Source organism: Hermetia illucens, chromosome 6 (genome assembly GCF_905115235.1).
Source record: "Hermetia illucens chromosome 6, iHerIll2.2.curated.20191125, whole genome shotgun sequence".
Lineage (NCBI taxonomy): Eukaryota > Metazoa > Arthropoda > Insecta > Diptera > Stratiomyidae > Hermetia > Hermetia illucens.
Genome location: NC_051854.1, coordinates 101,039,582 through 101,183,760, shown reverse-complemented (window position 1 = coordinate 101,183,760; position 144,179 = coordinate 101,039,582). Strand labels below are relative to the sequence as shown.

Genomic DNA, 144,179 nt, shown 5'->3' with positions numbered 1-144,179 from the left:
ATCGCCGTATAGTATGACCCGATGCGATAAGTACAATACAAGATATGTTTAACTGTCGCCATCTATTGACGAAATACGACATTAATTTTTCCCCAACCTAATATTTAGAACTTTAATGCAAGAATTGTTTGAAATGTCCTAAACACGCCAACTTATCCTTTTTCCAGACTTAATCGCGAATACGCAATATAGTTTCACTAGTGGATGGTCAATAATCGGAAGAAAGCGAGACGATTCCAATGACGAATGGGAGAATTTCAAATTATTTCTGTGGAGAAACTTTTCGTGGTATTTCGCGCATATTTCTTTAACGGAAGCCTGTCGCTTCCTGGAACCGACGGTAATTATATCAGGACATAATTTCGAACAACATGATCTCTTTCTTCCTGAATTTCAGCTTATTCCTGTTGCACATTCCGTACTTGGACTTGCCTTTATACTTGCCACATATCAAACACAAACCGTCCTTACAATTCTATGCCAGTTGTTAACATTTTACTTAGTTTCACGTTATTTTCGGAAAAGCATTGTTTGGGCCCTTGCCTGTATTTGGATAGCTGTGATAAATATCTTGAAAAATAGTTCAAAACTATATCAACATGATACGTACGTGGAATACTATGAAATGCTTATAGCACTTTCTTGGTGCATTTTGAAATGTTTAAGTTTTTGCTTAAGTAAAATTCGACATCGAGATGATGACAAACTGATTGGATCATTCAATCTCGTCAACTACTTTGGATATTGCTTGTACTTTCCAACGTTCATTTGTGGTCCATTCATGATTTATGAACGCTACAAGGGTTGTATTAGCAACTCTGTTGCGACCATCGAAGAGTTGGAATACCGGGCGAAGTCATTGCTCCGAAATGGAGCGCGGATAATTGGATGGCTACTATTCACAGACTTTGCTCTTCATTTTATATATGTTTTCTATCTGGAGCAAAATATAACGGTATTCCGATATGTTTTTAGTTGTGAATATTATTATCTAAGAATGTGTCATCTGCAGGTTGTAAAATCTTTGAATCCTTGGGCATTGTATGGTTTCGGCTACCTCATGGGACAATTCTTCCATTGTCACTACGTAGTTTCCTATGGGATTGGAATCACAATGGCTAAGTTCGACAGAATGGATCCTCCAAGTCAACCGAAATGTATTGGGAGGATACATTTCTATTCAGACATGTGGAAGTATTTCGACCAAGGCCTGTATGAATTTTTGTTTATGTAAGTACAAATACATTTCTAAGATTTTTCCAGAGTCAATTTCATTCCCTCGTTTCAGATACATCTATTGCTCACTATGTTCAAAAACCGGTCCTCGATATAAAAAGGTTTTTGCAAGCATAGTTACGTTCATTTTCATATTCATATGGCACGGATTCTATGATTACGTGCTTATCTGGACCGTGTTGAATTTCGTGTGCCTCAGTGTTGAGAATGTATTCAAATATTTTGTTAAGACCGCATTCTACGCAAACCTGGTTCGGAATTTCAATTTTAAAAATCAAAAACGAATTTATGCTCTGATTGGTTCGCAAATTTTCATACCTTCATCGATTTCAAACTTTTACTTTTTCGCTGGAGTGGACGTTGGAAACTACTTCATGCAACGAACGTACCAAAGTGGACTTTTCAACTATCTCGCATTAAGTGTTTGCTGCTATTGCATATTTCAAAGTGCCGAGTTTATAAATGAATATGATTCCCACGGGATCCGGTCTGTGTGATACATGCCAGTATTTTTGTTTTGTTTCCCATGCAATAATTATAAGCAAAGAATAAACATTTCTTGTAAGAGAAAACGCTTTTATTTTCATATTCACAACCTGTCTTTGTTTTGGAATAATACGCTTGTAATATCCTTCCGTAGCTTCGTTTGTATATTTGTGTTTCGCAGATCTAAGCATTTTAGGACTTTATTGAAGCCAATTATGCGATATATATTCATTCCTAGCTCCTGAAATGAAACGGAAGGTAACTTCTCAATAAATCTACTTATCCTCATGAACACTTACGTTTCCTAGTTCGTTATTGGATATGTTGAAATGGAAAAGTGTTTTGTTATCGACAAGTAATTTTAGGAGAAGTTTCTCTATTGTCTCTGTGATCGAACAAGCACTGATATTCAAGAACTTTATTGGTAGCTTGTGAACAACGGAAAATATTGTGGCAGCACCTTCTGACCCAATCGGATTCAAACTGATGTCAAGGTGCTCTATACGTCGATTTCTGATCATTTTACTTAGATATAATGCAGTTTTTTGAGCTGAAAAATTTAGGCCCTTGTTAGTAACACAACCCATTTACTCGAATTTAATAAATTACTTACAGAAAAAATTGTTTGTTAATATCAACCGCTTCAAATTTACAAATGATTCTGAGCTTAATACTTGTATAAATTCAACGAATCCATTATCACCTACGCAGCAGTTGGTGAGGTTCAATGATGTCAGATTTGGACATCCTTTATCCAAGCTTCTGGCAAATGCTTTGATCATGGGCAGATCCAACTTTGTGCTGTGTAAACTAAACAATAAGACAAATTCCTTGTCAATACCGCCCATCTGGATGGTTATATTTCAGTCATAATTTACCAAAATTCTAATAAGTCATAAGTTTTTTGCAATCCTCGGCATAAATTCGTTGCATCATTCGGAGACATACTTGAGCAGCCCAAGTAGAAATTCGTGCCAATTTTTTTCGCAATATAACTCACATGAAGTTTATTCAATTCTGTTAGATTGGATAGAATAAAGTCAAATGGAACGTGATCTGAAGAAAAAAGAACAAAATGTTACATTGTAAAATGAGTTGATTTTGCAAACGACACTGACGAGTTCGATAGAGATGGGCGTGCAAACTAGGCGACAAAATTCATCGTACGACATTTTAAAACGTTATAAACTGCATTTATTTGAATTCACTCAGAATAAACAGTACGAAAAGGGAAATATAACAGATAGACAGGTAGGTAGGTAGGTATCAGTGGCCGCTCCGAGGAGCCCAATTAGCGCTTTGGTGCGCCGTTTTGATGCCACAAACTCCTAAGACCGTGACTGTTGTTATGGGAGCACGGAGGCAGAGTCCAGCCGGCTCGAATCATCAGAGCCAGCCCGTAGCATTCACGAAGGAAAGCAGCTGTCCGACCCTGCAGCTAGAAATCTCTCTGAGGTCCCCAAAGAATGGTTTAGTCAGTGTCCGCAGCTTGACTCTAGCCAGAGCTGAGCAATCGCAGAGAAAGTGCATGAGGGTTTCTCTTCCTTCTCCGCAGCTTCGGAAATGCGAGTTGTAGGGTATGCCGAGCCTAGCGGCATGGTCCCCTATGGGCCGTAATCTTGAATGCACTTGCACGCGTCTGGCACAGGAGCTCTCGTGATCGGGCTATGTTATAAGCGAGCCAAATTTTCCTTGATTTGGCACAGCTTGTAAGCCTTCGCCATCTCAGGCCCGCAGCTGCTAGGTAGTGCGAGTAGACTCCGCCCCCGACAGCCGCCAGTGGAACACCGACTGTATTCGCCGAGGGACTGCCAAGAGCAGAGCCTTGCCTGGCTAATCCGTCAGTCCGCTCATTCCCCTCTATGTTCCTATGCCCGGGAGAGTGACCTTGAGCGTACCGCCCAGATGGTTGAGCGCGTTTCTGCACTGCTCCACCAGCCGGGAAGATGTCGTCGTTAAGTAAAAGGCCTTGCTGGCCGCTTGGCTGTCGGTGAGCTCGAATCGCGCTCCAGCCATCGACAGATTTCCAATATCGTCACTACTTCCGCCTGGAATATACTGGCGAAACCTGGGAGACCATACGACTTGGATACACCGTGTGTATTCGAGAAAACCCCCGCGCCGACTCTATAGGCCATCTTTGATCCGTCCGTAAAGAATATCGTGCCATATTCTTGCAACACACCGCCGGTCTTCCACTTTGCCCTGGTTGGAAGGTCCACAGCAAAGTTTCTCGTGAAGTTCAGCTTGCGTGTGACATAGTCCGTGGGGGATGCCCAGATTTCTCGAGGTATTTCATCTAGGATGTTGCTGTAGGACTTCGCTGTCCAGCATCCGGACTCACGTAGTCTGACGGCACTGCACGCTGCAAAATATTTGATGTGGAGGTATAGGGGGAGGAGATGTAGGAGTACATTGAGAGCATCTGCCGGGCAGGACTGCAGAGCCCCCGTAGCACCTGAACATGTGGTCCTTTAAATCCTATTAAGCTTCGTTCTAATGTATTTCTTCTTCAAAGCCTGCCACCATACAACAGAGCCGTACGTCAGGATCGGACGCACTACAGCGGTGTACATCCAGAGAACCATCCTCGGCTGGAGATCCCATTTCTTTGCAAAGGTTCTCTTACAGGCGTAGAAGGCTATACAGGCCTTCTTAACCCTCAGTTCTATGTTCAACCTCCAATTTAGCTTAGAATCCAGGATTACAGCCAGATACTTTACATTAGAGAAAAGTACCAATTTTTGTTCATTCAGCCGTGGTAGATGGAATTCAGGTATCCTTGTCTTGAGTAACATAGGTGAATAGCATCAATTGCGTTTTGGTTGGGTTTATGCAGAGTCCGCATCTTGCGGCTCACAGGCACACCTTTCGCAACGCTCCTTCCATGATGTCGCTCATAATGGACAGAAACATCCCTGATACTAATATCACCAAGTCGTCGACATACGCCACCACCTTCGCCCCGCTGCTGTCCAATGTGCGTAAAATTTTGTCCATTACTATTAACCAGAGCACCGGTGAGATGGCGCCACCCTGGGGCGTGCCTCTGTTCACAGCTCTGGTCAAGTGGTTGCCTCCCAGATCGGACTGGATTATCCTGGTACTCAGCATGGATATATAATAATAAAATAATAATCCAATGCGTGAGATACCCCTCCAATCCAATACCGGTCAAAACTTCTTTGATGGCGTTGGTACTGACGTTGTTGAAAGCTCCCTCTATATCCAAGAAGGCAGCAAGGATCGTACGACTATTGTTATTCTTAGATATTGGTCAAATGGCAATACTTGGTGCCTTTGGCTTGCAGGACTACTTGCATTCGTCATAGCATAGATGACACAAGTTTCTGTGTAATACTTTGTGGTATACGATTCCATTCATCCTATAGAGCCTTCTTTAAAGAACTCTTTGAAAGAGTGTGGTGTTTTTGTAATTGCTTTTCGTGGTAGTCCCACAAATGTTCGATTGAATTTACATCTGGACTCTGCTTTGGTGAATGCAGCTGTTTTGGAACATTATACAGTAGCCACTCACATACCATACGAGCATTATGTTTGGGTTCGTTGTTCTGTTGGCAAAAATAATTCGGACCCAAACCCATTTTATTGACACATTCCTGTAAAATGTTTTTCAAAATATTTAGGAATACATGCTGGTTCATTTTGACGTCAATAAACACTAGATTACTTATCCTTGACCAACTCATACTCCCTCAACCAAGCACATAACCTCCGCCGTGTTTCACGGTGCTCCGTAAATTCTTTGTCTCTAATGCAGTATCTTTTTTTGCTAAACTTTTGGTGGACCATCGTGAATAAATATCTTGTACTGACCTTCATCTGTAAACAGAACGATATGTCCTCATCTTTGGGCAGAAAGGTAAACTCTTTTCTTTTAAGTTTTTTAGCTCGACTGATGACAGGGTTTTTCCTAGCTATCCTAGAGGAATACCCGTGTTTGTTTATAGTTCTTTACACCATCCTAGAGTTAACATCTACATTATACTTTTGCAATAGCTCTTCTCTTAGTTTTACACCACTTGTTCTTGGGTTTTTGCGTATTGCAGTCACTATCACTTTTTCTTCCTTTTCAGATGACTTACAAGCGCGCCCTGTCCTATTCCACTGTTCCCGTTTCTTTATAACTTTCCACGATATGTTGGATTATTGGCTCCGATTTTTTTATTTAGCGGTCGCAGCTCCTAAATGAAGTTCCATATAGGCGATGCATGAGATGACCAATTTACGTAGTGAATTAGTTTCTGGTCAACCAATTCTTCCTCAGAAAGACGAATGTATAAAAAAAAGTGCTGCATAATAGCAAGGGTCTCTAGACGTCCTTTTTGTCCGGATCCAGTGTTTTTACACTATTCATAGTTCAGCCCCTAATCAACAGAGTAGCTCTTCTCGGCCCATTTTTTTAGTTCACCTTATTGTTTGCCATCTGCAAAGGAACTACAGGCGGCAGAACATAGCTATTCTCACCGATAGCCATGTAGCGATCAAGGCACTTAGGTCCAACCAGGTGAACTTTAAACTGGTATGGGAATGCCTTGAGAGACTGAATACACTCGGCTCGTCCAACAAGGTCTGGATACTTTCGGTTCCAGGCCATGCTGGGTTGGAAGGCAACGAGGCAGCGGATGAACTAGCCAAGAAGGGAGCAGGGATGCCTTTACACGGGCCAGAACCCTTCTGTGGAATCGGAAACGGTTTCATGGCTATGCATCTAAGAAACGAAGAGAAACGGTTGAGGGAACTATATTGGACGGGCCTACCAGGGATGAAGCAGTCCAGGGTGCTTATTGGGGGATACGAACCCATGCGTACAAAAGATTGCTTAAAGCTCACCAAAAAGAACCTCCGAATCATAGTGGGAATTCTCACTGGTCATTGTCGGCTGAACTATCACTTAGGGAAGCTAGGGATATCTACGGACATTGCCTGCAGATTTCGTGAAGAGAAGGACGAAACCTCTATACACGTGCTGGGACAGTGTCCGGCACTTGTGCAAAGTAGGTCGAGACTTCTGGGAGAACACTTAATACCAGATGCAAAGCTGAAACATCTAGAAGTGGGGAACATACTAAAGTTCCTAACGGTTACAGGCTTGCTTGAGATACTATGATCAATAGGTACACTATACCCAGTAAAAGGGGCACAATAGTTCTTCAAGGACGCGGTGCGACTTTCTCTCAACAGAATACTAATATCGTTTGCCATCGTGGCCTAGCAAATTGTAAACTTCGCAAATGTATTTTGCCAATGAAGCGTTAGCGAGGACAGACTTTTCGGCTGCAACCGTTGACTAACGTATGTGGACGAAAATTGGTTTCTGGAATGTGCACAAACTCAATTCGAAGGAAGGCATCCGATGATGTTTGCTTTCGCCGATTTAAGTAAGAATTACCGTGATATCTGTTCAACATTCTGGGGTAAGGCAAAGTAACATGGTCGATCTCTAGAGTGCTCTCCCGTCTCTAATGTGGAACCTTACTGTTGTCTAGCAAGCCTGCTGGAAACAACCGTGACATTTTCGAAAAGGGTAGAGAGATGCTTTCTGTAATATTGTGCAAGCATAAGGACCATAATAACACCGCCGAAAGGTTGATCGATTTTCTGCAACTTTCACCATCTCGCCATTAGAGGAACATTGCTTGTGAACTGACCTGCAGTGGATGGAGAATCTGATCAGCGGATGTGTGCAACAAGAGGATCACTGATATTGATTTGAAAGAGACTATTACTTGCTTATCACACAATAATGTTTACGTGCTACGTCCGCATCAAATAGCATTACTGTTTTGAGTATCAAAGTTCAACATAAACCGCTTTCACAATTCGTTGTAGTTCTGCAATGAGAAACCATCTTACTACGCAGACGAAAGATATTTTGAATGATCTGCGAGCGAGTTGGGGCATCTTCAAAAGTTTTAGCTCTCATACAAATCAAGCTGTTGGTTACGTTCATATACTGGTTATAAAAGTCAACGTTGTATTGAAGGTGTAGGCTGCTGCTAGTTCGTTCTACTCCGGAAACAATTATCAAGATTAGTTGACCCTGATAAAGTCCGTGTAAGTGGCGATTATTTCAGTTTTAACAGTTTTCGTAGCGATAAGCAAAAAGTACTCATATATACACTTTCACTGAACATTCAAGGTAGACCCAATAGGCCACAAATGGTCCTTGTCATTGAGAATGGTGGCATATGGTGGGCCATTCGAAATCCGATACATTACGAGCAGCTGAAATCGGGCGAAAAGTTAATTTCGAGAGGTGCTGTCTGGATATTAAACTGGATAATTTAAACACAGCACTCCAAGAAGAGAGGCCGACCCTGCTCAATTAGCAAGACATCATATTGCACATGTTGCTTTAGGGTCCTGTCGGAAACTGGTAGAGCTAGACTGGGAAATTCTGAAGCATCCACGGTACTTTCCGGACAATCAATCAGTTGTTTCTGTCCTTACAATTTTCTTTACAGGACCAAACTGAAAACAAAGAGAATATCAGGCAAGCATAGGTCTATTTTTTTGCTTCCACGGTGGTAGTGTGCATTGTTCAATAAGGAAGTCCATATATCACAGAACACGTTCTGACTGCGCCGGTTCTAAGCTTGCTTGCTGATACTGCAAGGAGTTGTCACTTTCTACCGCTCATCGATGGTAAGATTAATCATCTTCCGGGAGTTAAGTTTGTCAAAAGTTTAGGCCTTTTTCACTTGATGACCAATCTGACTATACAATCTAGGACTAGTTTGTAGACAAATTAGATTTGAAACAAGCAGAACGAACTATGCTCACGAGTAGTTACTTTCTGACTAACAGTTTCATTTCCCTCAACTTTGTCATTATTTAGATTAATTTCCAACTCACCTGTTTTATCATCCATTGAAGGTTGTAGACAAGAAATATTCAGTTCTTCTATATACGGAGCAGCTATCTCCAAAATTCTTTGCATTTCCTCCTGATCATAATTGCAAGGCTCTAAATTTTCTAACATTTCTGCGAGGTCTTTCTCCATATACGACGAAATCCATCTCTTATTGGCGTTCTCTGGAAAGCAGTTTCTCCAGCGATTTCGAAAGCATCGGTTCCAGAAAATATCTTCCCTGATATGAGTGCTGAGAAGTTTTATTGGCAAATTTACATCGAGATTTTCCAGGATGTAGTTTTTATCGGCTTGTTTTGGAATTTCTGATAGAATAGGGACCTCTGTGTAGATACGCTGGATTAGATGAGTTTCATGTGCATTCACGTATACTATCTATAATTTGAAACTGATACTTGCCATGCCAATTTAAAATTATACTGTTGAGAACTATAATGCGAAGAGTTGGAGGGCTCTGTGATTCCCACTTGAGATCTATAGAGTTAAGAAACTTGTTTGTGACTGAGTAAATTGTCTCTTCGTTTATATACGCTTTATATGCGTTAAGGTCAACTGTACTTGGAAGGTTGTCCATACCTTATCCGCTAGGATGATTAAAAGAACTATTTTTGAGGTTATTGATAAACAAATAAATCAGGAAGCATGGTTTCCTAGCAACAATATCTGATAGACAATATAAAAAAAAATCCATGTCGATTTTATATTCGTTTCGGAACCTACAACTGTCGAGAACAGTTTCAAACTTACTTGTTCCTGTCAATATTTTCATTCGTAGAAATCTTGTATGTTCAAATATCACTGGTTTACCTTATGATAGGCGGTTTTCATTCATCATCATCATCATTAACGGCGCAACAACCGGTATCCGGTCTAGGCCTGCCTTAATAAGGAACTCCAGACATCCCGGTTTTGCGCCGAGGTCCACCAATTCGATATCCCTAAAAGCTGTCTGGCGTCCTGGCCCACGCCATCGCTCCATCTTAGGCAGGGTCTGCCTCGTCTTCTTTTCCTACCATAGATATTGCCCTTATAGACTTTCCGGGTGGGATCATCTTCATCCATACGGATTAAGTGACCCGCCCACCGTAACCTATTGAGCCGGATTTTATCCACAACCGTACGGTCATGGTATCGCTCATAGATTTCGTCATTGTGTAGGCTACGGAATCGTCCATCCTCATGTAGGGGGCCAAAAATTCTTCGGAGGATTCTTCTCTCGAACGCGGCCAAGAGTTCGCAATTTTTCTTGCTAAGAACCCAAGTTTCCGAGGAATACATGAGGACTGGCAAGATCATAGTCTTGTACAGTAAGAGCTTTGACCCTATGGTGAGACGTTTCGAGCGGAACAGTCTTTGTAAGCTGAAGTAGGCTCTGTTGGCTGACAACAACCGTGCGCGGATTTCCTCATCGTAGTTGTTATCGGTTGTGATTTTCGACCCTAGATAGGAGAAATTGTCAACGGTCTCAAAGTTGTATTCCCCTATCCTTATTCTTGTTCGTGCTTGTGTTTGACCAGTGCGGTTTGATGTTGTTGGTTGATTCGTCTTCGGTTATAAAACCTAATAAAGATTTCTTCTTTTATAAGATATTTTTGCGCTAACAAATAGTATATGCTTGGCAATTTAGAATTTCAGTTCACTCCTTATTGGATTTCTGGTCCAATTGAGACTTACAGGCGGCCGGTATTCTATTGAAAAACAACTCGGTCGGCCGGCTGACCTGAAGGGAGTACTCAGGTAAGCTAATACATGAGTGGGAGTCGCTGGACAGGCCATATAGGTAGTGTGCGTTCCGTTCACCATATGGATTTGATCGTCCCCATGCACTCGAGGAGGGCGATCAGACCCGAGTCTGCAAGGGACTCATCTGAAGTGGCTTCGGCCGCGAAGCCTCACCGGAGGTTATCTGGTACCATGGGAATCGGAACGGCCCTCTGGGAGCATATGTTCCAGGAGAATTCCTGGAGGATGTGTTCTCGGCCCGGTTATTTGCGGTTGGCCCCCTAGTGGGAGTTTCATGGTGGTTGTGGTTATGCCTACATTGCGGGCAGAGCTCCTCGGAGCTCAAGCGTCGAGTTGCGCTGTACAACTCGGGTGCCGTACTCCTTAGTTGCGGTAGTGGTGTTAGATAGGCCTCGCATCCACTGGTATGAATGCTGAGCTTGCACTCAGTATAACCCAGGACCACCTTGCTTGCATGGCGGGGCTCTGATTGTGGTCACAAATTCAATCCGAGTCCGAAGAGGACCGTGGGATTATGCCTACACGGCAGGTACTCACGTAAAACCCCCAGGACTTTCATATGGATTTGATGTCAAATTTTTTTAATGGCCAGAGTTCAACGGATGGTGTTGCCCGGCTTGTCGATACGTATATAGAGTTTTAAGTCCAAAAACCTTTATGCCGAATTCTGAAAAGCAATATAGCATTTGACGGTGCAATGACCGAGTCAATTGAGGGTCATGGTCTCTCGTTATCCGGATTCGAATTCCGTTTCGCCATGGATGTTCGTGATTGTCTTTGTGTTGCCCCGCCTGAAGCACAATTTCATTGAATACCAAAAAAGGGGGAAAAGCAGTAATATGAATAAGAGACTGCGTGAGTGACCTATACTCCGCAAAGGAGGTACGAAAACTTTTCAACCGAGCAAAACAAATCAGGGACTGGCCGAGGTACAAAAATGTACTGAACACGATCAAGGAAGCAAAATAGAAACAGCCTCAGGGAATTCTGTGGAGGAATCGAACAAACCACAGAAATGACCAAGCTTTACAAAGCTGTATCCAAAGACGGGGCAATATCCTCTGTCTGTCTGAAGAAGGAGAATGGGAAATTTACCGAGAATGAGGACGACAGAGTATACCTACTTCTCAGAACTCATTTTCCGGGGTCCTACTTCACGGCAAAAAGTGACAACATTCTGCCGGAAACCCCAAAAATGAAAAAAAGCGGAAGAAAGGAGAACTGGAAACTAGCAAAAGAGGTATGCTCGGAAGCTAGAGTAAGGTGGCAGTGGGAACTTTTAAACCACTAAAATTACCCAGAGTAGATGGCATCTTCCCAGCACTAATCAAAACAGGCCTATCAAAATCCCCTTTAATCCCCTACATCAGTGCCAACATGCTTACCGGTCAGGACGGTCAACCGAAACTGCTCTGTATCAGCTGACCGGTGTATTACGGGATGCCATAGAAACCAAAGAAATAGCACTGTATGCGTTTCTGGATATCTAAGGAGCATTCGATAACACATCGCACCCAGAGATACAAGATGCCCTGATTCGTAAGGCAGCGGGAAACACACTGGCTTTCTGTACCGACAGGTAAAAATTTTGTTGTCATGAATACTACTTAAGATTGTCCACAGGGCGGGGTACTATTACCGCTTATGTGGAGTATGATAGTGGACGAGTTCCTGGACGAACTAACTAATATTGGAATACAGGTCCACGGTTATGCGGACGACGTTGTTTTAATATGTAGGGCCAAATATGAGGATACCCTTTGTGATAGATTTCAAACTGGATTAAGGGTTACTAGTGCCTGATGCAGAAAGGCGAGGCTGCGTATCAATCAAGCCAAAACCACCATAGTACCTTTCACTAGGAAATGTAAGCTTGATCACTTGAATGCCATAATGTTACATGACACGGAGGTGAAACGAGAAACTGAGTTCAAATATTTGGGAATTAGGCTAGATCAAAAATTACTCTGAAAGACGGGCCAGAACCCTTCTGTGAAATCATAAATGGGTTCATGGCTATGTAACTATACTTGGCGAGCCTACCAGAAATGGAGCAGTCCAGGGTGCTTATTGGGGGATATAAACCCAAGCGCACAAAGGGCTATTTAAACCTCACCAAGAAGAACCTCCGAATCATAGTGGGACTTCTCACTGGTGACTGCCGACTAAAGTATCACCCTAGGGAAGCTACAGATATCTACGGACACTTAATACCAGATGCAAAGCTGAAAGAACTATACTTGGCGAGCCTACCAGGCTTGTTTGAAATACTGTAGTTAATAAGCACACTATAACCAGTAAAAGGGACACAATAGTTATTTTAAAACGCAGTGCGACTTTCCCTTAACAGAATAATAATAGAATTAGCCCAGTGAGCATTATAGATACATAGTTCAATAATATTGTAATAATAATCGCTGCTTCTTCTTTTTCTTCAGCCTTTGTCCCGTTCACAAGCGGGGTCGGCTCGTCGTGATCGGCTTCGCCATTTGGCTCTATCGAATGCTAATAATAATCGCTGCTGCGACAATCTAATTGGATCTGAGCCCTAAAGTGTGTTAGAGCACTTCATTCAAGACCGTAACAGGACAATACAGGAGTAAAGCACAGTGTAGAAGACAATGGAGTCAGCATTGCGCTTGTTCGTGATTATTACCATGATTTGACTCAAATACTTATTCACAAGTGAGTTGGCTGGTATCCCTCTGTCACCAGCGAGGCTTACATACTTTAGATATGCATTTTTATCACATTTATTTAACAACCACAGGAATAAGATTTGAGAAAAAATGATGACTGGTTGCTCCCAACTTGACTAAGTCCAGTGTTTTCATTGGGTCGGTAGGCCAGTAACTCGGTAAATCAAAAGCTAAAAATTGGCAACATAGCCATTTAGTACTAGATTTTGTCTTCCGAGGGTGTCAGTGTTTATTTATTTATTTATTTATTTAATGAGGACAATACACAGAAAGCAAATTTCTTATTACATATTGTCCTCAGAGGGAGGAGCAAGTAAATGGCATATTTTGCGCTTAAAGCTAGAGAGGGACATAGAGTCAAATGAACCAAGCTGTAGGGCATTGTAGGACCGGCAAAACCTCGGGATCGGAGAGTGAAAGTAAATCTCGAGCTCGGCGAAGGGCACATCAAAAATGTCCGCATTACGTGTGTCATGAGACGAGGCGATACGGGGAGTAATATCCGAGTTGGCGGAGCAGTCCATCAGACCATTGCAGAGTTTGAAAAGAGTACACATATCAAGGAAAATACGGCGTTGCTGTAGGGAGGGGAGATTGATGGTGCGGAGTCGTGACGGATAATCAACCCGTGGAAGGTTCTTTTTGTAAAAGAGGGTCCGGGTGAATTTGCGTCGTACAGCTTCAAGAGCGCGGCCGTCACGGATGCGGTAGGGGGACCAGACTACAGAGCAGTATTCAAGGATGTTTTTGACAAGGGAATTGAAGAGTGTTAAGGAGGGCTGGATTGAGGTAAAGTCGGACGAGGAACGTAGGATAAAACTAGACATTTTGGAAGCTCTATTGATGATGTCAACGAAGTGGGAATTGAAACGAAGTTTATCGTCGAATATTACACCCAGGTCTTTGAAGGAGGTCAGTAGTGAAAGGGGTTGACCACTGAGAGAATAGGGAAAGGATGATGGGGAGGGTTTCAGGGAATAGCGCATCCAGTGGCATTTGTTGACATTCAGTGTTAGCTTGTTGACCGAACACCAACGGGCTAAATTATCAAGGTTGGATTGTAAGAGAGCACAGTCCAATGGAGAGGAAACAGAGGCAAACAATTTAAGGTCGTCTGCGTAAAGCAAATACGGACAGGTGAGGATGGAGGCGAGGTCATTGATAAAAAACAGGAAGAGTAGCGGGCCAAGTATAGAGCCTTGGGGAACACCAGAGGAAGGAGAGAAGGAACGAGATGAGTGACCATGAAAAGAAACTTTGCAGGAACGGTATGAGAGATAGGAGGAAAGCCAGGAGATGACTGAGGGAGGGAACTCTAGCGAAGAAAGTTTAGAGAGGAGAATGTTATGGTCAACGGTGTCAAAGGCTTTGGAGAAATCAGTATAAACAGCATGTACCTCCTGTCGTGAATTCAAGCGTTTAGCAACAAAGTTGGTAAAGACCAGAAGATTTGAAGCCGTTGATCTATGTTTCACGAAACCATGCTGCTCTTTGACAATGAGGTGACCGAAGTGCGCGATCAACCAGTCGTTGACGTATCTTTCTAGGATTTTGGAGCAAGAGGAGAGAAGGGAAATGGGGCGGTAGTTCACAGCAAGGGAAGGGTCTCCGCTCTTGAGGATAGGAATGATAAGGGCCTCTTTTCAGAGACGGGGAAAGTAGCATTCGTCTAGACTTTTGTTGTAGATTATACACAGGGGGAGGGAAATGTGTTTTCTACAGTTAAGGAGGAAGAGATTAGGAAGTCCATCGGGGCCAGGTCCGACATTGGAGTCAAGGTTACCAATGAGGAACTCAACCAAGGAAGGCGTAAGGAGAGGAATGGCTAGTGATTCGGAGGAGTCTGTGGTTATGAAAGGTGTAGAGGGTGAAGGGCTCGAGGGAGAAAACACTGAAGAGAAGTAGGTGCAGAGAAGGTCGCAGGATTGTTGTGGGGAGTTGGCAGTGGAGTCGGCGAAGCTGATAGAAGAAGGGACAGGATGAGTTGGATTACGAGAGTTGCGAGCGTGAGACCAAAAGAGTTTTAAGTTACCGCGGGCAAGGGCGGCTTCGACGCTCAATAGGTACCTTTTACGCGCCTTTCTGACCATTGACTTCACAGTAGATCGTATAGCTTTAAATTGAGCAAGGCCGGCGTCATTTTTAGAAGCCCGAAACTTCTTCCTCAGTGTATGTTTCAAGCGCATGTTAATATGAAGTTCCGTTGTGAAGTTGGGAAAGAACGTAGGCAGGGAGGAGGGTGTTGAGCCTCAGTAAATATGTTTCGCATTATAGTCAGGCCCAATAATGAAATAATTGCCCAAAGTTTAAAGATTGTGGTATAATCTCTTATGGAACGGCTTCCTTGGTGTGCTTTCCTATGTTTTTCGTCTGCGTCTTTATCTATACATCGGTTGGGAACTGTGATAACGCCTGAAATTTAGAATTTTTATATGCCACTGATTAAACGTACAGGAGTGGCACGCTAATTACCACATCCTATCCCCCCTATATCAACGCACCTGAAACAAAAAGAGAAAAATATTTAATAAATTTTCAAAAATCGTGGAAATAACTGAAAATGTAAGTTGTTTACTTACTTGATATTTGGTTGGATACCCTTTTTGTCAAATTACCACAAAACACATAACGACGGTTATATAGAGACCACAAGTTTTTCGCATACATTCTTCGGGATCTGCTTTCAGCCCTACCCCATGACGGTCCAAAATTGTTGCACAGCGGTTAATTTCAGTGTCATAGCTCCTCGCTTAAATATTATTCATAAATTTTCTGTTACCCGTGCTTTATGCAGGCCAGTCCATGGTTGAAATGGTCTCATCCTTGAACCCTTGCTGTACAAATCTCGGCTTATTATATGGCGCGTTGTCTTGCTGGAAAATTGCCTTTGAATAACAACAGCAGATTTTCCAGGAATGATAGAAGGTGCTGTCGCAGCAAATTTTGGTAGGCTAAAAGCTTTAAGTTTCCCCTTGATTATGACAATAAGCCCGGCTCCATGTTTGCTGAAACAACTCCATATCATAATACAAGCGTCATCAAATTTCACCGACTTCCTGGTATACCTAGGATCCAACTTCTTATTGGGAGGACATCACGCGCAAGTTCTGCTTTGAAGACCATATAAGTTGAACTTTGGTTCGTGACTGTAAATCACTGAATACCAAAAGGAAAGAGGAGAGCCAATATGGCTCCTGACGAAAGCTAGCCATTTTTGTCCCGGTTACTATGTGTAACTTTTTTTTCAGTCTTTGGCATCCTCTGAGATTGTGCTTCAAAAGTCGCTGTGTAATGGTTCTGGCAGATATATTTACACCATAACTTCCTGCATTGCCGCTCTTATTTGCGTGGAAGTAGCGAAAAGGTCATACAATGGTTATCGAACAATTAGAGAGTATTCGTTTTCTGTGGTGTTTCTTAGCCACCAACGTCTTGAATTTGGAAAAGTTTTATTTGTGGTTGTGTTTAATCGCGTTTTGAACTTTTTTGCGCCAACACCCTATGGACCGCGCAATCTTGTTAATTTTTTTTCACGTGTATGGATGTTCCAAATCTCACTGGTGGCAGTAGAATTTGTCTCATGATTTGACATCGGATACCAGTCGACTCAGCTGTGAATGAGTATCTGAAATAAATCAGGGTAGTAATCTCGGGCGAGCGCAATGGTGACCACATTGCTTCACATAGGGTACTGTAGTGTACCGTTACGGTCTTGAATGAAGTGCTCTAACACACCTCAAGGCCCTGATCAAATGGGATTGTTGCGCCAACGATTATTATTATGGATGTTCCACATCATTCGCTTTTCATCGTCCCCTCTTTTTGCGTCCCTTTTTGATTCTTTTGTATGATTTTTTACTTGAAATTATGTTTTTCTAAATTTCAATAAAAACAAAACACTTTTAAACCTTTGACACTCGGAAAAATTCTAGATTTGAACATGTAAAAGGTGCTGGCTATAGTCGTTTCGAAAAATCTTACAGTTGAGCGCAGTGGAAAAACGTGTGACTAAGAATTGTCAATGACTGCGTTTATTCTGGCGTTGAAAAACAGCCCTATAATTTCCCAGCCCTTCTTATTCACTTAAGGGGGTCATCCCGTGTGTCGGGTTGGAGAAATCGATTTTTTTTTTTGCATGAATTGTATCTATATATAGTGGAGAATATGTGGGCAAAGGGATTTTCCGATAATCCGAGTCGTTCAGAAATTACAGTGTTAAACAGGCAAGGAACTTGCAGCCGCGGCTAGAGTACTCCATGAGAAAGTAGTAGTAAAAAAGGAATACGTAGGACTTGTCGAGAAAAGGATGGGAACGCGGCTTAGAAATGCAAAGAAGAATCACAAAGGCATTGGTGGAAAGGGGCTGGAAAACTTACTGATAAGGTTATTAACGACCTCACTACATTTTTTGGGCTAGCTATTCGTCGACACGCAAATTCGACAGAAGGAATGAAGCAAGAAATTTGGGCAACTTTCTTCCATTAATGTTCTACAGGCGAAAATCTCCAGCATCAAAATTGTCCAACAGGCGAGGACAGTTGGTGCAAATGGCGCAAAGCTAAAGGAGAACCGGATAGTTTCCACCACGAGAAGGCACCTTTGACTGAAGAAGTTCAAACAGTCATCAAACCAATGTACGGAGGTTTCTCACGGGATGATCTCTTGAACAGATGTTTAGGAGCAGAGACCCAGATTAACAATGAGTCGTTAAATGCATTGATCTGGACTTTCGCTCCTAAACACCCTCATTCTGGGGCCAAGGATGTAGAAATAGCCACTTTTCTGGCTGTAATTATTTTGAATGAAGGACTCAATGGCATTCTCAAAATCCTAGTGACAATGGGATGTCAAGTTGGTCACATATGTCAGGTTTATGCCGACCGCCTAAATGAAGCGCCAAATTGGCGGTCCGAACGACGATCGACTGACCTCTCTAAAAGAGCCAGAATTGAAACCAGAGAGCAACAATCGGCCTCACAAGACTTTTTTGAAGAAACGGAGGGTACTCTCTATGGACCAGGTATAGCAGATTAATGGTGAGTTAAACTTTTACTGTTGATGATGACATTTAAAATTTCAAATGTGTTTTTCTCGAAACTGCATCTTGAAAATCGGCTGCCACCGTAGCTCAAAATCTATCCAACCAAATTCTTTGAAATTTTCACGACTTCTTTAATACATATTTCTACGGTCCGCAAACTAGGATAATTGCAATCGGACAGGTCGTTTTTTTTTTATTCATAAAAAAAGTCGTAAAAAAACACCTAAAACCAAAAAATTAAGTTTAAAAGCCCACCAAAAATTTACCTTTTAATATTTTCTAATTATCCTAGTTTGCGGACCGTAGAATATTGTCCACATTAAAATGCCGTTTAGTTTTTTTTCTTCAGATGAACACAGCGCCCTCCAGCGTGGCAGCAGAAAAACACCTTTTTTTGGAGATGGGTGCATAAATTGACACGTATTCCAAAAACTAGCTACGATATCAAGCTGAAAAATTTATCACATATACTAGAGATATCAATAAACATATGGTGAAAAAATTACGTTTCTATCTTTATCCAGTCCTCCAAAATAATTTTTCAAAAAAAAGCAAAAAAAAAACGGCCTTCACACGGGATGACCCCCTTAAGTACAGTCCTTGTGACTTTTTCTTTTCCCCAAACTCAAAATTAACCTACAGTTCCATAATCATCAGTCATTTTTGAACTGTGAAGAACATTATTATTATTCTGTTAAGGGAAAGTCGCACCGCGTCCTTGAAGAACTATTGTGCCCCTTTTACTGGTTATAGTGTACCTGTTGATCATAGTATCTCAAGCAGGCCTGTAATCGTTAGGAACTTTAGTATGTTCCCCACTTCCAGAAGTTTCAGCTTTGCATCTGGTATTAAGTGTTCTCCCAGATGTATCGACCTATTATACCTCATTCTACACTAGAAGACCCAATTATTGGTGGAATAGTGAACTTGTCAGTCTTCGATCGATTTGCCACAGAGCCAGACGAACGGCTCAGAGGGCAATAGGTAGGATCGATCAAAGACAAAAGGAGTATGCCTATAGGGAAGCCCGCAAGAACCTCAAGCTCGCCATCCAGCGGAGTAAGAGGGAATGTTTCAAGGAGCTCTGTTTAGAAGCGGACATAAATTCGTGGGGTAGCGCCTATAAAATCATGACAGGGCGATTCAGAGGCCGATCATCACCGCAGATCACGTGCCCTATGCTCTTGTTGAAAATAATCCAGGGGTTATTTCCCCAGCAAGAGCGGGGTACTAACACTTTCCAGCGTCCCCTGAATGTGACGCCGTTTCCACCAGTCACCAGGGACGAGCTGCTGGAGATCTGCAGTCGAATAGGCGACAGCAAAGCCCCGGGTCTGGACGGCATACCGAATAAGGCGCTCAAACTTGCCGTCAAATGTAGACCGGATATGTTCGCGGAACTGTTCGAAGCGTGCATGTCCGAGGGTATCTTTCCAGCGACGTGGAAGCGGCAGAAGCTGGTGTTGCTGCCTAAGGCTGGCAAACCGCCAGGGGAACCGTCCTCCTATAGACCCATATGTCTTCTAGACACTATGGGGAAAATGTTGGAGCGGGTTATTTATAATAGACTACTCCCAGTCGTCGAGAGCCAAGGCGGCCTTTCAGATAGGCAGTATGGGTTCCGCAAAGCCAGATCAACCATTGATGCCATCAAAATGGTTACTGGCTTGGCCGAAAATGCAATTCACGGAAGGGGTTCTACCAGCAAATATTGTGTGGTGGTCACCCTGGATGTGAGGAATGCTTTTAACTCGGCCAATTGGAACCTTATACGAAAGTCTCTGGCGACGATTGGTGTTCTCACCTACCTTGCCACTATCATAGATAGCTATTTACACGAGCGAACATTGTGGTATAATACCGATGATGGACCCAAGGAGTACATTGTCTCCGCGGGTATCCCACAGGGCTCTGTACTGGGCCCATTACTGTGGAACATCATGTACAATGATGTGCTTAACCTTCCGGTTCCGGAGGAGGCCACGGTGGTGGGTTACGCCGATGACATAGCACTGGTTGTGGTCGCAAAGCATCTCGAGGATGCTGAGTTGTACTCAAGCGAAGCAATCAGTGCTGTTAAGGCTTGGCTGGAAAGTGCTGGACTGGCACTCGCGGAAGAAAAGACGGAAGCGGTCCTCATCACTAAGCGCCGCAAAAGAAATTACGCCTGCGTCAGAATCGGGGATCGTATCATCACTTCCAAGCCGGCCATCAAATACTTGGGGGTGATGATAGACGGAAAACTCAATTTTAAGCAGCACATAGAGCATACTTGTAAAAAAGCATCCACCACGAGTATGGCTCTCGCAAGGATGATGCCGAACGTAGGAGGACCACGGCATACTTGCAGGCTGCTCATAGCCAAGGTGGTGAGTTCTATCATGCTGTATGCAGTCCCAGTTTGGGGAAACGCGCTGCAGGTTTTAGGAAATGCATATAAACTGAGTAGGGTTTACAGAAGAACAGCCTTAAGGGTGTGTTCTGCCTTCAGGACCGTCTCAGACGATGCAGCGTTCATCATCTCGGGAATGATGCCAATTGACATCCTGGCAACCGAAATGATGAACATTTATAACACCAGGTCCATCTCTCCCTTATCGCAGGTGAAAAAAACCGAAAGAGAGAGATCCATAAGCAGGGCAACAGCGATGGAACCAGTCAGAAAAAGGTCGTTGGACTTACAGGTTGATCCCTTCCATCAGGGAGTGGCTGGAGAGAAAGCATGGGGAGATCAATTATAATCTCACCCAGTTTCTCACCGGCCATGGAGGATACCGTCAATACCTGTACAGGTTTAAATTGGACACCTCGCCTAATTGTCCAAACTGCGACGGGGTCCCGGAGGACCCAGCGCACGTATTCTTCCAATGTCCTAGGTTCGTGGAAGAAAGGAGGAACCTAGAGGAAACTCTAGGTGAAGTGCTATCACCGGAAAATTTTGTGCGGAGAATGGTAGCTTGTCAGGAAGACTGGGATGCGATCAATTTCATGATCGCAGTGATCCAGGAGAAACTGCGAAAAGCAGAAGAAGTGAGGAAGGCGCGGTTGCGGACCCCGCGGGAAGACGGAAGGAGACCTAGCTAAAGTAAGCTAACTCCGCCCCGTGATGTAATACCTAAAGGTGGTTCCACGGGGTAGGGGGGGAGTCGGGGGTGGTTTTAGTGGGTAAAAATCCCACACGCTGGTGTGTCCAGACCAGTGTCTTTTGAAGATTTCCACCTCCTCAAAAAAAAAAAAAAAAAAAAAGATGTATCGACCTACTTTGAACAAGTGCCGGACACTGTCACAGGACGTGCATAGAGGTTTCGTCCTCCTCCTCACAGAACCTGCAGGCAGTGTCCATAGATATCCCTAGCTTCTCTGGGTGATAGTTCAGCCGACAATGACCAGTGAGAATTCCCACTATGATTCGGAGGTTCTTTTTGGTGAGGTTTAAGCAATCCCTTGTGCGTATGGGTTCGTATCCCCCAATAAGCACCCTGGACTGCTCCATCCCTGGTAGGCCCGCCCAATATAGTTCCCTCAACCGTTTCTTAGATTCATAGCCATGAAACCGTTTCCGATTCCACAGAAGGGTTCTGGCCCATGTAAAGGCATCCCTGCTCCCTTCTTGGCTAGTTCATCCGCTGCCTTATTGCCTTCCAACCCAACATGGCCTGGAACCCAAAGCATCCAGACCTTGTTGGACGAGCCGAGTGTATTCAGTCTCTCAAGGCATTAGAGTAGAACATACTAAAGTGGAAACAACAACTCCGCTGATATGTAACTGACCAAGTGAACTAATGGTTTGGAAAAAAATCTAGTCCCACGACCTTTTTATCACACCTCGTTTGTATGTGAACTGATAGTCCCAACATAAAGCGTCATTTCTTAGTTCAATGTGTTTTAGTTTGTTATACCGAAAAACAAAAATTTAGGGGTTAACATTACACCTCGGTTTGAAACTTAAACTTTCAGACAATAGAGCTTGATAGACATTTAACAGTGAAACCTTTAAATTATAAATAAATGAGAATCAAACACGTTTTTGTTTTTATTTTTATATATGAACTTCTCGACATGCATTTTATTTTCACTTTCTCAACTTGAATTTAAATATATATTCATTTTTATATTTCTTTATTTCTTAAAATTTCTCTCTTCTTTCATATATTTCTTTGTTTTGTATTTTGTTTGTCTGTTTTTACTTCAATTTAATTGTTAATAGATGTTGTATATAGTACTCTTTTCAATTCAATTTTTACTTCGTTCACTTAAAGTTTAATTTGGTTTTTTTTTTCTCTTTTGCTGTTATATGATCAACTCGTACTTTGTTTCAGGAAAAGCAATTTTTTTCTTTATATTTTTATTACTTTACTGTCTATATTTTTTTTTTTTCATTTTTATTACTCATCATTGTTTTGCAAATTTTTAATTTTCTTGCATTGTCCTATATAATTTTCAGTATTTTTTTTTTAAGATTATGCTAGAAATGTAGCGTTTTGCCTGCATTTTTCAAACGAGAACTGAATTGAAACATTCGTTTTTCAGATAATAGACAAAAAAATCCATTAATTCGAAACAAAAAACATTTTAAACCTCATAAATTCAAATTAAATTTGCTCAATTAATAACAATAGGTTCGTTAAAATCAATATGATCGTTTCTCATTTACTACGTTCTGTTTATTTAAAGCTGAAATCATTAGGTATACATGTATGTATATTTGAACTAGGACTAATATAAAATTGTTACTTCTTTAAAATTTATAAAGTGTAAATAAATAGCTCTTATGCTTTCCTAAACACTTTCAATACACTTGCTCACCCATTCTCCTCACTTCATTTTACATCAAAATACGATTGGATTATTACAATAAACTATTTTTTATCTTTAATATTCACTTTCTCTTCGTTTTCTATGTGGTAAACATATTTTTTACCTCTCTTTTCGCGTCGTTTTCCGCAATTTTCCTAAATATTTATTTTGTATTTCATTTCACAGAACAACTTTCATTTGTGTGCTTGCCACTATCCTAACTAATATCAACTATTTAGAGGAGAAAAGGAAACGATAATTGTAATGCTCAAAGAGAATTGTATGATGTGATGTAGTGTGAAATTTATGCGCGGATGAGTTTAGCACTCTCATACCATTCATGTTGAATAATAAAGTTGAAAGTACTCCTGAACAATAAAAATATGTCAGATGCATTGCAATTGGATCCTATTTAAAACATCTAAACAAAAACATGACTATTTATGACCCCCTGCTTCGACAAACGCTAGAGCCATTTTTTATCGACAAGATTGGCAGATGATGTGTTCCTAGCATCTAATAGCAAAAATGATCTCGAGCAACTTGTCCAAAAATGGAATGATCGCCTCATGAAACACGGTCTCAGATTGAATCTAAACAAAACTGAATTTTTGACGACCGATCCCCATGATACAGGCATAATCACTGTCAGCGGCAGTGATCTGCCCAGAACTGAGCGATTTAAATACCTCGGGTCAACGCTATCAGCCAATGGGGAACTGCGTTATGAAATTGCTTCACGCATTAACGCAAATATTAAACAACAATGTTTTCCGTCCTGTCGCTCTATATGATTCTGAGTGTTGGCCAACTATAAAAGATAATGAACGGCGTCTTGCGGTAATGGAGACGAAGATGTTACGTTGGACTAGTGGCGTGACACGTTTTGATCACATCCGAAATGAGGTGCTCAGTGGTGGCGGGGAGGAAGGATTGTCGCCCCACCCTGTCGGCTGAACCAAAACCAAGTGGCCGAGGAGAACCTCCACGTGATAGCACTGGAAAGTGCTGTATCGCATTGGCTTGCCGGCCGTAATGCAGTAGGCGAATGCTCCAAGGCTTAATTAGGGCGATCAGACCCGAGTCTGCACGGGGACTCATCTGAAGTGGCTTCGGCTACGAAACCTCACCAGGGGTATACTGGTACCATGGGAACTGGGGTAGCCCCTGGACTCATATACTTCGGGTGAATTCCTGTCGTATATGAGTACAGCTCGGTTGTTTGCGGTTGGCCCCCTAGTGGGAGTTTCATGGGGGCTGTGGTGATGCTCAAGCGAGAAGAGACCTTCGGGCCTCGGCATGGTGTTGCGTTTCAACACGGGTGCCGTACTCCCTAGTTCGGTAGAGATTTAGGTAGGTCTTACATCCACCAGTATGAATGCTAAGCCATGCACTTGGTATAGACTGGTACCGTTGTCGCTTGTCACAGCGGGGCTCTGATTGTGGTCACAAAATCAATCCGTGTTTTAAGAAGACCGTAGGATTAAGTCTCCACAACAGTTACCTACGTTAAAACCCTACGGACTTAACATCTAAAATGAGGATATCCGCAATCGTTATGGGGTTGCACCGATCGTGGAAAAGTTGCGAGAGGCGTCTTCAATGGTATGGTCACGCAATTCGTGCTAACGAGAATTCACTAGCCAAGATTGGTCTGAACATCGAAGTCGATGGTAAACGACCAAAAGGCAGGCCTAAACAACGGTGGCTTGATACGCTGGATGGCGATTTGAAAGCCTCGAGATTGCACCCAGATCAGGCATTCGATAGAGCCAAATGGCGAAACCGATCACGACAAGCCGAGCCCGCTTGTGAACGGGACGAAGGTTGAAGAAAAAGAGCAAAAAAAAGAAGATTGGCATTGAAAAGTGGAGACAACCATACTATGTAAGTGTGAAGCAATATGTCAATGTTGTGTATTGTGAACCGCCCCAAGAAAGCAAGCTATCAACATCTCATGAATTACGCTATCTACAACAAGCCTTAACAATACGCCCCCCTACATAAAAACGAAATCTTACCTATTCTCCTCGCCATTAAGCTTATTCTCTGCTCCCGACTTATTCCCAAATCCAATTGTTATCTCAAAATTGTCCCGGTGAATCCCTTTTCATGAAGGTGCATCCCGAAATTTCAGGTAATTCTTGATTTATAGGGCATAGTAAACCTGTTGAGTTGAATTATCATTAAAAGATAATGCTATACAATGCATTCTATAAGAAACATCAATCGCAAGATGAACGGCACGTTAAAAAGTATTAAATTCCGCTCGTTTTCGAGGAAAGTATTGTTAGTAGTTAGGTAGTGTAGTTAGTTAGAAATCGGGGAGTTTTGGTCCGATTCTTTCCATGGGAGCCCAAACTATCGATCCGATGGGTTTTGTGATTGCTCACATTGAATGAGAGGATATAATTGAACGTTTGGAACAACATTTGGGCATCTTGGTTTCAATTGCGCAAAGTCACTAACTTACTAAAAAGGTAAAGCGCCTAGCGGTAATAAAAATAACGTTTATTTCCAGACTAGTCTGCTCAAACGTCCGGAAAAAATATGGTCACAGATGCTTTCATAGTATTCCACGATGTCCTTCTTGGAGAGATAGCAGTGCTATAGGAAATCGAGGATAATAAGCATAATAAAGGCGAAGCTTGCAGCATACACACTTCGACTGAATGCTACGTGGGCATCTGCGGTACACAGGCATACAAATGTCATTCACGAAGTCAAAAACCAAACTCTGGAAATGGGCAGTGATTTTGATTACCAAAATTTTGCTAGCATTCCAAAGTAGAAACTCCAATTGGACTGGAATTCATTGGAGAAGCAGCTATCAGAAAAATCGGATACTGTGGTTCGCAGATGGAACAGCAGTAGAGATACATGGAGTGAACCCTTAATACAATATGTGGGCGCCCCTAGCCCAATATAAGATTGTATTTTAGACACGGGTGTATGCGATAAAACTGCGCTTAAATCCGTATTCGCTACTACAGCCGGACTACCTTGAAAGCATAAAATACGTCACCAATAACTAAAAGAAACAGTATCGGTGACCAAATACAATCTTGGCGGACCCCATTTCAAATTCCTCTGAATATGGTGGTGCATCACCTTGGAACTAACACGATCACCAAGGCTGTGAACCAGCCAAACTCCCCTAACAATAGAAGTAATAAAAACTTGTTGTTTCTTTTCCGTTGGTGTGGGTATTTTATTCTTGCAAATACCGATATTTCGGGAACCACTTGTTCCCTTCATCAAACTCGTTTGCACTGATGAAGGGAACAAGTGGTTCCCGAAATATCGGGGTTTGCAAGAATAAAATACCCACACCAACGGAAAAGAAACAACAAGTTTTTATTACTTCTATTAATTAATCGTTGGAAACACCGCATAATTTCACTATGATCCCCTAACAAGTTTTGCCAGTCGTGACAACCGATCTTCGCGAGATAACATTTTCAATCGGACAGCACGTGCTAGTGCTAACTCGAATACTAGCTATTCTGCGAGATTTCCAGAGCACTCTGAATTGATGAGGAAATAAATGCCAATACAATTTTAAGATCCAAAACGAAATAACCTTCAGTGGGTTCAAAGTGGGTCGCGCAAAATATACAAGGTTCCTCTTATGAGTTTTGAGACTATGTCTTAACAAAAAAAAAACAGTGGCGCAATCGTCAAGAAATTTACTGAACTTTTTTTGACGAACCTTCTCCTTCTGACCTGCCACGTTTCAGCTCAATCCGATCATTTTAGTTTTAGTAAATGCGTGTTTCAGTAACGTTTGCTTTTCTATTGTCATTAAAAAAAAATGAAGCAAAAATTTAGAGCAACGAGCTGCGATTAAATTTTGCTGTAAAGCCGAGTTTAACCGTACCAAAACTTACAAAACTGATATGAACAGTGTATGGTGAATCAGCTGTGTCTTTATGCAACAACATTTCGTTGGTATGTCGCGCTTACCGACGATAGCGAGAACATGGAAGAAGAGAAGAGTGGCCGACCAATGAAAATATGTTTTAAAAGCCGATCGTCGATGTTCGTGCAGGTTGATAGAGGAAAAAACGGGGGAGATACCAAAAATGATCAACCAACGCATATTGCGTGAAGATTTGAAGTAAAGAAAACAGTACGCGCGTTTTGTGTCGCATACGTTAACTACCGAACAAAATGAAATGCGCTTCGTTCACGCCGAAGATCGCAAATGGTCCAATTTTTTTTTTGGATTCAATAATAACGGGTGACGAGAGCTGGTGCTTCGCCTATGATCCGAAACCGAAGCGCCAGAGCGCAGAATGGCGTGGTCTGAACAAGCAGGCATTAGGTTTCTAAAGTCGAAAATGAAGACAATGATCATTTTTTTCGATAGTAAAGGGACCATTCACCACGAATGTTTCGAAGAATCAGATTGTCAATGCCAAGTTTTGGACCGTTTTTGCAAACGTATCGCACTTGTAAGGCCAGAATTATGGAACGACCGTAACTTTCTCCTCCTCCACAATACTGCCCGGGTGCCTACGGTCGCTGTTGTTCAGCAGTTTCTGGCTAAAAAAGTATAACTCAGTTGAGGCATTCCCTCTACACTCCGAATTTAAGCCCCCCAGACTACTTTGCCTTTCCAAGTTTGAAATTGCAGATAAAGGAAACCCATTATGCAATGATTGAGAACATCCAAAAATCTGTACAGCCAAGTTGAAAGCATTTCCAGTTTCCGAGTTTAAGAAAGCGATGCGTGTCAACGGACATTATCTCAAATTTTTTGCATTTTTAAAAATTGTTTTCGAATCGTAGATGTGAAGCTTGTGGGACGCACCTTGTAGGATTTATGTCAAAGAAAAACGGAATGCGCTTGCAAGAAATGGTTTTTTCACGGCCATAATTTGCATTTTGAGTTACCAAATCCACCTCTGTGAAAGTCACAAGGGACTGGGAAACTAAATAATTGATCTGCCTGTTCACAGAAACCATCAGTGTGCAAGTGGCACAGAAAATTCATACTACGGAGTGAACCTCAAATCAAAACTACTGAAATTCTGGAACTGAAGAAAGTCAAAATGAGGATACTGAGAGCTGTATTAACCCTCCGACGAGCGAATAAGTTTCTGGGGACCTTTTTGATTTTTAGAGTTTGTGGTGAATTTGCTTTTGCTTGTTTTTGTATGCCAGCAATTATGTTAGATTTATTTGTATTGTAGATAATGGGGAGTAAGAACATTGAATTGGAAAGTTGCTCGCGTGTATTCGACGAAGGAGATGAGGCAAATGTTTTCAATCCATTTGCAAATGATAAGGATGAAGGAGCAGATCCGACATACAATAAAATTTCTATTGAAGAATCAGATTGCATAAACGAGATCAACGCGGATTACGAAGACGAAGCTGATGAATGGGGAAATAAGGCTGATGATGCTACACGTGACAGTAATGACTTTTACAAAGCCAAAGGTGGCATTATATGGATGAAAACTCAGCCACCAAGTCCATGGATTCGTGCGCATAATATAGTGGATTATAGCCGAAGAAAACTGGGCCCATTGATAATAGCAAACGATCCGTTACAAATATTCAAATCCATTATCACGGAGCCGATTGAATTACTCATTTTACGGGAAACAAACTGAAGAAAGAGTGGCAACTTTTCAATATGGCGGAGATGGATTCAGTTTTGGCAATAATTTCGCATACTTGGCTGTGCCAGTTAAGGAATTATGGGAAGCTACTCATGCACCTATATACATAGTATAGCCACAAGTTCTGTCAGTCGATGTATATAGTGAGAAATGGTAGGCCGCCGAAACTTATAACAATGCGCACGAAGAGTACCTAACCATACCCCACTTCCGTCAGACTTTCAGGTTCCGAGGGTCAGTAGCGCGTGAACGACAACACGATGAAGTTCGGTAACTACGAAAAAAGAATCGCGATTATTGCGTTGCACCAATATGGGAATACGCAGAAAAAGATTCATAGTTTGTTAAAAAAAAGCTGCCTTTAAACGAACAATTTGTTTTTAGGACATTAGCTCGATACCACGAAACAGCTGATGTGGTTGACATGCCGCGAGAGGGAGGCCCGCGCTCCGTTCGTCGCCCGAATGTCGTGCATGCTGTGCGTAAGCGTGTTCGTCGCAATTCTCTCCGCAAGCAGAAACGAATATCAACGGAAATGAGCATTTCAACTCGAAGTATGAGACGCATTTTACGAGAAGATCTTGGTCTCGATGCGTTAGCCATATGTTAACACCAAAACTGAAGGAAATACGGCGAACTCGGTGTGCTGCTCTTCTGCAACGATTTCCCGGTAAATATTTGCTGACGAAAAAATTTTTACCATCGGGGGAAAATTCAACTGACAAAATGATCGAGTATATTCTCACAATTGTTATAAATCCAAAGAAAATGTTCCAGGAGTCAAACGTCGTCACCAACCGACTTCTGTTATGGTATGGTATGGGTCTCATATCATGGAGTAACTGATATTTATTTCTGCAAGGCCGGCGTCAAAACCAATGCGAGCGTGTACGAAGAGATGTTAGACGATGTAGTCAGTCGAGCCATTGAGTGAATCTCTATTTGCTGGAAAGCCGTGGTGCTTCCAGTAGGACTCGACCCCCGCTTACAAAGCCTAGATAATTCAGCAGTGGCTAGCGGCGCATGTTCCTGACTTTATAACCGCGGATGAATGGGCCTTAGGTAGCCCAGATTTGAAACTTTTGGACTACAGCTTTTGGGCTAAATTAGAGGAGATTGCCTGCGATCGAACTTACACCGATTTGGAGAGTTTGATGGCCAGCATCCTGCGTGCAGCTCGAGAAATGCCACTTCATACCATGTGAAGCGATCGATCCATGGCCTCACAGACTTCGGGCCTGTATAGCTGCTAGCGGCGCCCTTTTTTAATAATTTTTTCGTTTGAAAGCTCTATGTTTCCCTTTTCTAATGGTGTACTTTTCGATTGATTTGGTTTATTACTTCGTGAAAAATAAAGATTCGTTTGACTGATAGAACTTATGGCTATACTATGTTTTTGTCTATGACTCACGCACGTAGAACGCCTAAACACAAACAGCAAAACAGCGGCAGCTGATGAAGTGTGGACAATAATGCAAACAAACTTAGAAGCAGTGATTCTTTGATAGTTGATAAACAACTGTTTCCGTACAGAGGTCGTACAAGGTTTACGCAACACATACCTTCAATACCGACTAAATACGGTATAAAAGTATGATGGTTGTGTGACTCTAAATCACACTTTCCATTGAAAGGAATGATTTAGTCTGGCAAACAGCAGGATCAACAACGTGAAGTGTGCAGGAGTTGACGAAGAAATGCATACATACGGGCCGTACAGTTTACGTAAATAATTTTTTTATTACACTGGATTTTGCGAAGACCCTCTTGAAACAGAGAACCGCATATGTAGGCAAATAAAAGAATCATTTCGAAGGAATTTTGCAAAAATAGGACACGTCCAGTACCCAGCACGGTATTTGGATTCCACGAAGGTGTTGCACTTTGTTCATATGTGCCTAAGAAAAATAAGGCGGCCAATTTATTGTCAACTATGCACCATACGTGTGCTGTAGACAATAGTAGGGCAAAATTGAAACGGTTGGTTATTTTGGATTACAACGACAATAAATTGGGGGTAGATACCATGGATCAGATACTGAGCACATATACCTGTAAGTCCAACCAGGCGATGGCCACTAGCAATATTTTTTTAACATGATAGACGTAGCTGCATTGGCTGCATTTATCATTTAAGATGAGATGACTCCGACCAAACAAACCGACAAATGTCGTTTATTACTGCACGTATTAATTAAGCAACTACATAGAAATTCGTTCCAATAATCATCATGTGGTCAAATGCTCTACAATACGAAATGCGACGGAAGCTTTTGTTGTAATTGTCACTCAAGTGCCAGCACAGGGCGATGTACCTGCTGTCGCCCCGAAATCAGCTAAACAACCGCCAACGAAAGACTAGGGCTCGTCGTCACAACTGCAGGAAACCCGTATGCCTTGTGCATTCGCAACAACTCTAGTAGTACTTAATACAGTCTGTCAAGTAAGAGCGTGGTCGACTTCACCGACAGGTAATGGAAGATTTCGCTCTAATTCCTTCGCGATCCGATAGAGAGAAGCTTTGTCCTTGATGCATTGTCAACAAAGATTCAGTTGTCGTTGATCTCTTGAAAGAGAATCACGTTAAACGCCATGTAAGTACGTGTCGCACTACGAGGCTGTGTTCCTTTGAATCCACCCGAAAGGTCCCAAAATGTCGCAATCAGCGGCTGCTAAATATATGAGAAAGTCGAAGGCATTTGTACAGAAGTGGATACAGTGATATAAAGTGACTAAAAATGTCGATGATTTACCAGAACGTGGCTCGATAGGAAAAGTGAACAAAAAAGATGAAAAAAGAATAGTGAATCTGTTTTCGCGGAATCCTGCTTTAACACTGCGGCAAGGACAAGCAAAATTAATAGCAAACGGTTTAGATATATCCTACGAAACTATCCGAAAACATCTTTGTACTCATGATCTGAAATGGCGCAACACAATGACGAAGCCTCTGTTGACTGAAAAACATGTGACAAAGCGACTTGTTTGGGCGCATGAGAATATTGATAGAAATTTTGAAAATGTCATTTTTACTGATGAATGTTCTATATGGGCACGTTCTGTCCTCACGCGAGCCTGGTCAACTTCCACCAATAGGCTTGTTCAGCGGACCGTAAAACATGGAATAAAGGTGCATCTTTGGGGCTGCTTCTCAAAGCAGGGATTCGACACTTTGCACCTCTTTACTGGCAACCTAAATGCCCAGAAAATGATAAAAATCTACAAAAAGGCTTTACTGCCATCTGCCAAACGATGGTTTATCACAAGAAATGAAGATTGGATTCTGCAGGACGACAACGATCCTAAACACCGCAGCAAGGTCTGTTACTCAGTGGAAGTCTCAATCTGGCATCGTTACATTGGATTGGCCGTCGCAGTCGCCTGATGCAAACCCTATTGAAATTGTGTGGGTTGCACCGATCGTGGAAAAGTTGCGAGAGAGGCGTCTTCGATGGTATGGTCACGCAATTCGTGCAAACGAGAATTCACTTGCAAAGATTGGTCTGAACATCGAAGTCGATGGTAAACGACCAAAAGGCAGACCTAAGCAACGGTGGCTTGATACGCTGGATGGGGATTTGAAAGCCTCGAGATTGCACCCAGATCAGGCATCCGATAGAGCCAAATGGCGAAGCCGATCACGACGAGCCGACCCCGCTTGTGAACGGGACAAAGGCTGAAGAAAAAGAAGAAGAAGCTTCGTGGAAGACGCACATACACTTTCAAGCAATTCGTGGGATCTGGAGATCCTTGCCACTAGAATACGCCGTCAAATTAGTAGAAAGCATGCCTCGGAGATGCCAGGCAATTATCGACGGCAGTGCTGACTGGACACATTATTGACCGAATTGCATCATTGTTTGTAATGGTGTACAATGAATATATGAATATGAAAGTTTCATCAAATAAATTTTTTTATAAATTAACACGACCACGCTCTTACTTGACAGACTGTATAAGTAAAATTTAATATATCTTGAGAAATAAAAAAAATTAAAATTAAATGGAAAAATTGGTTTTTATTAATAGAGAGGCAAGGGCAGGGCAAAGCAATCAGTACCAATTTCTCTCCGAAAGTTAGTTCGACAACCTTTATCATAATACTCCCTCCTCCATCTGTAACAACAATAACAACGACATCGCATTCAATTTTTCCATTAGATACATATTTCTTTAAGCTTTTGTACTAAAAAGATTATCGAGCCGAGACATCGGACCGAAAATATCGACAATGAAAAAATATCGAAAGTAAAAAAACATCGATATAAGAAACAGTGATATATTGGAAGAAATATCGATGTTTCGAAAATATCGATATCGACGGCTAGGGGTGCATCTTGCAGAGGAAATGCCAAGAGTGTAGCGTCGGCCAGTTGATGACGGGATTTGTCAAACGCGCGGAGCTGGTATACGGGGAGAACCCAAGACTTCCAAGTGATCCGGTCTTCGACAAGAGATCGGGTCTCACAGAGTCGGGGTTGGTGCGTCTGCTGAGGGACAATCTCCAGCGTATCAAGGCCACATCTCCCACCCGACACTCGTCCGCGGCTGCCTGTGCGCCCAAGGAACTGGACACGTGCACGCACGTCCTGGTCAGGACAGATGTCGTCCGGAAGCCGCTGCAGTATCCATATGAAGGCCCATACCGCATTCTCGAGCCGGGAGAACATTTCTTCCAGCTAGAGATCGGTAGACGCAAAAAGGCGGTCTCTCTGTCCAGGGTGAAACCCATATGCGTCCCGAAGCAACGTTGCGTTCGTTTCACGGACTGATGGAGAACGCAGTTTCGGGTTCAGTCGCTGAAACCCTCTAGGTTTCATCTGGAGGCGGAGTGATGTGGCACAGCAGGATTCGCGACATTCGAAATTTATTTCGAATTGTATTTTTTTCTCGAGCTGTGAAATTCAGAATACGAGGAGAGGATGCAGCGTGGAGTAGTAAACAACTCGACGGGTGCGTGTGTGCTCCTCAGCACTACTCCTTGTAGGGACCATCATATTGAGCAATTTTTACTAACACTTCAAAATAGAAGAAAGTAGTTGCGAAAATAACGATCTGAGCTCAGGTTAAATTTCGGATAATTCTCCAATAGCGCATTGTATAGATATTAGTTTACTGCTTATAAGAAACTGGAATAATTTAAACGACCGGCAATGTTGGATTAGTAAAAGCAATATATGTATGAACACAATTCAATACATACCCCTAAAGTCGTACCCAATGTTGATACACTCCGAATAGAACCTCAAATTCGGACTCCAATTCCTGCAATGGCTTCTTAACTTATTAGTGGATCATTTGGACGCTGTCTCTGTATGCTTATCAAATTTTGATATTCTATGTTTCTTTTGTCGCTAATGGCCTGGGGATTGTGGACTAGAGACATTACATTACTGCACATATAAAACACAAATGGGAAATGACTGGTTTTTAATAAGAAGGTCTACAGTTATAAACAATCGATGGCTTGGAAGAAACATTGAGTTCGGAACATTTCATCATTATAAGCAGAGTGGATAGTAATACAAGAATTATTGTCATAAATCAAAATGTGATGATCCATTTACGCAATTTGTTGAAATAATTGCCGTTGATTTACCTGAATTGGAAGCATTAAAACAATGACTAGAAGTTGTGACTATTCAAACTTAATGTAAAAACTAAAAGAGTAGACTAGCCAATCATTTACAGTGGTTTTGGTAGATTTTTTTGAATCTTATGTCCAGAAAATCAATGCGGCATTAAATTTATATTCAAAGCAATAAATCAACAGATTTTAATTGTGAAGTGAAATATTTTAACTTAAATTGAGATCATGAAATCTGTTTTAAATCTTTGAAGTTTCTGATGTTTACTTATATCTCGCAAATGACCTTTCTTAGTAAAGAAAGGGAAAAAAAATGAGATATCCCTTGACAGCCTAACATCGGTTATCAATCTAAAATTTAAAATAACTTTTCAACTCATAGACATATTAGTGAATTTAATTCATGGCACGTTTACAATGATTAGCAATCTTTACATTTAATCTGAAAACAAAATTCTTACATTATATAAAAAACTACAATTCTTTCTTCAAATAAATCGTCCTTCGGACAAAATTCTGCTCTTAAACATTTTTCGCAGAAAAAGATGAAACAAACATTTTCTAACAGTTAGAAATATGTAGCATACACAAAATTTTATTTGTGCAATAAATAACAAAAACAAAAATTTAGTTTAAGAGATTCATTCTTCACTGAACTTACAACTAAAACAAATTCTGCACATTTCTTTCATTGTTTTTGGAATTGAAGTAACTAACTCCATAATAAAAAGTGTTTGTTGAATTAAATTCAATTTGTTTCGTCGCATGTTTACTACAACTTTACAGACAAGTCCATTGTGACTTAATCGGCGAGTGGTATCCACTTAATACCAAACAGTTAACGTCCATTAAGCAAAAATTGGCAAGCAGCGTGCATTGTTGTTCAAAATATACTCAGCTCAACGGACCTCATAATCGAACTGTAGTAAACAGCAGAGTTATGGTCTAAAACAATAAAAACTGCTAGTTTGCTAGCAAACAACTTTTAACTCCTTCACCTTTATCGTTCACAACAACTGCTAAATCTTTCACGTTTCAAATCAACTGAAAGCTCGGCCTCAAAACCTGATAATAGTTAATAACACACAAATTCCACGCACTATCTCATCGCTAGTTTTAACGAGATAAATTGGAAATTAGCTTCTAGAGAATACAAACAAAATACAAGCGTCAAAGCGAATGAAATATTGCAATAACTGCAACTGGAATTACAGGTTTTGCCTAAGAGAAAAGTTTCTGAAGCGGGCTTCTACCCTTTATGCTTATATTTTTTTGTTTTAGTTGAATCTCTCAATATCGAATGATGTGCGATCCTTAAAGAGATTTGTAAAGTAAAGTCAACAAAAGAGCAGACTTTATTTGTCTAACTATACTTTAATCGCCCTTTGTGCCTATCCCCACTCCGTTAGGAAAACATAATATTGCTTTTACTGACGCGAACCAAGGCATTATACGCATTTAGAAGTAAACACTATCGATTTTGGAAAATACCCTTCTATTTGTTCTGTTGTTTTTTCTTCAGGGTTGATTGAGTATTTATTATCCATTTCATTACTTACTCGAAACATTGGAATAACTTAAAAGCGATCAATTCGCTAAGGTTGCCGTTTGATAGATCAAAAGTCGACCAACTCTTCTTAGGCCTAATTATTTTGCGTTCCGGGAGGGTCATATAGATTGGAACAATACTAGATTCATACTTTCGTTACCGTCCCTGCCAACATGAGCCTCAGTAAGAGCAATAGTATTTAAAACCATCATAATATTAGGTTGAGGAAAAAGTAATGTCGTATTTTGTCAATAGATGGCGACACTTAAACATATCTTGTGTTGTACTTATCGCATCGGGTCATACTATAGGCGATTTTAAGACGACAATCTGGGCTACAGGTGTCTCTTTGACAGTTTTATGATCGTACGTTTCAGTCTCAAGTTGTTGCGCATCAAAGATGGAGTCCACCAAGGAAGAAATTCGTCATATTTTACATTTTTACTACCTGAGAGGTAAAAATGCAAGGAAGGCGGCCAAAAAAATTTGTAACGATTCGCACAGCACAGCGTTGGTTCGATCGATTTCATTCTGGTGTAGTGGATGTCGAAGATACACCCCGTACTGGTAGGCCAATCGTCGTAGAAACCGACAAAATCGTCGAAACCATCCAAGTCAAGTCAAGGCATGTGAGCATTCGCTCGATTGGCCAGGAACTGGGTAAGGACCATAAAACCGTTTGGAATCATTTGCAGAAGATTGGATTCCAAAAAAAAGCTGGATGTTTGGGTGCCACACGAGTTGACGGAAAAAACTCTCTTGGACCGAATCAACGCCTGCGATGCACTACTGAAACGGAACGAATTCGACCCATTTTTGAAGGAGATGGTGACTGGTGATGAAAAGTGGATCACGTACGAAAATCTCAAGCGAAAAAGATCGTGGTCGAAGCGTGACGAGCCGGCCCAAACCATCGCCAAGCCCGGATTGACGACCAGGAAGGTTTTGCTGTGTGTTTGGTGGGATTGGAAGGGAGTCATTTACTATGAGCTGCTCAACTATGGCCAGACCCTCAATTTGGTCCTCTACTGTGATCAACTCGACCGTTTGAAGCAGGCGATTGACCAGAAGCGGCCAGAATTGGTCAATAGGAATGGTGTTCTGTTCCACCAGGACAACGCTCGGACTCACACGTCTTTGATGACCCGCCAGAAGCTACGGGAGCTCGGATGGGATGTCATATCGCACCCACCGTATAGTCCGGACCTGGCACCAAGTGATTACCATCTTTTCCGGTCCATGCAAAACGCTCTTGGTGCTACTAAGTTCGCCTGAAAAGAGACTTGCGAAAACTGGCTGTCTGAGTTTTTTTGCAAATAAGGAGGGGGGGGTTGTTATAAGAGGAGGATAATGGAGTTGTCTTCTAAATGGCAACAAGTTTGCGAACAAAACGGCGCATATTTGACTTAAATCGGATAATTCTAAGTGTTAAAATTCGATCACAAATACGACATTACTTTTTTCTCAACCCAATATAATTTCACTGGGTGGAAAAACACTGAGTACAGACAGTTTTGTTTTATCTTTCATCATACAAAAGCATCACTAACATAATAATGGATCTTAACCAACAAAACTCATACAATAATTTAATTAATTTTCTATAGTTAAAAATAAATAATAAAGCAACATCTAAAATCAACACTATTTGTGCAATAATCACAGCAAATGGAGATAAAAAATAATAATAATAAATATCGCATGTATATAAACAAAGAATTGTGCAAAATTCAAAAATATTCAACAATTGAAATTTGAATGTTTTAAAAACATTTTAACGTTTACACAGTCTACGACTTTTTTTCAAAATAAAATTTGAGATTGATACGTTTTCTTTTATATAATCTAGAATAATCAATTTGATTGAAACAAGTTGTGAGCGCGGCAATTAAAATTGTGATTTTTCGAAACTTTTTTTTTCTTCTCCCGTTTCTATTTCGCACTGTACCGCACCTACTTAATGAGATTTGGTATTTTTTTAAAAGCTACCAAAGGGTGTATGCTTTTCATTAGATTAATTTCTTACTATTTGTAATATATCTTGTATATTATTTTTATACTTTACTTTTAGCTATGTTTTTATATTTTTTTTTGTTCTTGTTATTCGCATTTTTTGTGGAACAAAAGACGAAATTATTCGAAATGGTTACTTTTAATTTTGTGTTTCTGTAATTTAGTTTTCTCTAATTGCTTTTCTTTCTTTTTACTACGTTTTCGCTGTTGATCTAGGGTACACTTTAAATTATATAGATATATATTTTCATTTTAGTTTCAATGTAAACCATTTTCTGCATAAAGATTACTCTGAATACTTGTCGTGTTCACCACTTATATCATACTCATAAATATTATGCTTAGCAAAAAATAAATTTCCGGTTGTTCAGGTGTTTCATTATTTAATAATAGTTTTCGCAATATTTTAATGCATTCTAAATAATTTAATAAAGTAGGTTTTAGTTTCATTTCTTCACTTTCTGCATATCTATTCAAATTTTTTTTACTTAAATATCTTGTTTTATATTTTGTGTTTCTTTGTTTGTTTGCTTTCTTTTCTACATTATAATGACTTAAGTTTAATAGACTTTGCGCTCGGGACCGAAGTCCGTATTAACAAACGAGAACCCACTAAATTCTTCCTGATTGATACACCGAATAACATCATTTGGAACTGGTGTTAGGACTGGCTCTTCTTTAGTAAATTCAGTATCAAAGTTTGTAGCATCGCGTGGACATTTCTGTGTGTGGTATTCGTTAAAGCTAAGAATTTGAGGACACTCAAATGGAATTTTTTGCACTTACCATTTTAGGCCGGAATGGAGGTCGTACATTACGATTTTCTAATTCTGTCCAATCTAGTTTTGCGAAGAATGGATGTCTACGAATTTCATTTTCGTCACCAGTACAACCTAAACGTTGACTGGGGCTTTTTGTTAAAAATCCTGCAACGAAAATGTTTATGAACGATTAGCTCACTGATAACATTATGAATTTATCCTAGCTTAGGTCTCTACATGAGTATTACATAATTAAACAAGTCGGGAAACCTAACTCCGCCATGCTATTAACATAGTATGCTGGTCCCAAGCCCAGGTAAAGGAGGAGGGTTTGAGGCAACGTACTCTGCACTATCCTCAGTAAAACAAAAATAAAATGCTGAGATCAGGGAAAGAGATAAATAGAGTATAGTTGAAGTTATTCTACTATGCTAAATCCTACCTGATCTCTCTTGGTGACAGGCTCCGCGACAAGTCGACCAAGAAAGTGCATACAATGTCGTTACAAACATGATGATCGGATTGAGTCACAAGCCTCGGAGAAATGCTAGGGCGTCCACCTCAGTCGACGCGGCAGGACGGGCCCCGGTCCTGTCGAGAAATGGGCAAGGGTTCTTGACGCATGGACGGCGTCAGGACGTAAGCAAGTTAGTCCGAACAACACGAACAAAACAAATACGTGTCTGCACGCTAAATGTTGGTACCCTAACTGGAAAGACGGAGGAACTCGCAAGAGCCCTTCGGAAAATGCGCATTGACATCTGCGCTCTGCAAGAAACCCGATGGTCTGGTGCCAAAAGCTGCGACATTGAACGCGAACGCAGCAAAAATGGCCACAAACTTCTCTATTTTGGTAACCCACACACTCAATATGGTGTTGGCATTGCCATTTCAGAGGGTTTCCGTGATGCCATTAAAGAAGTCGAAAGATTTGATGATCGGCTGATGAAGCTCACCATTATATCAGCTGATCGCACTATTCACTTCTTCACCGCTTATGCACCACAAACAGGTCGACCTGATGCCGAGAAAGATGCCTTCTGGCAACTTCTCGATGAAAAGACTTGTCACGTGCCTGCTGACGATTACATAATCATTGCCGGCGACCTTAATGGTCATGTGGGTGAAAAGGCAGACGGTAACAGGTGCCATGGGGGGAAGGGGTTCGGAGCGCGCAATGAAGGTGGCAAGCGTATAATCGATTTTGCGGACACCCATGACCTTGTACTTATGAATACATGGTTCATCAAACGATTGTCTCATCTTCCCACATTTTATAGTGGGAACAATAAAATGCAAATCGACTATATTCTCATAAGACGCCAACATTTTACCACTGTCACTGATTGCAAAGTCGTTCCCTATGAGACCATCGCACCTCAACATCGGCCGTTGATTGCCGTCCTGCGAATTAAGCCACCGATAAAACAGCGTGAGGAACGCACTGGCCCGCCGCGCATTAAATGGTGGCGATTTGGTGAGAAGAAAGAAGAAACGGTCTCACTCATACGATTGCCAACCATTACGAATGTGGAAGAATCATGGAACCAAATGAAAGACACGATCCACAAAGTGGCCTCTGCAACCCTCGGGGTCACCAAGCCGGGTAAGCGGTACATCAACCGAGATACTTGGCTTTGGAATGATGATGTTGAAATGAAGGTCCGTGAAAAGAAACGCCTCTACCACAAATTTCTCGACGATAAAACGCCTGCTAATTGGCAAATTTATAAGAATGCCAACCGGGAAGCAAAAAAAGCGGTCACTGTCACCCGAGCAAACCATTTCAAAAATCTTTACGATAAACTGGACACTCGGGATGGTGAGAGAGATCTGTATCGACTTGCTAAAAGCCGTGATAAACGCACACAGGATATCGAACACTTCTGTTGCGTTAATGACAAGAACGGTACTTTGCTTACCAACCGTCGAGCCGCAACGGATAGATGGCGAGAATACTTCGAGCAGATTTCAACTGAAGAATTTGCTCATCCTCCACTTCCACAATCATTGCCGACATTTGGAGCAGTTCCACCAGTCAGCGCAATTGAAGTCGAGGAGGCAATAAAACAAATGAAATCGGGGAAAGCAACAGGACCTGACGACATCGCATCTGAGCTCTGGAAAGCGAAGAGCTGGGACCCAACACTGTGGCTCAGTGAATTCTTTAACCGGGTTATTCAAGAAGGAAGAACACCATCTGACTGGCAAGAAAGTACCACTGTTCCAATATGGAAAAAGAAAGGTAGCCCAGCAGAATGTTCAAATTACCGTCCGATCCGGTTACTTTCCCATACCATGAAGATTTTTGAACGCATTCTTGACAACCGTATTCGCGAAATCGTTGAAATAACCGTGAATCAAGCCGGATTTGTCAAGAACTGCAGAAATACTGACGCAATACACGCTGCGCGGTTACTCATGGAGAAACACCGTGAGAAGCATCGCCCTCTTTACATTGCCTTTCTGGATCTAGAGAAAGCGTTTGACCGTGTACCACACGAACTCATCTGGTATGCTTTACGACAACACTTCGTGCCAGAAGAACTCGTGCGCTGGGTCCAATTGCTCTATCACGATCCGAAAAGTAAAGTTCGAAATATGGCGGGTGTATCAAAACCGCTTCGTGTCTCTGTTGGAGTTCATCAAGGAAGTGCCCTCTCACCACTCCTCTTTGTCCTTGTTATAGACACCGTCACACGGGATATCCAACGTCCAGCGCCCTACTGCTACCCTGCTTTATGCAGATGATGTTTTCCTAGCATCTGATAGCAAAAATGATCTCGAGCAACTTGTTCAAAAATGGAATGATCGCTTCATGCAACACGGTCTCAGATTGAATTTAAACAAAACTGAATTTTTGGCGACCGATCCCCATGAAACAGGCACAATCACTGTCAGCGGCAGTGATCTGCCCAGAACTGAGCGATTTAAATACCTCGGGTCAACGCTATCAGCCAATGGAGAGCTGCGTTATGAAATTGCTTCACGCATTAACGCAACCTGGATGAAGTGGCGTTCCACAACTCAAATCTAAAATTTACCGCAATGTCGTCCGTCCAGTCGCTCTCTATGGTTCTGAGTGTTGGCCGACAATAAAAGACAATGAACGGCGTCTTGCGGTAATGGAGACGATGACGCTACGTTGGACTAGTGGCGTCACACGTTTAGATCACATCCGAAATGAGGATATCCGCGATCGTTATGGGGTTGCACCGATCGTAGAAAAGTTGCGAGAGAGGCGTCTTCGATGGTATGGTCACGCAATTCGTGCAAACGAGAATTCACTTGCTAAGATTGGTCTGAACATCGAAGTCGATGGTAAACGACCAAAAGGCAGACCTAAGCAACGGTGGCTTGATACGCTGGATGGGGATTTGAAAGCCTCGAGATTGCACCCAGATCAGGCATTCGATAGAGCCAAATGGCGAAGCCGATCACGACGAGCCGACCCCGCTTGTGAACGGAACAAAGGCTGAAGAAAAAGAAGAAAAGAAGAAGAAACAAGTCGGGCAACCGGAAGCTGGGCGCTTCAGGTATGAAAGGTTTTGTTTATCTGAGTGGAATTATGCGGTGTTTCCAACGATTAATTATTTGAAATAATAAAAACTTGTTGTTTCTTTTTCGTTGGTGTGATATTTATTCTTGCAAAAACCGATATTTCGGGAACCACTTATTCCCTTCATCAGTGCTAACAAGTTTGCTCATCTTTAAACTCCACCAGTCTTTCTGAAACACATGGTAATATTGTGCTAGCAGTTGAACACAGCGATGGTAGCATCATGATGTGGAGTGCTATGGCGTGTAAGGGAACAGGGCCACGGTATATAAATTGAAGAAAACCTCACTAAAGTAGGCTACCTTGCACATACCAGCTACCTTTGCTATATTGGGTTTGTCATCTGATATAATGTTAGTTCATGACAATGATCCAAAACACAAAGCCATCATTGTTAACGACTGAATCATCGTTAATATCAAAAGACTCCTCCTTATCCACATCAGACCCCGAATTTAAATCACACGTCGAAAAGAAATTACGCAAAAGAGCATATCCGGAGGTCTATTAGTGCGGAAGTTACCGAAAAAATTGAAGAGCCAATGAAGAAGACTGCTCGCAATTTTAAAAGTTAAAGGTCACCAACCAATATATTTATTTACTCAATTACTGGTATAAGTTTATCCTTTTTGTATTAAATGTTAAATGCCCATTTTCTTTTGCTGTTCAAAACCCTCATTTTTTAGTTTTATATCTATTTTTCTATTTCAAATAAAACTAATGAAACATTAGTAAGTGTAGAAAATGGCTTTTTTTGCAATAATTTATCCGAAAATATAATCTAGCTTTCGAGATATTTGACTTCAAAGTGTATTACAGAAACTGTTCAACTTCTTAATTGCTGTACGTTATGATCCGAAAATCATAGTATCATATTGAAGGAAAACGTGACTCCATTTCACGTGCTTTCAAGTTTTTGTTTATAATACTTTTGACTTTTCTCAAATTTTTTAATTAACCAATTTCCAATTGTGTGAAACAAAAACTTATTAAAATCGATTCAATATCTGTCGGTCCGTCCGTCACACCCGATTTAGTGGTCAGAACATGTGGCATGTGAATTCCTTTACATACACCAAGTGGCGCCATTTTGTGTCAAGCTTAAGGGGGCTACCAATATATGTGAAAGGGAAGTGTAAAACTTTTTTTTCACAGAATATGACCATGTAGTGGTATTAAATGAAAGGGCTCAATTAGTACTTCTTCTGATACTGAATGAAACGGGTTCAAAATGAGTACTCCGAAAAGTGTAACAGCTCTCGTTCTCAAAACCTACCCAACCCAAAAAGCTGAAAAAAAAATCATGATGATGCGTCCATACGAAATCTAGGCCTCAATATACATCCCGTTCCGCTATCTGCTCAAACAAAGTTAATAATAGCATGTTACTATATATTTCCTCGAAAACCCCTTTAAGTTCATTAGAAGTACGAAACTTGCCGTCAGTATAAATGCTAATATAAGACACAATCCTGGAAAGTTTGACAAAAAAAAAGTTATAGAAGGTCAAAATTGTGTATTTCACTTGAATTTATCGCAAACTAAGACGTGTACATATGACGTCATGACCATATAAAGTGAACCCATTTGAACGGCGGAGTTGGTTATATCAAGGAATATTTAGAATTTTTAGGTATGTGCGAATGGAAAAACGTGCATAGGTAGTTTTTCAACCAGGATGAACACAAAACCTTTATATCCGAAGCGTCCAGCTTCCGGTATTCCGACTTGATGCCCGATTAAAATAAGAATTAAAAATTAACTCTTTATATCTACAAATCTTTTTTAACTTTAAATGTAAATTAACTTCTAAAAATAAAAGATATCTGCGATTGTTTTACTTAATAGGTAGAATCTGCATTTGCTTGATCCTTGGTAACGTTGCGTAACCGGAATTATATTTTATCTCATCTTATCCGTTTTAAAGGGGATAACAGCAAACATTCATTTAATTGTTTCCGGGGGCGAACATTGTTTAGCCCTGATTTTGGGTTCCTCTTATAACATATCTATTCCATATTTCTCTATTAAAAGCCGCTCGGTTTTTCCCACGTTTTTCTGTTAATGAACTTTTCCATAATACTTTTCGGCTAGAAAATTATAACAGCATGAAAGCAGCAAGAAAATTATAGCATGCAGTTAAAGAAATCATCACTTTGCACCCCTCCCATTCCCCACCTTTTTAATAAATCTCAAAACTAAGACCGCCTTCGAAAAGTACTAATCGAGACCTTTCATTTGATACCCCACATGACTATATTTGGTGAAAAACAATTTTACAACCCCCGTTTACATGTATGGGGACCCCCCTAAATCTCAACGTAGGAGGATATTACTCACTGTATGTCTGGGGGTCCACAGGTCCCTTCTTCTCACCAAATTTCGTGTCAATCGGTATAGCTGTTTCTGAGAAAAGTGCCTGTGACAGACGGACAGACAGACAGACATTGAACCGATTAAAAACGATAAAATTATCCACCTTAGCGACTGCGTACCTTTGCCATGGAAAGTGAAGTGCCAACAGCGATTAGATTGATCTACTTCACTTTTTCGTGACATCTGCCGTGGACGGACGTACTTCGTGTTTGTATCGACAGTGCTGTTTAGTTTGAAGTCAAATCTCTTGTGTGGGTGGTGTAATAAACCGTGTTTCTTTTTTTGTTCTTGTTTGACTGTAAATCTGTTCCTACTAACAGAAGGTGAGTGCTTACGTTTTATTTTTTGCTCTTACATCCAATCAACCTTGAAGTAGAAACCTATTTCTGTATTTTTTGGTGTGTGTTTTCCCCTGTAAACAGGCATTTCTGCCTTAGTTAATGTGAACCCCCGGACAAGCGGAAAATAAACTTAAACCGGCCCGGCACCTATAGGGCCACAGTTCAATAGCTCAACAGAAATCGATGGCTATTGCCTAACTAGGAAAGGGAGAAGGGCATCGAGGAGCCTGTCAAGATCCCCAATTCAATCTCCTACAATCAAACAGCCAAAGATTTCAGAAATTCTACCAGTCACGGCTCAACTCAAAGCTTTTCCTGAGGTTGCCCAGTCTCAGGACCTAAGTAAAATTTTTTCTCCCATGGAGAAGTAAAACATAGTTCCTATGGAGCAAACAATCCCAGTGTACAAATACAATGAGAACACTCAATGTAAATCGTACACAGTATGTGTGGAGAGAAGCGACCTCACGACATAGATAGACAAAATTAATGATCGAGAAAGAATTGAGGCATTCAAACCTCTCAATTTCCATAAGCTTACGGCGCGTCTTAATCTCAATGACCAGGTAATTATGGTCAAGGAACATGGGTCAACGAGGATAAAAGTTTATTGTAAGTCAGCGTCCTGTGCGAATAACCTGACATCCGACAATCGCTTGAACACATTAGGGCTAAAAGCATGCATTTCTTTGAGAGGTATTCATAGATTTGGGATTATTAAAGGTATCCCCAATGATTTCTCCGAAGAAGAGATATAGGATATAAACTCTCCGATTAAAGTAACGAAAGTATAAAGGGTGAATTTCAGATCTAAGGAAAACAAATATGTCTTCCTTTCATCTCAAGGGGTAGGTAGGTAGGTATCAGTGGCCGCTCCGAGGAGCCCAATTAGCGCTTTGGTGCGCCGTTTTGATGCCACGGACTCCTAAGACCGTGACTGTTGTTATAGGAACAGGGAAGCAGAGTCCAGCTGGCTCGGATCTTCAGAGCCAGCCCGTAGCATTCACGAAGGAAAGCAGCTCTCCGACCCTGCAGCTAGAAATCTCACTGAGGTCCCCAAAGAATGGTTTACCCAGTGTTCGCAGCCTGACTCTAGCCAGGGCTGGGCAATCGCAGAGAAAGTGCATGAGGGTTTCCCTTCCTTCTCCGCAGATTCGGCAATGCGAGTTGTAGGGTATGCCGAGCCTAGCGGCATGGTCCTCTATGGGCCAGTGCCCCGTGCAGACCGCCGTAATCTTGAGTGCACTTGCACGCGTCTGGCATAGGAGCTCTCGTGATCGGGCTATGTTATAAGCGGGCCAAATTCTCCTTGACTTGGCACAGCTTGTAAGCCTTCGCCATCTCAGGCCCGCGGCTGCTAGGTAATGCGAGTAGACTCCGCCCCCGACAGCCGCCAACGGAACACCGACTGTATTCCCCGAGGGACTGCCAAGAGCAGAGCCTTACCTGGCTAATCCGTCAGCCCGCTCATTCCCCTCTATGTTCCTATGCCCGGGAACCCAGAGAAAAGTGACCTTGAGCGTGCCGCCCAGATGGTTGAGCGCGTCTGTGCACTGCCCCACCAACCGGGAAGATGTCGTCGTTGAGTACAAGGCCTTGATAGCCGCTTGGCTGTCTGTTAGAATGGCTATGTTACGCTTGGGGCTCGAATCACGCTCCAGCCATCGACAGACTTCCAATATCGCCAGTACTTCCGCCTGGAATACACTGGTGAAACCTGGGAGACCATACGACTTGGATACACCGTTTGTATTCGAGAAAACCCCCGCGCCGACTCCATAGGCCATCTTTGATCCGTCCGTAAAGCATACCGTGTCATAGTCTTGCAACACGCCGCCGGTCTTCCACTCAAACATCTCAAACAGTCAAACTAACCTCCGTAGGGTCTGAGATTCCCAAACATATCTCAATTGGTAGCGTGGGGTTAGACGTTAACCTTTACGTAAACAGACCACGATAATGTTTCGCTTCTGGTAGATTGGGCCACATTGCCACGAACTGTAAAGCGAAATCGGGTAGATGCTTAAAATGCAGTGGACCTAAAGATCAATGTGATGGCACCTCTTGCGAAAAAAGAATGTGCTCTATGAGGCATGACATATCTTGACGCCAGGGACAGAAATTGCATCATCTGGATTGAACATTGGAAGATCATCAAGACGGCAGCAATGAAAAATAGCTCTATGAGGGAAGTTACCAAAGAAGTAAAAAATTATTATGATTCATTTGACTGTGACGTTGCCTTTCCTCTGCTGGAGGAAAGAGCAAGTCCGAGTTCAAAGAATGTAAAAAATTTGTAAAAAATTCATTTCTGCAATCAAATCAAATCCACACCTGAACCCCAGAACACACTTTCTCAAAACTGATCATCAAGAACTACCCATGCCAAACCATCCTGTTTTCAAACACCCAACCTACACTGTTATATCCGAGCATCAAAAAGTCCTGTCGCAAATTCTCAAGCTCATGAATATCTCCTCAAAGATACAAGATCCGTCTTTGGCAGAAGACATACAAAAGATCAAAAAACACTGACAAACTTAACATCACGAGCGACTTAATATTCAAATTCAGAGACGAAGGCTATGGTGGAGTTGCCCTTGCGTTTCGCGTAAACGTATCAAACGGATTATTACTCAGTGCGTCGAGCATTGTTTAGATTCGAATCCAAGACGGGAACGTTTTACATCGTTGTTCGCTACGATTGTTGGGAGTTGCAGCGGGAAAGTACTTGACACGCTTGTCAAATCTAGTTTTTGTCAATCGTCCAGGAATCAAAAAGTAATGATGGACGAAAATTCCGAGGAATTAGAAGAGTGGTTCGCAGATTACTAGGAAGATTGTTTAATAAATCACGAAGGAAGTCCAGGAAAGATGAAAATTGAAGCGATCGTAAGCATGTTTGAAGCGCCTCAACCGTAGTACGATGTCAGGTGCGTTCGATACCTCGGCGATGGGGACAGTAGGACTTTCAAAGGGATTCTCGATTCGCGGCCGTATGGGGACGAGGTAAATGTAAAAAAAAAGAGTGCGTCCTTCATGTGGTATGAGGTTCCGACTACGAAAAATGTAAAAAAGAAAATAAAGGTGTTAGTGGAAAGGGTAAGGGACTTATGGGCTCGCGATTCGTAGACTCCCTGATTCCATGGAAGACATGAAAAATGCCATTTGGGCCTCTTTGGAGCACTGCTCCTCATCAGATGAAAACCCCCAACACTCCAAATGCTCCCGGTAAAGATAGTTGGTGCAAGTGGCGTCAGGCCGAGGCCAAGGAAGCTTTGAAAACTTTAAATCATGAGAGTGCCCATAAATCCCTCAATCGTCAAACTACTGAAACCGATTTATGAGTCTCTCATCAGATGATTTACTGGAAAGATGTTTAGATGCCCATACCCAAAATAACAATGAGTCACTCACTGGCTCTATTTGGAGCTTGTGTTCCAAACATTTGCATTCGGAGAGGCAGATATTTGAAATTTCGACTTTTTTGGCGGTGACGGTCTTCAACGAAGGATTTTTATCGATTCTAAAAACCATGAAGTTATGGAGATCACCTTAGGATCTTACGCTGAAACGTACGCTGCTCGACTCAACGATAACCCCATAGACCGCTCCCATTTCTCAAAAGTTGCCTTTTCCGAACTTGCTTGTATGCATTTCACTAGAAATATTTATCAGATCGACTCAATTTTTTCGTATGTTCAGTAAACATTCCTCTCTGATCGGTCGAGCTCGATTTTCAAATTTTTTTTTCTGTAAGCCCCTAAAAGGTTGGGCGCGGAAATTTTTTTTTTTAAAGTGAATTATTTAAATTAATTTCACATTGCAAAAAATTCACTTCGGCCGATCATAGCCAAGACCACCATTTATTAAAAAATATATCATTTTTTTTATTTCAGATAAAAATTGGTGTCGCTACACGTTCCGCAGTTGGACTCTAGTTACGACCTTCAGGGGGATATTGTTGAATTTTTCAAAAGAATTCTCAAAAGTTGAGTCCATGCTGCTGCAAGCACGTGGCTGGAAGAGTTATAACAACCTCTTTTCAAACTGAGCTTCAGATGCTTTACTACTTACAAATTTTCAGTCAATAACTTTCAAATTAAAAAGTTCTGTGTGAAAAAATCATTCTATATGTCTGCATTTACCCGAAATAATTGTTATCTTTCTGTATGGCAATGCACGCCTGTCATTGATTGTTGTGTGGGGCATAGCACGTCAACCATGCGTCACCGTTTCCGGTTTCTAGCAATATTTTCTAGCTTTTTTCAGGACTATCTGCGAAACTAATATTATCTCGCAGTCGATGAAAAGCAGATGAAGCCGAGATCTAAATCATATTGTTCTACAATGATCCGAAGGGCAAGCTTTCAGAATGGAAATCAGGCTAAGTCTTCGAGGTTTCCCAAATATTGTAGATTTTTCTCAACTATTAATCATCCAATGCGTTCATTTATCGAATTATGTTCTTACCTTTGAGTATAGATACAGCTTCTCTGGATAACCATACAGGGTATAAAACATCATCGTGCAAAATGGAATCGAACAGCTCGTCTTCATTATCCGCTTCAAACGGCGGTTGACCAGCCATCATTTCATACATTAGAACACCTAATGCCCACCAATCAACCGAAGCTCCATATTCTTGTTCTTTTAATATCTCTGGTGCAATGTAATCCGGGGTCCCACAAAATGTTGTCGTCAATGTGCCATCAATAATTCCTTCCTAATATGAATATTCAAATGATAAGTTTATTATTTAGTGGATAAGGGATAAATTGACGTTCCACTCACCTTACACATTCCAAAATCGGCTAATTTGCAATGACCTTCCTGATCTAATAAAATATTATCCAATTTTAAGTCTCTGTAAATAACACCGTGTGAATGTAAAAATTGTAACGCTAATGTTACTTCGGCAGCATAGAATGCAGCACGGGCTGCTTCAAATCTCCGGGCTTTTTGTATTTGGAACATCAAATCGCCACCATTCACATATTCCATTACGAAAAATAACCGATCAGGTGTTTGAAAGCAGGAATGAAGTGCCGTCAAAAACGGATGTTTTGCGGCCAGGGCCAATATTCTTTTTTCAGTCATTGTGCAATCAACATCATCGTCCTGAATGATTGCATCTTTCTTTAGCACTTTAACGGCATAGATCTCATCGGTTCCCTTTTTCTCGGCCAACATAACTTTACCGAATGAACCTTTGCCCAATACTTTAATAAAATTAAAATCGTTTAAACCTAGTTTTCCGGCACGACTTTCAATGAACTGCTCCAATTGTGGTAGCTGTTGATGATTGTTTTCGTTATTACGACTTTGCGGTTCGATTTCATTGCTATCTGGTCGTTCGGGTAATTGATCACTAGTCGATTGATTAGAATACTGGGAAATTGAAAACAAAACGATTAGGGAGTGCGCCATGAATTCACATTAAGTATTAACCCCTTCCGTTCTGTGCAACAAAAACAAAAAAAAAAACATGAATCTTTTTGCTACTTGCATTTTTATTAATAACTTCTAAGCGCTAGTCAAAAATAACATTGAAATTTATGTCGATAACGTCAGAGGTGAAATCTGAGTTAAGACAACTAAAACCATAACTAGGGTAGAAAAGCATCCTGTAACGAGTACGAAAAAGAACAGAAGGGTTAACTACGCTTATCATTCAGCAACATACCCTTGACCTTCGTGCTGTCTGTGTATCTGGCGTTATTCCCAATTCATTGAGAATTTCGGCCATTTGTCGTGTATTAATGCCACATGTATTTGCTACGTTCTTTTGACAGCGTTTATGCACGTTCATCGAACACACTTCACATTGCAGGCCTTGTTTTATTAACCCGTACAGTAAGGAACCGCAATGATCACAAAATGTAAAACGTTTGTAATTATGGACCACAAAACGATGGGGAACATTAACGTTAAACCTTTGGCCCGATGGAATTGGCCCTGTTTGATTTTGCTGTTGCTGAAATGTTGAAGGTAAAAATGATTCATTTAGTACAATAGGCTTGGTCTATTATTCAGATAGAAAAATATTACCTCTTCGCGCATTCCAGGACATTTTGTGACTACAGATTGGTGACACCTTTTATGTACAACACACGTACAAACTAAAATATAAGAACGGGTCAAGAATTTCTTATCAAAGGTATGCAAAGTGAACATTTTAAATGGATACGATGATATAAAACAAAAAAGGATATATTTCCTTGTGAATATAACGAAAGGTTGAATGAAATGTCTACTTAGTGGCGCTTTCAGTGAACAAATTATTAGTCAAACATAAAATGAAAATAACTGCGCAAGGATCGTCTTTTTGCTCCATCTAAGCTTGTAGCCAATTTTAGTCATCAATAAGGCATATAAAAGATTTTCTATGCTTGACGTGGTATCAGCAAGGACAGCTCTATTTTGACTGAAGTCTACTTATCATATGGAAGTTTTTCATCAACGAGTTATTGCTCTATTTCAGTAAATAATTATTGTTAAATATTCCATCCAATTTTGAATTTAGAGCCATGAACTTAATACGCAGGATAAATACAAATATTACCTGCGTTTATGAAAAGGGGTTTCAAACCTTATCAAAATAAAACAAGTCGGGAAACCGGAAGCTGGACGCTTCAGGTACGAAAGGTTTTGTGTATTTCTTAGTACGTAGCACGTAATATATGCATATTTTATTAGGGAATATCCATTTTCGGATGATATTGACATTCATAGCCTTGAATTTGCAAAGAAGCGATAACTTTGACGAATTTTAACTTTGTTAGTAATACTGCGATTTCCACCAAACTTGGTAAGATCATGCTCTATGTTATACCCTATATTGTTGCGAAATTTTGTGCTAGTGCTAGCATGAACTTAAGGGGGGTTTTGAAGCCAATTACTAAAAATTATAGTAATATACTATTATTAAGGGGGTCATCCCGTGTGTCCGATCTGCCGAATCGAATTTTTTTTTGGCATCAATTGTATCTAGATATAGTATAGAATATATGGGCAAAGTGATTTTTTGATATTCGGAGTCGTTCGGAAATTATAATGTTAAACACGTGATAAATCACGTACCAGATTTATGTCGATCGCCGTAATAAAGCGCGTATTTATCGATCCGAATAACGTTCGAATGACTTCGCTAAAAGGACAAGAATTGACGCCAAGGCTGTACATGTGTTTCTTGACGAAACCTCAGGTTTATGGACTAGGTGTAGCTAATTAATGGCCGGTTAAGGTCTTATAGCCAAAAATTGCATTCTGCTTTTTAAATGAGTTTTTCTCGAAACTGCATGTTGAAAATCCGCTGCCACCATAGCCCAAAATCTATCCAACCAAATTCTTTGAAATTTTCACGACTTATTCAGAACATATTTCTACGGTCCGCAAACTAGGATAATTGCGATTCATTTAGTAGTTTTTTTTTATTCATTGAAGAAGCACCAAAATTAAAAAAAAAAAAATTTAAGGTGGCACCAAAAATTTAGTTTTTAATATTTTTTAATAATCCTAGTTTGCGGACTGTAGTTAAGTCTGCACGTTAAAATGCCGTTTACTTTTTTTCTTTAACATGATCACAGCCCCCTCTAGCGTGGCAGCAGAAAAACACCTTTTTTTTCAATAACGAACTATGTGATCGTGCTGGAAAAATTACTACGAACACTAAAGATATTAATAAATCTACGTTGGAAAATCCGTATTTGTACCTTTATCCAATTCTTCACAAAAAATTTCTAAAAAAAGCCAAAAAACGGCCCTCACATGGGATGACCCCCTTAACTTTATTTGTACAAATATCAGTATGGAAGGTATTTCGGAGCCAAGGCACCATATAGTGGCAACCTCCTGATTTTTTTAGAGATTTTTCCGTTTTGGTAGTTTCTGAGAATGGCCTCCTTAAAGGAATGATCAGTTTCAACCCCCCGCACTCCCCACCTTTCTAACAAATGTCAAAACTAAGACTGGCTTCGAAAAAGTACTAACCGAGATATGATTATATTTGATTAAGAAAAATTTAAACCCCCATTTATGGGGACCCCCCCTTAAATTCGTTGTAAAAGGATGGAACTCACTGTATGCGTGAGCGTTCATAGTTCCCAGCTTTCTACCAAATTTGGTGTCAATCGCTATAACCTTCTCCGAGAAATATGCGTGTGACGGACGGACAGACAGTAAACCGATTTTAATAAGGGTTTGTGTAAAAATGGAAATTTTCTGGTCTGAAACTGGTCTCTTATTATGCCTTTGTCGTTATTGGAATTGAAGCGTATTTTCTACAAGAAATGTATTAACTCGGAAGAGAGAAGATGCAGATACACCCCATTATTCGCGAATAACTAATTGAGTATTCTCATCGGTAAGAAGTGTAAGACGTTCAGATACCTTAGTATAAATCAGAGCTTATTGGCCATGCTTTGCTACAAAGCGATAAAAATTGATCATCAGTGGATGTAAATCGTTATCACTACTTTAATTGGCGCTAACAAAAAATAATAACAACAATATCATATATAAGGAAAAATGTATGCGAGAATACACATCACAATGTCACACCCAAAGGTTATAAAATATCGTCAATTCTTACGAGATTTACTTAAATGCTAAATTTTATTCTTAGATCGATTAGTAAAAACAGATGACAAGTTATCAATATCATTTGAAGCGTTACATGTATCATTGTCTGATAAAAAGTCATAAATAGTTGAATAATGCGCAAAACAAAGTCAAAAGGTTTGCACTCGAAATGTAAAAAATAAAACCAAATTCACTTAAATAAAGACACGGACATTCAAATCGAAATCGAAACGTTATTATTTTAGATTTCTACTCAGATCGCCTTCAACACATACCTTGACATTGATAGCCTTGTTTACCAACAATTCCCCTGTAAATGCAAAAAATGTGCAATTCTGTGATATCCTTCGTAAGCAAAATCGTTTGGTTGAGATTTTCAGTTTTTACTAAATAAAGATTCTTTCAAAGAATTAACCAAATAAAAAACAAAGATCCCCAAAGGCCGGGAGGGAAAAGCCAATTCATGAGGGTTATTCTTTTAGTATGGGTCGAAAAAAATAAATGTTAGACAATCGAGGAAGTGAATTATGACACAACCCAGTATGTGACCCCATGCAATAGTTCAGGTAAATAGGAAAAATAATAATATTTAGATTAAAACCTAGCCATAGTAGTCTATGAAACTGTATCCCAGATCTTAGGACACGATCGGTCCATAAATAAAATAAACCAATATATTGCCATCAGCATAAAAGAACGCAGCGTTTTCTTCTCACTTACCAAATAAATTTTTGACAATGTGAACAAAATGTTGGTTGTCGTAGAAAAGTTGCCATAAATTTATGCCCGTTGACCTGAAATTTGTTCGAAATAGTCTTGTATTGTTGTGGAAATCAATAAAATTCAGTTGAAATTTACCTGATGAACCCGACGTCGCATGGCACCGCGACGTCGATTGAAGCCCGCCCGCTCTTTGAATTCATTTTTTGTGGAGGTCGATGAACTTGCTCCAGGTTCCGGAAGTGGATTATTTTGATCTGAAAATAGAAGAAATAAATTTTTAAATGGGTCAATGAAAGATGTTCACATATTTGTAAAAGTTAGATAAATTTATATAGCAACAATTCGTGCATATTTTCAGTGCTTCTTGTGAAAGTAAATACCACTCCCGTCGCTAGACAAGTCTTTTTATTTTCCATAAACCAATATTTTGAGAACGATTTGTTCACTTCTTTAGGGCAAGGAGGAACAATTATGTGACCATACTATCGAAGACGCCCCTCTCGCATTTTTTCCACAATCTGCGCAATCCATATCGAGCGGATGTCCTCATTTCGGATGTGCAACGCAACATTTTCGTCTCCATTACAGCAAGACGTCGTTCATTATCTTTTATAGTCGGTCAACACTCAAAACCATAGAGAGCGACAGCGCGGACGACATTGCGGTAACTTTTAGATTTGAGACGTTCGTTGATATGTCGATCACAAACAACACTAGCTGTAGAATGCCACTTCATCCAGGTTGCGCTAATACGTGAAGCAATTTCATAATGCAGTTCTCCATTGCCTGATAGCATTGACCTGAGACATTTAGATCGCTCAGTTCTGGGCAAGTTACTGCCGCTGATTGTGATTGTGCCATGGGGATCGGTCGTTTATTGCGTCAGTACTTCTGCAGTTTTTGACAAATCGGGCTTGATTCGGGGTTATTTCAACGATTTCGTTGTACAGTGCGTAACCTAACACCCAAAAATTAATAAGGAGTGACCTACACAATTTTGCTTGAAACGTTATCGAGCCAAGATTTCACAATCTCACGAAACCACGCAAAATAATTTTCGTGATACCGTTTAGACTCTTCTGACCCACAATAAATTTTTGCAGTTTTCTGTAATTTTTCAAATATATTCCACTGGCTGCCTTGGGGTATTTTTATTAAGTAATTTCAAAACAAAGGACACGAATGGAATTCGCTTTGTTTAGAAGAATTATTGTGTCGTCTGTCTGAGGCAATACAATGACAGACAAGACAAAATGAATTTAATAGGACGACAATGCTGGAACTCAAGTTTTGAATGGGGAGTCCTACCCACACCGCTATATTTCGCAGACATTACATCTTCTGATTATCACTTTCTTCAACAAATTGCACATGATTTAGTTAATTCTCTAATCCTTCGATCGCCTTAAAGGATGGTCAGTTTTCCGACACGGTATTTGTATACTGTCCTAAAGATGAGGAAAAGCAGTGGTCGCAAAGGCAGCAATACAGGCTGCAGTGCCAAAATCTCGACAAATCGAACTTCATATTTTCAAATAATTTTTATTGTGAATACAGAGGAGTTAATAATTTTTTTTCTTTCATAGTATTTATACGGTTATATAGAATATGTTTATTCAATATAACTTCCTTTTGCTTTTATGACGGCCTCCATTCTCGGCCTGAAGCGTTCGCAGCCCCATTTCAATACTTCGTGGTCCATATCGGTGAATGCAACTCTCAATGATGCGACTTTTCGATGTCTGGACTTGTTGGAGGTCGTCTCAACTTCATAGAAGTCCAAAGGATTCAAATCAAATTCTTTAGACAAGAACATATCGACGTTGTCTGACAATAAATTTTGCACCAAATGACTTGTGGGTGTAGGCGAAATCAGCTCCTGGCCTTGTTGAACGATTTCAGACGTCCTAACAATGAGTTCCTTTGAGTGAACTTGCCTTGCTAGTATTGCAGAACCTTTGTTACACATCTCCGATTCGTTATACTTCGCGATGGCATAATACACAGTCGATCGTGGGCACCCGAAGAATCGGATGATTCGCTCGATAATCGCAGCTCTTCGATTGTACTCTGCACTTGTTTTGATTATGGATGTCTAGTCATCCATCAAGCTATTTAAATACCAAGCGTCATCTATCAAAGTGGTATAGAACTGTGGAAGATTTGAATTGAAGTTTGTGAAGATTTAGACGCCGCACCCTGTACTTTGGGTTATAAATGGATAATCATTGAATTTCGTGAAAAACAGATGTTCTATAATACAATCAGAGAAATTCAAATCCAACTGATTATCGGAACCTTTGACATTTACAATAGTGACTAGCTCTCCAATGGTCTAGAAAAAAGGAGATCATAAAAGAATTATGGAGCGTAGTGTCATTCCTTTTGGGTTAGGATAAATCGCGAAGGATTTATTTTGCAACAAGATAAAAGTCCCAAAGAACGGTGCGAAATTGTGCAGAAGGTACTAGCAGAACAAACAAAAAAGGTGGAAGGACCATTTCGGAATTTAGTTTGGCTATAACAGAGTCTTGATCTGAATATGGAATTTCTATGGAGACGGTTGGATGACATGGTTTGTGAAAAACGATTCTCGCCGAACTAGGAAAGGTTTTCATATTGACGGTGGAAACTACGTCCTTTTTATTCACCACCATCTTCGATTACACAGTGGAAAAAACAGGACATAAACGGAATGGTTGGGGTCATTGTGGCAAATAGTTCCAAAGGAACAGGATCCTTGTGTGCGTGCCTTGTGAATGTCTAAGCTTTTCGGCCAAACTTCCCCTCCGAAGGGACGGCGTTTTTCTGGCAAGCCAGATGAAAGATTTCTCGAAGGGTGCGCCCTTACAAGAGCCTCAATGAAGGTGCAACTCTAGTAGGTCGAGTTGTTTAACACCACAGCCACCTCGAGTCCAACTCCACCGTTGAGCGTATACAAAACATGCCTGGACCAGTGCGCCCAAGTTATCCGTTTATTATAGATTTCTCCTAAACCGGCGCAATAGCTGTTCAATTCCTTTTGAGATCTGTTGGATTCGGAACGCACTGCAAGCTCCAACTGTCCATGCCGTCCTTAAATAACTGGAGGTCGTTGCGGCATGCTTGGATACCGCACGTGTATTGGTGGTCATACACTGTGATATCCAAGACTTGTCAAAACTACCCTGTCTTCCGCGAACCCTCATATTTCCCTCAACTAAATTGCGCCATTGGTCTAGCATGTCCGTACCAAAGCTTGATTTGTGTTCACAGGACTAAATTAACCCAACATTTAAAGCGTAATAACACATTAATCTAGCACTTGACGACTTTACCAAGAGCCTTGTGTCAGTCTGTTATTAGCTGTTGTGCGAGGCCTCAGGACATCCGCCTACTACATCAGGATCAGCAAACCATAGTGAATACAGCGTTTCCCAGTGCTGCTCCCTTTGCCTCCTCGCCACTTTAGAGCACCCCTGCTGAAGGAACAGTATGGATTTTAGCGACTACTCGAGGGTTGAAGAGCCTTGCCAAGAGAAGTTTGGTTATTTAGATGATGGGTAGCGTATGGTGAAATTGTCTGCAAATAAACTTTCGGAACACTACACGAGAGAATCAATTTTCATAATAACTCCAGTGTGGTACGTGAATCACATCAGATACTCATGACGCAGCTAAGTCGGTATTTATTTGAAGAACGATAATGAACGGCCAGTGTTTTAGAGAATCAGCCAATACTTGCTGAATACTAACTAAATTGGAAAGAATAAATATACCAACTTGCTGCTGCTACTGATTACAAATTCAGTAACTATTAAACCAGGGCATGAACTTAATTTCCCGATAAGGACAAGATGAGCTGAATATTGTTTTTTAGTTCTTTGAATTCATCGGGAACTGGCTGAAACTCTTTCACTTTTTGAATATTATATAACACTAGAACAAATAAACCATTCCCTGCAACAAAACGTTTCTTTACATAGACCTTGTCCAATGCAGCTAATTTTAACATTTATTTGATATACAAGCACATGTGACAGCATGTAGTCGAATAGACCGCATAATCTCAGTAATAATACGTACCTTGAGATTTTAATTCTATGATAACGTGAATTTTTCCTTGGGGTTCCAAATCAACCTGTTGAGAAGACGAGAAGAAAGTAAATATTTGTAAAGAAAATGAAGAAATATAATATAAAATTTCAATGATTAAGTGAAGCGCGCAATATACACTAGCGAAATTTTAAGATACAGTGCTTGAGTATATTTTGTAATTAAATGCTTTTGAATCTTTCTCTGGAATTGTTCAATTTTGGGAATGTTCAGAGAGCTACGCTTTAGAAGACGCTTAATATGAAATGTATCTAAACTGTCCAAGAATTAGAGTTCTATTAAGATTTGGCACCAAAAACCCGCTCTTTTAATTTTAAACAAGAGAAGATCCATATCTTTGCGGTCTACATAATTCTGCTGGAAAATTATCGGATTGGTCAAAAGTTGGCGGAATTCCCTTCAAACAGAATTCTGAAAATTGCGAGATATTTATGTGTGTTGAAACCAAATGTGCTCAACTTTAAGCTGCAACTGTATGGGAAAATGATGCTGTTAATCATCTCGAATTTATCTCGCGCATGACGTCCGTGGAGTTACGTAGTGCATACATTTTTATCGTGTTTATTTCCTTTACTTTTTACTTTTTTTTTATCATGGTAGCCGACTAAAACAAAACATTCTTGTCTTATCAAGATATGAAGAAGTAAGCCTGTTTTAAGAAGAGTAGTATGTGCATATACCCCCGTTTTCGTTCTGGGAATTGCGCGTAAAATAGTTACAAGAATTGTACAAAGTCACAAAAAACTATGACTTACCCAATTAGAATTGAAAACTGTGGCCAACTTAGTCACGCGAGCAGACAAGCTTCTGCACAGCCAGGACCCGGCGCTCCCGATGAGGTCACAATCGGGACTATTCATAGCCATCTTCGAGCCCTCCCAAGAGCTCAGTGAAGTACTGAAAATTAAATATATACTTCACCAGAACATTTCGCTTGAGAAAGTCAAGCCAATCGAAGAAGTGGCAGTGCTACAACTGCCAGAATTTCGGCCACATCGCCCTTAACTGTTCGATTGTGCACAGGTGCGTGAAGTGCGCAAAGAAACACGTTCGCGGGGAATGCCCCACACCATCGGCGGAGGCGCCGCATTGCTGCAATTGCGGCCAGACCGGACATCCTGCCAACTACCGCGGATGCCCGGCATACAAAGATATGGTTGCCAGAAGGGAAGCTGGCAGGGCGAGAAAAAATGCTGAAACAGCGAGGACCAAGCAAACGATGACACAGATGTCACAAAGATTGTCCCGGCCAGGTGTATCGTACGCCCAAGCAGCTAGGAATACTCTTCCTAGAGCTGCACCTCAAGCTCCACAAGGCAACAAACTGGCCTTCAAGAACTTGGTCGAAAGCCTCGCTTCCGCCCAAACGAATGAGCAGCGGCAGATTGCCGCAGTCCAATTACTGATGAACTTATGGAGTTAAATATAGTCACATTTAACTCCGCGTCCCTGGTCTCACACGCCCAACGTGCCACTGCCCAAGCGTTGGTTGATACTCTGAAAGCAGACATATTTTGCGTTTCGGAGACCCACCTAAACCACAGACATAATGTCAATTTCACCGAATATACCACTATTCGGCATAACAGCAACACGGGCGCTGCCCTTCTAGTCAAAAAAGACTACCATTTTGAGGAAGTCGTCATCGAGGGTTTAGTAGTCTGTTCCGCTGCAGCGGCAATAGTTAAAACTATCGATAATAAACGGATTTTGGTAGTTTCCGTCTATTTCAAATACAATTCCCCACGTGAGCAACTGGGCCATGACTTAAGTCTTGGGCGATCTCCAGTTAAAATAAAAATATCTTATCTTCGGTGGCGACTTTAACTCACGGCACAAATCCTGTGGCGATAAGGCAGAAAATTTAAATGGGAAAACCCTGTATAACTGGATCCACGACCCTTTCACGCCAGCCAACCTTGAGGTGGTCTCGCCGGATTCGCCGACAAGACCCGCTAGTCAATCCATCATTGACTTTTTCCTGCTGTCTGATGAAACCAAGCAAAGTTTTCAGGTAACTTCCTGTAAAACCTTGCCAGGCATGTCCGACCATTTTGCAGTTGAACACAAAATGGCCTCAACTTCACAACTGCAGAAGCGAGTTAAGGTAACCATCAGGTCATTCGCCCATACTGATTGGGACAAATTCAAGTCAGATTTAGCACCAAGGCTGAACTTGAAGAAACTCGCTACAGATCGCAATCTGTCGGACAAAGAAATCGACGAAGCAATCATTTTGGCCACGGACGCCATCAATACTGCTACACGCAGAAATACCAGGCTGATCAAAGTTGATGAGTTTGTATACAACAAATTCCCGCATGATATCATGCTACATATGAAGGTCAAACAGATTTGGCGCAGGAACCTCAAGCGCAACTTCCATAAAAATGGAAATAAAGTTAATGCTGAATACAAAGCATTGCTCTCCCGGATTAATTGCCTGAGTACAATTATCTGGGAAATGGTGGCGCAATTCCGCAATAAAGAATTAACCCGTAATCTCACAGACATTAAGCCCGGGCCATATATGTTTCAACATATAAATAGGCTAGCGAGGAAAAATAAGTCCGGTAATTTCGTTCTTACCAGGAACAAGGAACCAATCTGCGGAGACGCCAGAAAGGCGCAAGTCCTTGCGGAATCATTTGAGTCTCAGCTCAATACCCCTCCCTAGTGTCGATGGTTGAAACAACTATCGCCGACTTTGTCTCTAGGCATTCAAATAAATTAGTCACATTCTCCCAAACGAACTCCTCGGTAAAACCAACGGATTCGCAACAATTCCTGAGTTTATCAAAACTCACTGCCTTGACCTCAAACCTAAACGGTAAAAAATCAGCCGGACCTGACGAAATTCCTAATTACGTAATTAGGCAACTCCCCCGAGTCTCCATCAAATTTTTGCTGGCAGTATTTAATAACTGCATAAATAATGGCTACTTTCCCACCACCTGGAAAGTAGCTAAGCTAATTGCAATCCGGAAAAAAGGCGGCTCTACTGAGCCTAAAAACTTTAGACCCGTTTTATTATTATCCAATTTAGGCAAACTCTTTGAGAGAGCATGGACAATCGGGCTAGTCCAATATTGCAATCTCAAAGAGATTATACTGAACCATCAGTTCGGGTTCCGCAGCAAGCACGGAACTCAACATACACTTAGCTACCTTCACGACATCGTCGTAGCAAGACTTAACGTCAATAATAAACCGACCGTAGCATGTGCATTAGACTCAGAAAAGTCCTTTGACTCCGTATGGGTAAACGGACTAATCTACAAACTGATAGATCTTGAGTTCCCAATTCCGATCATTAGAATTGCACTAAGCTTCTTCGAAGATAGGTATTTCTACGTCAGCGTGGGGAACGAATTCTCCGATCTCTTGTCGGTAACATCGGGAGTACCGCAAGGATCCATTTCTGGACCTACATTTTATAATATCTTCACGGCTGACGTCCCAACTGTCGAGACCGGCACCGAACTTATTCAATATGCCGATGATCCTCTCATCTTCGCTTCAAGTCTCCACCCCAACAGGACAGCCAAAGCGGTCGAGAGATACTTGAAAGACCTCGGCAAATATTACCTGGCATGGAGCATTAAGATTAATGAGGCCAAAACGCAATTCTGCACCTTCCGGAGGAAAGCTAGATACCTAGGTTCTAGAGGAATCCATAGAAAAGCTAAACGCTTGAAAATGAAGATCGGAAACACTATAGTGAGCAATTCCCAGACCATTAAGTACTTAGGAGTTAAACTTCACGAACTCCTTAAGTTCAAGCCACATCTTGAGCTCGCTATTGGTAAGGCACGCGGTGCATTAAGTAGGATCTACTTCCTTCTTCGAAAGAAGGTAGGACTCAGCACCAAGGCCAAACTGACTCTCTACAAGACCCTGATCAGACCCATTATCTGCTATGGAGCGCCCACGTGGATCACTTGCTCCACCCGAACCATGTCCAAATGTGAGGCATTCGAACGCCGGATATTAAGGTACTGCACTGGTCTTTCCTATAATTGGAAAACCAAGAAGGTTGGAAAAAAACGCCGAAGTATATCGGCGCGCCAAGGAACAACCTCTTCGAGAATTCGTTCTCAACTTGGTGGAACGGTTCTTCGAAAGAACGGAGAATCATCCAAATCCACTAATCCGGCAACTCTACCAACAGGGTAGCACTTCCCATTGGCCAACTTCCTAAGGCCCTGCCAAATAGTGAGCGAAGCTCTTAAACCTGCCATCCTTTCCCTATTTGATTCTCCCTGCCTGGTAGGTTAAGTTAAGCTAAGTTAGTTAAGCTTAATATTTAAGCTAGAACTAATCAATCATGTATTAGCGTAAGTCACTATGATGAATAAAAAACTTAAACTTAACTGACTTACCCATAAGTCTTGTAACGCATTATCCTGGTGCATAACATCTTCGAGCGCTATTGTGCAATTCGCCACAAAATCGTCAGGCGGCAATGCACAATCGTGAAATACTGTAAGACCTAAATTTTTGGCATTAAAAATATCATGTATAAATTGCTCATTCCAAACTGGATCAAATGTTTTCGACTTTGTTGTTGAACGATCTGAAAAGCAGAAAATGTTTGTTAGTTTTATCTCATGGCAATCACGGTCATTTGTTTTGAAAACATAAAGGAATTCCTAGGCAGGACCTGCTAAAAGCTTCCATAAAACATCGCTTCCAACCCATGCATCACAAACCAATCGAAATCCATCCCTTGCACATATAAAGCGGATTTAGCTTCATATATTCAATTTACAAATATAGATTCCTCCTACAATCTACGCAGCATCGCACCGTCGTTAGGGAAGGATGCTAATCACATAGGACATCACTAATTGGAAAAATACCTAGAACACTCCGAGTTACAGTGTTAACTCGTTTGCACTTGACCCAATTAAGTGATAATTGCTATTTATAGAGTAAATTGCAAAACTTCTTGCACCTTTCACTTCGTAATTCAACTCGATGGCTCCGTGTTTCACAAATGCATATTTGTTCGTATACATGGGGTTAGCTTTTCTATTGCGAGGGATAAATTTGAAATCAATAGTTAGTCAGCAAATTCTTTTATGATACCCAGCCTTCTCGCCCAAGTTCAAGTACTATCTGAAAGTCAAAGTTATGTTTTTCAAGACTACTTTTACTGCACCTTGTAATTGACGCTTTTCATGAATTGAATTGATTTCAAGTGCGGTAATGATCCTTCTCTAGCAGCACACTCGGAACATCACGCCCTCAGCCTCTCTCTACATCTACAGCAAAGTCTCCCTTCACTCCACCATTCGCACAAACGCAGATCTTTCAATCAAACAAACTGAGACGAATTCCAACGCGACTTAGACAGCATGCTGGGTCTTCCCCTGGACAAATCGCGCATACACTCTAATGCTGAGTTAGATACATACATCCGGAAAGTGAACTCTGCCTTCGAATCAACAATCGACAAACACGCCCCAGTTAAAGAACCTGGGTACTACAGATACGGGTGCCTTTCCCCCTCAACCTTCCTCCTAGTCCGCGATAGAAACAGTCTACTGCAGCGCAGGAAACGTTTATTTCACCGGTCACGGAACAGATGCAACGCTGACTACCGTCTCCTCTCCGAGATCATCAAAGACCTATCCAACAAAATCAACGGAGCTATTCGGTCCGAACTGAATGCGGCCTACAAGAAACTCCTCAAATCCCTCAAACCCGGCCCACAAGTTTTCTCAGTAATTAATCGATTGACCGGAAGAAAGAAAAAATATACTAACTTCCACCAAACCAAGATAAAAATAGGCAACCTCCAGTGTCACTCCCCCGAGGAAAAAATATCCGCCTGTGCAGACTATTTCAGCCACTTATTCAGAGCAAAATCGCCAGCGGACCTCATCTGGAACTCGGTGGTCGCCAATGCTGTCAGCGATAAAAGGCTGAGCTTGGAAGGTTCTTACCTTTGCCCCTTTTCTCCCAGATGCCCGCGGTGGGCCCTCACCGTTAATTCCCTTAAGTCTGAGGTTATTTGCTTCAGAAACCCCAGTGGGAAGTGCCACTGGCGCACAGTTCCAGAAAGCAAAAACCTGCAGTTACGCATTGCTAACCACACTCTCAAGCCGAAATTGATTATCAAATACCTGGGAATCTCCCTCAACAACAAACTCAAATCCAACCCCCACGTCAGATCTGCTATCGCCAAGGCCTCTAAGGCCTCAGCTGCCTTAAAAAAACCTCCTCTCATCCCGGGCCCTGTACCCTGCGACCAAAACCCTTTTATACAAGACTCTCATTCGTCCAACCCTGACCTACGGTTTCCCAGCATGGGCTACCATGTCTCCGAACGTAGCAGAAGCCTTCCAACGCTTTGAAAGGACGATACTCAGAAAATGCACGGCCAAATACAGAAGGCCAAACCTAAAATTCCACCAAAACTCTCTTCTGTACGACCTTTCCGGAGTTTGCCCCATAATTCCGCACATGATCAAGCTGTCGCGCGTCAGATTGAAAAAGTGACTGTCCCACCCTAACCTGCTGATAAAAAATCTCGCTAAACGCAATGCTAGGCCGGATATCTCCGTAGGTTAGCGTTACATACTTAATTAGTCATGCTTGAGTTTTAAAGTTATTATTCCTTTGTACAGCACATGTATTTCTTTTCTTTGCTCAATAAATAAATCTGAAATCTGCGGTAATGATCCCTTATAACTTCTTCTTCTTTTGTTCTAGGTCGACGAATACGTAGTGTCATATCCAGGGACATTTTCAATTTTGAATACATACATATCGTTAATAATTAATAATAATTCTTTTGATAATTTAGAAACCAGTTCAGAAGAAACAAAACCGAACATGGGGAAGAAGAAGAGAGGAAAGGTTAAGGTACCGGTGATTTCGACGCTATCGCTACCGACATTCAACGACCGCAGTCCTTTAGTAGGGGAAGCTTGACTACTGCTGCTTCAAATGTTACATCGCATAGCCCCTCACCATTAAAAGTGCTACGTCCAGCAGGGAGTCTGTAGCAGGAGGATACGCAAAGGGAAACTTTGACGCCTAACTACCTGATCGATAAAATACGTAGTGACCAGGAGTGGCCTTCATCCCATTGGGTAACAATATCATGGAGCTGCATCAAGGAACGCCGAAAATATAAGGGTTATGATAAAAGGCTTCAAGTTGACCTTCAAGAAGGTGCAGGATGTGAACGAGACCTGTTACACTTTCTGGGGCACATATTTTGAGCCCTCACTCCCCTATGTTTCACCCGGTATCAAAAATATCATCAGTTTCGAAAATTACTAATTGAGCCCTTTCATTTGACACCCCACATGACCATAATTTCTGAAAGAAAATTTTGGATTCCTGCTGGTACCTCGAAAAGGAGAGATCAAAACGCAAAAGAGAGCCCAGTGTTAGCCCACCAGTAGAGACAATGCTCAAACCGTTGACAGCAAGGAAAGTAAGAATAGGCTGGGTTATGTGTCAGCCTAGGAAGCAGGTGGCACTGAAGGGGTGCTGCAGATTCCTTGGCTTTGGTTACATTGCGAAGGCATGTACCAGTTCAAATGACACATTGAAGTAATGGAGGATGTGAGTGGCAGAAGACAATATTAGCAAGGACTGTGGAGTTAACTCTAATTGACCACTGTGCAAAGGGTAGAAGCGTGTGGACCACCAGCATATCGTAGATTGCAGCAGGTGCCTGGCGTCCCATAAATTTTGAGACTACACTTCAAAAAAACGGTGCAGTGAAATTTACTGAAGCTTTTTGATGAACCTTACCCTTCCTACACGCCCAGTTTCAATTTAAACCGATCATTTTAGTGTTAGTAACTGTGTGTATTCTGTAGCGTATGCTTTTTTATTGTGTCATTAAAAAAATGGAGAAAAATCCAGAGGAAAGTGCCATGATTAAATTTTGCTGTAAAGCCGAGTTCAACCCTACCAAAACTTACAAACTGATACGAAAAAATGTATGGTTAATCAGCTCTCTCTCGTGTAACATTTCGTTGGTATGCTGCCTTTACTGACGGTAGAGAGAATATGGAAGACGAAGAGAGGAGTGGCCGACCAATGAGCCTAAAAACTCGGCTCACGCCGAAGATTTGCTAGAAATGATCCAAATTTTTTGGATTCGATAATAACAGGTGACGAGAGTTTGTGCTTCGCATATGATCCGGAAATGAAGCGCCAGAGCGCAGAATGGTGTGGTCTGAACAGACCGGCCTAAAAAAATATCAGTTTCAAAAGTCAAAAGTGAAGATAATCATCATTTTTTTTATAGGAAAGGGACCATTCACCACGAATTTGTTCCGAAGGATCAGACTGTCAATGCCGAGTTTTACAAACAAGTTTTGGACCGTTTGTGCAAACGTATCACACGTGTGAGGCCACAATTATGGAAAGACCATAACTTTTTCCTTCTCCACGATAATTCCCGGTTGCATACGGCCACTGTTGTTCAGCAGTTTCTGGTTAAAAAAGGTGTAACTTAGTTGAACCATTCCGTCTACTCTCCGGATTTGAATCCCCCAGACTACTTTCCAAGGTTGGAATTGGAGATGAAGGAATGCAGCAATTGAGGACATCCAAAAATCTGTAACGGCCAAGTTCAAAGCGTTTCCAGTTTCCGAGTTTAAGAAACCGATGGATAAGCTACAATATCGCACCAATGAATGTATTCGTGTTAACGGAGATTATTTTGAAAAAAACATATCCCTTCAATTTTTTTTCCATCTTTAAAAATTGTTTTGGAAGTGTAGTCTTCAAACCTTAGGGACGCACCTTGCATATATGTAGTTGCTATGCTGCAACCAGTTTCACCATTGCCAAGTATGAGCAGATGCCGAACGCACTAGTTCTGGACCCGAGATGACATTGATTCAAAATCATAGCAGAGCAGCGGTCGAAGTGTAAGCGGAGCTAGACGTGGTATTTGCGAATGGAGGCTGACATTCGCGAGCGCTGTTTTAGTCAGAAGAGTGGCTTAGCAAGCTAGTGAGGGCTACACTCACAATGTTCACCAGGCAATCTTCTTGAAGAGTCATTGGAGGCACAGGCTCGTTCCAAATATTAGGGTATGACTTGAGCGGAAAAAAGGGGGAGGGGGGCGGGTAGATGCATTGTTGTGGGTTGGATGATGCACCGAACTGTCCTGACTGCGGTGGCATAATGAGAACAGGAATTTGAATCGAGCGCTGAAAAGAAGAGTGAGCCCGGAGATGTTGAGGTCAAAAGAGAAAAACGAGCTGCTGAAGGAAGTTAGGGAGGAGGAAAGCTGAAAGTAGTAGAAGCTTGAATGCCTAAAGGCAAACCCACTCTGCGAAGTGATGTCTAAATGGTCGCCCCGTGGAACTGGGACTGAAGAGACCAGGATAGTTTTTAGTGGGTGCGATTATCGCATGCGCCTGCTCTAACTCCGACCTTCAGGTAACTGAGTTAGATTATTTTACACATTCCAATATGAAGAAAAAAAATATATACGACTAATGTTATCATAAACTTGGACTTAGGAAGAGTTGGTATACGCTTTTCTCTGGAACTTCTTTGATCAAAAATATTCACATCAAAAAAATCCAATTATTTTTTAATAATTTTTGTCGGAATTTTTCACCACCTGCAAAAACAAGGATATCCTTAGTTTTTAAATCTTAGACATTCACCTTGTTTGGCACAATGTACTCTCTCTCTCTGGCAAATCGTCCGTTTTGTCCATGTCTTAGCTATTAGTATATGGACTCGTCTGAGTCCGTTCAGTCCCGCCTTGTTATCGAGCTGACTCCAATCAATCGGTTGAGGAGTGGGGAGACCCAAGTGTGCAAGGGACTCGTCTGAAGTGGCTCTTGCCACAAAGCTTCACCGGGAGTTATCTGATACCAAGGGAACCAAAATGGCCTTCTGAGAGCATATGTGCCAGGAGAATCCTTGGAGGATGTACTCTCGGCCGGGTTATTCGCGGTTGGCCCCCCTTGTGGGAGTTTCATGATGGTGTGGAGTTGCGCTGAACAACCCGTGCGCGTACCCCTTATTTCGCATCCACTGGTATGAATGCTATGCCTGGACTCAGTACAAACTAGTACTGCTGTGCAAGTCACGGCGGGGACCCGATTGTGGTCTCCAAATCAATCCGTGCCTGAAGATTATGCCTATATGGCAGGTAACCATGTTAAACCCCCAGGACCTTCAGTCCCGCTTTGTTGCAGAACTTCGATTCCATGTACTCTGTTTAGCTTCAGTTTAGGTATGGCTGTCCCTACTTTGTCAAAATATTGACCTTATGAATACTGTGATGTGAAAAGTAGGTCATCACCAAGTTCTTGTTGCTGGTGAATTCTACAAGCCGGTAACAACTATGGTTTGTGTTATCATGTCGTTTATTTCTGGAATCGAGGCATTTGTGGCCAAGTGCAGCTCGATATTCAACGATTTGTGGGAGGAAGTATGGAGAACCTTGAAAAAGATCATTGAACTTCCAATAAACTGCGAATAATTTCAACATTTTGTCTTGGATACTGCTGGGGAATATGCTATAATACGAAAAAAAAAATTGATAGAGCGTGTGTTTTCTATCTACGTTTCTAAAGCGTTTGGGATTGAGGTGCGAGAAAAACTAAATCGCCGTCCATTTCGTGAACTTGGAACTGCTACTTCTCAATACAAAGGGTTTTTATTAGCAACTACTCATTTCTTACAACGAAAACTAAGCTTATCCAGAAATATTCATTAGAGCTATTCAATATGTAACACATCGTTCAATAAGTCCCGGGACTAACTATGAAAACAACATTTTATCGGCAAAATTCTTTATTATTCATCAACATAATCTCCTTCAAGGGTAATACAATCATTCCAACGCTTCTCTAACTTTTCAATGCCATGTTTGTAGAGCTCGAAATGAGCCTCAGTAGCAGCGATCACCTCCTCATTTGAGCCAAATCTTTTTCCCTGGAGCATCTTTTTGAGATCCGCAAAGAGCCAGTAGTCGCTGGGGGCCTGATCCGGCGAGTACGGGGGATGAGGAAGCAGTTGGAAGCCTAATTCGTTGAATTTGGTCATCGTTTTGATTGACTTGTGGCACGGGGCGTTGTCTTGATGAAAGATGACTTTCTTCTTCTTCATGTGTGGGCGTTTTTTCGCTATTTCGGCCTTCAAACGATCCAATAACACTATGTACTAGTCGCTATTGATGGTTTTTCCTTTTTCGAGGTAGTCAATGAAAATTATACCATTCGCATTCCAGAATACGGACGCCATCACTTTGGTGGCCGACTGTTGTGTTTTTGCACGCTTCGGACGGCTTTCACCGGTCGTACGCCATTCAGCTGACTGCCGACTTGACTCCGGAGTGAAATGGTGAATCCATGTTTCGTCCGCTGTCACATATCGAAGCAAAAAATCCTGTTTATTGCAAGTAAACAGTGGCAAACAGCTCTCCGAATCATTGATACGTTGTTGCTTTTGTTCCATTGTGAGCAAACGCGGCACCCATTTGGAAAAAACCTTTTTCATAGCCAATTTTTGGTGCAAAATAGTAAATGCACTACCAGTTGATATGTTCACCATCTTAGCTATCTCGAGCACTATCATTTTGCGGTCACCCATCACGATTTTCAATACTTGCTTGGTGTTTTCGGGAGTTACTGCCTCATTTGGCCGACCCGAACGTTCCGCATCATTTGTATCAGCACGACCGCGTTTCAAGTCAGGATACCACCGACAAATGGTTGTTTTCGACGGAGTAGAGTCCGGATAACATTTTTCAAGCCATTGCTGAGCTTGAACAGTGTTTTTTCTCATTAGAAAACAATGTTTTATCAACACACGAAACTCGTTTTGGTCCATTTTTTTTCACGATTGCAAAGGTAGCGTTACTTGAACCACCATAGCTTTCTTGGTTATGTTTCGAATTACATCAAATTTTGACACATCTTATCTGAAGGTTGGTACTTCTGAACCATGGTATATAAATGGCATTATTAGCGCCATCTCTACGCTAGTCCCGGGACTTATTGAACGATGTGTTATTGAGGGAAGGCGTGGAGGTAATAATATACTTCAACCGTAACGACCATTATATCAGACAGACATTATTCTCTGATATAACGGGTGTGGATCAAGAATGATTAAGTTTCAAACGATATCGGACTATCAAGTCGAAAGCGCTTACATGTTGTAACGGATTGGGAATAACTTCCACAACCTCCATTGTGAAATCCACGAAAGATAACTTAGGATATAAATAAGGTCGTGCTCAGTGCCAAAGTCACGACCCATGGGAGACTAGGTAAACCTAATGTTGAAATTAAAGGAGCAGCCTTGATGATAAACAACAGCTGTAAAGAAGTCTTCAAGTCCTCTCAGAACGACAAAGAAATGAAATACAATTTGTTGGAGCTCGGAATTGGCAAAACTGAGAATGACAGTACATTGTCTACCATGTTATGAGAGCGACTTCCAGTTCCTTTTTGCGTGAATATTTCCCCTTGGTAAAGATTGTGTGAGGTCGCCCGCCTGCCATCAATGTTAGTCAGTGACCTAACGTTCAAGTTTCAAAAGGGTAGTCCCACTTCTGCTATTGAAGTCGTTGTCGTTGATTCAATCTGAATCGGGGCTTTTGTTGTGGTTTTATAGAAATTGGGTATTTAAGAAAATGTGTTATCAGCGCCGCATTCCTCTAATGTCTGTTTGGGGATCCAGCGCTCTATGTCTGCAATTTTCACTGATATTTGTGCAATGATGTACACCCAAGACGTTTGAAAAATGTAATATTCGACGTAATGGTAAGAAATGAGATAACAAAAGGTCACTTGGCTAAAGCCGTGAGTCATTATAATCTATGATATAAAAGATAAGCTATTATCCGAGATGGAACTAAACTTCAAGGTCTACTAGCCAACGTAGCTTTATTTAAGTTTCTGTTGCTACTTTTATAAAATGAAACTCAACAAGAAAATATTCCCGCTTTCGGTCCCTCCCTGTTCAATTACAACACTTTCCGAGAGCACAAACAAATATCGCGTTAGCGTTGCACCATTAGAGCATTGTGACGGTGTTGATTACACCGAGCAGAAAAGATCGCTGAACTTTATGGAGGAGATCATAGTCAATTTGATTGGAATGAAAAATTAAATTCAATTTAAAAGATGTCGCATACTTGCCTGGTGGTTATTTGTCGTAAGTTATTTGAGCCACATTACATAGTGTGAATGAATCTAATAGGGGATAAACTACGAGCGAAAAAACGGAAGCAGGCAATCTTGCAAATTTTAAAATTAACTATAAATTGCGACAGAATAGGAACGCGAGGCATATACAGACTCGCAATTCTGGAGTATGAAGATATATGCACGACTATTTATCAAAAAGATGCTCAGGAGAATTTCTATTGTGTAAAATGGCTGAAAGCAAATATTTTGGATTCAGTTGTAAATTAATAAATCTGATGGGTTGAAAGAAATTTCAGCTCATAATTTACTTTTTCTTGGTTTGAGCACTAAGCGTTTAAACTACAATCGTGACAAGCTGCACCTGCTTAGATTAAAATCCTCCATCTGTCGAGGATACTTACAACTTAATAAAATATTTAGATATTTATGAAAATCAAGGTTTTTTTTTAAGGGTTTGTGTGAAAGAGAACCTTATTAGAATCGATTCGATGTCTGTCTGTCACACCTGATTTACTCGGAAATGGCTAAACCAATTGTCAAGAAATTTGGTGAATCTCTTTACATACAGCGAGTGGCGTCATTTTCTATTGAGTTTGAATGGGAAGCTATGTACCCCAAAAAGCGTAACAGGTCTTGTTCTCAGGACCTATACAACTGAAAAATCTGAAAAAAATTACAATGGTGCATCCATATGAAATCTAGGCCTCAAAATACATCCCATTCCGATATCTGCTTAAATAAAGTTAATAATAGTACATTACCATATTTTAGAAATATACCCGAAACCCCCTTAATTGCATGCTATAAGTACAAAATTTGGTATGTTAATAAGTAATAATGTAATGCATAATCTTAAAAAGTTTGATAAAAATTCAACTATTATTAACAAAATTAAAGAAGGTCAAAATTGTATATTTTACGTGAATTTGTCACACTCTAAGACGTGTATGACGTCATCATCATCATCATCGAACTCATATGAACGGTGGAGTTGGAATTTGGAAATACATATGTATATCAAGAAATATTTTGAATGGGAAGTATAAGCGAATGGGAAAACATGAATAGGGTATTTCTCACACAAGATGAACACAAAATCTTTATACCTGAAACGTGGCTTGTTTAAGAAGGGCTCCAACAATTTTTTGATGGGAGTATTTACTACTATATAATGCTATAATGCGACTAACACAGGAATGGTTCACTAGAGGGTTTGTTTTCGAAAAGAGAAGGAAAACGGGCAGTAATTCAGAAGTCTTACTTTATTTGAATGGTTAACTGGTTGCCTTTAAAGGTGGATTTCCCCATTAATATACTTGCCTCATCCCCGTCTCGCTCTCTGTCGATTGTTCTGAGGTCTATTTTCAATGTTAACGAAATACCTTTGATTATGCATCAAAATCCTCCACAATTCGCCTTAACCATGCACATTACTGAAAATTTGTTGATCAGATTGTTTGCGTAGCAAGTAACACATGTTTTCATCGAAGGGGGCAACAGTAGACAACAGCATTCAAGCCTATCAAAAATCAATGAGATTCGTGCCTTTCAAGCCTCCACTTAAAAACGAAGCCACAATAGTGACTATTACCTCCTCGTGCAGTATCTTCGTATAAAAAGATAAATACAGTGAAACCTCTCCTATTGGACACCCCTATTGCACGGGCCTAGAGATTTGTTTTTTAACACAAAAATTCGTCTATTTAGCGGACACGCGGAATAACGGACGTGGACAACAGAAATACTCATCATGTCATCAACGGATAGAAGGAGCCGAGTTTTTTTTGGAAGTTGGGGCAGTTGGGGCAAAATTAATTACTCTATTGGAAAATGCTACAACTTTTGCAAATGGCGCGAATTGTCAATTCGGTTTTGACATTTGTGAAGTAAAAAAACACAGAATACAAATCGACAAGCCATGAATCGGTTTCCTCCGCCAGAACGCGGAATACAATGCATCAGCTGTTAGCTGCCCGCCAAACGCGTCTTACCTACGCTCAAGCCCTCCTGAATCTCAACGAAGAGGAGGACGATTTTTCATCGAAAATTATCATGAGCGATGAGACTAATTTCCAACTTGGCGGTTACGTGAATAAACAAAATAATCGTTTCAGGGGCACTATCCATGAAGAGTCATTACATCCGCTCAAAGTGACTGCGTGGTATGCTGTTTACGCTAGAGTCATCGGGCCATCTCCTTTAAGAAAGCTCCGGCAAAACAACGACAGTGGACGGCGCACTTAGCCATGAGTACCGATTTTTTCTTCCTCAATTGGATGAATTGGGACTGGAGAACACGCGGTTCCAACAGGACGCTGCAACGGCGCACACTGCTTGAGGCACAACTGATATTCTGAAGGAAGCATTTCCGGATCGCTTAATCTCTCATTTTGATGACTTACACTGGCCGGCCAGATCACCCCATTTAACCATTTCAGACTTCATTTTATGTGGTTTTTTGAAGTTTTGGGTTTACGTCAACAATCCTCAGACTTAAGGAGGATATTCGCCCGGATGCGAGATTCTGTCGCCCGAAGTTCTGGCAAGGGTGATGGAAATGTCATAAAATGGGTCCGTATGGTCATCAACTCTGGCGGCGGTCACTTGGCTGATATAATTTTCTCGACTTGGAATGGTGGAATAAATTCTAAACACAAGCTGAATCGAAGTTTTTCATTAAAAAAAATTACAGCAAAAGAACATCGGATGTTAGCTAAAATTTCGGAATCTCAGGTCAGTTCTGTCCTTCTGGACACAGTGATAACGTCACGTAAAAGGCTGAATTCGGGAGAGAAAAAATTTTTATTGAAGAGTACGATCGTACAAGGCCTTCAATTCGGCCATTCACGGAAAAGTTAGGGATCGGTAAAACACAAGTTTCGGATACGTTAAAAAACAGGACGAATTTTTTAAATTATGATCGGAGGCGGCAAAAAACATCACAATAAAGAATTTGTTAGAATCAGGGAAGATGTCGGAAATTGACAAATGTGCTTTGGAAGGGTTCGTTTGTGCTAGATCCAGTAATCCAGTAAGATTTCTATAAGAAGAAGTCGAAAATTGACAAATGCATTTTGGAATGCTTCGTTCGCGCAAGATCCAGTAAGATTCCCATAAATGGATTGCTCAAAAAAAAACAGCCCCAGAGGTCGCATTTGAAAATGGTTGGCTCGAAAAGTTTAGAATGCGCAATAAAATCAAATATCGATCAATTTGTGGACAAGCCGGGAGTGTTTCTGAGGAGGCGATGAGTTACTGGTCAGTAAGACTGAAAGATTTAATTAAGGACTGCGACGAATGAAACATCTACAACTGCGACCATGCAGAGCTTTGATAGATAAAACCATGACTTTAAAAGAGTAATACCTGTTCGGGAGTGGGGATTTCCAAGAAACTATTAACGATTCTGTTAATAATCGTAGAAAAAGGGAAGAAACCTCGCTGTTTTTGAGGGATCAATGTAAACGTAATTGATATCGTCTGGAAATACAATATTCAAGCTTAGATGACACAGATATTTATACAATAACTGCAGCACTTGGATAAGAAAATGTAGAAATAAAACCGTATGATTTTATTATTTTTGGACCATCCGTTTACTCACTGAGATGTAGAGTTAAAAAATGCCTAACTGATAGTAATCCCCCCCCCCCCCCCCCCCCTCAAATACAGCGTCGATTTGGCAACCTCTCTATCAAGGAATAATGAAAAATGATAAGGTTCACTACCGAACTAAATCAAGATACAATTATTTACGCACTAAGGACGCTGAAAAATTTCTGAATAAAATTCCTGCCTATGAGAGCCACTATTCTAGACGGGATTGCTCTAAGAAGTTTATATCCCCTCACTTGACCATCACGGTGCTTCACGAAGAATATCGAAAAACGTCGAAGTGAGGATCGCAAGCAGCTTCATTTGAAAAATTTTCAACATTCCCATGATTGGGCCTAATTAATGTGGGACACTGGAAAGAAAAAGAAATTTATTGTTAGAGAGATGGAGAGTTCCAACTCGTCCCTTTTAAAAACAGTTTTAGTTAATAGAAAAAAAAGATAATGAAAAAGGCATTATGCATAAGATGTAAGATGGCTTAACTATAACGAAGATAGCCGCAGTGTTCTTTACCACAAGTCAACGCTCGATGTAAATGTTAATTTTAAAACAGTAAGTTTTTTGGAAAAGGGCAGGCTACAAAAATTAGAGCCATCAATCAGATAGCGGCAGAAAAAAGAAAGATATGTTAGATCTCCTACCTTACATAAGTTCATCATTTAGACGATTCTATGAAGAGCTGAAATCTACATCTAAGCAGAATGTGCATCCAGATTTAGGTGAAGCAGAAAAATGAAGAAGAATGAAAGTAAATTATGGGTGATTTTTTTTAATGTTTTGTGGCGCGGCAGGATTCGCAGCATTCGAAATTTATTTCGAATGTTGCGAATGCGAACAAATAGATGGCGCGGAACTTTCCACTTTGTAGAGCTCGCCACGGGAGTGGAGGACTAGCGGAGATAGTGTGCCATGAGTTGGGAGATGGCGCGGAACTTTCCACTTTGTAGAGCTCGCCACGGGAGTGGAGGACTAGCGGAGATAGTGTGCCATGAGTTAGGGGCAGAAAGAAACACATGAAGACAAATCGTTCTCTTCTGCCTCCAGCCCAGAACAACGACGTAAATTAAGTTTGATTGTTTAAATAAAAGTTCAATTCATAACGACGTCATTTGAAATTTATGATTAATCCGTGCTCTGGTCTCATCGTGTTTTTCCCTTCAAATAGATTGGAATTACACTTGGAAATCGTTAAGCAGTCTAGTGCAAATAGCACAGTTTTAATAAATACCAATAAAATAATTATGTTTTCTTTAGGCATGCTGCGTATGTTATTTTATTTTCTATTACTTTCTTTTATGTAAAATAAATATAAAAAATGTCAAAAATAAATTTTTGAAAAAGGAAAAATATAATTTAATGGGACAATTTAACAGGACGGAAAGAAGATGTGGAAGAAGATGATGAAATGAAGAATCGAGGATCACAACCGAAGCGAGTGTCTCTATTTCAAACAATGGAGAGCACGGAGAAGATAAGGAGTTTTTTTTAACTCACAGGACTATCATTGGAGTACGAATGATTGCAAACATACAAATGCAGTCATCCAACATCCCTTTTCATAAAAAATAAATGATTATTTTAGAATGAAAGATTAAAGTCAGAATACTAATAAGATAGACAAATGTATCCATGGATAACTATGTTTTCATTATTTTATAAAAAAAACCTGTTTTCACTACATATCTGTAGATATTTACTTTAAATAAATTTTTAAATAGCACTTCATGATGGCTTTTAGGGTTTTGTGTGAAACAAAACCTTATTTGAACCGATTCGATGTCTGCCTGTCTATCTACATCCAATTCCGATACCTGCTTAAAGGGGATATGGTCTTGAATATTTTTTTTTCGCCATATTTTGAAAACTTTTTTTATTGAATGTAAAACATCTCTAGAATGTTGTGCCAAATTTTCAGAGCGATTCTGGCCAAATTAACGGATCTGCCGCCCGATATGTTGAACTATAAAGCGATTTTCCCACACACTAAGTTCTCAAGGCCGGTGACGTCTGTAGTTTACAATCTATTCCTTTCGAAATTTGGTAGACAGTTTTCCTTTATAATTCATGAGGTCACGCTTTAGTTTTTTAAGTTTGTGATTCTCTTTTATTTTACATCATAAGTTACAGCCGTCACCACAAAACGACTTTTTTTGAAGACTTCTCAGGAAATTTGCTGCCAACAACTTAAGGGGGTCATCCCGTGTGTCGGGTTGGAGAAATCGATTTTTTTTTGCATGAATTGTATCTATATATAGTGGAGAATATGTGGGCAAAGGGATTTTCCGATATTCCGAGTCGTTCAGAAATTACAGGGTTAAACAGGTAACGAGTTTGCAGCCGCGGCTAGAGTACTCGATGAGAAAGAGCATCGAATCTTTTTTTACCTGTTAGTTTTTTACCTGAGCCTTATAAATTCGCACACAGGTATAAATATAAAAAGGTGGAAAACCAATCAATTGTCTAAACTTATTTGCTGTTTGGAATAAAAAGGATAATCCAGTCTAGAGTGAGCACTGAAAGGCTTTCAAGTTATACTCAGTTATATTTTGTTGTAAGTATTGTGCTGTTTGTGTGTTCAGTGATTTTTTTAAATGGATCGTACGAAGGGAGATCGCTTTAACATTCAACGTCATGCCCGCACTAAAAGATGAGTATTTCATGGGAATCGATACTTATCAGAGAAGAAAAAGGACTTCGCATCAACATCAGCAAAGAAACGTTTAGCAAGCATGAACATGGATGTTCCAATTGCGACAAGTTTTGTATATTGTATATTGGATTTTGCTGGAGTTTTCTCCGGTATGTCTGCAAATTTCTGCAAATAATAAAATATACGTAGTAGTAAAAAAGGAATGCATAGGACATGTCGAGAAAAGAATGAGAACGCGGCCTAGAAATGCAAAGAAGAATCACAAAGGCATTGGTGGAAAAGGGGCTGGAAAACTTACTGATAACGACCTCACTATATTTTTTGGGCTAGCTATTCGTCGACACGTAAATTCGATAGAAGGAATGAAGCAAGAAATTTGGGCAACACGCAAATTCAATAGAAGGAATGAAGCAAGAAATTTGGGCAACTTTCTCCAGCAGGCGAGGACAGTTGATGCAAATGGCGCAAAGCGGAAGCTAAAGGAGAACTGGATAGTTTCCACCACGAGAAGGCACCCTTGGCTGAAGAAGTTCAAACAGTCATCAAATCAATCTACGAAGATTTGTCACGAGATGATCTCTTGAACAGATGTTTAGGAGCAGAGACCCGGAATAACAATGAGTCGTTAAATGCATTGATCTGGATTTTCGCTCCTAAACACCTACATTCTGGGGCCAAGGTCGTAGAAATAGCCACTTTTCTGGCTGTAATTATTTTCAATGAAGGATTCAATGGCATTCTCAAAATCCTAGTGGCAATGGGATGTCAAATTGGTCACATATGTCAGGTTTATGTCGACCGCTGTAATGAAGCGCGAATTTGGCGGTCCGAACGACGATCGACTAACCTCGCTAAAAGAGCCAGAATTGGAACCAGAGAGCAACAATCGGGTTTATAAGACTTTTTTGAAGAAGCGGAGGGTGCTCTCTATGGATCAGGTATAGCAGATTAATAGTGAGTTAAAATTATACTGTTGATAATCACATTTAAATTTTCAAATGCGTTTTTCTCGAAACTGCATCTTGAAAATCGGCTGCCACCATAGCTCAAAATCTATCCAACCGAATTCTCTGAAATTTTCACGACTTCTTTAATACATATTTCTACGGTCCGCAAAGTAGGATAATTGCAATTGGACGGGTAGTTTTTTTTTATTCATAAAAAAAGCCGTAAAAAAGCACCAAAATTCAAAAAATTAAATTTAAAAGCCCACCAAAAATTTACCTTTTAATATTTTCTAATTATCCTAGTTTGCGGACCGTGGAATATTGTCCACATTAAAATGCCCTTTAGTTTTTTTTCCTCAGATGAACACAGCGCCCTCCAGATGGAGATGGGTCCATAAATTGACACGTATTCCAAAAACTAGCTACGATATCAAGCTGAATTTATCATATATACTAGGGATATCAATAAACATATAGTGAAAAAATCACGTTTCTATCTTTATCCAGTCCTTCTGTCGGTTTTTTCTGTAAATTTGAAGTTTTATTGTGAAAAATTGGTTATACATTCATTGTTCAAAGTATTGCCCATCGCTAGCCACAACTTTCTTCCATCTTTCAGACAGTTCATAGATACCATCGCGCCAAAAATTGGCCTGCTTGGCCGCTAAACACTCATGGAGCCATTTTTTGAGTTCGTCGTAATTGGAGAAGTACTGGTCAGCCAAACCATGCTGCATCGACCGGAACAAATGGTAATCAGAAGGAGCAATGTCTGGAGAGTACAGCGGGTGGGGTAGGACTTCCCATTTCAACGTTTCTAGATATGTTTTAACGCGCTATGCAACATGTGGACGAGCATTGTCATGTTGCAAAATAACCTTATCATGCCTTTGCTGGTATTGCGGCTGTTTTTTCTTGAGTTCGCGGCTCAAACGCATCATTTGACGTCGGTAGAGTTTTCCCGTGACCGTTTCGTTCGGTTTTAGCAGCTCATAGTATACCACACCGAGCTGGTCCCACCCTATACACGGCATGATCTTCTCACCATGAATATTCGCTTTGGTCGTCGATGATGAGGCATGGCCGGGGTATCCCCACGTTACCCGACGCTTGGGATTATCGTAATGGATCCACTTTTCATCGCCAGTAACTATTTGATGCAGAAAACCCTTCCTTTCTTGTCGTTGGAGCAGATGTTCGCACGTGAAAAAACGGCGTTCGACGTCTCTTGGGTTCAGTTCGTACGGAACCCAATTTCCGACCTTTCGGGTCATTCCCGTTGCTTTTAAACGGTTGGAAATGGCTTGCTGAGTGGCTCCAAGTGTTTTTCCAAGTTCTTCTTCCGTTTGCGATGGATCTTGGTCGAGCAATGCCTCTAATTCTTCATCTTCAAAAATTGTTGGCCGTCCGGCGTGCTCTTCGTCTTCCAAGTCAAAATTGCCACTTTTAAACCGTCCAAACCACCTCTGTCACATTCGTTCAGATAGAGCATGGTCACCATAAACTTCCACCAAAATGCGATGACTTTCGGTTGCTTGTTTCTTCATATTGAAATAATGAAGTAGAACTCCCCGCAAAAACACATTATTTGGTACAAAATTGGCCATTTTCGTTGATGAAAAAAGTATTGTTGTTTACACTTTAATTAAGTAATTTATACTGACGTTTGTGCCTACTGACAGTAGCTTTCCGATGAATGTTTGGAAATGTGGATCAATGGAATAAAAAACAAGCTACGCCATCTATTGTGAAAACCGACAGAACTTATTTGTAGGCCTAATAGTATATTACCAATTAGAATTTCGGGTAATTTTAGAAAATTACCCGAAACCCCTCTTAAGTTCATCCTTGAAGTACAAAATTTGGTACGGCAAGTAATAATATAACGCACAATTTTGGAAAGTTTGACAAAAATCCAACTTATTACCAAAGTTATAGAAGGTCAAAATTGTATATTTCACGTGAATCTACCGCACTCTAAGAAATGTACGAAGTCATCGTTATATAAAGTGAGTTCATATGAACGGCGGAGTTGGAATTTGGAAATACATATGTTATTATCAAATTGTTGGAGTTTGGAAATGTCATACGTCAAGGAATATTTTTAATTGGAGATATATGCGAACGGGAAAACATGAATAGAAAATTTCTCCTCCGTCCAGCTTCCGGTATTCCAACTTGTTTTATTACTAATATTTTCCCCACCTTTTTATTACATCACATATGTGAACATATAAAGTTTCAATGTAGCTGCTGTGCCCTAGTCGAAAACAACTCATCAGACGCTGCCTCACCTCTGCCTTGCGAGCAGTATGACCAAAAGTGACAATCTGTATAGGCAAGAAATATATCCAGGGAAAAACCACCTCGTTCAAACCTAAGTTTTACCGAAACAATTCTATCTGGGGATTGTTTGTCTGTAAATTCTAGTTTATTTCGACGTCCATAGTAACTGTGGCCTTCATACCATAGACTTTCTGAGAAAGCCATCTGCCTTCACCAAAAAAATTTCCACTAATGTATCTGCAAGTCAGTTAACAAAAAAGGTCCTCAGGACGAACAGGAAGCATATTAAGCAGAACTAGGACATTTAATTCATCAATTTCTCCCAAGTAATCTAAATGACAGTTAACCTCAACGTAACTAAGAAAAATAATTTTAAATATGAAACATGTGTGTGAATCATCGAAACGGCTGAAACCTTGAAACGTTTCCAGCAGCTATGAAATTTTTTAGCCAATCGAAAGACCTTCATGTGACAACTGAAATATTGTTTACACACAACCAGCAAAGTCTCATAACATTGGCTACTACGAAATTCCTCATTTGATAGCTGCTTTCCGGAAAAAAATGTATGTAGCTAGGAAAATCTCAAAAATAAGCAGAAACTTTCATTTTCCTCACTTACACAAGTATATATATCACACACAATACGGAAAACTGTATGCTTCCATGTGTATAAATTGAAGGTGTTGTGAATACACAAGCGGAGTCGAAAAAAATCGGTATATTATAGGAGTGCGACATGCGCATTTCCCGGACACCATTTTCTCTCTTGTCTTAGTGCCAATGGTGGAAAATTGCAACAACAAAAAAAAAAAAATCATTGAGTTGCCATACATTCCACAGAAATCGTGTGAACGATTTCTCTGTAGTAAAGTTGACAAGGAAGGACAGGGAAAACTACGAGTCTATAAATTTGTATTAGTAATACGCAAGGCATACGTATTCGGACGAGAAAAACGAAAATGCCCGAAGTTCTCGCTGAAATCGTCTAGATTTTCACGGACATGGGACTGATTCGAGAAATATTCAAGACGTTCCTGGGATGTTTATCACCAAGACAATTTATCTTGGCGTGAGGTTGGCTTCAATTCGGGGAAAATCTTCTTTGCAATGGAGACAGCGTAAGCGTACAAGCCGATATATACGTAAGCTTGGAGTCGTTTTAAACATGTGAGGAATATAATCATCTCATACACTATCATATTATAATATATTACGCTATTTTAATCCGAAATATTTGAAAATAGCGTTGATTAGTGCGACTTCTGGTTGACACTGAATAGGCTACGACGTTTGCGTAAAGGTAATACATAAAGTCGTGAAAATCTCTATTGGAAAAAAATATCTGACAAAATGACTGGAAGGCCTTTTCATCCGCATACTCTACATCCCATCTAATAATCTCTAAGCTATTTTCTACTTTTTGTTAAACGTTTCCGCTAATGTTCTTCAAATTCTGAACATTAGAGGACCCTGGAAGACTTCATATAGTTGACCCCGAAAATATCCCCATTTTCGGCAGATGTGATATTATCGTTCGAAATCATAAACGTTTTCAAGATTTCAGTAAGATTTTGTTTTATACAAAACCTTAAAAAGATTGAACGTATTTCCTACCATCAGCGTTTTTAGTTTTTGAGACAAATCGACTGTCCTTTGTTAATGAGCTCAGATGTCGGGGATAGTAACAAAGTGGTAATCGTGAAAATTTTGGGGTTACAGGAATGAAAGAATAGGATTGATTATAGGAGCGAAATTGTCTTTCCTTTTTTTTTGTTTGTTTAGGGATTGAAGAGTCCTAAGTCCGCATCCACTTGATCTCGGACCGGACCAGGACAGGTTTAAATATATGTAACCTGTGTCATCATCATTAACGGCCCAACAAGCGATATCCGGTCTAGGCCTGCCATAGTAGGGAATTCCAGGCACCCCGGTTTTGCGACGAGGTCCACCAATTCGATAACCCTAAAAGCTGCCTGCTGTCCTGACCTACGCCATCGTTGCATCTCAGGCAGGCTCTGCCTAGTCTTCTTTTTTAAAATAGATATTGCCCTTATAGACTTTCCGGGCTGTATCATCCTCATCCATACGGATCCTCATGTAGGGGTAAAAAATTCGGAGGATTCTTCTCTTGGAAGTGGCCAAGAGTGCACAATTTTTCCTGCTAAGAACCCAAGCCTCCGAGAAATACATGAGGACTGACAAGATCATTGTCTTATACAGTAAGAGCTTTGACCCTATGGTGAGATGTTTCGAATGTTTTTGTAAGCTGAAATAGTCTCTGTTGGCTGGCAAACACCGTGCGCGGATTTCATCGAATGAATGCTTCATTCCAAGTGTGAAATCCTATCTTGAAAAAAAAAAGATAGTTTAAAGTTCTTTCACTCACTGACGATGCTCCCGGCCATCCAAACTCTTTAAAAGATCTTCATCCAAACTAGATGTCATGTTTTTGCCTCCAAAGACGACGTCTGCCATTCAATCTCTCGACCAAGGTACGATTGCGGCTTTTAAGGTTTATTATACCCGAAAATCGTTCCAAAGAGTTATCGACGGAATTGATGAAAATCGGAAGTTAGACGTGAAATTAGGGAAGTCAGACTTAACAATTAGGAGGAGAAGGGTTTACCGACCTCACAGAAGAAGAATTATTGCTGTTTCCTGATGCAGAATGCTTTTCGGAGAAAAATTTGCAGGCAGTGTTCGAGGAAGAATGAGGACCTAACTGTTGACGAAACTGAAGTATTACCTCAAACATTTATTTCGCGTTAAAGTTAATAACAATGAAATCTTTTTGAATTTTTAGATGGTTGAAAATCTGATAAAGCTAAACAATAACCTAATAAATCAAGCCATAGAAATGAATCCAGACACGGAAAGGAGCTGTACGTTTAAACGCAACTTGAATGGGGCAGCAAGACCCTACATAAAAATATCAAACTGGGGTAGCGGATAATTTATTTGTTTCATTGTGATCCATCAAACCAGGGTTGAGGTATAGCATTATCCCTTTTGTAGCCGCATCCGACAAAAAATTTATCTAGATACAAATTCATTTGTGAAACTTTGCTCAAAGAGACTAACCAAAGCCTATTCTCCGCCCTATTTTTATCGGAAAATAATAAGATAATCTTTTGCAAACAAAGTCATGGGTTGATCCAAGGCGAGGATTCCAAGCAAAACCCAATATCTATGAAGAAGATGGCCGCATGTTTGAATTCAAATTTTTTTAGAATTATTGGCATGGGACGTCTTATTCTATTCTGCATTTTCACCGAACGAAAATTCGAGATGTTGCTGAACGAACTAGAATTTGAATTCCAGCGTAAATCGATCAACGATAAATGGAAACAACGCCTAGAACAGAAAACATTTCAATAAGATTTTGTGAAGCACTAGGGATAAATTTGCGACAATCAACATTAGAAAAGCAATTAAAGGGTTGAGGATAGTCAAAGATGGCTATTAAGCAGTTGCAAGGTTATGACAAAGTGTTCTTCACCGATGGATCAAAGATGGTCTGTGGACTCGGTGCGGGGGTTTTCTCGAATACACAGAATGTATCCGAGTCGTATGGTCCTTCGGGTTTCGCGAGTGTGTTTCAAGCGGCTAGTGGGACAGTGCAGAAACGCGCTAGAAAGTCCTTCGTTACGCTCAAGGTCACCGTCCTTTTAAGTTCGCGGTCATAGGAACATAGAAGTGAATGAGCGGGCTGATGGATTGGTCAGGCGAGGCTCTGCTCTTGGCAGTCCTTCGGGGGGTACAGTCAGTATCACGCCGACAACTGTCAAGGGCAGAATCTACTCGCACTACTTAGCAGCCGCGGGACTTAGATGGCGAAGGTTTACTACCTGTGCCAAGTCAAGGAGGATGTGGTCCACTTATAACAAAACCCGATCACCCGAACTTTTGTGCCAGATACGTGCAACTGCATACAAGTTTACGTCTGTCTGCACGGGGCACTGGCTTGGCTTGGCATACCCTACAATTCGCATCGCCGAAGCTGCGGAAAAGAGGAGAAACCCTCAGGCACTTCCCCTCTGATTGCCCAGTTCTAGCTAGAGTCAGTAAAACCATTCTTTGGGGACCACAGAGAGATTTCTAGCTGGAGGGTGGGAGAAGTTTGTGGCATAAAAACGGTGCACCACAGCCACCTACCGACTTCCAGCAGCCTTATGACAGTATTAATTGCCGACGATATTGACATTTTGTCTTGATTTTTCCTCAATGAAAAAGAGATGCTGGTAGGACTTAATATGGCAGTGAAGAGAATCGGATTTAGTATAAATAGAAAAAAACAAGTCGGGAAACCGGAAGCTAGACGCTTCAGGTATGAAAGGTTTTGTGTATTTCTTTTATAAAGAGATTTGGGTGTGCATTTGTCCCATTAGCATGTAGCACGTAAAATATGCATATATTATGTGAAAATAGCTACTTTCAAGTGATATTGACATTCATAGTCTTGAATATGGAGAGAAGCGCAGATTTGACCTAGTATAACTTTGTTAGTAATAGTGAGATTTTCACCAAATTTGGCAGGATCATGATCTATACTGTAGCCTACATTGTGATTCTAGGGTGAACTTAAGGGGGGTTTTCCTGTCAATTGCTAAAAATTATAGTAATATACTATTATTAACTTTATTTGAACAGGTATCGGCATGGAGGGTATTTCGGAGCCTAGACACCATATAGTGGTAGCCCCCTGATTTTTTGCAGATTTTTCGGTTGGGTAGTTTCTGAGAATTGGTTCGTTAAAAAAATGACCACTTTCAACCCCCCGCACTCCCCACCTTTTCAGCAAAAGTCAAAACTAATACCGGCTTCGAAAAGTACTAACCGAGACCTTTAATTTGATACCCCACATGACTATATTTGATGGAAAAAAAATTTACACCCCCCTTTTGCATGTATGGGGACCCCCCTTAAATTCGTCGTAAGAGAATGTAACTCACTATATGCGTGAGCGTTCACAGTTCCCGCCTTTCTACCAAATTTGGCGTCAGTCGCTATAAGCGTCTCCGAGAAAAATGCGTGTGACGGACAGACAAACAGACAGACGGACAGACAGACAGACAGTAAACCGATTTTAATAAGGTTTTGTTTTACAAACAAAACCTTAAAAACGAAGGTATGATACAAACCAGAAAAAGGACAGTACCTCCTTCCTAAAGTCAAAATGCATACATAGCTGCGTATCTATAAAATGATCTCCCACTATGGCCCTGAAAGAAAGTCCTAACCAGGATATTGAGAATTGCTCCTTTGGGAGATGAGCATCATGTACAACAAGAACTTTTATGCAATCTTTGGTAAGTCTCTTTATCTGTAACTTACGAACGACCTAAGAATTCCCAAAAGGATCTTCAAGGCAGAAATTGAGGAAAAGTCAGAAAACTGGAGAAAAGATGAGAAAACCTGGTCGACGCTGACGACGCTGAAATTGGAAGACGCAGTCATTGGCCCGAGATAATTAGAGGCAAATGTTGAAGGAAGGAAAAGCCTGAAATGAACTTTAGCGTTGCAAAGACAAAGAAGAATGAATTACACACTACAAGAAAGCGGTAAAAATGCTGATGATGCAACCAATAACCACACCACTAATTCTGAGATAAGTAGAACAGTCTCAGTCATCTGGAGCAATCCAAATTTTATCAATTTCTGTCACGTCACTTTCAAAAGATGGCAGATGACAGTTGACTGTGTTTTCCACATATTATCCGTAGATAGGAGATCATATCTTTTGTCACCTCAATTTGAGGGATTGATTATTAAAATTGCTTATTTCTTGTGGATAGGTTTGCTTATTTCTGTACCAAGAACAATCTACTGGTCTGTTTGCTTTAGTGATTTACTCTATTAGATGCGTTAATTTACGTCTGACGCAATTAGGGTGCGATAGCGATAGCCTAGGTACCTACACTATGCAGATTCTACAGAGGTGTTTGCTTGTTCTTCTTCAGATCAAAAGTAACGTCATCATTCCTCTTTGCATGTTGATATTTTTAATCATGATGTGTCGAGTCAACATGTATTATTAGCCTTGTAACAAAATGCATTTGGTCAACTTATTAGCGGTTGCATGTTACTAACAACACATGATTCGTATGCATTTTATAGTTTATTCATATCACGTGTATGTTCACTAATTTTCTCGCATTTATTCTTCTTAGAAAAGATCAAGTATTCCGCCAGCTTTAACTTAGTTAATTAGTTTAGTTAAATGGGGGGGGGGGGGGCCACAGCTCCGAGCACTCAGGCCATTGTTAGGCCCATTGTACTATTCCCGTAAGTTGCCTATTCAATGGCTTCCCGCCTACAGTCTTCGCAGGCTTTAGCGAATCTGAGAACATTCTCCGGAGGCAGATAGTGTGCAGATTCTTCATTGAAGAAAACCTTGCCAAGGTGTCTTCGTCTGAGATCTGAGAATGCCGGGCAGCTGCATAAAAAGTGCAGGGCCGTCTCCTCCTCCTCCTCACATTGGCTGCACATAGCCGAAAACACTACCCCAATCTTTTCCATATGGTAGTTTAAGGGGCAGTGTCCCGTCAAAAGCCCTACTAGGGTTTTCATGTCCCACTTCTTAAGGGACAACAAAAATGCCGCTCTAGTCGCCCTAGGCTCTTTCACAAGGATTTTCGCTTGCCGGCAAGAGTCCAAATTTCTCCACTCGGTTGCGTGAATCCTTGCAATTTCACCCTTCAGAGTAGATTTGACAGTAGATGGTCGGATTACAAGAGCTGGTTCTGGCCCCACCATGGTGGATCCAGACCCTTGGCGAGCTAGTCTGTCAGCCTCCTCATTACCGGCGATGTTAGAGTGCCCCGGCACCCACATCAGGAATGTTTCATTCAGTCGGCCAAGTTTCAGCAGCACCTGATGACAACTCCACACCAACTGGCTTGATATGTTGTTGCCATTCAGTGCTGATAATGCCGCCCGACTGTCGGAACAGATTCGAATGGTGTGACCCCTCCATTTTTGTCGCAGACATTTTTCTGCTGCCAATGAAATGGCATATATCTCCGCCTGGAATATGTCGTCATTTTTCCGAGGGGTCGGGCCAGTTCTATAATCGGATTCTCCGAGAACACCCCTGCGCCCGATCCATCCTCCATGACTGACCCGTCGGTGAAGATTATTAGGTCTGTAATATGAAAAGACTTATGGCCACTTGTCGACCATTCTTCTTTTTCGGTGATTACGACAGTGTATATCTTTTCAACGACGAATCTGGAAACCATATGATCGGTCGGCATCAGGGCTACCGGATGTTTTCAAAGGAATTTCCAGATAGACGGATGTCCGTTTGATTGGCGGCCTTTCCACGCCCCAATAGTATCGAGCCTATATGCGTCGTTGGCCGCTTTCCGTTTCACCTCCAAGTGAATGGGGGGTAAATTTAGGATAGCTTCAAGTGCCGCAGTGGGCGTAGTACTCATTGCTCAAGTAATACTTAGGCAACCAAGTCTCTGAATCTGCGTTAGCAGCTTCCTGCTGTTAGCAAAGTTCAGTCTTGGCCACCAGACGATGCATGCATACATCAAAATGGGTTTTATTATGGATGTATACATCCAGTATATCCGTTTGGGTGAAAGTCCCCAGGTCTTACCTATCGCATTCCTACAGCACCAGAGCAATCTGCAGGATTTCTGATGTTGTTACTGGATATGATGCTTCCACGTTAACTTGGAGTCGAAATGTACTCCTAAATACTTGACTGTTTGTGCCAATTGGATTTCCGCCCCTGCTAAGGTGGGTAGCGTATAGCTGTTCCACCTGACGTTCCTAGTGAACATAACTAGTCCAGTCTTCCTAGCGTTCACCGTGAGTCCGTTGCGGAGGCACCAGCTGTGGATTACATGCAGAGTTGCATTCAAGCGGTCACATACTGTGTCCGCAAACTTGCCGGTAATTATTACGGCTAGGTCGTCCACAAATGCTTGCGCAAAGACTTTTTTTGTCCTCCAGAAGCCACAGCAGGGTATCCATTACCAAGAGCCATAACAGTGGACAGAGAGAACCCCTCCCTGTGGGTAGCCCCTGAGACATCCTGCTTCAATCGACTTCTGGCCGACCGATATGTGGATTTTTCTGCACTCTAGCATGTGAAGGATTCAACTGATTAGCAGCGGTTCGATTCCATGCTGTTTTGCCGCATCACAAATTGCCGCGAATGAGGCGTAATTAAAGGCGCCTTCGATGTCCATGAATGCACCTAAGGCGTATTCTTTTTCGGACATCGCCTTCTCAATTTCAGCTTTAAGTTAATTGCGGGGATGACGTTCGAGGATGATTTTGTAATAAGAACTTACGAGAAGAAATTTAATAAGGACTGGAAAACGGGGAAAGAAAGTACCTTTTGCAATATCAGTTGACTGTTATTGTTCACGGATTTTGATCATCAAAAAGTACGTGGAAATTAGATAAGAACGCTACGCCAAACTTTCACACTAATCATAAAAAATTTTCCCACAAATTTTCCTATATTTGTTGAATTCTCTCTCAAGATTCCATTGAAATTCAAATTCCTCCGTGGCCACAGAGGAACAATCACAATGCAGGAAATGAAATCAGAAATCATTAAGCACTAATTAATGGAACAATCCAACCACAAGTACGGTACACGGAAACTGCTAGTGGACATTGACTGGTACAATGTCCACTAGCAGTTTCCGGATTACCCTAATTAATATTGCACCTTATCGCTGTGCTTCTAGTTGCTTGCAAGTAACTTGGGATGAATATTGCTTGATGGTATCGGAAATGAGTTTATTGAGGCTGCACATCCAATATTATCAAGGATGCAATGCTGGATGATATCCAGGGTTTCTGAAGCATTTTTAGACTGGAACAAGAAAATTGAAGGTAAGATGTTTCCTTTCGATTATGAACTTCAATTATCGAGTGAAAACATCCTAGATTCAGTAAGTGGTCGTGGTTCGCTAAAAAAAGTTCAACAAACAAAATCCACCGACATACTTTAAATGAGTTTTGTGATGTCGCACCACATTCATAAATCATTTGCGAAGAGCGATATATAGAAGAACAAATATTTTCGTTGAACAAAGTTACAACTACACGATTCGAGGGTGTTCAAAATACAAGATGGTGCGGTGGTCGAGCTGGTTGAACATCAACCATTCGACCTTATTACCCGGGGTTCGATTCCCGCTTGGTCGTGGGTGTCTATTGACCGTGATGATAATGAAACTGAAGAACACACTCAATGAAAATTAAATGGAAGAAAAAAATACGAAAAAATAGAGAAGTGAATAAGAGAGGATTTTTGGGGTAAATAATCATAAAGTAAAAGAAATGAAAAGTAGCCTCCAGAGAAGCTTACCACTTGTGAAAGAACATTGAGACTCTAAACGAAAGGCTCGAGCAGGAGAAAAATTGCATCCCTGATCCCAAGGCTTCTTTTCGAGGAGCTATGCAATTTAATGGCTTTTAGAAGGATTACTTGTGAAGGCTTCAAAGCGTGATACGCGATCGAATTTAAAGCATTACCATCTTATATGGTCGGATTGTGAAGCACTGACCTGCAGAAAATTTGATGTGTGATGAATCTTTCACGGTCCATGAGGTACGATTACCAATACTGACAACATGGTATCGTTGATTAATATTAGTACCAACAAGCCTTGCTACCACAAAACAAAGTTACTCAAAAAAAGTTGAAAGATCTCAGTAGAAAGTTTAGGTTACTAGGAAACATTAGAGATACGGTTCACCTAGCCACGAAAATCTTCAGGCCAAATAATGGTTAATAAGTTTGCGATAGTGGCTAGACTCCTCTTGTTTTCAATAATCAAGTTGTCAAAATCTCGAGGCTACGGTTTTCTCGTGCCAGTTCCATTCGAAAATACAGAATTGACTTCCAACTCGACTCGTGCCTGTCAATTTTTGGGCCTTGTGTGCGAAAAGAGCCAAGGCCGATTATCGAACCGAGTAGGAAGTTGTAGGAAACGTTAGCGCTCTGCCCAACAGAGATTTTCCGGTTGGAAACTGGCTAAACATGTCACCGCTAGATATCTGGGTTGAAGGTTGCTTAAAAAATAAGGTTCCCAACGCTGATCCCCATCACCGATCCCAACGACAATCGCCTGTCTGCAACGGTCAGTACCGGCCTGACAGACATTCGAAATGGAGGCCGTCATCGCCAGGTTTTGAGTGAATGCGACGAGAATACCGAAGACTTGTTATACTCTATTGTTACGGGGTATGAAATGTGGTACCGTGTCGCACCGAGTCGCCCAAACCAAAGAAGTTTAAGCAGAAGCTGTCAGCAGGGAAAGTCATGGGGTTCCAAAGATGTATTCGTTTTTTCAAAGAAAAAAATCCTTTATTTTCTTATCTTAGACCTGGATAGCCCGGCGAGTCTTTACTGTTCCTCGTCTATTCTATACTACGTAGCTCTAGATCCCGCAAACCCTACAATAGAGATATCGCCTTTTCTTAATATGTGACCTATCCACCGCATTTTATGGACTATACATACAACTGATAAACCTACAACGACGTAACCTGGAAGCCATAGGGCCTCGGATATGACCTGGTTTCCAAAAAAACTCGGTAAAAATCGGTCGCTCCGTTCTATGGAAGCAGCGAAGATGGAAGAAATCGTGCAGGCCCTTTTTCCTGTCCACCCTATTCGACGCTGTCAATGAAGGAGTGTGTACTGAGGAATGCCCACTCTTCACTGCAAAGGAACTAGAGGAGGTGATCCTGTCCATGAAGGAAAAAAGCACCAGGACCGGATAGTATTTCCAGCGAAGTCTTGAAACTCGTATATAAATACAAGCCGCACGGCGCATTCGACGCATGTTTGATAGTGAGTGTTTTACCTTCCCGCGAGAAGGTTGCGAGACTTATGCTGATAAGCAATAGCAAAGGCGACCCAGAGGTGCCGTCAGCGTATCGCTCAGTATGTTGGACACAGCGGGGAAGCTCATAAAGATACGATTGGCTGATGCAATATATGCTGCGGGACACTACTCGTCAACACAATATGGGAGGCGATCCACAATCGATGTCATTGAGGAAGTGGTCCAAGCAGTAAAGCTGGCCGAGGCATACAGTTGCCACTTTCGGTGAGTGGTACACCTTGTGACCCTCGACGTAAGAAACGCCCTTAATTCTGTGAGGTAGTGCGACATGATTTGTGGATCTTGAGAGACTATTTAAAGAACCGTACCCTACTCTACGGGACCAGGGCAGGACAGCGCGGAATGAAGACATGGGCGGCGGCTCAGGGGTCTACCCTTAGTCCGGACCTTTGGAATGCCTTACACGACTCGAGATGCCTGATGAATCGCATCTAGTCGGATAGGTGGACGACGTCGCGGCACTGGTTACCGCACGGTTGAGCAAGCTCAGTGCAGACTGAGAATGGTGATTTGTCGAGTAAGCAGACGGAGGGGTGAGAATGGATACCCCAGCACTGAAGGAATCTGAGGTCGTTGTACTGGACAAGGAGAGGATTCACACAGTTCTTCCTGTTCAGGTTGGTGAAATAATGATTTCGTCGAAGCCGCCGGTGAAATACCTCGGCATAATGATAGGCATGAAGATGAGCTTTTCCGAGCAGATTCGCAACACCGTAGGCAAGGAAACCGGGATGTCTGGAGTTCCTTATTAAAGCAGGCTTAGACCGGATACCGGTTGTTGCGCCGTTGATGATGATGATGGTAGGCAAGGATGCAGTTAGGATGTTTACGATTTGCTGGCTGATGTTCAACGTTGGATATTCCTTATCCAGCAGATCTTGCTTGCTGATGAGTGCAGTTCATTCCGTCCTCCCTTTACGGGTCCGAAATATGGGAAGTAAGGAAATGTACCGTGAGGGCCTAGTGCAAGTACAAAGGAGGCGAGGGAAATAAGGAAACTGTCACTTGTGAAGAGAGAGCCCGCACTTTCTGCGGAAACATAATCGAGAGGTAGATGGGCCGCGAATCTTATAAAAACGGGCGGTCGTGATTCAATCGAATGCACGGTGAGGTTGACTACTAGTCAACCCAGCTGCTCAGCGGACATGGGTATTTTCAATATTACCTGCACACAATCGGAAAATCAGGGTTGGTTAAATACGTGGATGGATGATGCCTGTCACACCGTTTTCTTCTCCAGAAGGTGAGCGCGCTAACGACACCCCCTCTCGATGGAAGGGTGTTTTGGGTCCCCGGGTACCATAATTAAGGCCATGTTGCAGAGGGAAGACACGTGGAGCCGAATGGCACATTACACTCAAGGCATTCTTAAGATGAAAAAGAGGGAGATAGATAGGAGAGATACCAGGGTAGCTGAGGCTGAATCCACTGGTTTTTGCTTTTATACTGAATAGGCCTGGCCAGAGATCGCAATCAATCAATCATAATCAAACGGTCCGGGGTCCAGAGTCTTGGACGCCAACGTCGAGAGTCAATCAGGACGTCCACCCGAAGAAGAAATTGCGCTTCGTGGTAGCAGAAGTGTGTATTGCATTGGGAGATAATTGAAAGAAACAGTGAGGTCAGCAATGACCTATAAATGAAGTAGTTCTGCTGAGTAGACCAACAAGGTTAAACCATACTTCTTCACAAAAATGCTAGGTCTCATGTGACAAAGGTGGTCATTAGTGATCGAAAGAGGTAACTAATCATGCAAGTTCGCACCTCTGTCCTGAGCGCAGTGTGATTGAAAGTGGTTGCTATATGTTGTTTATTGGGGGCAATTTTTTTTTTTACCGAATACAGTGATGTGGGATATCAAAGATGAAAGGTCCTGATTAGTTCTTTCCGAAACTGATATTAGTTTTGACATTAGTTGCAAAGGGGAGAAGTGCGGAGCTCCGTAGGGGACAATTACTTCAAGGACCCTTTCTCAGGAACTACCCACCCTAAAAATATGCAAAAAATCACGTTGGTCAATGCACATGTTATCTAGGCCTCACAATACTCTCCGTTACGACATCTGCTCCAATAAAGTTAATAATACAAGGGTAGTTCAATAAGTCCTTAGAATGACCAACGGATGGTGCGCGAAACGCCCTAAATAATCTGTTTTTAGTCAGCGCCACTCCCGACTAGATATATAGTGCAGTCACAGTCCACATCTTCTGAGTTTACGTGTTTTTATAATCAATTGAACAAAAAAATTGCTTGATAAAAAATAATGCAAAAAAAACGAGTTCAGGGCGGTAATAAAACATTTTCATTTAAAAGGCTTAACTCCATATGAGATAAAAAATGAATTAGACTCGGTTCATGGCATATCTGCCCCTGCTTTAGCAACGGTTTATAATTGGGTAAATGAATTTAAGCGTGATCGTAAATCAACAAGTGACGAACCACGTTCAGGAAGGCCCGTAGAAGTGACTACTCCCGAAATCATCAATAAAATCCACGATATGGTGTTGAAGGATAAAAGATTAAAAGTGTGTGAGTTAGCTGTGGCCACAGGGATATCAATAGGTACAGTTTTTTCAATTAAACGTGAAAAATTAGGAATGAGAAAGCTATCAGCAAGATGGGTGCCGCATTTGCTCTCAGCTGAGAATAAACGAAATAGAGTGGTCACCTGTGAGGTTCTTTTGGCGCGCATAAGTCGGAATCCTGAGGAATTTTTTCATCGGTTTTTGACTGTGGATGAAACATGGATACACCATTATACTCCTGAGATGAAGGAACAGTCAAAACAGTGGATCGGCACGGGTCAACCAGCTCCAAAGAAGGCGAAGACCGTAAAGTCAGCTGGTAAGGTTATGGCTACAGTTTTTTGGGATGCCCGTGGAATTATCCTTATTGACTACTTGGGAAAGGGTAACACAATTACCGATGAGTATTATGCATCATTATTAGGGCAGCTGAAAGAAGAAATTAAAAAAAAAACGACCACATTTGGCGAAAAAAAAATTCTTTTTCATAACGACAACCCCCGGGTTCATACGTGCTTCGTTTCAATGGCTAAAATTGAAGGATTAAACTTTGAATTGGTCGAACACCCACCGTATTCACCAGATTTAGCCTCCAGTGGCTTTTTCTTATTTCCAAACTTGAAAAAATGGCTCGGTGGACAGAAATTTACGGACAACGAAGACGTCATTGCCTCTGTGAGTGCCTATTTTGAGGAAGTTCCGAAAACATACTTTTCTGAAGGATTAAAAAAACTTGAAAAACAATTGACCAAGTGTATAGAGCTCGAAGGAGATTATGTTGAAAAATAAAAAAAAATTTACTCAAAAAAAATGGTTTTTCCACTTTATTCTAAAGACTTATTGAACTACCCTCGTATTATACAATCATTCCAACGCTTCTCTAACTTTTCAATGCCATGTTTGTAGAACGATTTGTCTGACTCAAAATGAGCCTCAGTAGCAGCGATCACCTCCTCATTTGTGCCAAATCTTTTTCCCTGAAGCATCTTTTTGAGATCCGCAAAGAGTCAGTAGTCGCTGGGGACCAGATCCGGCGAGTACGGAGGATGAGGAAGCAGTTGGAAGCCTAATTCGTTGAATTTGGTCATCGTTTTGATTGACTTGTGGCACGGTGCGTTGTCTTGATGAAAGATGACTTTCTTCTTCTTCATGTGTGGGCGTTTTTTTCGCTATTTCGGCCTTCAAATGATCCAATAACACTATGTAGTAGTCACTATTGATGGTTTTTCCTTTTTCGAGGTAGTCAATGAAAATTATACCATTCGCATCCCAGAATACGGACGCCATCACTTTGGTGGCCGACTGTTGTGTTTTTGCACGCTTCGGGCGGCTTTCACCGGTCGTACGCCATTCAGCTGACTGCCGACTTGACTCCGGAGTGAAATGGTGAATCCATGTTTCGTCCGCTGTCACATATCGACGCAAAAAATCCTGTTTATTGCAAGTAAACAGTGCCAAACAGCTCTCCGAATCATTGATACGTTGTTGCTTTTGTTCCATTGTGAGCAAACGCGGCACCCATTTGGAAAGAACCTTTTTCATAGCCAATTTTTGGTGCAAAATAGTAAATGCACCACCAGTTGATATGTTCACCATCTTAGCTATCTCGCGCCTTTCATTTTGGGGTCACCCATCACGATTTTCAATATTTGCTTGGTGTTTTCGGGAGTTACTGCCTCATTTGGCCGACCCGAACGTTCCGCATCATTTGTATCAGTACGACCGCGTTTCAAGTCAGCATACCACCGACAAATGGTTGTTTTCGACGGAGTAGAGTCCGGATAACGTTTTTCAAGCCATTGCTGAGCTTGAACAGTGTTTTTTTCCCATTAGAAAACAATGTTTTATTAACACACGAAACTCGCTTTGGTCCATTTTTTTCATGATTGCAAAGGTAGTGTCACTTTAACCACTATAGCTTTCTTGGTTATGTTTCGAACTACATCAAACTTTGACACATCTTATCTGAAGGTTGGTACTTCTGAACCTTGGTATATAAGTGGCATTATTAGCGCCATCTCTACGCTAGCCCCGGGACTTATTGAACGATGTGTTATATGGTGAAAAATTGATATTTGTATCTTGGATCTTTGTATCCAGTTCTTCACAAAACACTTCCAAAAAAAGCCAAAAGAAGCGGCCTTCACGCGGGATAACCCCCTTAAGCTTTCATATGGCTGACTGCATAAAGGCAGCAGAAGCAGGCCAGTTGTCCTAAATGATTAGCTTTATTGTTACGCAATAGAGTTTCAAAGTATCAATTTGTAAATACACCATCGACATAAAATCTGCTCGAAAATACTATGGTCAAAATATCTCTTCAAATCTTATTTCATTTTCAATTTTAATTGTTAAATAATAACAAGATTTTATTATATACAATCAACCAACTATTCTAACCCAAAAGATAAAATACCATTTAAAATTTCCTGACCTTAGGAAAATTCTTGACGGCATGTATGAAAGCCAAATGACTAACGAGTGGCGGAATTTAAATTGCTCACACATCTGCCGTCGATGTGTGTTCATGGTCGTGCATTTTCCCCCAAAAAACACCAAAAGAAAATAAAACATTCGCCGCTTTTGCTAATCATAATTTGCCTGAATGGAAATTAAGAAAATCTACAAACAGCTCAGCCAACAGGGGCACGCCAGCCAGGCCAAGAATCAGTCGAGAATTTTCCAATCAGCTGAGTGCAATTTCCGTTCACTACATCAATTATGTGTACTCAAAGGAAAATCATCGTAGCAACTCGAAAAGAGGAAATTCACTTCGTTTCGTATTTTCATTCCGATTTCTTCGAACATGTTCGGAATTCGGGGTGAATTCAGTTTAGCATGTCACTGTTTTCGTTTTGGCGATGGATGATTTTGATTGAAGAGAGTGCCTAATTGCTGAGGAGATTTCGATCTCTGAATGCATGAGCGAAACAAAACTGAGAAATCAAATATAGGCAAGTTTAGGAGATGAAGTAGACAATGCTGATTCGAATTCGTTTAAATGTTCCTTATTTGCCTAAAATATCCTCAATGATTGAGGAAAAAATGAATAATGAGAACAAATTGTTAAAAGTTCTCTTGGTTAGTGAAATCCTGAACCTAAAGGTCCCAATTAATGCAAAAGCCACTCCAGGAGAGCCTCTTTCAAAGGTTTACTTTAATAGAGGCTTAGAAAGAAATTCCGAGTCCAAGTAGGTAATTATGTAAAAAATGGGGTGAACATTATGCGGACCCCCTATTATCCCTAGTGTTCACTGAAATTTCTATCTCGGACCCCGAAAAAATTCCGGGTCCTGCAGGAATCTCTCTCTTTCTGCATTAATAAGGAACTCCAGACATCCCGGTTTTGCGCCGAGGTCCACCAATTCGATATCCCTAAAAGCTGTCTGGCGTCCTGGCCTACGCCATCGATCCATCTTAGGCAGGGTTTGCCTCGTCTTCTTTTTCTACCATAGATATTGCTCTTATAGACTTTCCGGGTGGGATCATCCTCATCCATACGGATTAAGTGACCCGCCCACCGTAACCTATTGAGCCGGATTTTATCTACAACCGGGCGGTCATGGTATCGCTCATAGATTTCGTCATTGTGTAGGCTACGGAATCGTCCATCCTCATGTAGGGGGCCAAAAATTGTTCGGAGAATTCTTCTCTCGAACGCGGCCAAGAGTTCGCAATTTTTCTTGCTAAGAACCCAAGTTTCCGAGGAATGCATGCGGACTGGCAAGATCATAGTCTTGTACAGTAAGAGCTTTGACCGTATGGTGAGACGTTTCGAGCGGAACTGTTTTTGTAAGCTGAAATAGGCTCTGTTGGCTGACAACAACCGTGCGCGGATTTCATCATCGTAGCTGTTATCGGTTGTGATTTTCGACCCTAGATAGGAGAAATTGTCAACGGTCTCAAAGTTGTATTCTCCTATCCTTATTCTTCTTCGTGTTTGATTAGTGCGGTTTGATGTTGTTGGTTAATTCGTCTTCGGTGCTGACGTTGCCACCATATATTTTGTCTTGCCTTCATTCATGTGCAGCCCAAGATCTCGCGCCGCCTACTCGATCTGGATGAAGGCAGTTTGTACGTCTCGGGTGGTTCTTCCCATGATGTCGATATCGTCAGCATAGGTCAGTAGTTGAATGGACTTAAAGAGGATCGTACCTCTTGCATTTACCTCAGCATCACGGATCACTTTCTCGAGGGCCAGGTTAAAGAGGACGCATGATAGGGCATCCCCTTGTCGTAGACCGTTGTTGATGTCGAATGGTCTTGAGAGTGATCCTGCTGCTTTTATCTGGCCTCGCACATTGGTCAGGGTCAGCCTAGCCAGTCTAATTAATTTCATCGGGATACCGAATTCTCTCATGGCTGTGTACAGTTTTACCCTGGCTATGCTATCATAGGCGGCTTTAAAGTCGATGAACAGATGGTGCAACTGTTGTCCATATTCCAACAGTTTTTCCATCGCTTTCCGTAGAGAGAAAATCTGATTTGTTGCTGATTTGCCTGGCCAATGGGCCAATGATGTTCTGGGCGTATGGGGCTATCCGGCCTAGCAAGATAGCGGAGAATATCTTATAGATGGTACTCGGCAATGTGATACCTCTTGTATTCCATACGACACAAAGTCTCCAGTGTTGACGGACAATTGACCTCGACCTTTTTCCACCCTGTCAAACTTTCATCAAATAATGTTGTAGATAATAATTAGCTTCTAATTTCTGCGTTCCGCACATTTTTTATTTGTTCCCCTTTTCTTAACAGTTGAACAGAATTGGCCTTCACCCCGCTCTTATTGAAATCTTAAAACCCAACCAGCTAAAGTCAACTCTTTCAGAGCATATTTCGATGGAATCAATTGTGTATAGCGTCCGAATCTAACCTTCGATTAAGTTGACAAACCTTTTATATTATTTTATATAAATATCTTGCTGCTCCTCCCTTATACCCCTGCTGCTAAACTATTGACATTTAAAAGAAAGTGTTCACTTAAATTATGCCTTATCGAGAAAAATATTTAAACTCCGGGATACTTGGTGACCCGGTTCATTCTAAAATTCTGCGCACCTTCCATCGTGTATGATATTCTTGCCTTTGCCGTTGTTCCGTTCCTAAGCGGGGTTGGCTCGTCGTGATCGGGTACGTCATTTGGATCTATCAAATGTCTGATCTGCCAAATCTCCATCCAACGTATCAAGCCATAGTTGTTTCGGCCGGCATTTTGGTCGCTTACCATCGACTTTGATTTTCAGACCAATCTTGGCAAGTGAATTCTCGTTAGCGCGAATTACGGGACCATACCATCGTTCCCGCAATTTTTCCACGATTGGTGCAACTCCATATCGATCGCAGATATCCTCATTTCGAGTGTGATCAAAACGTGTCACGCCACTAGTACCACGCCATCTCCGTTACCGCAAGATGCCATTCATTGTCTTTTATAGTCGGCCAACACTCAGAACCATAGAGAGCGATCGGACGGATGATGAAGTTCTAGTTACGTTAGTACACGTTAGTTGACCACGCTCATCTTTCCTGCTCAAATGTGATTTAGACGGCTACGGTTTCGTCCAGCACAGACCCAACTCACCAGACGCTGCCTAAACCTGAAAAAAAAACCAAACCAAACCAAAAAAGTAGTCCATGGACCAGAAAAGTGATAGAAAGTCACCCTCCAATTGGCCCGACCCGCCACCAAGTGAATGGCGGACTCAGGACTTCCTCAAACCCAAACGAAAGGAAAGATAAAGTCGGAAAACCGGAAGCTGGACACTTCAGGTGTGAAAGGATTTGTTTTTCTTTAAAAAAAAAAACATTTGAGTGTGTGTTTGTCGGATGATATTGACATTCAAAATCTTGAATTTCCAAAGAAGTACCAAATTTGACCTATTATAACTTTGTTACTAATAGTGCGATTTCCACCAAACTTGGTAGGATCAACCTCTATATTATAGCCGTGGCGCTAGGATAAACTTAAGTGGGGCTCTACAGCAAATTACTGAAAATTATAGTAATATACTATTATTAACTTTATTTGAAGAAATATCGGTATGGAAGGTATTTCGGTGCCTAACCACCATATAGTGACAGCCTCTTGATTTTTTTCTGATTTTTCAATTGGGCACTTTCTGAGAATGACCCCGTTAAATAAATGATCACTTTCGACCCCCCGCGCTCCCCGCCTTTCCAACAAATGTCAAAGCTAAGACCAGCTTTGGAAAGTACTTTCATTTGGTACCCCACATGACTATATTTGGTGAAGAAAAAAATGTACACCCCCCCTTTTGCATGCACGGGATCTCCCCTTAAATTCGACGTAAAAGGATGCAGCTCACTGTATGCGTGAGCGTTTACAGTTTCCACCTTTCCACCAAATTTGGTGTCAATCGCTACCACAGTTTCCGAGAAAAATGTGTGTGACCGAGAGACAGTCCAATGAAGCAGCTTGCATGTTAGCAGAAATGGTCTCGATTGAGATTCTGGCAAAAAAAGACAACGATTTTACAATCGAGCGTATCTCATCGGTAAACCTCCTGTCCGTCGGCGACAGTTCGCACAAACTGAAACTGTCGCAAAATGGCAGGAGAAGTGGGACGAGTCAGAAAAAGATCGCTGGACTCACAAAATCATATGGGATATCCAGAAATGGATCGAGCGACTCCACGGCGAGGTGGGGCTTCACCTAACCCAATTCTTGAGTGGACACGGAGGCTATCGAGCATATCTGTATCGATTTGGGCGTGATAATTCGCCATACAACAACTGGGGAGCACTTTACACCCGAAAATATAATGGAACTTATGGTGAAAGCAAAGGGGATATGAACCAAATTCGAAAAGATGATTGCAGCCATTGGAAAGAAGCTTAGGCAGGAAGAAGTCATCCGAAAGAACGAACGCGAGGGAAACACGAATGTTAACACGAGCGCAGAATTAATTCAGATTCAGCTCCGCGATGTAATACCAAATGGGACTCCCGCGGGGAGAGTGGAAGGAGAAGGAGGTGGTTTTAGTGGGTAAGAGTCCACATAACCGCGTGGCAGAAGCCTGCGGTATCTTTTGAAGCTTTCCACCTTCCATCGCAAAAAAAGACAGACAATAAACCGATTTTAATAAGGTTTTGTTTCACACAAACAAGCTAGATTCAGTAGTAACACATCTGAATGTGACAGCATCACTGTGAACATTCGACCACACATTTGTCAACTGTCTGATCTTTCACAGTGGAAAAGCCTTTCTCTTCATTATAACCGTCATCAAGTGATCTCTTTCCCAAATAAAATCGTGACTGTGGCTGACACCCGGTCACGGCGAAGCTGCTGTTTATAGCATATATAACTTTCGCAATTTGCCTATCTAAATGTTAGTTGAGCCCACCTGGAATTCTTACAAAAAATGTTGATAATGGTTCGTTCTTTTTTCGGAAAATTTTAAAAGATTTTCTACTGAGCTGGTATTAGGTCTCAACCTTATAGCATTTGTTGAAGTTGAAAGTACTTCTTTAAGTACTATACACCCGACGAAGGACCATTAATGACAATTTTGAGGAAACCTAAAGATTTTTTTATCCATGAAGAATCTTGTCTAGTTGGCAGTTAGTAAAATCTAGATTTTAATTTTACATTTATAGTATAATTTGGACAAATTTACAATAGATACAAATAAATAAAAAAAAATCATGATTTATTTGATTAAAAAAAATCATGATTTATTTGATTAAAAAAAATCATGATTTATTTGATTAAAAAAAATCTGTTAAAAACAAAAAAAAATCATGATTTTTATCAACCCTGGTATAACACAATGCTGAGATTTGGCTGGTATATACTGCGAAGTGCCCCGAAATGAAGTAACTTGTTTTAAACTTTCCAGTAATTTCCAGTCATTGACGTTTATCACTTTTAAAAATATATCGTTTCACCATCAGCAATGGCTCAAAGTGCAGTTTCTTGGTAGTTTTTGATGCACGTGAGCGAAACACTAATTAGTTTGTAAGGGAAAGTGCACTCTGTTTCAACAACTTCATACAATACACTGACCAACAACAACTCAAGGTCATACAGAAATTGGACCTAGCAAAGCGTAAATAGGAAAAACCGGTGCGTCATCGTAGGGGCTAATGCGCAAAATCTTTAGCACCGCAAACACTTCGAGTCTAGGAATGTTAATTTGTCATGTCTTAAGGCAATGGAATCACATCAGATGTATCATATAAAGAAATTTCCGAAAAAAAAAAAAAAATTCATGATAGAAAATTTGCGCATTTTCAAAGCTGAATCTAGTGAAGCAGGACCACTATCAGTTCTTGCGTGTGGTCTCAAATCTATTCATCAAATATCACTAAGATAAAATGTGGGGATTATGTAATTAAGGTAAATGTTTTGAAAAGTGTGTGAAACAAGGTCAGCTAGGCAGGCATTGTCATAAGATACTGATTGCTGTATAACTGGAAATAAGATTGTCCAATATTTCTAGTGCCAAATTATCTCTCTCCCCTCCGCGTTGGTAACAGCTATGATTTCCTTCAAAGTAATCCTTCGTATCCGATAAGCCCTCGTCAAGATCGAGCCCCTGAGAACACAATTGGCATTTGCAGGTTTGCTCAAAGCCGATGGATGGCTCTTGTATGTATTCGGTTACGATACAGAGCAGTGCGAGAAGCTTAGGAGCAAACTCACCACAACACCAAATTCACCATAAAATGCCAACAGGGAAATACGGAGATTCTATGGTGCTTTGCTTATTACCTTTATGACGTAGACTCAGTTCCCCAATATGCCAAAAGTAAAAGTAAAAGGAATAATATCACGATGTGATGTTAATATCCACAATATTTGCTGGGGAAACATCCAACATCAATGCGAGAGGATCGGGACTACTGGAGTATCTGGTAGGAACCGAATTGCAGATCCTCTCCCTCCCCACTTTCTTCAACGTGGTTAGGTAAGAGGTCATCCACATCACGGTGGCATCCCCTGACATTGCGGCTCTTGCCGGAGAATGGAGAGTATCAAATCATATCACGCTCTCGGAACACAGGCGCATTAATAACCTCCACCCACTCCATTTCGAAATCCACGTAAGACAGATTCGGCAACGTACAAAAACAGAACTTGCGTCCAATTTCTCTGGATATCGTCAGACTTGGTGATGTAGCAACGACCATGTCCTCATTCTCAAGAAACTTCCGACTTCTTTCGCAGTGCCTTCCGTTGTTGTTTGCTGGGAACCCTCCCAGGTTCACGGTGTCCGGGCTGCATGGACCTGTTTCCTCATATCGGAATTAAATCAGTCGGGCTCATATCATAGGCTTCCCAGCTCTGAACTTTTTCTGGTAGAGGAAGAAGGGAAGGTTCTGCCAGGCAAGCCTATAATCCCTTATCCTTTGCGGCTGAAGTTTCCTTCGACCGAGCCTTCCTCACCCGCTTTTTGGAAGAGTTAGACAACAGTGTCACCCACAGGCTGGCCGTAGTCAGGTTTCGAGTTCCTCTTATTAAGGGAGTTCCTGTACCATACTATCCTTTTTGGCTTATCTCGCTGTAGTTATCGGGTGCAGGTTTTCCACTGAAGTGGAAAGCTTTTCTTCCACAGATTTTTCAGTGGGAGAACATGAATCTGTTGAGGTCTCCAAAATCCGTCGTGTATCACAGGCTCCCACACCACGACGAGGTGGTGTCCGCAGAAACCCCTGGGCGATACTAGAATATGTATGTTTACTCTCCATACCTTTATGGACTATAGGCTATCTACCCAGCGTCTTTTTCATATTGCTATTTTTCTATTTCTTCTTAATGAGACTATGCTTGAAAAGCCAGTACAAAGTCCAACACAAACATCCATGACGAATCGAATCCCATCCCGTGGTAATGACATCAAAATTCCACAACAGGTCAACTACTGTGCTAGAATGGACCGACCCATTTCAACGGTTTGGACTAAAATTGAGAAGTAGGTTTGAGGAAAAAATCTGTCCTTGTAGATTGTTGCAAACAAACTATACGAATCAGGCTAATAGGAGAGTCGGAAAACCAGAAGTTGGACGAAAGGTTTTGTGTATTTTCTCTATAAAGACATTTGAGTGTGCATTTGCGCCATTAGTAGGTAGCACGTAATATATGCATATATTATGTGAGAATATTCACAAACATACCACCCCCCTCCACCCTTAAATTCGATAAAAAAGGATGTAAATCACTGCATGCGTGGGCGTTCACAGTTTCCACCTAATTTAGTATCAATCGCTATAGCCGGTCTCCGAGCAAAATGACAGACAGGCTACCATCTTTCAAACCTCCTAAAAGGGATATTATGAAGCCATTAAAAAAGAATAACGATGAGCTGGGTAACCAAGAAATTTAACGCAGAAATGTTGTATCGGGAAGCGCACAAAAGAAAGTTTCACAGGGCGTGAAAAAAATTGCAGCGGGCATGCGATGCCGCTATGCCTCCGTGTGGCACTTTCCGAAGACGAAATCCTAATTTCTGGTGGAATTCAGAAATTGAGGAATGCCAGAAAAAGCACCTCAAAGCTAGGAGACGCTCCCAGCGTAGAAGAAACCGACCTGAGTCCTCACCTGGGACCGGATGGAATCCCTAATATTGCTTTGAAAGTAGCGGCCAGGACAGCGCCAGGAATGTTTGCCCAAGTTTTCATGGCATGCCTTAGGGAAGGAGAATTCCTCGAGCAATGGAAGCTACAAAAGCTCATACTCATTCCGAAGGTAGGTGAACCAAACAATTCGGATTTCGTAAGGCAAAATCAACTATCGACGCAATCAACATGGTGACCGGTTTGGCTCAGGCTGTAATACAAGAACGAAAATGCTTCGCAGTAATAACCCTTGACGTAAAAACTGCGTTCAATAGGGCAAAATGCTGCAGGCCCCGAAATAAATTGTACACATTGTTGTTGAGTTTCTCTTTGGGAGAAGACTCGGATGATGGACTAAAAATATTCCCGACAACTTGCGGGATGCCACAGGGTTCTGTCCTAGGTCCCTCTGTGGCTAGTTATGTATGATGGAGTGTTGACGCTACGCCTTCCGGACAACGTGGTAACTATTGGCTTCATCCATGATATCGGAATAACAGTGGTTGCAAAGCACCAAGACGAGATCGAGGTGTACGCAAATGAAGCGATATGAGAGATCAACTCCTGGTTGAGAAATTCCAGCCTTTCACTTGCTGAACATAAAACAGAAGTAATTTTCATCATCAAGAGAAGAAAGAACACAACTGTCAAAATCAAAGTTCACGAACAAAAAAATTATTCCCAACCATCGCTCTAATGCTTGGGAGTAATTATTGACAGAAGACTCAACTTTTAAAGACACATTGAGTGCGCCGCAACTAAAGCGTCTTTCACCGCTGCAACGATCTCGAGGATACTACCGAAGATTGGTGGGCCAAGACAAAGTCGACATCTTCTGCGTTCTAGGGTAGTTAGCTCAGTGCTACTCTACGCAGCTCCAGTTTGGGCAACTGTTCTGGATAACAAAGTAAACTGCCGAAAATTGGGAACGGCATATCGGTTAAGTGCACTCCGGGTATGCAGTGGGCATCGGCTAAGCGCACTGCGAGTATGCAGTGCGTATCGGACAACACCAGAAGAAGCAGCATCTGTACTAGCAGGGATGCTCCCCATAGACACCTCAGCGAATGAAGGTCGGCGACTCTACGAGAAAACGTGTGCAGCTGGGGAAGCGTATTTCGATGGCACGGTGGGAATCTACCGAAGAGTGGCAAAAGAGATGGGCCGAGCCACAAACTGGTCGTTGGACATACCGCACCATTCCAGATATTCGGAGATGGTTCGAACGAAGCCATGGGGAATTAGGCTACGAGTTAACGCAATTCTTAAGTGGACACGGAGGTGTTTATTTACATCGATTTGATTGCCCCAGGTTCACCGCGCACCGAGCCAGAATGGAAGTGGTCTCAGACAGGCGCTTAACACCCGAAAACGTTGTGGAGTTCATGCTGAAGTCAACGGATGCTTGGAACCAGGTTGTAAAGGAACTGCAAGCTATTCACCAACAGCTTCTAGGAAACAACAATCGTAGCTATGTACATTCAATCAATTTTCCCATAAAACTAATCCGCTCCAAACAGTCCGCGTACTGTTTGACATTATCTGTTCGCGACGGATTGCGGCGCTTTCATGCTACATTTGTTTAAGTAATTTTCCAGGAATCCTTATGTCGGGCATAGTGCATCAATCACATCTTCGGTCCAATGCTGTCGGTTCTTGCCAATCCAGTTCAGCATCGCCAGCACTCTTTCGCTGTTCTACGATACTTTGCTCTAGGACGACTCACTTGTCGACAATATAAGGATAGTTGGTTCCATGGGCATGTCATATCGTACAGTGAATTTGTCGCTCGTTCGGGATAATGGCATTGTTTCTTGAATCCTCCAGTGATGCAGTGTTCAATGGTGTACCGCCTCCCTGAAGTTGGTCTAATGCTTTGCGTTGGAGCCATTCTTCAGCCTTTGTCCCAGGCTTTCAAATCCCCATCTAGCGTTTCGACCGGCCTTTTGGTCACTTACCATCGATTTCGATGTTCCGACCACCCTTTAGCGCGAATTACATGACTATACTATCTGTTACATAAGAGCGTGGTCACTGTTCAATAATAACAATTGATTTTTCGAAAATTCGCAAATTTATTGATAATTTGGTCGTCAATACTCAATGCAAATACCTCAGTAGCAAGTCCAATCTCCTGCATTGTCAATTATGGCCTGACACCGTCGGGGCATACTTTCCACTAGTTTTTCTGCATATTCTACCGGAAAAGACCTCCAAATTTTCCGAATTTGTCGAGAAAGTTGATGTAAACTACATGGCTTGCGTCTGCGATGCTGCATTTTCATCAGAGCCCACACATTTTCTATGGAATTTGCATCCGGTGACTGAGATGGCCAATTTAAAGTGACAACTCCGTTTTGCGCCTTCCACTCGCTACACGCTCGACTCCGATGTTTCGGATCGTTGTCTTCTTGAAGGATCCATTCATTTGCATTCGGTGACTGAGATGGCCAATCTAAAGTGACAACTCCGTTTTGCGCCTTCCACTCGCTACACGCTAGACTCCGATGTTTTGGATCGTTGTCCTCTTGAAGGATCCAACTTTCATTTTTCTTGATATACCATTGCTTAGCAGATGGTAACAAAGACTTTTGATATATTTTATTCATTTTTTCGGCATTTAAATTCTCGATAAATAAGAACAAAGTACCGAAACCTTTGTTTGAGAAGCACCCCCAAACATGGACCTTGACGGGGTGTTTAACAGTCCGTTGAAGCATCCTACTGGTGGAGGTTGTTCAGGCGTGTTTGATGCTTGGAAATGCCCAGAAGGAGGATTCATCAGAAAAAATTACGTTGCTGCAACCGCGGTCCAAGTTTTCCTTCGCCCATTCCACTCGTTTTTTAACGTGTTTTGCACTCAACATTGGTTTTTCCAAAGTACTGCGATATTTCAGTTTATTGGCAAGCAAGTGCCTACGAATCGTTCCGTAAGATATGCCAACACCTTTTGCTTTCAATTTCACAGCAGCTCCACGTAAAGTCAAAGTTGGATCTTTCGAGAACAATGCGAGAATCTTTTTTTCGTCTTTTTTTTTTGAGACTTTGCTTGCACTTCTGCGATCAGGAAAATCATCAACGTTACCGACCTTTTTATAGCGATTTATCCACTTGCTAACGAACTGCTTCGACTTTCCCATATATTTTGCAGCAGCAGTTTGCGTTAATTTGGGTCCTTTTTCATGCAAACATAGAAAAATTGCCTCAGAACGAGAGGCGTAAACAGCACTCATTTCGAAAAACCACTCAATTGAAGACTAAACTTGACAGAGAGCTGACTTTTTATAGAAAGCATTGTAGCGACATGGTAATGACATGACAGCACCAACATGGCAACGCCTTTCAACAGCTGATATGCTCAACAAAGTAACGTCACTATATGGATCGGCAAGGATATAAATTCGACGCCATCCGACTCTTTTAGACAGTATCACTCATTACCCGCAGCGACACAATCCAGGCCAGAGTTCGCTCCGAGACTTCGAAGCGAACAGACGTGACGGATAGCATTACAGTGCGCGGTGATTGATAAAATCACTGTTCGGAGTGTTAGAAAAAGAAAAAAAAAATGAATGTATGAATGAAGTAACTTTGGGTCTGCAAAAGGAAATTGCAGACCTGAAGTGCGAAAGAGCGGCCATGGCACAGCAGTTAGAGTGCCAGCAGCTGCTCATCAAGCAACTGCAGCAGCAGTTGGCGTCGCTAGAAGAGATGGTCCGCTCTGGGCCTGAAGCATTGCAGCAACAACAACATGAACCGAAACATCAACAGCAGCAACTACATCAACAAGATCATCAGCAACCACATCAACAACAACAGCACGAGCACCAGGAAACAATTGAAATGGACAGCGTGGGATCCCCTGCAGCCTACCCAGAAGTCATCATTGACGAAGGAGACCCCTTCAACTTTGTCCGGAGCCGGAAAAGATATAAGAAAACTAAGGTTAGTGCAAAAATTGTGACCGCCCCACCACAACCACCACAGCCATCCTCAAACCCCTCCCCGTCCAAAAAGGTTAAAATTCCAGCCATTACCGGCTACAATTTGAACGTGCCCCATTTCCTCCGATTAATCAAAGCCAAGGGATTGAAAGCATCCCTAAAAAACACGAGGGCGGATAGAACTCTCATCTTTACCGAGACGGCGGAAGAACACGCCCAGGTCTTCGCGCTCATGAAAGGGCAAGGGCTTAACGCCACAACTAAGACCCCCCCTTCTTTACGAAATAAGTCCCTAATTATCCGAGGGCTCCACAGGGAAACGGACCCCACGGACATCCTGCAGGAACTACAGGCCGACCACCCCGAGTTCAAACTCAACACGGTGGCGAGCTTGGTTACCCGCAGAGACAAAGCTCTGCACAGAGAAGTCCCCACCCTCCCGATGAAATCTCAATCGGGACTATTTATAGCCACGTTCGAGCCCTCTCAAGAGCTCACCGAAGTGATGAAGGTTAGATACATCCTTCATCAAAAGATCTCCTGGCAAAAAGTCATGAGCTTCGAAGAAGTGCAGTGTTACAACTGCCAAAACTTCGGACATATTGCGCAAAACTGCACAATAGTACACAGATGTGTCAAGTGCTCGAAAGCGCACCCTCGTGGGGAATGCACGAGGACTGCAGCCGAAGGAGTACTCTGCTGCAACTGCGGGCAAGCAGGCCACCCAGCGAGTTACCGCGGCTGCCCAGCTTATAAAGAAATGGTAGCTAGGAAGGAAGCTGCCAAGCAAAGAAGAGCGAACGAAAGCTCCCGAGCTAAGCACGCAGTGACACAACTGTCACAAAGCTTGGCCAGACCCAGCGTCTCGTACGCGCAAGCTGCCAGGAACCCTGCACCAAGAGTGGCAGCACAACTTGCTCCCACCCCCGCACCAAACGCCTTCCGCGAATTGGTGCAATCTCTCGCGACGGCCTCCACCAACGAGCAGCGGCAATTCGCTGCAATGAAACTTTTGATGAATCTATGGAGTTAAATATCGTTACCTTTAACTCCGCGTCCCTGATCTCACACGCCCAACGTGCCACTGCCCAAGTGTTGATCGACAGTCTGAAAGCAGACTTATACTGCGTTTCAGAAACTCACCTCAATAGCAGGCATAACGTGCAATTCACCGGGTATAATATTATCCGGAACGACAACAACACTGGCGCTGCCCTTTCAGTCAGAAAAGACTATGAATTTGAGGAAGTCGTTATACGAAACCTGCGGCGGCAATAGTAAAAACCACTGATGGTAGACGGATTTTGGTAGTTTCCGTCTACATCAAATGCAACTGTCTAACTGAGCAACTGGGACAAGATCTTAAGATCTTGGGCAATCTCCAGTTAAAGTACAAGTACCTCATTTTCGGTGGCGACTTCAACTCTAGGCACACCTCCTGGGGCGATACGGCAGTCAATAGAAATGGGGAAACCCTGCTTAAATGGATCCAAGACCCTTACTCGCCAGCCTATGTCGATTTGGTCTTGCCAGATACTCCGACAAGACCCAGTAGCCAATCAACCATTGACTACTTCCTCCTATCCGAGGAAACTTACCTGAACTTTCAAGTGATATCGTGCACTACTCTACCAGGCATGTCTGACCATTTCGCAGTACAACTTAAACTGTCCTCGTCCTCCCAACTGCGAAAGCGAGTAATGACCACCGTAAGGTCCTTCGCCCACACTGATTGGGACAAATTCAAGGCAGACCTTGCACCAAGGCTGAACTTGAAAAAACTCGCAACTGACCGCAATCTATCAGACATGGAGATCGACGAAGCCATCACCTTGGCCACAGATGCCATTAATACTGCTACACGCAGAAACACAAGGCTTATTAAAGTCGACGAGTTGCAATATAACTCAGTCCCTCACAATATCATGCTCCATATGAAAGTCAGGCAAATATGGCGTAGGAAACTCAAACGGATTTTCCACAAACTCGGAAATAAAGTTAATGCTGAGTATAAAGCATTGCTTTCCCGGATTAATTGTCTGAGTACAATAATTCGGCAAAGAGTGGTGAATTTCCGCAACAAAGAACTGACAAGGAAACTAGCAGATATTAAACCCGGCCCAGATATGTTTCAGCATATCAACAGGCTAACCGGCAAACATAAATCCCGCAATATCGCTCTTTCCAAGAACGGGGAGCACATCTGCAGTGACGCTAGGAAAGCGCAAGTTCTCGCGGAATCTTTTGAGACTCAGCTCAATTTCCCTCCGCCTCAAAACAACCCGGCTATATCGTCGATTGTTGATTCAACAATCAAGGCCTTCGTCTCTGAGAGCTCCAAGAAGCTAACAAAATTCACCAAAACCAACACCTCAGTCAAGCCATCGGAATCGCAACATTTTCTGAGTTTACCTCAACTCACCGACTTAACCAGAAACCTCAACGGTAAAAGGTCAGCCGGGCCTGATGAAATCCCGAACTTTGTCATTAAGAACCTCCCCAGAGCCTTACTGAAGTTTTTATTAGCAGTTTTCAACAACTGTATTAATAACGGCTACTTCCATCCACATGGAAAGTTGCAAAAATTATTGCGATCCGGAAGAAAGGAACCTCCAACGAGCCAAGCAATTTCAGGCCCATTTCCCTATTATCCAACCTTGGCAAACTGTTTGAGAAAGCATGGACAATTGGGCTAGTCCAGCATTGTAATCTCAACAAAGTTATCCCTGACCACCAGTTCGGATTCCGCTCTAAACACGGAACCCAGCACGCGCTGAGCTATCTACACGACACTGTCGTCTCAAGATTTAACGTCAACAATAAACCCACAGTAGCATGTGCGTTAGATTTGGAAAAGGCCTTCGACTCCGTGTGGGTAAACGGACTTATATACAAATTAATAGATAATGACTTCCCTGTCCCGATAATTAGACTTGCGTTAAGTTTAGGCACTTTTATGTCAGCGTGGGGAATGAATTCTCCGATCTCTTGCCGGTAACGTCGGGTGTACCGCAAGGATCCATTTCTGGGCCAACCTTTTACAATATCTTCACGGCTGACGTTCCGATCCCCGATGACGGCGTTGAACTGATCCAATTCGCCGATGACACGCTTATCTTCGCTTCGAACCTCCACCCCAACAGGGCAGCCAAAGCGGTTGAGAAATACATTGTAAATCTCTGCAGGTACTACCGTAGTTGGGGAATCAAGATTAATGAGGGAAAAACGCAAATCTGCACCTTTAGGAGAAAATCTAGATACTTAGGTTCTAGAGGCATCCATAGGAAAGCTAAACGCTTGAAAATGAGAATCGGGAACACCACAGTGAGCGGATCTATTTCGATCAAATACTTGGGAGTAACCCTGCACGAACTCCTCAAGTTCAAACCCCACCTTCAGCTCGCTATCAGCAAGGCACGCGGTGCAGTCAGTAGCATCTACTATCTTCTTCGCAAGACAGTAGGTCTCAGCACCAAAACCAAACTGACCCTGTATAAGACCCGTTATCTGTTATGGAGCACCAACTTGGATCTCTTGCTCCAACCAAGCAATGGCAAAATGCGAGTCATTCGAACGCCGAATCCTTAGACATTGCACAGGCTTGTCATACAACTGGAAAACTAAAAAGATCGGCAAAAACGTCGAAGTGTATAGGCGAGCCAAAGTCAAACCACTTCGAGAACACGTTCTCACAATAATGGAAAGGTTCTTCGAAAGAACGGAGGACCACCCCAACCCATTAATTCGGCAACTCTACCAACAGGGTAAAACCTCCCCATTGGCCACATTCTTAATTGTTTTTCTCGATTTTGAATAAATGGGTAGAACCGAGAAAACGTATTTTTTTCATGTTTCTACAGCATGAAGGACTGAGGTGCCCTCTATGTCATAGAAAAAGAAAAAGGACGCTATGATTTTTTATCTACGTGTAACAGTGACCACGCTCTTATGTAACAGACCATCGAAGACGCCTCTCTTGCAATTTTTGCACGATCGTGGCAACCTCAAATCGATCACGGATATCCTCATTTCGGATGTGATTAAAGCGTGTCACGCCACTAACCCAACGCAACATCTTCGTGTCCATTACCGCAAGACACCGTTCATTGCCTTTTATAGTCGTGCAACACTCAGAACCAGAACTCAGAGCGACAGGGCGGACGACCCTGCGGTAGATTTTTAGATTTGAGACGTTGTAGCCATTCTTCTCACAAAACGACCTCCCATTTTCCTTTCCAGCAATTTTTCAATCTTCAATCAACTCCTGTGTCACTTAATGGCAAGGTTTGCAAACAAAGAGAGGTTCTGAAATCCTCTACCCTTGCAGGAATAATTCTTTAATCTTTAAGTCCAATAGTGTTTATTTTTGTGTATGGGCATTTTCCAGGGTTGGTCCTTAGACATTGCATATAATCCCTTTTAGAATTAGCGGAGAAATGCAAGAACTTTCCACAGTGAACATTGCTTGCTCGACGAGCGGGTAGTTACCATCAACCCTATAGAACTCAGTTCGAAGGGCTCGTGAAGGTCCAACCTATTAGGTTGTTGCAAATGAAATGTTGGATTTTTCAATGAAGTGAAGTTAGTTATGATTTTAATGTTTAAAACTGCCGCAAAGTGACTCTGGTGGTATGGGATAATTGAGTATAAATAGTCGTTCGTTCAATCAAGGAGTCATTTCAGTTTCAATCGTCATTGAAGTTCCAAGTAAAACTCAAAGAAAAAAGCATGGAAGGGAGTCAAAAACGTCTACTTTTTCTATATGAATTTAAACTTGGTCACAACGCAGCGGAGGCAACCAGAAACATTTGCAGAGCATTTGGAGCTGACGCAGCAAACGAACGAACGACACAGCGGTGGTTCGAAAAATTCCAATCAGGCGACATGACCCTCCAAAGTGAACCTCGTGGACACCCAGGACCATCGATCGACAACGACGAGTTGCGTTTGATAGTGGAATCTGATCCCCGATCATCGATTCGTGACATTGCAGAGAAAATAGGCGTACACTATTCGACAGTATCTCGGCACTTACAAAAACTTGGAAAGGTGAAGAAGCTTGATAAGTGGGTTCCGCATGAACTCAACGAGCAAAACATGGCGCTGCGAATGGAAATATCCAGTTCTCTACTCAACCGCAACAGGAACAATCCCTTTTTGCGCAGAATAGTGACATGCGATGAAAAGTGGATATTGTACGACAACCGTCGCAGATCAGCGCAATGGCTAGATGCCGATCAGCCTCCACAACACATGCCAAAACCGAGCCTTCACCCGAAGAAGGTAATGGTAACTGTTTGGTGGTCTGCATCTGGAATTATTCATCATTCGTTTTTGGAGCGTGGTGAAACAATTAACGCAGAGAAATATTGTGCCCAACTTGATGAAATGCACGAGAAATTACGTGTTCAGCGGCCTAGATTGGTCAACAGAGATGGAGTGACACTGCTCCATGATAACGCCCGACCTCATGTTTCCAGAATGACGGTCCAAAAATTAAATGAATTACGATATGAGACTCTTCCTCATCCACCATATTCACCCGACCTCTCGCCAACCGACTACCACTTTTTTAAGCATTTGGATCACTTTTTGGCGGGGAAACAATTCAGCAATGAAGTAGCTGTCAAAAGTGCCTTTGAAGAATTTCTTAGCTCTAGAAACCCAGACTTTTACGAAACTGGAATAAATGCCCTTGTATCTCGTTGGGAGAAGTGCATTGAAGCTGCTGGTTCTTATTTTGACTAATAAAATTAATTTTCATAAAAGTTATAGTTTTTTGAAATTTTACTCAAATATCCGACATTTCATTTGCAAGAACCTAATATTTCAACGCAATGCTACTGATTAGGTGTGAATAATGGAGTTCTGCCGCTGCTCCCTTTTCTTGAGGGGGTGAGTCCCAATACCTGCAAGTCTTACTGACAAATTCATCAGGAACGAGCATCCGTTGCGGGCATCATGCCGTTGAGCCTCTCTGTTGCCTTACAAATGGAAGCTGTGCATTCTTTCCGAGAAATTGTGTGCAGTGGACGGCATTGAAAGGATTCTTCAATGACAATTGAATGAAGGAGGTCCTGCGATGCCTCCAAGCGAGTGAGTCCAGCAAGCGAACCCTGGCAGTTTCGATTAGAAATATTTGCGGATTTCTCCACTCCAAGCCTCTGAAAGATAATTTGCCCACGAGAAACAAATCACGGAATATTATTTTCCTGGCTCCAACCTCTTCCAGGACGTCCAACACGAAAAAAGGTAAATATCAAGACGAACGAATCGCTCAACAAACTCAGCAGCATTCCTCCCCTGAGCGCTGTGGGGTAGGCGCAGACGGAGCTCAAGTCATGTATGCATGTGGCCGTAAATACAACGACATTTCGCCAACTAGGGCTCCGTTGGGATACATTTTTCCACTTACCCCAAGTTTCCCGACCTGATTAACTCTCCCCCGCTGAAGTAGCTCGAAACTGCTTAGGCCATGGAGCCCCGTCATCGGAATGCTGGCCGAGCACTTCGCATCCATGACCCCTACAAGCGCGCCTACGGTATCTGAGACGCGAGCGAGACGATGTCTCTGAACTTGGCAGAATTCAGAATTCGAGTTTCCATCAATTTCCCGATTTTCACTTGGCGGACGTACGGACACAGGCGCACGGCTGGCGGTGTGTTCGTTTCCTCCGTTTTCCGAGTGCCCATTTCCTAATGAGAACGACCGAGTATTGGTGCTCGGTCGCGGATTCAGGCAGGCGGGCGAGCATGCGAGGGTGGAGTGGATTTTACAAGGAATTTTCCTGGTTTCGTAGTACATTGCGGCGACGTGGCGGGGGGAATTGTTGACTGGGAAAGAGAGAATTAGGTCAGCAATCGTAAGATTTTCGCCAGAACAAATCGCGCTGATCACCAGTCGATTAAATTTGGCTTTGTTTTCGGGGCTGTGAGCCTCGCAAAGTTAAGGGAAAAGGGCGAGTTTGTGGCTGCAGATGCAGCAAGGACTTCTGCCATGCTCACGGCCCCGAGAATGTGCTGCTGGCCTTCGGCTTATTGCCTCAACACACATGATTAAGTGCTCGCGAGTTGACATTGACTACATAAAAGGTTGATGCTGCCTCCGCGGAGCAGGTGCTGGGTTCGGTTCTCACGATGGAAGGCAACTGGCATAAAGGATTGCACGGAAGGAAGTCGGAAGCGAGGTCCTTGTGCTCCTATAGGTTCCTGGGAAGCATCTTGGGAGCTGAAATATGGATAGATAGCTCTGTATTTACCTAAGTGATTCTCGTCAACGTCGATGGAGACGTACGGGTCGATGGGCTGGTCGTCAGGCTTGCCGAACGTCATGTTGTGGCGCTTCTGGAAGTCCGTCGGCCGCAGTCCATTGGCCTCGCAAACTTTGATGTGCAGTTTCCCGGTGAACATTTTGCCGTTGTTGGGACGTTGAGACGGTGGCTACGCGGTGGTTACTGGAGGCTCCTTGGGAGTCGTCGCGGCGCAAAGCTGGACGCGCGCTAGTCGTCGAAATTCGTCTGCTCAGCAGATGTTCCGCCGTCCGCGGGCAAGGGACAGGATTCACGTTTCGCTGCGTTTTGTGAACGAGCAGTCAAGCAATCCCACGAGTCCTTAGCGCAGCGGCCCGTCAGATTAGAGGACCTCGGGCCGTTTCCCGTGCCCCACGCTCTGCAGCTGCAGCCACTCAAAACAGGTCCGTGACTTTTCGGGGCTGAGTGCCTGCGCCGAGAGGAGTCGCGGATCGGACGAAGGCGAGCAGAATCTGCTTTTCACACACTGAAACCTGCAATTCGTCAAAAAGGAAACACATTCACACTGGGGAGACCGCGACGAGGACGGTCGGTCACACAATCGCAAAACGCACGCTCGCTCCCAGCACCCCCAGCCAGAGTCGCAACGAGGGGCGAGGAGCAAACACTTGGAAATCGTCGCGCAGCACCACCACCACAAGGAACAGGCAAAAAAATTTTCGCGGATGTCGGACGACAGGCGCGACGTCCGATTTTCGGGCGACACTTTTCACGGGGCTTTTCCAATTGCAGTCCGCGGCCACGGCACTTTTCCTTGCTGCGGCTGTGGGGCTGCGAGGCCACTCACGACACTGCACTGCCCGAGACCAAGACGAAGACGCAGATCACAAAGGCAGGGATGTTTCCCGAGCGCTGCCCGTCCTCGTTTTTCACTTTTCACTTGCCACTCCGAAACGAGCCGTCCGCGTTTTCCTCACAGTTTTCACATCGAGTTCGCACGCCAACACTTGCGCGACCTTCAATGCGAGCCCGAGCGGATCTCAGACATTTTCGCCAGCATCTTGCGACGTCCGCAGAACAGAGAAATGACTTGAAAGCTGGTGTGAAAATCGTCGATGTCCGTATCCGTGTCCGTCGCTTCCTCCTGCTGACTCCTGTTCTGCGCTGCTGCTTTTCGCTTTTCGCACTGCTGCAAGAAGTTTTCCTCGGAGCTGTGGGGGGCGCGTTCGGGGCGGCCGTGCGAGTCGTCGGAGCACGCGGCGAAGAAGTGACAGCGAGAGAGTGGCCAATTGGGTCTGCCAAGAGTCGAGTTTGAGTGGAATCGCGGCGGGGAACGAGTGCTTGCCGTGAAACGGGCGCTTCCCCGTTGGCTGAGTCCGAGTGGGATCTCGCGGAGCTGAGTGGAAATGGAGTGGATCGCTCGCCGTGAAGAATGTTTATTTCGCCGCGTTGAGAGGAGTTTGCTGAACGGAGCGCGCTTTGACAGATGTAGAAAGCGACGGAGAGTGTGCTGGGAGCATAGGCAGACAAGTGAATCGGAGCGAAACAGCAGGTTTGGAATTGTTTTGCGAGGCACCTTGCACGACATTGACATCTGCATGTGAGGGTTACCGACCTAATGCATGCATGCATGCAGGCGGAAACTCATAACTGGTTTTCGCTAAATGTGAAGGTTGTCAGTGGGAAACCAGCAAATTATCGACAAGCTAATAAGGAAACGTATACAGACACTTCGTGAACGCACTGTACTCCACAAAAGAGTGAACGGGAGACATACATAAGATAGCTGGCAATGATTATATACAGAGATGGCCATAATTATTTCTACATTTCGTTTTTCTAAATGGCTTTTTTTACATATTATCATGAAGAATGTTATGAATAAATTCCCTGATTGCGCGCTCTAGTGAGTGACAAAATTATTTCAACATCAGCCATAACTACTTCAACCTAGTGTTGAGCATGAAGTGACCAGTGCACCAGTGCTTTTTTTTCCTTGATAACTGGCAGTAAACGTTGTGGTAAATTAAAAATGATGAAAACAGGAGAGCTAAGTGTTGAGATCTGGTCTGCGGTTATAACCAAGTTTAAGATTGGAATTTCATCGTTAAAACTAGCACAAGGACACGATCTTGACAGTCCTCATGTATTCCTCGGAAACTTGGTTTCTTAGCAAGAAGAATTGCGAACTCTTGGCTGCGTTCGAGAGAAGAATCCTCCGAAGAATTTTTGGCCTCCTACATAAGGATGGACGATTGCGTAGCCGACATAACGACGAAATCTATGAGCGATATCATTACCGTCCGGTTGTGGATAAAATCCGGCTCAATAGGTTACGGTGGGCGGGTCACTTAATCCGTATGGATGAGGATGATCCCACCCGGGAAGTCTATAAGGGCAATATCTATGGTAGAAAAAGAAGACGAAGCAGACCCTGCCTAAGATGGAGCGATGGCGTAGCTCAGGACGCCAGACAGCTTTTAGGGATATCGATTTGGTGGACCTCGGTGCAAAACCGGGATGTCTGGAGTTCCTTATTAAGGCAGGCCTAGACCGGATACCGGTTGTTGCGCCGTTGATAATGATGATGACAAGGACATGGGAATTCACAAAACATTATAAGAAAAGAAAAATATATAGAACGATGGTAAATAGAGTCAGATCAGGTTGGAGGCGACTGACATCAGCAAGGCAGGATAGCATAGTTTATAACTTCAACTTTGAAATTTCAAATTTGAGTCGTCAAGTATCGGCCACGGAAGGAGAATTTGTCGTTGTGATTGCCCTCTTCTGTTTTGCCGCGCAACATGGCGGCGGAATGTGAATGGGAGAAAGGAGGAACGACTGGTGTGTCGGAAGTGCGTCTGTTTTCCATGTCAACGGCGGTGTAACTTTCGTGTAGTTTCCAAGTGTTTCTTGTCAAACGACTCATCAAATTAGATCCATAAAATATGCACAATTCACGCACTAAAACCATTCGATTGGGCATTACCCTTGCATCCGGGGGCTGTGTGGTGACGCAAAAATCAACAAGAGGCCCGTGCCAGCGAGTATCGGGATCTCACCCACAACATCAAGGGGAGACGTAAAAGCATTTGGCATGGCCACCATATCATCTGGCCCCCCCATGAAGAAGAGAGGAAGACGGAATCCGCTCGTCGCATAGATGTCCAAATCGGCTCGAAGCTGATCCTTTCCCGTCCATACCTCGCACATTAAGTTTTTGTGAGTTAGTTCTCTCTTTTATAAGGTCGTTAGGCATTTTAGCTTCTTTGGGATTGAAATCCTCGGTGGTATCACTCCGCCTCGAGACTTCTTGTTTGCATTTGAGTAGTTTACCCCAGGAGGGTTTTGTTTTGTCGACTCCTGAGTCAAGGCACGTGATTAAATCTCTGTGTCCTGACAAGGAGTTAATATGGGAGAACCAAGAACACTGACTCATATTTCGCCGAGCTGTCTGCATTCGGGTTAGCTCCGGCACGTACAGTCCGGGTCTATTATCTCTCGCAGTCGGTGTTCACGGCTGACAAACCTGTTAAGGGAGTTTGGTTGGTTGACAGCCTTGGTGCCAAGGTGATGCGATGCTGAACTTTCATCGTAACGTGCTTAACAATGCCCGTTTTCGAATTAGTGACCTCAGCTTTACATTGGTACAGTGCGTGCGCAAGGAACTAACTTCCAAAGTTTGGGTGCGCTCGGGTCAACTAAAGCCCAATTATTTGCGTGTGCTAGGAACCGATAACGGTCGAGACAAAAGAGCCTCAAATTGCGGCGCCCACAAGGAAGTAATTTCCAAAGTTTGTGTGCGCTCAGGCCAAAACAGAGCCTAATTATTTGCATCAGTTAGGAGTCAATAAGGTTCCAAAATTAGTGCACGCTCGAGGCAAAAGAGCCTCAAATTACGGCGCCCAAAGGGAAGTAATTTCCAAAGTTTATGTGCGCCCGGGCCAGATAGAGCACAATTATCTGCGTGTGCTAGGAGTCAATAAGGCTAAGGCAATAAGGTCAATAAATTAGTGCTCGCTTGAGTCGAATGAGCCTCAAATTACGACGCCCACAAAGTAGTAAGAAAGTAAGTAGAGCTCAAGTATCTGCGTGCGCTAGGAGTCAAAAAGGCTCCAAAATTGGTGCATCGAGGATCCTTACTAGAAGAATTAATAAACAACTTCACAACAACTTCAATAAACAGCACGAGCACTTGCTAAAAATCGGGGATATTCGAGAATCCTTTTGCAAGTTCAGACAAGAAAAGAGAACGCGGGAAAGGTTTCAGGCGGTATAGCAGGAGATTCGAGGATGTTATTTAGCTTTTCTGTCCGACCACAAAGTTATTCTCGCTCAGAATCCAAATAAGAGCAACGCAGTCCGTTCTGTTCTATGTCAGAGAAGTTTGGGTTGAAGCTCTTGGCGAGGAAGTACACTGCAAGAGCTTCACGCGAGTACAGAGAAGGTTCGCTTTTTTGGTTGCCTGGCTACCGCGCTGCCTCAGAGTCGACTGTGATGGAGATCGCGGGAGTGACCTTGCTACCCTCTTTGCTAAGAAACGCAAGACCATCTGCAAGTGGAAGGGAGAGCACCGAAAGGACGCAAACGAAAATAAAACAGAAAACGAATTAAGCTCGTACCCTTCTATAGAGAATCGTTATAAAAGCCTCCATCATTGATGGCTTTCTGAGTCTATATCGTCTTTCTTTTCTATAGTCGGAAGATGGACGCCAATACACGCTTTATAAAAATTGTTCACCATGAACTTTCATGCCAGATCTCTTTCGGGATAGACTCATTTCGTGGTGCAGGTAGTCTTATTTCTTGGTGTATCCACAAAACACATCCAGCGTGGTGACATAATCATAAAAAAAAACTTTGAAATCTAAAAACAATTTAAGGAAATGAGCATTGACAAGTATCCTAAAGTTAGAGCTAGTTATATCAAGATGGATTGGGGGCTCCATAGAGCGCACCTCAACTTTGATAAAGTTTTGTGACTACGCGAGCTGTTTTAATTTAATTTTTTCCGTGATATATGGATTTATAATTTTGGGATTGGACCTTTTTTGTACACGACGTGCAGAGAACTGAAAAGTCGAAAGAACCTAAACCATCTTCTCGAGTTAAGTTGGCAAAGAGGCATACAGATGCGCGTTGACGGCAAACTTCAGTGAAGCTGCATTTAGGTACTGACAGGCAAACTCAGGCAACTTCCGCTGCTTCAGGTTTTTGAGATAGGCCCTCGTGAGTGATCTCAATCAGTCAATTAGTTTTGACCATTCTCAACATTCAGAATCATTGCTTTATGCAGATGATGTTTTCCTGGCATCTCATAGCAAAAATGATCTCGCCTCATGCAACAAGGTCTCAGACTGAATCGAAATAAAACTGAATTTTTGACGATCGAACTCAATGAAACAGGCACCACCACTGTCAATGACAGTGACCTGCCCAGAACTGAGCGATTTAAATACCTCAGGTCAATAGTATCAGTCAATGCAGAACTGAGTTATGAAATTGGCGTTCTTTATCAATGAACGTCTCAAATCTAAAATTTATCGCAATGTCTTCCGTCCTGTCATCTTTCATGGTTCTCAGGGTTGGCCGACTAAAAAGGACAATGAAGGGCGTCTTCTCGTAATGGAGACTAAGATGTTGTATTGGACTAATGGCGTGATACGCTTTGATTACATCCGAAATGAAGACATCCGCGATCAATATGGAGTTGGGCCGATCACGAAAAAAAATGCGAGAGGCGTCTTCGATGGTATGGTGACGCAATTTGCGCTAACGAGAATTCACTTGCCAAGATTGGTTTGAACATCGAAGTCAATGGTAAGCAACCAAAAGGCCGACCGAAACAACGGTAGCTTAATACATTGAATGGTGCCATGTCACGACACCATTCAGATCAGGCCTTTGATAAAATAAAATGGTGCAACCGATCACGACGAGCCGACTCCGCTTGTGAACGGAACAAAAGCTAAAGAAATAGAAGACTGCAAATGGCACATGGCTTCAAATTCTTTCATAGCGATGCAGTTCCGCAAAATCCACTTTGTGTTTTGATTTATTACTACTACACTGTCGCATCATCTCCCCTATAGCAATATTGTGTCTTTTAAAACCGTAGTAGGATTGGCACGACAGACGAACTGGAGTCAAAGGTCGGGGCTCTGGAGAAGGCATTTGATACCGTCTTTAAAGTCTCGTGCCCTACTAAGTACAGTAAAAAGACACTACCACTGTAGTGGAACGAAGATCTCTCTAGTCTCAGGAAGCTGACCAGAGAAATCTTCAACATCTGCTACAGGCAGCCATACAAGGACTGCCTGAAGAAGTACAAGTCAGTCATCAGGACCGCCAAGAGGCGGTCTTGGCTGGACTATTGTCAGAACATCGAAAGCACTAGTGAATCCGCGAGGCTCAGTAAGATTCTGTCCAAGGAACATAAGATCCCATCCTTCCTTAAAAAGTCGGAAGGCTCCTGGACGGAATCTTCTAACGAAACCTTGGAGCTGCTGGTGTGAGTCAGAACCTTGCTTGGAGGGTTTGCGGCAACCCCAGCTGTGCGAGACTATCAAATCGGTAATTACCGAGGATAGGATCGGCTGGGCTATAAACAGCTTCTCCGCATACAAATCTCCAGGCTTAGATGGCATAATGCCAGTCATCCTACAGAAGCAGCAGGAAAGGGTTGTGCCGTGGCTTGTTGAGATTTACGGGAGCTGCATCACTTTAGGATACGTACCGTAGTCCTGGAGGCGCGCACGAGTGGTTTTCATACCGAAAGCGGGCAGGCGGGGTCATGAGTCCGCGAAGGACTTTCGACCAATCAGCCTGACCTCTTTCGTGCTGAAGACCCTAGAACGCATCCTGGACCTTCACTTAAGGACGATTATGGAGAGAACGCCTTTCTTTAAGTCTCAGCATGCCTACCTCAAAGGAAAATCCGCAGAAACCGCCCTCCACGAGGTAATTGGCACGGTTGAGCTATCGCTGCAGTACAAGCAGTATACTCTTGCTGCCTTCTTGGATATAGAGGGAGCTTTTAACAACGTCAGTACCAACGCCATCAAGGAAGCCTTGACCGATATTGGATTGGAGGGGTATCTCACGCATTGGATTATATCCATGCTGAGTACCAGGATAATCCAATCCGATCTGCGAGGCAACCACTTGACCAGAGCTGTGAACAGAGGCACGCCCCAGGGTGGCGCCATCTCACCGGTGCTCTGGTTAATAGTAATAGATAAAATTTTACGTACATTGGACAGCAGCGGGGTGAAGGTGGTGACGTATGCCGACGACTTGGTGATATTAGTATCAGGGATGTTTGTCCATTATGAGCGACATCATAGAAGGAGCGTTGCGAAAGGTGTGCCTGTGGGCAGCAAGATGCGGACTCAGCATAAACCCAACCAAGACGCAACTGATGCTATTCACCACCAAGACAAGGATACCTGAATTCTATCTACCACGGCTGAATGAACAAAGATTGGTTCTTTCTTCTAATGTAAAGTATCTGGGTGTAATCCTGGATCCTAAGCTAAATTGGAGGTTGAACATAGAACTGAGGGTTAAGAAGGCCTGTATAGCCTTCTATGTCTGTAAGAGAAACTTTGCAAAGAAATGGGGTCTCCGGGCGAGGATGGTTCTCTGGATGTACACCGCTGTAGTGCGTCCGATCCTGACGTACGGATCTATTGTATGGTGGCAGGCTTTGAAGAAGAAATACAATAGAACGAAGCTTAATAGGATTCAAAGAACCACGTGTGCCGGTGGTACGGGGGCTCTGCAGTCCTCCCGGCAGATGCCCTCAATGTACTCCTGCATCTCTTCCCTCTAGACCTCCACATCAAATATGTTGCAGCGTGCAGTGCCGTCAGACTACGTGAGTCCAGATGGTGGACAGCGAAGTCCTACGGCCACAGCAACATCTTAGATGAAATACCTCGAGAAATCTGGGCATCCCCCACGGACTATGTCACACCCAAGCTGAACTTCACGAGAAACTTTGCTGTGGACCTTCTAACCAGGGCAAAGTGGAAGACCGGCGGCGTGTTGCAAGACTATGACACGGTATTCTTTACGGACGGATCAAAGAGGGCTTATGGAGTCGGCGCGGGGGTTTTCGCGAATACACACGGTGTATCCAAGTCGTATGGTCTCCCAAGTGTATTCCAGGCGGAAGTACTGGCGATATTGGAAGTCTGTCGATGGCTGGAGCGTGATTCGAGCCCCAAGCGTAACATAGCCATTCTGACCGACAACCAAGCGGCCATCAAGGCCTTGTACTCAACGACGACATCTTCCCGGCTGGTGGGGCAGTGCAAAAACGCGCTCAACCATCTGGGCGGCCCGCTCAAGGTCACTCTCCTCTGGGTTCCCGGGCGTAGGAACATAGAGAGGAATGAGCGGGCTGACGGATTGACCAGGCAAGGCTCTGCTCTTGGCAGTCCCTCGGCGAATACAGTCGGTGTTCCGCTGGCGGCTGTCGGGGGCGGAGTCTACTCGCACTACCTAGCAGCCGCGGGCCTGAGATGGCGAAGGCTTACAAGCTGTGCCAAGTCAAGGAGAATTTGGCCCGATCACGAGAGCTCCTGTGCCAGACGCGTGCAAATGCATTAAGATTACGGCGGTCTGCACGGGGCACTGGCCCATAGGGGACCATGCCGCTAGGCTCGGCATACCCTACAACTCGCATTGTCGAAGCTGCCGAGAAGAAAGGGAAACCCTCATGCACTTTCTCTGCGATTGCCCAGCTCTGGCTAGAGTCGGGCTGCGGACACTGGGTAAACCATTCTTTGGGGATCTCAGAGAGATTTTTAGCCGCAGGGTCGGAGAGCGGTTTTCCTTCGGGAATGCTACGGGCTGGCTCTTAAGATTCGAGCCGGCTGGCTCTGCCTAACTGCTCCCATACCAACAGTTACGGTCTTAGGAGTTTGTGGCATCAAAACGGCGCACCAAAGCGCTAATTCGACTCCTCGGAGCGGCCACTGATAACTACCTACCTACCCTAAAACCGTCTTTGTGTAGTTCCTTTAGCAACAGCAATCAATAATCGGCTTCATTTCGAGTAAGACTATAGCAAGGAGTTTACTTCCTTGTGGTGTAAACGTCCCTTTTGAACCTTTTCGCGTTACCCCTTCTTTGAGGTTTCCTTCATTTTTATTCAAGAATTCCTGCTCTGCATATTATGCGGCCCTAAGGATATAAGTATCGCAATTATTTGGCGTTCTGCTTTCAAGGCATCGCTACACAAATAGTCTTATTTATTTTTATGGTGCTACACAACAATAAGTAACAAAAGGACATTTTTTATTATTAAATCGAGAAAGTTTTCGTTTCAACAAAAAAATATCAACCTTAAATATTGACAGTAAAAACATTGTGAAATTATGTAAATAGAAACCTTCAGCGCCAGCGCATATCCATCATCAAATGCTTGAAGCACCAGCGGCAGAATTCACGATAATAAATTAGCACGTTGACAAGGAGTAGCAAAACGATTTTATCTTCACTTGATAATTTTCGTTATAAGACCGGCTGCAATCGTCACACCACTAACACGAAGCATTATCCTTCCGAGCTCCTTCACATCAGCATAAAGTTCCACTCCAATGGGTCGACTTGTTTCAATTTCAACAAGAGCGCAGGAATTGTTGCCGAGACAACGAGGTTTCTTCTTAATCACTTCCCCGGTACCCTTATGAAGTTGAGCATTTAGTTTGACGATAGTGGCAGGTTCGATCAGGGATTGGTGATGGAGTAGAACCGGATAGCCCAATGTTATTGGCACCTTGACATTGAAGACTATGATGCGGGCTTGCATTCGGGTAACAATCGGTATTGGATTTGCTGGATCGCAGATAATAAAACCCACCGAGATGTTGGCAATATCGATATTTCCGGAAAGTGAAACCGAGACTTGATCGCCAGCAAAAGCTGCTGTAACTGAGGCTTCGTCAATCATTATGCTTTTTATTTGAGCCTGTTCGCGGCTTGGTCCGACTAGCACTTTATCATTCACGCAGAGTACACCAGTTTCAATTCGTCCGGAAATACAAAATCCCGATCCAGTTCCCTTGAAAATGTCTGACACTGACATTCTGAAGGGTTTATCGATCGACCGTTCAGGCAATTTGAAGTTGTCGATGACATTTAGAAGGGTCGGACCTTTGTACCAGGATACAAGCTCAGCTTCTGTTGCTGGTTTCACCAAATTTTCCCCAGTCAGACCGGAGCATGGAACGTAGACTACATCAGATTCTTTGAAACCGGCTTGCTTGAGGAATGACTTCATCTTGGTCACGATCTCGTCGAATCGCTCCTTAGACCATCCGACTGTGTCTAGTTTGTTGACTACAACGCCCAATTGACTCACGCCGAGGGATCTGTAAGAAAATATATTTAATACCGACGACATGCAATGCGCAATGCAAATACCAAGCACAAATACGAACCTCACTAGAAGTGCATGCTCTCTTGTCTGCCCGCCTTGTTCGAATCCTGTTTCGAATTCACCTCGAGTAGCATCGACCACTAAAAGCGCAACGTCAGCTTGGGTAGCGCCGGATATCATGTTAGGGATGAAGTCCTTATGTCCTGGTGCGTCAAGTAAAGTCACCTGAGAAAACCAAGTTCAATTCAAAACAGTATTGCATGCTTGGAGAGGGGGGAGCATTTCTTGCGAATAGAAACATTCACTTTCCCGGGCTTCTACTTACAATTTTTGAACTTGTTTCAATTCTCGAACTGCCCACATCCATTGTTATTCCTCGCGTCCGCTCCTCGCCAGTTTCGTCCAGCACCCAGGCGTACATAAAGCTCTGTTTGCCCAATTTCTTACTTTCCTGTTCGTGTTTGTGCATTACTCGCTGCGATACATTCCCTGTGTCGTACAACAAATGACCCATGAGTGTACTTTTGCCAGCATCCACGTGCCCAATGACCACCATATGCAGATGTTTCTTCTCATTGCCGCGCTCCTTTGAGTACAATTGTTGTACATTACGATTTTGTTGGTCTTTGGTCCGACCCGTTGATTTTGTTGACTCTTCGAGGGGTGAAGTTTGTTCCGGAGTATTTCTCCCTGAGACTGCAGGCGATAACGTTTTTGGTGAGCTAATATCGAATCCTTTTTTGATTGACCTTTCAGGAAGTTGTGCGGTGATAACTGTTGTAACTGCAAGAGGTTTCGTTTGTTTCGGTTCTAATATTTTGGGAACGATACCTGGTGGAGAGTCTCGGGAATTTTAGGAAAAGGTGCAACAACAGCAAATTGAAAAGTTTAAAATATTTAACAATTTATTGTGACTTAAAAATCCTACAAAATATTTTACAATAAAGACTTTCCTTGAAATAATTGATTTGTACATCATAAAATATCGTGAGTGGTTGGCTAACATTGTCTTTTGAGCAGTTCCTACAAAACAAGGATTACCAGTTTATAGGTGTGGAAACGATTGGTAAAAGGTGCGATTTCATACTAGGCCGAATGCGGTTTGATTCCGTCCACTATTCCGACAAGAACCAGGGTTGTTATAGGGAAGTTGCATCTAAACTGAAGGACAACAAAGTGTGGCGCGGCAGGATCCGCAGCATTTGAAATTTATTTCGAATGTTGCGGATGCGGACGGCTAGATGGCGCGGAACTCTCCACTCAATCATTTTAGAACTCGCCACGGGAGTGGAGAACTAGCGGTGAGAAAGTGCCGTTGGTTGGGACAGTAAGGACCGCATGGAAATAAGCCGGTCTCTTCTGTCTCCAACCGCGGCGGGTAGCAGTCGTGAATCGAAGTCCCATTTAAGTCAACTTCGAAGCTAGTAGTGCCATCGCTAACCATGATGGACATTTAAATTTGAGGGAAATGGTGCTACTTAAGAACAACGATCACATGTGAATAAAACTTTATAAGAAACTCATCGAAATGGAGCCCTTCAAAAAGTGTTGTTTTTGTTACTAAATTACCTTTTCACTGGAAGCATTTCAGTCAATATCGATTTATTTAAACTTATTCGAAATAGCTTCATGACGGATCAAGTGATTAAAGTACTAAAGTGGTGGCCCCGAAGAACAGCATCCTTGGGAACTCCAGCATCAGCGATCCCAAATAAATCGTTCCCACCAGTTGCTCCGCAACAAACAACAAAGAAAGGATCGCAGTGTTTTCCCAAAATCTCGATCTTCAGCCCGGTGCGCGTAGCACATTCAACGGATTTGCACTTTTCTCGCCCAAAAACGAGTCTTGCCTTTCGCTGCGTCGCTATAACGTCGGGGATTGTACGAAAACATTTCGCTCAGTCATCGCATCGCGAGCTAATCACCCAGCGCGCCCAAGTAGAGCCGAGCGAGGAAAAGCTGCGCCCACGGCTCGAGCTGTCTAAGTGCCACCGGCGGACATTTTCGTCGCCCCTTCCTCGTTGCTCGGCCGGTCAAGTCAATCAGCTGTCGAATTGCGGAACTGGGAACTCACAGGACATCTGAGGGGAAGGAAACGGCAGGTAGAGTCACGTAGCAGGGACAGGAGTAGCCGCGGCAACGATCAGCAGTAGCCCGAGGATTTCAAGTTTAAGCCTCCGCTCTGGTGAATCGAATCACCCGCGACGGCCACTCGCATTCACGCCAGCCCGAGCGGGGACTCAAGCGTGCGCAACAGCAGCAACAACAGCAAGTGCAGCAGTCAACACAACACTTGCTTAAATTATCTTTAATAAATAATTTAAATATTTAAAAAAAAAATCAGTAAAAAAATATAATTGCTTCCATCGCAAGGAGTTTCGCAGGAAAGGAGTCGGTCCATCAACTTCATTCCAACTAATGGTTTTGGCGGCGGAACCCGGAGCTGTGGTTCGTACATTTGGAAGCGCAGTTCCAAATGTTCGGCATCACATCGGACGCGACCCGCTTCAACTACGCGGTGGTCGGCCTGGACGAAGAGTCTATTCTTCTGGTGTCCGACGTAGTGAAGTCGGCATCATACACGCAGCTCAAGAGTGAGTTGATCAGGCGCCTGTCGGCAAGCGAGTCGGCAAAATTAGACCACTTGCTAGCGGGTTTAACGTTGGGTGATCGAACTCCCAGCCAATTGCTTCGCGAAATGAGGCAATTGGGTGGGAGCAAGCTTGGCGATGACCTGATCAAGTCGCTCTGGCTGCGACGGCTCCCAGGCGATCCTAGCTTGCGTTTCCGGTTCCTTGGAGGAACTGGCAGCGACGGCCGACCAGGCGCAGGAGGTGTACGTTCACCCAACCATAGCGGCCGTTCAACCATCGTCGGATGAGGTGGGTGACTTAAGGCGCGAGATAGCCCCTTTAACGGCCAGCGTGGCCGAGATGCGGGCGACGTTGGACGCTCAGCGTTTGAGTGCCAGATCGCGAGCTCGCTCACGGTCTGCCACACGAAAAGGGCGTTCGAGTAGCAGGTCGTCAAGACAGCCTGCGGACAAAGGTATTTGCTGGTACCATCGTAACTTCGGAGATAAAGCGACAAGATGTACACTATCTTGTAAATTCGCGCCTACCGCAAAAAACTAGGTCCGCGGGGGGTCTTGGCGACGGCCACCCAGAGCGCAGCGCCACGTCGCCTAACTATTTTCGACCCCCTCAGCGGGCGCAACTACCTCGTCGACATGGGTGCGGAGGTTTCGGTTCTTCCCGTACCCCGGCATCATAAACTTTATCCACAGCCCCTCAAACTGGCGGCAGCAAATTCCTCCCGCATCAATACATACGGGTACAGGCAAGTGGACGTGAGTCTTGGCTTGCGTAGGACATTTTCGTGGCGTTTCATCCTGGCGGATGTCAGGTTCCCCATATTAGGCGCAGACTTCTTGTGTCACTATGGGTTGCTGGTGGACTTGCAAAATAAGCCCCTTATAGACCCCACGACTAACCTTAATTCGTCGGGCCAAATGGTATCTCACGCTGACAATAACCTTTCCGTTCTTTTGGAAGACATCACCGACTCTCGTGTTCGGACACTCCTCCAAAAGTTCAGCCAGATTACTACCGAGTGTAGTCTCTCAAGTCCAGTGAAGCATAATGTGCAGCACCACATTAACACTACTGGTTCCCCGATCTTCTCGAAGGTGCGTCCTCTACCACCCCAGAAGCTGGCTATTGCGCGGAAAGAATTTGAACAACCAATTTGACCAAGAATGGCTATGAAGACGGGCAGAGGAAACTAAACATATTTCACATGAAAATCATAACATACCCTATCAAATGAGGTGATGAGGTTCTCTTCTATGTTGTCTGAGTTGAAAGTCCTTCAAAGTAATTTGATAAATCACACTTCGAAGAACATTACGATTCGGTTTCGTTAACAATCCAAACCCTTAGGCCTTTCCATTTTAAAAGCCGATTCGACCCCAGAAGCTGGACGCTTAGGGTATAAAGGTTTTGTGTTCATCTTTTGGGGGAAATTGCCTATGTACGTTTTCACATTCCTTAAAAAATCCTAAATATCCCTCAATATATCTCCAAATTCCAACTCCACCATTCATATGAGTTCATTTTCTATGATGACGACATCAATACACGACTTAGAGTGCGGTAAATGCACGTGAAGCAGATTCCCAAAAGAAAAAGGCGTGTCACTCGCTTTAAGGAAGGGATCTAAAACCTCTGTAGGTCTGAAAGCAGTGCCTAAAACACTAGTGACACCAAGGGCGCCGATGTCTGATGAAAAGGTACACGACGGTTGGACTAGGGTTGGATAAAAAAAAAATAAAAAAGAAGAAGAGAATGAGGAGCCACCCCGAAGTGAGGGGGGAATGTAAGCAGGATCCGGAGGAACCAAAAGGGAGATCTGATGCTTGAACTGAAAAGAGAGCAAAGCTGAAGGCGCAGCCAAGTCAAAAGTTTACGTAAAAAAATTGCTACCGTGCGTGTTCAAAAGCATGAGATCGCTATACAGTGTAAGGACCTAGAATTATCAAATACTTTTAAGGCGGAAATCTGCACTGCCTTGGCAGAATAGTTAAACCTACACGACTTGTAGGAGGCATCCATTGTAGGTCTTAGAAGGGCGTATGGAGGTACACAGACGACGATCATCCGGCTACGAGCAGAAGTAGCGCGCAAGCTGCCAGATATAGGGAATGGGTAGTCTGTCGCCTTAGAGAGCAGATCTCGTTGAAGAGATGCTTCAAGTGTCTTTTGTACGAAAATTTTTTAAGACTATGCACAAGTGCGGTTGATCGGTCTGACCGATGCAGACATTGTGAAGAAACAGGTCACATTGCTCAGGAATGTAACAAGGATCCCAAACGCATGTTGTGTGATGAAAATGAGGGCCTGGACAGCGAGCATATTGCTGGAAGCGGCAAATGTCCCGAGTTCAAAAAGGCGCTAAATGCAGTGAGAAAATGAGGTTGATCCAAATCAACCTCAATCACAGCAGGGTCCCACAAGTCCTGCTCTCGCAGACCACCCATGAATCACAGGTCAAAATGGCAATAATAAGCGACCCCTACAGAAATCCTAACAATACTGTATGGGTCGATCGTACAGGTTTGGCAGCCTTGTGGGCCTTGTGGGACCAAGCCATACAGAAATGAGTGAGGAAGTCTACAAGTGGGTTCGTATGGGCAAAATAGACGGCATATACGTATGTACAGCTGCTATGGTCCTCCAAGCCTGACGTTGAATGAACTCGAGGACATGTTGGACAGATTGACAGACAAAAGGACTTCGCCAATGACTTCAATGTTGTGCCACAGAATGGGGAAGTCCACTAACGAATACAAGAGGCCGTTGTCTCTTGGAGTCTTTCGCGTAGTTAGATATCATAGAGCCAAATGACGAAACCGATCACGACGAGCCGACCCCGTTTGTGAACGGGACAAAGGCTGAAGAAAAAGAAGAATATATATTGGCTAACGATCGTCAGGTTCGGTTTCGGATCTGACTTTTGTTAGTCCTTCACTAGCTCGCAATATGGCTTGGAATGTCAGTGAATACTACACCCACAGTGATCACGAGGCAAAAGTTTTTGACCTGAAGAACAAGTCAAGCGATTGGAAATCTGCTCGTCCAAGAATGAGGAGAACGTCAGGTTGGTCTGCGAAAGCAATTGACGAGCAAACATTCATAGATGTGTGGTTAGACCAGGACACTATGTCAGGTACACCTTTCGAGAGAGCCCTCCTTATCACGGAGTGTATCGCGGCAGCATGCGGCTCATCAATGCCGGGATGTTATACTTTCCCCAGTAGAAGGCCCAAAGAAATACTGGAGATTTGCGTTTGGTTGGGAGATAAAGCGCCGGGCCTCGACAGCCCACCAAACAAAGCCCCTTAGCTGGCCATTAAGTCGAGGCCAGACATATTCGTAGAGTTTTTTGAAGCATGCTTGCCGGATGGGATTTTTCCCGAAACATGGAAAAGCCTCCTGGTGAACCATCTTCCTGCAGACCTATATGTCTATTGAACCCTATGGGCAAAATGTGGGAGTGAATAATCTACAATAGATTGCTTCCGGCTGTAGAGAGACAATGCGACTTCCATACGGCCAGATCAGCCGTCGACGTCATCAAATTGGTCATTGGCTTAGCTAAAATCGCGATGCGAAGGAGGTTATTGGCGGTGATTGGTGTACCCAGTTACTTAGCTGCACTAGTCGATGCTAACAGATAGAGGGCTCTAGTACGACACAGACAATGGAACCAAAGAATCCATTGTTTCCGCCCTGTGGAGCACCCACAGGGCTCTGTTCTGGAACCGCTATTGTGAAATATCATGTATAATGATGTTCTTAACGTCTCAGTTGTTTGCGAGGTCACAATAGTGGGTTACGCCGATGACATAGTGGTGATGGTTGTTGCAAAACATCTGGTGGATGTGGAATTATATTCATCGGAAGCAATCACTGCTACAAAAAAATGGCTGTAAGATGCAGGCTTGCACTCGCGGTGGATAAAACAGAGATGGTGCTTATCATGAAGCGGCGTAAGGAAACCATCCAATTAAATACCTTGGAGTAATGATAGATGCGAGGTTGAATTTCAAGCAGCATTTACAACATGTTTTCACCAAGGCGTCCAATGTTAGCATGGCCTTGGCAAGGAAGATGCCAAATGTTAGGAGCCCGCGATGCGTTCGTAGACTGCTTATAACTAGAGTGGTGACGTCCACACTGCTCCATGCAGCGCCAATTTGGTCAACTGCATTGTACACCGCATGCAATTCTCAAAAGTTGAGGAGGTGTTATGAAAAGGCTCCTTAAGAGTGTGGTGTTGATACGTTAACGAATCCGGAATATTCCGTTAGACGGGGGAGGCGAGTACAATGGGCCAACGCGGCCTGAGTGCTCAGAAGCTGTAGCTTCTCCCCCACCATACACACACACACACACACACACACAAGAGTGTGGTGCGGTTATAGAACCATCTCAGATGAAGTGAACTTTGCAGTAGCCGGAATGAGGCCGATTGACGTTTTCGCCGATGAGACGACAAGGCATCTATGATGGATCCGATTCTTCTTCTGATCGGCACGTGAGAAGCATCGCCCTCTTTACAATACATTTCTGGATCTAGAGGAAGCGTTTGACCGTGTGTCACACGAACTCATCTGGCAACCTCTACGACAACACTTAGTGCCGGAAGAACTCGTGCGCTGGGTTCAACTGCTCTATCACGATCCGAAAAGTAAAGTTCGAAGTATAGCAGGTGTATAAAAACCACTTCGTGTCTCTGTTGGTGTTCATCAAGGAGGCGCTCCCTCACCACTCCTTTTTGTTCTTGTTATGCACACCGTCACACGGGACATCCAACGTTCAGCGCACTATAGACTGCTTTCATGCAGATGATGTTTTCCTAGCGTTTAATAGCAAACATGATTTCGAGAAACTTGTTCAAAAATGGAATGATCGTCTCATGCAACACGGTCTCAGATGAAATCTAAACAAAACTGAACTGAACGACCGATCCCCATGAAAAAGGCGCAATCACTGTCAGCGGCAGTGATCTGCCCAGAACTAAGCGATTTAAATACCTCGGGTCAACGCTATCAGCCGATGGAGAACTGCGTTACTTCACGCATTAACGCAACCTGGATGAAGAGGCATTCTTCAACTAGTGTTCTTTGTGATCGACGTATCAGCGAACGTTTCAAACCTAAAATTTACCGCAATGTCGTCCGTCTGCCGCTCTCTATAGTTCTGAGTGTTGGCCTACTATAAAAGACAATGAACGGCGTCTTGCGGTAATGGAGACGAAGATGTTGCATTAGACTAATAGCGTGACACGTTTTGTTCACATCCGAAATGAGGATATCCACGATCGTTATGGGGTTGCACCGATCGTGGAAAAATTGCGAGAGTCGTCTTCGACGGTATGGTCACGTAATTCGCGCTAACGAGAATTCACTTGGCAAGATTGGTCTGAACATCGAAGTCGATGGTAAACGACCAAAAGGCAGGCCGAAACAACGGTGGCTTGATACGCTGGAAGGGGATGCAAAAGTCTTGCGATTGCATCCAGATCAGGCATTTGATAGAGCCAAATGGCGAAAATGATTACGACGAGCTGACCGCGCCTGTGAACGGGGCAAAGGCTGAAGAAAATGAAGAATTAGAAGGTCACTTTCCGTAGAGTAGAGTAGACTGTTTCCATTTGAAATGGAATAGTTTTTTCATCAATTAGTGATGATGCCTCACTTTTTCAAAAGATCCTTTGTCTCAAATATGAATTTATCTATTTATAAAAATTCACATCATTCATACTAAGTTAAATACTATAAATGCTAAAATCAGTTAAAAACAAAATATTCATAAAATAGTAAAAATTTCCACAAATATCAAATTTTATTTTTATTCAAATGATCCAAAATGATATCATCAGGGGACCGACAATCGAATTTGAAACGCTTAAGATGATGTTTCGTTCGAAACGAATGCGATACGTAGGGAATGCTACGGCAACGATATTTCAGAATCATAATTTTTCCAAAATTCGTTGGTTTCCCAGCAATCTTAGAAATATTTTCCCTCAGAACGTGCGACATGTCCATCTGACAATAAAAATTCATTTCTGGCTTTTTCTCAATGCCCGGCCTATCACAGCCAATGAATGGAATATGAAATTGTTCGACTTTCTTTTGAACTTTAGTGCTCCTACCCTTAAGCGGTTCAGGATTGATTGAACTTGTACTTAAGGCTTCGGTTAAATCTATTACGTGATCATCATAAGTTTTGCGATTGCTTGTTGGAGTGTCGGTTAATGTTAGACTCTTTTCGAAGTTTGCATTCAATTGCTGCACTTCAGCGTTCTTTTTCTTACTTTCCATAATCTTCTTAAGGAGTAAATCGTGATTGGATGGACTGCCGGTATTCAATGATGAAAGCGATTCATTTGGTAAGGATGAACTCAGCTTCGGTATGTTGAAAGAACTGCTAATATTTGTACCTGACAGGGACTGTGGACTACATTGAGTTAATTGACTTGATTTAGGGCTTTCGGACTCTGAGCTGCTCGACGCCTTGAGTTGCGGAACAACAAAAATCGGTTTAGATGGCTTTGGTGCAAGGCCACCTAACTTTGCAGTTTGAAAACTTTTCTTTATGTATTCGTCGATATTCTCACCACTTTCGCTACTAGCCAGTGATGGAACCGATAGGTTAGGCTTCAGTGAGGGTATTTTGAACTTAATATTATTTATTGCTAAATTTGGTTGAAAGTCTTACCTTGCAAAGTAGAAGTGTAAATGTGTCAGTGACAAGTGCAGTTGCAAATAGGGTAACATGAAAAGAGGAGAAACAAAGATTGAAGATATTCCCTAAGTACACTCGACAATAGAGAATTTCAAATAGGAACTCTATTCACCTTTTTCCAGTTGGTCTTTAGCCGGCCGAGGCGTCCTCTTCTCACGAACGCTGTTAGATGGCGCGTTCAGAATGTTGTCCAAAGCTTTTGCAACGTCGTAATCATACTTCATGACTGTTTCTACAATCTGCCGATCTGAAGTTGTATCGCCTACCACATTTCGTATCTCTTCCATGCACGACATCAATTTCGCTTGGGTCAGATCGTCCAAAACAGGCATTTGAAAATTTTCTGAGTCACGACGCTTTTTGTTGTAAGAACTTTCGCCATTTTCACAACCTTCGTCTTCATCTTCCTCTTCAATGTTTTCATTATTCGCCATAAATGCTGACATACTTTGTTGTCCTTTGGCACGGTCATAAATCCATTGTGATGCATCTGACGGTGATATGCAATTGTCATCGTCCACTGAGTGGCCATAGACGTCGTCATAACCGTCATATTCTGAAATGGAAGATAGAGGAAAAGCATTTAGTTCCAAATCCGCTTGTTTTTTTATAACTCTACTCAAAAACAAAATATTGATATCGTTTCGTCTATTTTTCTCTTTATTAATGAATGACCTATTCACTGCCACTTCCGTCTGTTGATCAAAACATCTACATGCGGCTGACCCGTAAGGGTACTTAAAACTATTGGGTAACAGTGGAGGTAACTTTTCATGTATTACTCCCGTATATGTATTTTAAAACCAAAAAATCCATTAGCACGGAACAGTCTCAACTTCATGCTGATGTTGTTGTATCTGGCTCAGACCAATGTCTGCATCTGTTGCAAACAAATTTCTGTACCTACCATAGCCAATAGACACACGATTGTTTATGCCTATCTCAAATAACTGTCCGCGTTTGCTTGGCAAATGTTTGTCTCTTATCAGACGGAGAAGAATGTGCGTATGCCTCAGACAGATGCCCGTCACAGGCAAGTTTCTGCATCTGAACTACGTTTATACAGGGTAGGCCATTTAATGTGGACCCTTCTGGCAACCCTGTAACTTTTGGCAGGAATGTCAGATTGACTAATGACATACCGTGTGTCAGTTCAAGACAATTTATAGCATGGAGCAGTAAACTCCAAAAGAACGCGCTGAAATAATTCAGCCTTACATTCAAAAGGAGCTCTCAATTGTGTTAACTCGTACATTTCGTAAAAAAAAAAATAAAGTGAAAAGTGCTCCATCTAAAATTACTTTGTAGCGTTTATACGCAAAATTTATTAACCACGGTAGTCTCAGCAATACCAGTCACGCATCCAGACAACGTACAAGACGTTCCGATGAAAATATTGAAGCCGTACAAGCCAGTATTGAGGAGACTCCGAGAACATCGAGTTATCGCCGTTCCCAGGAGTTAGGCATTGCAAGAATCACACTCAGGCGCATAATTCGTATCGATTTAAAAACGTTTCTGTACAAAATTCAATCGGCACAAAAATTAAACCCAACTGATTATCCGAAACGCCTTGATTACGCCAAATGGGCCGTCGACACTTTTGGCGAAAAATCATCATGTCAGACGAGGCCCATTTTCAGTTAAATGCAGGCGTAAATAAGCAAAACTGTCGCTTCTGCGCTACCGAAAATCCTCAATTAATTGAAGACCAGCCTCTCTTCGATGGGAAAATGACTGTGTGGTGCGGTGTTTGTGCGGAAAAGATCATCCGACCGATCTTTTTCGAAAATGACGAAGGACCCTCTGTTACTATTAATGGCGAGCGTTATCGGGCCATGATTCATAATTTTGTCATGTCAATTATCGAAGAAAATGACATGGAAGGCTTCTGGTTTCAGCAGGACGGAGCAAATTGCCACACTTCACGTGCTACAATCGATTTTTTGAGCCCATTGTTCCCCGGAAGGTTGATATCCAAAAATGGTGATTTTCCATGGCCACCGAAATCAACAGATTTGACTCCACCAGACTTTTTTCTGTGGGGCTATCTCAAATCCAAGGACTCTAGTTCAACTCAAAAACAACATTCGACACGAAAAAGCCGGCATATCGGCCGAAACATTGGCCAAAACGATGGAAAACGCTAAAAAAGAGCACATTTGGCCATCAAGGCCAAAGGCAAACATTTGAAAGATATCATTTTCAAAAAATAGCTGGAACAAATCTTCTTGAACTAAAATAAATGATTTTTAATATGAACAGCAAAAAAAATATTTTTTTATGTTTTTTTTCCAGAAATAACATTAAATGGCCTACCCTGTATGTGTATCTAAATTGAGGACACTGCATGTCCGCATTTTAAGAGCCAGACACCAACATTTGCCTGATATAGACAGATATTTACTGAGACGAGCACCATCATTTTAGTAATACAGCCACAGACATTCTCTGAGACGAAAAGCAAACGGAATTACTTCATTCTAATGAGCCTTTCTTCGTGGGACGCTGCCTACAAGGTTATAATGAACAAAATATGCGAGCAAAAATCACCCTTAGTGCCAACTGTTCAACACGACATTTTTCCGATCCTTGTCGTTACAGAGGAGAAACTACTGGAGAACTCCAGATGTACCGGAAATAAGGCGCCGGAATTGAACAGGATTCGAAGCAAAACCGCTAAGACCAGGCGCGAGAGGCTTGCAAGGAAATTTGAACCGTGCGTGCTGAACGAAGTGTTTCCCGTTCAGTAGTGCAACTGATGCCTGACGTGCCTCTTCACATTGCCCTATATGTCTTTCAAACGTAATGGGCAAGATATTGGATAGGATGATGCTTCCGTTTATGGAACCAGTGGGCGATCTATCGGAACGAAATTATAGGTCTTGTAAAACCCGTTCTATGATTGATGCTGTAGCAATGGTCGTGGATATGGCCTGTCTGGCATATTGATTGGTAATTGCTCATGTTTGCAGCTGGAAAATACGGAAGTAGTCATTTTCACTAAAAAGAACCTTCCGTCCTATATCGATCAAGGAGATAATTAAATAGTCAAACCCTGAGACCTTTTGTGTAAATTAAAGCAGCGGAAAAGCCACAGCTGGAGTTTCGGCCTTAAATTGGCTCATGACAAATGGACACGTCTTTTCGTGAATGCAATGCAGTCCATTTCATTCTATGACGCTCAGGTCTGGTCTGATGCTCTTAGCAAGGAGGTGTATCACAATTGCCTTGTGCAAGTACAGAGACTGGGAGCTTTGAGGGTGGTATCTGTCTACCACGCTGTCTCAGAGTCGATAATAATGGTGTTCGCGGGAGTGACTTCCATTACCGATCACATTTTTTTTCTTTTGGAAGCTGGAATATGATTCATCGGAAACTTTACGGAGATGCGGGGGAGCTCTCTACGGTCAACAATTGTTAGAAAAATGCTCAGACACATTGACAAATGGACCCGTTTTATGCATTATGTTTATGTTCTTGTTGCGAAAAAGATAAAGAATGGTAGGTGGTTCTTCTAACTAACAATCCCCTTCCTCCCTTGCCTTTCCTTTAATGAAAGCCATTTCCCGACTTGCAGGCTCCCTGAGGCGAGGCTAGCCCAAAGTAATGTGTCAAGCGGAGGTTATTCAGTTCGTAGTCCGACGGGTTATCGTTACGTTGGCAAGCGCTGCGTGAAGGTATCGCCAGATATCCGGAATATTTTCAGCTCGGCAAAGGGGGTCGGATTAAATGCATTTTGGTTAAAATGATTGTACTTGGGTACTTAACGGATGACGGTTTGGAAAGGTACATCGTAAAAGCCGGTGTTCCTCAAGGTTCAATTTTAGAGTCCCTGCTGCGGAGCATTATGGTCTACCTATAGATGTGGATCTATATGGAAGTCAAACTAGACTTGGTAGACGAAACTACAGGCGGTAGGTGGGTAGCAATCCTGTCAATTTAATCAATACCAAGTAGCCGAGGAGAACCTCCATGTTGTCGCACCGTGGAACGCTGAATTAAGATTGATAGTCATGATGCAGTAGACGAAAGCTTCAAAACCTTGGGCGGTCAGATAAGAGCTTGTTCACGGACTCAGCTGAAGTAGCTTCGGCCATGAAGCCTCATCTGGTACCATGGGAACCGTGGCAGCCCTCTGAGTTCATATGTCTCAGGAAAATGCTTATGCCTGTGCTCTCAGCGCGGTTACTTAGCGGTTGGCCCTCTTGTGGGAGTTTCATGGAGGTTGTGGTTACGTCGACATCGCAAGCTTCAAGCGTGGATTTGCGCTTGCAATGAATGCTGAGCAATGCACATACTATAGACTGGTAACGTTTTTACTTGCCATAGCGGGGCTTTGATTATGGTAAAAAAATCAATCCGTGTCTTAAAAAGACTGTGGGACCGCGGGACATAGCACAAAGTGGGACGGATCTCTTCATTTTATTCTAACTTCCATAACGTGCCCTTTCGTCACCATGTCTAAAGATAGAACTTTTTCCAAATTCATTCCATTTATCGCGAATCGGGGCGTAAGAATACACTCAAAGTCTTCCCTGCTTGCCGTAAAAGGCGACTGAAAACAATAGAAATTTTTAAATTTGAAACTTTATTGTTACCGAAACTTCAACAAAGCTTCGGGTAGGAAATGAGCTCACGAGCTATCAAAAACAGACTAGAACTGGTTTCTGGAATGTGCGCACACTCCTCGAAAATGGTAGCTAGGGTCCTCAGAATGCTCGCTTTCATCAACTTGAGCTTGAATTCCAAGGGTTTAAGCTGGACATTCTGGGCCTGAGCAGAGTAAGGTGATGGCACTCGGGAGAGTACTCCTCTCCTTCTTGCGGCAATATGGTTTTGTACTCTCGTTGTTCCTGACGGGTACCGCAAGGCGCGCTGTGTTGACCTGAGAGCCGGGTTTGACAGACTTCTAATTGCAAGATTTCGGTCCAGATCAAGGAGCATCACAATTGTACAATACTATGCACCAACGAAGACTTCCGATAGTGAAGAACGATGCTTTCGACGAGCAATTACACACAGTCCAGGAGAGGCTTTCAAAAAGTGACATTTTGATGGCGATGGGAGATCTGAATGCCAAGGTGGGCTCTGACAACACCTTGCTCGAAAATGTCATGAGGAACACGTTCTTGGCGGTCGTGATGATAATTGTGGAAGTTCGTGGATTTTTGCAACTTCTACCGCCTCATCATTGGTGGCACATTGTTCGAACATAGAGCCTGCCGTTGGAGTTTCCGACACCGTGTGAGCAATCACTTAGGATAGTTGTCTGATGTGCCAACAAGAGAGGCGCTGACATCGGCCTCGAACGGAATCTGATGGACGCTTACGTACGCTTGCGCCGCCACTTTTCGCAAGTTCAACATCGTTCGCTTGTGGACCATGTCCCGAAGAGACGTCATAAGACCTGGTTGACTGCGAAATCGTGGAAGTGGATCGATGGACATAATGTGTTGAAGGTTCTATTGACCGCTGTGAGCGATGGCGGGCGTGACACGCTAGAACTCCGATACCGAGCGAAATTCACCCTAGTCTAAGCCGTGACAAGAGAGAATTTGCTATTGCGCTGGTCGGGGAAGCGGAAGATGCCACAAAACGCAATCTTTTTAGAAGTTTATACCGCATCAGGAAAGAGTTTGCATGTGGTCGTAAATTTTTTGATGGTCCTATGAACGACGTCAACGGTCGACTTCTCATCAACGATAACGAGCAACTGAAGAGGTACAAAGAACATTTCACCACAGAATGTTCCTCCAAGCAGAAGAGAAATCATTTCGACACACACAATGCACCCAAATGGAATAAAGCCGCTGTGTTTGACGGTCTCTAACAGAGTTATTTATCGCTGCACCTGAAGCCACTGCAGATCTATTGCTTCCGTGCGGACATCTTGAGAATCCGAGAGGAAACGAACGTTAAAATTCCAAACAAGGGCACCCATTTTGAGTGTGCTCTCCACCGTTGCAAAGATAATCGCTAAAGTATTCCAGGATTATTGTTGTGATTTTGTCGCATGAAAGAACATCTGGAAAGCTTAATCGACAGAAAGTGGGCTGGTTTCTGCCTGCATTGATCACATAACATCCTGCCAATCATTTTGGAACAGTGCGCGGCATTCAGATCTTCGCTGTACCTGCTCTTCATCGATTTCGAGAAGACGTCGATCAATTTGTATATTTATGAAGTGTGGTTTCTGCCGATGGTGGCCCCGAACTGGATGTTACCCAACGCTCTTCTCTAAAATCTGGAAATATAATTATCTCAACACGAAAATCAAGTTGAGATTGTTCTTTCTGTGCTGCTATATGGGAGTAGTACATGGAAAGTGAACCCAACTGTTACTCAAGAGCCCCAAGCCTTCGGAGTACGCTGGTCTGATAGTATCTCAAACGAAGAACTTGGCTGGCGCACAGGACTGGCACCCCTACGCCCTGCGATCTGAAGGACAGGATGGCCGATGATGGGATCGCCCAAGGGCACTAGGCGCAGAAGAGTAGAGGAGGAATGCGAACGTCTCGCGAAGTCTTGGGGGAACTGAAGGGCATTTCAGATAACCGCGAACGATGGCGCGAAATTGATCTATGAATTAATGAAAACAAAACGAAAATTATGAAAAATGAAAAACACCAGACAAAATTTAACGACAAGTACTTGGAAAATATACAACTGACGAATGATGGAAGCAAAGTGGACGGAACAAAATGCTGAATTCAGCTCTCAAACTGAGCATGATCCTCGATGCGCCAACTTTAAAAGCACACACAAAGAAGCAAATCTATAGGAAGCATTCCTGACATCAATTTTTCGTCGGAATCTCTGGCATCATCGGTGGACGGGTGGCGAGTCCTAGAAGACTTCTCAGCAAGTGATCATCAGTACATTGCGTTCGAAGTGGTTGACGCTACTTGCCGACGAGCACCAACACGACGTTCCCCCTGCGTGTGGAATGTCGCGAGGGTGAACATCGGAAAGTTCGTCGAAGCTCTTGGAGCAGGTAGGACCGCGCTGGGGGACACTCCGGGGGGTGGTAGTGTCGCAGCTGACACCGTCGTAAATGCAGTGATGAAACTGATAACGACGGCGTGAGAGGCTTCCATGCCCCGGAGAGGCCCCAGGCGCGACAAGCCTTCTATGTACTGGTGGACGGTAGAAATTGCCGACCTACGGAAGGAGTGCCATAAGCTCCGCCGTTTGGCCACGCCAACGAGGAGGCATGTGCCATAAAGGCACAATATAGATCAGCAGAAAGGAGACTCCGCAGCGCTATAAATAAAAGCAAAGCTCGCGGCAGCAGAATCTTGTTAATGAGGTGAATGAGGACCCGTGGGGACTTGGCTATAAGCTTGCCACCCGCAAAATCGGTGCTCTGCGGAAGCCCTGCATACTGAGCACCGATCAAATGGATCGCATTGTGCGGGCATTGTTCCCCAGACACCCTGTACGGGTTGATGTAAATAGCGCGGAAAGCGTCGTGGATTGCCCCCTTTTCACAATGAGAGAGCTCGAAGAAGCGGTTTTCACTATGAAAAACAGGAAGGCGCCAGGTCCTGATGGCATCCCGGCGGTAGTTTACAAATTGGTGTTCCGCCAGCGGCCAGAATTGCTGCTTGAAGTGTTCAACGCGTGCTTGAAGGAGGGCATTTTTCCTTGTCGCTGGAAAGTGGCCAGACTCGCGTTGATCAGTAAGGGTAAAGGAGACTCGGAGCTCCCGTCTGCATACCGACCGCTGTGTATGTTTGACACGGCCGGAAAAGTGCTCGAGAAGCTCATCAGGGGTAGACTCACTGAAGCGACCCGTGCTGCCGGGGACTTATCCGCAAGGCAGTTCGGGTTTAGAACAGGGAAATCTACAGTGGATGCTGTTATGGAGGTCGTAGATGCGCACACAGTAGCCGATCTCGACGGATAGTGCTCCTCATAACGCTTGATGTCAGAAATGCCTTCAATTCCGTAAGATGGACAGATATACTAGGCACACTAGAGAACTCCTTTCACGTGCCAAGCTATCTCTTGCGGATATGTAGGGATTATTTGAAAGATCGCTCCCTGCTCTATGAGACGCTAGAGGGCCAGAGGAGGATGGAAATCACGTCCATTACGGAGTAGCACAGGGATCCATCCTAGGGCCAGACCTCTGGAACGCTTCCTACGATAGTCTACTGAGACTCGATATGCCCAAAGAGTCGCGCCTGATCGGTTATGCAGACGACGTTGCGGCACTTGTTGCCGAACGCACTGTTGAACAGGCGCAAAGCAGACTTGACATATTGATGCGACGGGTAAGCGGATGGATGGCTGCTCACGGTTTCAACCTTGCGCTGGGAAAAACCGAAGTAGTCATCCTAACCAGAAGAAGAATCCTGACCCTGCGTCCCATATCGATCGGCGAGTTGACTATAGAGTCAAAACCAGCGATTAAATACCTTGGTTTAATGCTCGACTCGAAGATGAGCTTCTTCGAGCAAATCAAAGCAGCAACGGACAGGGCTGCAGCTGGAG

General features: G+C 42.6%; 4 protein-coding genes across 8 annotated transcripts in view; 1 reads left to right on the top strand and 3 right to left on the bottom strand.

The window, feature by feature from the left end:
* The window catches only part of LOC119659236 (protein-cysteine N-palmitoyltransferase Rasp), an 8,109-nt gene extending 6,302 nt beyond the window's left edge, over nt 1-1,807 (top strand). The window contains exons 2-5 of the mRNA XM_038067214.1: nt 168-340; nt 398-955; nt 1,013-1,230; nt 1,289-1,807. Coding sequence (XP_037923142.1) covers nt 168-340; nt 398-955; nt 1,013-1,230; nt 1,289-1,733 — 1,394 coding nt within the window. The 3' untranslated portion in view covers nt 1,734-1,807. The remainder of the gene's footprint in view (nt 1-167; nt 341-397; nt 956-1,012; nt 1,231-1,288) is intronic.
* LOC119660101 lies at nt 1,798-9,191 on the bottom strand. The gene is made up of 6 exons (XM_038068479.1): nt 9,017-9,191; nt 8,602-8,940; nt 2,601-2,778; nt 2,336-2,532; nt 2,022-2,272; nt 1,798-1,963 (listed from the first exon to the last, which is right to left on the bottom strand). The coding sequence occupies exons 1-6, from the start codon at nt 9,189-9,191 to the stop codon at nt 1,826-1,828; spliced, it is 1,278 nt and encodes a 425-aa protein (XP_037924407.1). The 3' UTR covers nt 1,798-1,825.
* Nucleotides 9,192-36,880: 27,689 nt separating this feature from the next.
* Nucleotides 36,881-117,758, bottom strand: LOC119659172 (protein kinase C). 3 transcript variants are annotated; one of them, XM_038067127.1, is made up of 13 exons: nt 116,818-117,758; nt 115,980-116,503; nt 62,500-62,693; nt 58,088-58,142; nt 54,158-54,276; nt 54,020-54,093; nt 53,575-53,609; nt 50,768-50,838; nt 50,403-50,693; nt 49,511-50,107; nt 49,190-49,442; nt 38,466-38,605; nt 38,240-38,401 (listed from the first exon to the last, which is right to left on the bottom strand). In XM_038067127.1, exons 2-13 carry the CDS (start codon nt 116,128-116,130, stop codon nt 38,240-38,242), a joined length of 2,142 nt encoding a protein of 713 aa, XP_037923055.1. In that variant the 5' UTR covers nt 116,131-116,503; nt 116,818-117,758. The 3 variants fall into 3 exon arrangements, with proteins under 3 accessions (XP_037923054.1, XP_037923055.1, XP_037923056.1); XM_038067126.1 differs by having other exon boundaries at nt 36,881-38,401; nt 115,980-117,758; XM_038067128.1 differs by lacking the exons at nt 53,575-53,609; nt 115,980-116,503; nt 116,818-117,758 and having other exon boundaries at nt 62,500-62,586.
* A 7,500-nt stretch (nt 117,759-125,258) lies between these two features.
* LOC119658833 (HBS1-like protein) overlaps nt 125,259-144,179 on the bottom strand; it is a 20,829-nt gene continuing 1,908 nt past the window's right edge. Inside the window, exons 2-6 of one of the 3 annotated variants that reach the window (XM_038066572.1) lie at nt 135,790-136,233; nt 135,334-135,645; nt 126,689-127,137; nt 126,425-126,588; nt 125,259-126,355 (exon numbers count right to left, since the gene is read on the bottom strand). In XM_038066572.1, coding sequence (XP_037922500.1) covers nt 125,479-126,355; nt 126,425-126,588; nt 126,689-127,137; nt 135,334-135,645; nt 135,790-136,233 — 2,246 coding nt within the window. In that variant the 3' untranslated portion in view covers nt 125,259-125,478. Of the gene's footprint in view, nt 126,356-126,424; nt 126,589-126,688; nt 127,198-135,333; nt 135,646-135,789; nt 136,234-144,179 lie in introns of all 3 variants that reach the window. The other 2 variants (XM_038066570.1, XM_038066571.1) reach the window with 2 other exon arrangements.

Coding starts and splice junctions, on each gene's coding strand:
- LOC119660101 (XM_038068479.1), bottom strand. CDS start 9,191: ATGGACAACCTTCCAAGTACAGTTGACCTTAACGCATATAAAGCGTAT. Junction 2,533..2,600: donor TATGACTTATTAGAATTTTG/GTAAATTATGAC, acceptor CTTATTGTTTAG/TTTACACAGCACAAAGTTGG. Junction 1,964..2,021: donor CCAATAACGAACTAGGAAAC/GTAAGTGTTCAT, acceptor GTTTCATTTCAG/GAGCTAGGAATGAATATATA.
- LOC119659172 (XM_038067126.1), bottom strand. CDS start 116,130: ATGTTCACCGGGAAACTGCACATCAAAGTTTGCGAGGCCAATGGACTG. Junction 50,839..53,574: donor ACAAGGCTATCAATGTCAAG/GTATGTGTTGAA, acceptor CTTATATTTTAG/TTTGTACGTGTGTTGTACAT. Junction 38,402..38,465: donor CTCCATTCCGGCCTAAAATG/GTAAGTGCAAAA, acceptor TACCACACACAG/AAATGTCCACGCGATGCTAC.